At 36.9% G+C, this 134,019-nt stretch overlaps 1 protein-coding gene across 4 annotated transcripts; it reads right to left on the bottom strand.

Annotated features, from left to right (window-relative positions):
• Nucleotides 1-14,195: 14,195 nt before the first annotated feature.
• Nucleotides 14,196-115,895, bottom strand: KIF20B (kinesin family member 20B). Of its 4 annotated transcripts, none has more exons than XM_072625006.1 (34): nt 115,726-115,895; nt 104,596-104,743; nt 101,767-101,853; nt 101,544-101,660; nt 99,748-99,886; nt 98,739-98,923; nt 97,935-97,971; nt 97,194-97,418; nt 96,777-96,888; nt 96,368-96,439; nt 96,121-96,267; nt 93,940-94,102; nt 93,118-93,387; nt 92,360-92,499; nt 91,206-91,347; nt 88,759-89,005; nt 86,440-86,501; nt 85,957-86,076; nt 84,013-84,178; nt 72,103-73,330; nt 67,788-67,926; nt 58,279-58,398; nt 52,183-52,243; nt 48,236-48,361; nt 46,181-46,320; nt 45,231-45,386; nt 38,624-38,800; nt 34,239-34,409; nt 32,183-32,344; nt 24,967-25,167; nt 24,335-24,430; nt 22,673-22,826; nt 19,126-19,268; nt 14,196-14,455 (listed from the first exon to the last, which is right to left on the bottom strand). In XM_072625006.1, exons 2-34 carry the CDS (start codon nt 104,740-104,742, stop codon nt 14,378-14,380), a joined length of 5,730 nt encoding a protein of 1,909 aa, XP_072481107.1. In that variant the 5' UTR covers nt 104,743; nt 115,726-115,895; the 3' UTR covers nt 14,196-14,377. The 4 variants fall into 4 exon arrangements, with proteins under 4 accessions (XP_072481107.1, XP_072481124.1, XP_072481116.1 ...); XM_072625023.1 differs by having other exon boundaries at nt 88,759-88,885; XM_072625015.1 differs by lacking the exon at nt 24,335-24,430.
• Nucleotides 115,896-134,019: the final 18,124 nt, after the last annotated feature.

Raw genomic sequence — 134,019 nt, 5'->3', positions numbered from 1 at the left:
TCTAAGGTTCCTTTTGGTTCTGACATTGTAATTCTGCAATCTCTTTGAAATAAGTGCGTATTGTGATAAGAAATTTTTATCTTTGATTTCATTTTGTTAATTTTTTGCGGGGCAAAGTCAGGGTTATTATGATTCTGCTAAATGGTTTGTTTAACTTTACATGAAGGAAACATGAGATTATGGTTCTGTCTTCCTTTAACTTTTGTGAACTAAGTGGATTATGAGATCGCAACATGTAAAAGAATTATTTGTTAGAATCCTCCCCTTGGTCCAAGGTTATTTTTCTACTCCCTGGCATAATAAAAACTTAGATATTTTTGTCTCTATGATTTCTGCATTGTGATAGATTTATTTCGGCAGCAATAACTTTCCACATGAGCTCCAAGAGGAAATATTTCCCCTAAAGTAGGATATAGAGATCAATATGGATATAGATTCATACGCCATACATGTATGTATAACCTGATACATAACACCAATTATCACACAAAATTTATGCCAGACAGATCTGAGGAGTAAGGAGTGGGATAATGATGCCTGTATATGGCCAATATCATATTAAGAGCTTAATATGTATAAGTGCTAGGGATACAAAGATGAAAGCCTATCCTCAAAGAGCATACAATCTAGTAAGAGGTGTCACATCATTAGAATAGAAAGAACACTGATTTTGGAGCCCTGGTTTGGGGTAGCAATATGATAGCATTGTCATATACTATCCGCATGACCTTAGACCAGTCAGTTCTCCTCTGTGGGCCTCAGTTTCCTCATGTTTAAAATAAGAAGCTTGGACTAGATGACTTCTAAGCTTCCCTCCAATGCTTCCTGTATGATTCTGTGGGAATAGAGAAGATATTACATATCTTCTAACAAATTAGATCACGCCAAATTGCAATGATGAGGTCCAAAGCCACATGGAATTTAGAGCTGGAACAGACCTTAGGAAATGGCTAGTTCAACCCCCCAATAAACTTTCATACACACATATGCAAAAAATAAGGCCTACAGCAGTATGAGAAATCCCAAAGCTGATATTCAAACCTATCTTCTCAGATCCCAAGTCCCACACTCTTTCTACCATGCCATATTACCTCAAAATAATTGATTTTTTTCACCAATAGACTGTGCCTGTGGTCATACTATTTTAGGGCTGGGTGAGACCTCATACACTATCTAGTCTAACACCCCCTCATTTTAAACATGGAGGAAATGAGGCTAAAAGCACACAGTCAGTTAATGTTAGATCTGGGATATAATACTGAGTCTATGGGATCTAGATCCAATGTTCCTTCTGCCAGACCACACTGTCTTCTTTTCATCACACTGCCTCCCATTGTGTGTGTATTTGTATGTGTGTGTGTATACATAATGTATGTGTGCTTGTGTTTGTAAGAGAAAAGTATGGGAAAGTCATTATTTGAGGGAAATCTGATATAAATGGGTTGATCACAAACCAAGACTATTAATGACAGAATAGAATATCCAATAGTACAGCCTTACACAACCACATCATTACAAATCAACCAAAAGTCAGCTAAGAAGAGGGAGAAATCATTATCACCTTGGGCATGGGAGAGGGAAGGAACCCAGGGAAAGCTTCTTGGTGGAATTAGGAATTAAGTTAGTCCTTGAAGAAAGAGAAGGATTTGAATTGGCAGAGATATGGACTCAGAAAGGAATGAGATCCATTCCAGTCATGGAGAGGCTTTTTTAAAGGCAAGATGACAAAAGAGCAAAAGATAAAGAGAGGGATGTTTAAAGGAATCTGACAGAAGTCAGTGAAACTTTCTTGATATTGAAAGAAAGATGACAAACCTCTTGAAATCCATGGGAATCAAACAATCAGTTCAATTAATACACTACCAATAACATTCTCTGAAAAGACCCCACATTCCTTTCAGCCTTTCCCCTCAGTTATGACCATTTTACTTATACATAGTTGATACCAAAGACCATGAGAGATAACAATGAAAAGGGCACTCAGTAGTTGCTCTGCATTTCCAGAGCCTTATTTAGATTCTTAATCCAGTGCTTTTAGTATTTTGCCTCATCAATGATATATAAATATTGGCTAAATACTCTCTATATACAGGTGTGCCCTGATTTAAGAAGAGCTTATATAGGAAAATTCAGAGTTGCAGAAAGCAAAAAACTGGGAATAGTCAGAAAAAAAATTTGTTAGTGCCTGCAATGTGCCTGGCACTGTGTTAAACCCTGAAGATCCTAAGAAAGACAAAAGATTATCTGTGTCCTTATGAGGGAGACAATATGCAAACAAATATGGACAAATAAATTATATACAGGATGGACAACAAAACCCCACTGTATTCAACAGAATTAAGTGGGATTAGGAAAGGGTTCCTGTAAAACATGAAATTTAAGCTGGGACTTTCAAGTCAGGGAATCCAGGAGTCAGAGATGAGGATGCATTCCAGGCAAGACGGACAGCCAGTGACAATGTTTGAAATCAAAGAGTTGGGGTGTCTTGTACAAGGAACAAGGAAGGAGGCCAGTGTCACTGGATCAAAGAATGGGGGCGATGTGTAAGGTGTCAGACTGTAAAGGTAGTGGGGAGGCATGAAGGACTTAAAATACCAAAGGATTTTATATTTGCTCTTGGGTCTTGATAGGAAACACTTGAAGTTTATTAAATAATTAGACTTGTGCTTTAGAAAAACCACTGACAGCTGAGTGAAGAATGGATTGAAGTGGAGAGAAACAAGTCCAGGAGACCCACCAGCAGGCTATTGCAATAGGTCATGGGTGAGGAGACGAGGGTCTGTACTAGGCAGTACCAAGGAAGAGAAGTAGGCTTGTGAGAGATGTTACAAAGGTTAAAATGACAAGCCTGCCAATCTGGTGCCAACCAGATTGAATATGGGGAGTAAGCAATAGTTAGAGTTGTAGCCTGGAGGACTGGAGGATGGTGATATCCTCAAAAGTAATAGGAAAGTGTAGAAGGGGGAAGGTATTAGGAGAAAGAGGTTATGAGTTCTGTTTTGGACATATTGAGTTTAAGATGTCCACAGAATGAGATGTCTAGTAGGCAGATGGAGATGAGAGGTTAAGGGTCAGCATAGAACTGGATAAGAAAATTTAAGAATCATTAGCATGGAGATGATCACTGAATCCATGGGAGTTGATGAGATCATCAAGTGAAATAATAGAGAGAGAGAAGACCCAGGATAAAGAGCCTTGTGGGACACCCATGACTAGTGGGCATGATCTGGATGAAGATCCAGCAAAGGAGACTGAGAAGTAGCAGTCAGGAGGAGAAGCAGGAGAGAGTGGGGTCTAGAAAACCAAAATGGAAGAGAGGAAAAGAAAGTAATCAACCATGTCAAAATTTACATAGAAGTCAAGAAGGATGAGGACTGAGAAAAAAGTCACTAGATTTATCAATTAAGAGATCATTGGTAATTTTGGAGAGAGCAGTTTCAGTTGAATGATGAAGTTGGAAGCCAAACTGTAAAACTCTCCAGTCTGGTAAAGGATAAAAAGGATTATTCTCCCCACAAAAGAATTCACAGAATATCTCTATAAAGAGTGAGCTTCTTTTCATGAACACATAGGAAATGAACACAACTTATACTTGAAGGAAACATAGCTTTTCAGTAACACACTTATTATACAAAGCATGCACAGGCATGGACTACTTTTAGCCACAATGGGGTCCCAGGAAACTGCAACCTGTACAAGTTTATTTTCAAGAGTGGATCCCGTTTTTCACAGCATCAAGGACTGTGTTCTTTAGCATAAACAAAGTATTCATATAATAAGAACAAAGATACTATCAACATCGGCTTAAACAATCAGCTTTAAATATGTACAATTCTATTCAGGCTCTTTGAAATTGGCATAGATGTGCAGTGATAATGTTTAATATAAAATTTTGGAATAATCTCTTTGTTCTCTCTGAAGCAAACTCAGAGAATGCCTCTTCCTATGTCAGCAAAAGCCAGCCAAAGCTGACTCTGCACTCCTTGGGAGACCTCTAACCTATGACATATCTTGAATAATGGGACTTCCCTTTATATCTTGTTATCTATAGACACATACTATGTTATGACATATCTTGAATAATGGACACATACTATGTTATGGGATATTAATGGTAAAGAAAAAATAGGCATCCTGGGTTTCTATTGAACATTGTTTGCCCTTTCCTGTGTCAGTTACCTGTTTGGGGCAGGAAGCCTGCCACTTACTAGTGATGGGATTTCCTTCCTTCCTTACCACCTGAGACATATGTTTACCCAGCTTGGAATCTCAACATTTGACTGACATTGCTTTGTTAATTGTCTTGTCTTACTGAATTTATGATTTGCTTAATTAGGAGAGTTTCCTTTTCATGGCAAAATGTACTTAAGACAGATGATTTCTGTACTAGGTAGTCAGAGTCACCTCTGACTCCATAGCGCTATGTGACTGTTTTCTTTATGGGGAATTGATTAATTAATTAAATCATAAAATGTATGCATTCAGCCTGTTGCCTTTTCTTAACAAGTTTTCAGGTCAACAGCAGCGATCACATGCACATCATTAACATATGCATTGCGTTGATTGATGAATGAACGTGCATGTGACTATACAAAGTCTATGTAATACTACACTGAGAAAAATGGTGTATGAGGGATTTGGGGCTGGCCTTTGGAATACCTGCGTTCAAGTCACATGCCAGCTGCATGGCCATGAATGCAGTACTTAATGACCCAGTGCCCCCAAGCAAGTCTCTAAGTCTTCAAATAAGTGGACAGACAAGTTGCTGTTCTGTATCATTAGAGAGAATTTTATTTTGCTTTGATGGAGTAAGGGTGAGGGAGGGAAATGTTATTTTTGGTCCAGACTTTGATTTCTTCAGTATATGGAACTTCAAGTATAACAACTGTCTTCACTGATTCAGGTCAGTGAATACTGTATAATTTATAATTTCAGATTACTTAGAGTATGAAGAGATCAAGTGACTTTTCTATGATCACATAGCTAGTATGTGTCCAAAGTCAGATATGAAACCAGGTCTGCCTGACTACAAGAACTACGCTATGCCATGCTGTCTTTTAAATGACAGTCATGCTTTATGCTATTAATACTGTCAATTGTATAATGTCATGTCCAAATGACTTTTACAGAGTGCTTTAAATTTTCCAAAGCAGTTTCCATGCATTGATTCAAGTCAATTCTCATAACGACTCTGTGAGGTAGATTTTATACCCACTTTACAGATGAGGAAACTCAGAGGGGTTAAATGTCTAACACATGGTCCAATGGCTAGGAAGTGCCAGAGAAAGGCCTTGAACCCAGGTCTTCCTGACTCAAAGTCAAACACTTTCTCCATTCTGTCACACTTTATTTCCTTCTGCTCCCTCAAGAAGCTGTCCTGCTTTAATTTTCTTTTCTAGAATTCTCCAATCTGTGGCCTTTCTGGCTCCAGTTGCCTCCTCTCCAGTCTTATGTACACCTCTAATTGATTAATCTAAGTACACTACAGCCCTGCCCTTATCATATCAACCCATGCTCAAACACCTTTAATAGCCCCATATTGCCTAAAAAAATCAAGTTTAAATTTCTTCACTTGGCATCTCTTACCCATTTTTCACTGTCAATAACTTGCTTAAGTAGGTCAGGTTTTAGTCATTTCAATTGCATGTCATAGTTTTCCCTCATTTTTATTCTTTTACTCTTCTAGTTTTGTACTAATTTTGATCTTTGCTCTAATGAGTTGATAATTAGACTACACATGGACAGCTGACTCCTGCAAAATTAATGAATCATTTCCTGAGTGTTAAAATACAATTTCAGTTTTTGATGATATTCAATGCTTATCATGTCCAACACCTACAGATATACAATATGAGCAACATTTTTAAAGCATCAACTATGTGCCAAGCACTGTGCTAAGCATGATTGGGATACAATTAAGAAAAGCAGACAGTCCCTGCCCTCAAGGAGCTTACAATCCTACAGGGGAAGACAATGCACAAGAGGAAGCTGAAGTTTCTTCATGATATAGAAGTGCAAGTCCTCCATGCGGTCTGCAAGACTTAGGGCTCATTTATTTCTGACCATTTCCAATATCTTTCTCACCATCCTCATCTCTCTTCCTCTTTGCATTGAAATCACTGAATATGAAGTTATCTGTTGATTAAATCTGGGAGATCTTCATTTATTTGTAGAATTTCTCTATTTCTTCCTTCTCTTAATAGGTGTTTGTGCATAAACTTCAATGATTTTTATGGTAGTATTTTGTAAATACTTACCATAAGCACTGTAATACAAGTTCACCAAATACCCATGAATTTTTGATTCGTGCTGCCCTTGGGCAAGTCATTTAACATGTTTGCCTCAGTTTATTCAACTATAAAATGGGGATAGCACCTACCTCCCAGGGTTATTCTGAAGATCAAATAGGATTATATTGGTAAAGTGCCTAGCACATTAGGTGACATATAAATGCTAGCTATTATTGTCATCATTGGACAAAAATCTCATATTTAGAGTCAAGCTGAAGTTTATAGATGGTCTAAAAACTATGTAATTCTTAGCACTTGCTACCATATTTTTTAGTCATATGGAGGCAGGTAAAGGAGGCAGCATCATAGAGGAGAGAGAGAGATATTGCATTTTTATTCGTTTTATAAGTAGGTATGGCCAACAAATTCCAAATGGGTACCTACAGATGATGAGCCTCTCTGTCCTCAACTAGGCTGGTATACCCTTTCTGCCAAGGGAGAACCTGCCAGGCCTTATGAACTCCTGGGTTAGCTTTTTGAGAACCCAGGGTTCTCACCTCCATACTCTTATAATCAGTATGTGTCTATATTTAGATCTATAGACATATGGATATCTTCTTCATCTTTATCTGATCCAGACTCACAGATACTTGCTCATGTGGACCAAATTATGGGCAAAAACATTGGTGTAGTGAAGAGTGCTGAAACTGAGATCAGAAGTCCTTCCTGGGCATAAATGCAGTTTCTGTCATTTATGACTGGTGTAACACTGGACAAATAACCTCTCTGAGATTCTATCTGCAGGTCTGCAAAATGAGTGTTCGACTAGATGTCTTTACAAGGTCTCTTCCAACTTGAAACCGATGGACACAAAAGACAACAGAGTAAGCTACTTTCCTTAGAAATAGTCAAAATAAATAAAGCATTAATCACATTTCATGAGGCACATTGCGAATTTCATATTTAAAAAAGAAATCAACCTGAACAACTAAACAAAAGGAAAATGAACTTAAGAAAAAGTCTTAATGCTTTCCTAAAGTCTTTAATTTCATTTTTTTCTGGTATTTTTATTTCTCTGGTAATTTTGTTTCTTCTGGTATTCATGGAGTCCTTGTAGAAAATCCATTTTCACTCTGAGTTACCACATCACACCTATCAGATTGGCTAACATGACAAAACAGGAAGATGATAAATGCAGGATAAGATGTGGTAGAGTTGGAACACTAATTCAGTGTTGCTGGAGCTGTGAGCGGATCCAACCATTCTGGAGAGCAATTTGGAACTATGCCCAAAGGGCTACAAAAATGTGTATACCTTTTGATCCAGCAATATCACTTCTAGGACTATATCGCAAAGAAATTATAAAAATGCACTAATTCATTGTTGGTGGAGCTGCAAGCGCATCCAACCATTCTGGAGAGCAATTTGGAACTATGCCCAAAGGGCTACAAAAATGTGCATACCCTTTGACCCAGCAATATCGCTACTAGGACTATATCCCCAAGAGATCATAAAAATGGGAAAGGGTCCCACATGTACAAAAATTTTTATAGCAGCACTCTATGTAGTTGCCAAAAACTGGAAGTCAAGGGGATGTCCATCAATTGGGGAATGGCTGAATAAATTATGGTATATGAATGTAATGGAGTACTATTGTGCCATAAGTAATGATGAACAAGAAGACTTCAGAGAGGCCTGGAAGGACTTATATGACCTGATGCTGAGTGAAAGGAGCAGAACCAGGAGAACTTTGTGCACAGCAACGACCACAGTGTGCGAGAGTTTTTTCTGGTAGACTTGGAATTTCGTAATAACGCAAAAACTTCTTATAAAAAAAAAAAAATCCCAAAGGTGGTTCTCAAGGCAAAATGCCTTCTACACTCAGAGAAAGAAATATGGAAGTCATTCACAAAATGTAGCAGATCATGTTTGTGTATGTGTATGTGTTTGTGTATCATGTTCTGATTTGTTATATGATTTCTTTCATTTATTTTAGTCTGACTACATAGCATGACTGTAGTGAAAATATACTCAATAGGAAAGTATATGTAGAACCTATACAGAATTGTATGCAGTCGTGGGGAGGGAGGGGGTAATGGGGGGGTAGGTGTGGGGGGATAAAATCTCAATTGTATGGCAGTGATTGTTAAACATTAAAAAAATTTAAAAAAAAACTTTGGTAGAATAGGAAAAAAAAAGAAAGAAATTATAAAAATGGGAAAGGGTCCTACAAAAATATTTATAGCAGCTCTCTTTGTGGTAGTAAAGAACTGGAAATCGAGGGGATGCCTCCATCAATTCCCATCAATTGGGGAATGGCTGAACAAGTTGTGGAATATGAATGTAATGGAATACTATTATGCTCTTTGGTAGTTTGAGTGATATAATATGAACATTGCAGGCTAATTTAGCTACAATCATCATTATATTGGCACAGCTCAGCAATGCTATTAAATCTCTTTCCAGTTATTTAAAATTTTAATTATTCCTGTATTACAATTTTGGAGTTATTTTTATGTGATTCCTATGTGTGTTAGTAGACTAACATCCTCCCACCTTTTGTTAGCAAAAATGCAAGGTGTTGACGTATTTCAACTTCAGGGAGCCAAGACTAAGTTGCTCTCACCTTCCCTTTTTGAACTTGAAAAACCCAGAAAATACTGTCCCATAAAAAGTCCTGGAACAGTGGAGCCAGAAGAAAGACTTACCTCAGGAGGCTATGGGGATTAACAGGAAAGGTCCCTCTTGCTGTGGCTGAAGGGGACCAGTACAGAACTGGAGGCTGTTGCTGAAGGGGACCAGTACAGGACTGGAGGCATCCCAGGAAGCCAGTACCAAGCCCCACCTCAGCAAAGTAGCAGGAGATCCTGAGCCCCAGGGTGGTAGGGCAGGCAAGCGCCAACACCAAGACCCCTTCATACCTTTGCAAAGCCAGGGGAACCAGCAGACACCAGCATGTAGAACCACCACATGCACCAGTGGACAGGCATCCATCAGTAGATGAACCTACTTGTGTGGCAGTATAGCCCCACGTGAGGCAACTTCCAGTAGCCAGACCACCCCTATCCCCACCCCCTATCCTACTAGCTTCAGTGTAACCTGAAGGAAGCACAGAAAAACTCTACCTGGCCTCAGCACACACCAGCCACCACCACCAACTCCAGCTTGACACCAGATAAGTTACCAGACCCCTAAAGTCTCCAGCTACCAGCACCTGAGGCCCCAGGACACAAAGCCAGTAACCAGACACCTAGTCTCCAGCACAAGAAGTGTGGAACACTGCCCTCTGTGTCCCAGAAGCAGAGAGCAACTTTAAAAGTCAGGAAAAAGGCAAATACCATGAGCAAAAAGCAACAAAGAAAACCAATGGACATAGAGAATTATTTTGGTGACAGGGAAGAACAAAACACAAATTCAGGAGAGGACATCATCAATATACTCACATCTGAAACCTCAAAGGGGAATATGAACTGATCTCAAACCCAAAAAAACCTTCTTGAAAGAGCTCAAGAAGGATTTTAAAAGTCAAGTAAGAGAAGTAAGAAGAAAAACAGAACAATTCCTTTAAAAATACAATTGAATAGAGGATGTGGGACTACTAAGTGTCTCTTCTTCTGAGTCTAACTCCAGGTATGGGAAGCAAGAAAGGCGATCCGAGCCTCCATTACATGATGCCAGTATGCTCATGAGATGCTGGTATGAACTGCATAAGTGATCTCAAGGGAAGAGTGGGAGAACAGCTGTTCAGCATGGGCTGAGGTGGGATTCTCCTGACTCAATTTCCCCAATGACACCTGGCAGACTTTAAGCCTGACTGAATACAAGTGGACAATCTACTCCTGCCTGGAATAGACATGAAGTTGGGGAGATATTGTTTCCCTGCAATGTCCCTACTCTTGGTGGCAATTCCCTATAGTCAAAAGGTTTGTAAGCTTAATACCAGATCTATTCAATTATAGATTATGGGTAGAGGAACACCTGAGGCTGCCTAAAATTAAGCTGTTAGGCATAGGACTTTAGACCAACAACATGAAGTAGGGGTCTTTTTATTCTTAGTAATACTGAAGAGACAATTAGATCAAGAGATTGTGAAGTTAGCAACATAAATATTATCTGTGTCTCAGTTGGCTTATGTTTAAAAAAAAAAAATTCTTTTGTGGTCCATATTGTAAATGCTTTAAAAAGACGTATCACCTGACCAAAAGTTTGAATTGCTTTATCTGGTATAAACTGTGTTAAAAAAAAAAAAAAAAAAAAAGCACAAAAAAATAAATAAAAAAAATAAAAATACAATTGACAAAATGGAAAAAAAAAAGTTTACTGAAGAAAACAACTCCTTAAAAAAAGTAATATTTGCCAAATGGAAAAAGAGATACAAAAGCTAATTGAAGAAAACAATTAGTTAAAAATTAAAATTGGGCAAGTAGAAGCAAATGATTCTATGAGACATCAAGAATCATTCAAACAAAATCAACAGAATGAAAAAATAAAAATACCTCATTGGAAAAATAACTGACCTGGAAAATAGATCCAGGAGAAATAATTTAAGATTATTGGTCTACCTGAAAGCCACGATCAAAAAAAGGATCTGGACAGCATCTTTCAATAAATCATTAAGGAAAACTTCCCTAAGTTCTAGAACCAGAGGGTAGAGATCCCAAATTGAAAATACCAAGGAATATTGTAGCCATATTTCAGAATTATTAAGTCAAGAAAATATTGCAAGTAATCTGTGTAGCAGTAAGCACTCTGACATACACAGGGGGGCTTGTTATCACGGATTCTTAGATCTGCATTCATAAAAGGAAAGCAACTTTCAAGGGGTTAACAATCACTATAATAAAGCACATGTATTATTTCTTTAACCAAGAAAATATAAAGAAATCAAAAGATCAACAGACATGACTTCCTCTGCCTGAATTCAATATTCAATTGGACCCCAACTATCTGACCATTGTTACCAGACAGGGAAGCATGACATCTGGGTTCTCAAAGCCGGGGGGCTCCTTAGCAGCTTCTCAGAGTCCTCATCTGGCACTCAAATCTTCTTACCAAAAACTAAGCCCCAAAGTAAAACCTCATCCTCAGCGTCTTTATACACTTTTTATAACCAGAGGGCATAACCCTCAATAAAAAAAACAAAAGATACTTGGGACCTTCCTACAAATCAACTCCCCTAATCAAGCTTCCCACAATGGGAAGGCCCATCAATGGGTGCCAAAGATCTTGAATCACATTAAAATAATTAACAATACAAATACATACACTCTTTTTAGTTAAAGAAATTCTTGTTTCTGTACTTTGCTTCTTGTAAAGACTCTTGATTGATAAAGGCAAGAGTCAATCAGAGGCACTTGATTATACTAAAACAAAAACAGCAAAAGATCCTATTTTGATTACCATCACACCCTGAAAGAAACAATTCAAATATTGTGGAACCAATCAGGATTACACAAGACCTTGCAGTTTCTACATTACAAGATCAGAGAGCTAAGGATATTACATTCTCTAAGGCAAAGAAGCTTGGATTATGACCAAGGATCAACTACCCAGCAAAATAAGAGCACAATCTTTCAGTGGAGGAGATGGACATTCAGTGAAATAGGGGACTTCCAAGATGAAAAGACTAGAGATCAACAGAAAATTTAATCTTCAAATATAAGACTCAACAGTGTCATAAAAAGGTAAACAAGAAAGAAAAAAAAATGTTGTTCAATAAGGGCAAACTGTTTACATCCCTACATAGGAAGATGATACTTGTAACTCTTGAGAACTTGAGAACTATCTTTATTACAACATTTAGAAGGGATATACATAGAAGGTGTGGGTATAAATTGAGTTTGATGTGTTGATAAAAAAATCTAATTAAGTAGTGAAAAGTGACTGTAATGGGAGAAGAAGAAAGGAGGAAGCAGATAAGGGCAAATTACCTAACATGAAAAGGCACAAAGACCTACTATAACAGAAGGAAAGAAGGGAGGAAGATGAGCATTGTTTGAACCTTACTCTGATTGGATTTGGCTCAAGAAGGGAATAAAGTACTCAGGTATAAAAATCTAACTTTTCCTATAGACAGTAGGAGGGTAAATGGATAAGAAAGGGGAGGGGGTAAATAGAAGAAAGGGAAAAATAAGGGAAACAGGAAAGCAAAGGGAAGGGGCTGATAGGAGGGCAGAGGAAGGAGGTGGTGGTCAAAAGCAAAACTCTAGGGAGGAGGGAAAGGGAGAAAAGAGAAAGAAAAGCATAAACGGGGTTGGGGGGAGAATAAGATGGAGAGAAAGACACAGATAGTAATCATAAGTGTGAATGTGAATAGGATGAACTCTCCCATAAAACAAGCAGGTAGCAAAATGGATTAAAAACCATTAAAAAAAAATGTCTAGGTTGGTTGAACAAGCTTCAATAACTTCAAAAGTATAAATGTTACAAACTTACTCCCCCCCCAAAAAAATTGGAAGTTTAATCTTTTAAATTTCTTTTATATTTCAGATTACATATGTGATAGTTTCTGGATGACATTTTTCAAACTAGGGGAGCCACAGAGACAATCCTCTTGCTTGATCACCTTGGTCACTTGATCTACCTCCATTTAATTTTTTTCTATCCTGTAGGCATCTAAACCTCATTCTCTGGATGATTTTCAGACTAGGATTACAAATGCAACTTTCAGTTGTTGAGGAACAGGAGCTGATGAAGCAAAACTCATGTTTCTTAACATCCATATTCTTCCAGTGGTGTTGTACATGTGAAAACACGATTCTCTAAGAAACTGAAGTTGGAGATCATTTAACTCGCAATGGAGAGGTATGAATAAGCTATACTGTTTTACAAATAAGGACTGAAAAACAGAATGGCCTAATAGATGTATCGAAAAAAACTAGTTAGTCAAGTAGGCAGAGCAGGATATAATTGGTAGGCAACCTGCATGCTCAGTTGCCATCAAGAAAATATGATAAAGACCCCAGCACAACGGGGACAGCGTATGAAAAAAAGTTATGGAAGGATATGGAAACGTTACACAGGATTAGCAGGTGTGGATCTGTTTGGAATAGATTTCAGTGGAGGAAAATGTTCTATCAGTAAGAACCCTGATCCATCAGCACAGTCTGAAAACGCTGTTTATTACTTCAACCTTTGTGCAAGTTTGCACATGATCAATTTTTGTAAATGTAAGTGACGCTAGACTATTTAGACAGGCAGGATACATGATGAGGCTGAGGGATGCTGTGATGCTCGATATCTGGAGGAAAAGGAGCATTTCAGTGTTTTTTTCTCTTTGTCCATATGCATGGAACAGACAGGCATGGATAACTTGTGATCTGCATTGATGGAAAGAACTTCCAAATTGAAAAGATCACAGATCTGTGAATATTTGGTTAATATTTTTTAATCTTTTCCCTTTCTAGCCCAGAGAGATATTGTATATAGCCAGAGAGTTCCTTTCCCATGTACCAAAGCCCAAGTAAAACAAGTCAGGAGGTTGTATCATGCTTAATACTTTCCATTAACTTCAGATCTTCATATTCAGTCCTCTGGAAGAAAATTCATATACACAAAAAGGCTACTTTTCCAAGCCTCAATATTCACAAAATGAATAGTTGTTGAAAAGAAGCAGCTAGGTGGTGCAGTGGATAGAATACCAGTGCAGGAGTCAGGAGGACCTGAGTTCAAATCTCACTTCAGACACTTGACACTCACTAGCTGTATGACTTTGGGCAAGTCACTTAACCCCAATTGCCTCATCCTGGGTCATCTCCAGTCATCCTGATGAATATCTGGTCACTAGATTCAGATGGCTCTGGAGGAGAAGTGAAGCTGGTGATCTGCACAGTCCTCCCTCACTCAAAACAAAGCCAAGTACAAGTCATGTCATTATTTCTCTGATGGCGTGGTCTTCTTCAGCAATGAACGACGAACAAGAACACACACACACACACACACACACACACACACACACACACAGAGTTCTTGATAAATTTTTCTTTAATGAATTACAAGTATAAAGCATGTATATAAAAACATGAATATATACAGAGAGAATTAAGGTATCATAATATATATAAACCTTCTTTTTAAAAAATAAAGCCAGGGCATAAATTACACTGATTAAGAATGAGAGGTCCATTAAAATATTCTCCAAATCTAACTCATTTGGCTGTTCTAGTCCGGAGTCTTCGCTTGAGAATCTGATGATCGCTTTCCTTTTCTTTTTGATCCATAAAAATCTGAAATGAAGTTATTTCACATGTTTAAGATCTAGATCACTTTTAGAGGATGAATGATGGTCACAAATTACTATTTATACTTATATGATTATGAACTTAAAAGTAGTAACACAGGCATAAATAACTGCCATTTGTTTTGATATCCTGACTAAGCACCTCATTTAAAATTATGGAAAAACAATTTTCATAGAAATAAAACAATTCTTTACTCCCTAAGCAAAAGCACCTAATAATCCATACATTAAAGTGTGGAAATGTTACTCAAAAAGAATTATTTAATTATGCCAAGCTTCACAGAAGCACAGAAATAGCAAAATCCTAAGTAGTCGAATAAACGTGAAGAAACAGCTTTGTAGTGAATCTAGCTGATCAAGTCAAAGAGAAGTTTATACTTGTGAGATCTATGACTCAAGGAGTGGGAAATGAGATTCAAACAGGGAAGGAAGAAATAGACTATGAGTCCCAGGACAGCTACTACTAGATCTGCTTAACTAACTAGCCCAGTGCTTTCAGTACCTCTCCACTACTTCTCCATTTTATGTTGTGTGACTCTGGACAAAGCAGTTCTCCCTCTGGGCTTCATAGTCTCCTCTCAGCAAAATGATGGGGGTTGACTAGATTATCATTAAGGGGTTGGTTTGTTTGGGCATTTTCTCCTCCAACTCTAAAATTCTATTATTCTAATAAGCAAGGGATTATGGAAGGGAAACTGATCAACATACAAGTATATTTCAAAATAACTGAGCAACTCCTACTCCCCCCACTCCTCCCCTCCGCTCTGCTACCTCCAATTTCTTTCCTTTGGCAGCCTACTACCCTTGCTAACAGATCTTTCAAAATGTTTATAGATTATTTCCCGCTCAGTTCTCTTTTATAATTGCATTTCCATTCAACTTTCCCTGCTTGTTCAACCAAGCAAATGTACATGTGAAAAATCAGGACTTTTCTTACAGTCATCTATAATTCAATTTCATAGAAAAAGAGAAAAGACTGGATGCTAATTTGAAAAGATTTTTTTTTTTTTTGCAGCTATTCATTTATGTCCTAACAGTATCACAGAAATTCAGAGTTGAAAGGATTCCCAGAAGACATTCTGGTCCAACCTAGACTTAAAACAAGATCTGCACTACAATATCCATCTCCAAAGTAGTGGTCCAGTCTGTTTCAGCATCAAGTGAGAGAAAATACGTCCACCTTCTAAGACCATCTGATACAATTTTGGAGAATTTTCATTGTTAGGAAGTTTTTACTTACATTAAGCCTTAATTTACCTCTCTGAATCAGAGCAAATCTAGCAACTCTTTCACATGATAGATAGCCCTTTAAATACTTGGAAACAGTTGCCTTATTTCCCCTAAAATCTTTTCTATTTTAAGCTAAACTTCCCCTCTTCTTTTTTCTCTCTTGATGCCTCCCTAGACTATTGTGAAGTGGATTTTTTGATCCAAGTTTAAAACTGCATTTAGCCCTTAATAGTTATTTAATAATTACCTCTTATTAGCCTATTAAATTTCATCTTATTCAATTTGGTCCAATAAGTTAGTTCGTAACTTTTTGGATACCAACTCTATCATCTAGTTTGTTAGCAACCTCTTCTGGCTTTGTGTCATCTGAAAATCTTATGAGTACTCTCTCTATGGCAGGGATTCTTAATTTTTGTCTCCTACACCAGGTAAACTATGGCCCACAGGGCAAATCCAGTCTGCCACCTGTTTTTGTACTGCCCAAGAGTTAAAAATGGTTGCTACATTTTAAAATAAAATTTTATTATATTTGAAAATGTAAAAATTATCTTAGCTCATGGGCTGTATAGAAGTCTGCTAGCCAGATGTACTCCTTGGGCTACAGCTAGCTAACCTGTGCCCTGTAGCTATGCTCTATGATGTCTAGCCAGGTAGAGTTTAGCTAGGAAGTTTTCTCTCCCTGCCACACCACCTCTCCATTTCCTTTCCAAATCCCTTTCTGATTATATTCACCTCATGTCTTACAAACATCATCTTGCTAGCCTTTGTTATATCTTTGTTAAGACATTCCTTGCTTGTCTGTCACATATGTACATATATGTGTACATGTGTGTATATATGTGTATATACACACAAGCACACACGTTTTTCAAAAACCTGAAAAACAAAGAGTAGCAAACATTTGGAACTGTCTGACCTTCTTGTTGTAGCTGCTGTTGCCATCACTAAGTGCTCCCTCTGTGTGGATATTCAACCAGTTCTAAATTCACCTCTTCCCTTCCCCCCTCTTCTCCCTTTGTCCATATGGGATACCATGCCCTGACCTGCGGGTCCTATGCCCAAAGGAATATAAATTTTGATGGCTGAAACCTAGCGAGGTATCTTGGGGTTTAGTGGCTAGATTTCCTTATTCAAGACCATGCCTTAAACACAATTCACTCTGGCTCTCATTGACTGGCCATCAACAGGTCCCAGCCCAAGTCTCACTGGGTCACTGTTTAGGCTCTGATGGTTCAGAATGCGTGTAAATTAGCAATTCTCTCTGTTTTGGCCAGAAACCCTGGGGTTTTCTCCTTTCAGAATGATTGATTTCTTTTTTTTTTTCTTTTTTTTTTTTTTTTTGATTAGGTCAAAAGGGCCATTCTTTGGCTCTTTTCTTATGCAGCCTTAATCACTGAATGGGCCTGGCCTCAATCAAAGCAAGAACTAGAAAAGACCTTAGCTTGAAAAGGTCAAAGTCTCCCACTGCATGGAAGACCATCTTCAGTTGCCCTGATCCATATCTTGCCACTGGCGCAGATGACTACAGAGGAGAGAGCGAGGCTGGTGACTTTGTACAGTGCTCCCCCATTTAAATCCAATTCACTTGCAAGTCATGGTATCACCTTCCCGATGTCATGGTCCTCTTCAAGAACAAAGTACAAACAACCACAAATTCACCTAAACACACTGCTGTCTAGCCCATATATCAACATCTTTTCAACAAAAATAGCATTAGAAACTATTGAACGTTTTGCCAAAATATAAACTATTTACACAGAAGCATTCCCCTAATTTTCTAGACTCATATAATTGTCAAAATAGGATACAAGGTTAATCTGGCATGATCTGTTTTTGAGGTCATGCTAGCTAACTCTTTGTGATCTTAACTTTCTTTCCTAAAAGCATAAGGTATCCCTTTCACGCATTCCAGAATTTACACATTGGTATTGAAATTGATAATGTTTAATATAAAATTTTGGAATAATCTCTTTGTTCTCTCTGAAGTAAACTCAGAGAGTGCCTCTTCCTATGTCAGCAAAAGCCAGCCAAGGCCAACTCTACACTCCTTAAGGAGACCTTTAACCTAAGACACTATATCTTGAATAATGAGACTTTCCTTTGTATCTTATTATCTATAGATACATACTATGTTATGAATAATGGGACTTTCCTTTGTATCTTATTATTTATAGACATATACTATGTTATGGCATATTAATGGTAAAGAAAAATAGACATCTTAGGTCGTAATTTCTATTGAACATTGTTTACCCTTTCCTATGTCAGTTATCTGTTTAGGGCAGGAAGCCTCCCACTTACTAGTGGTGGAATTTCTTTCCTTATCACAGAGACATATGCTTACCCAGCCTGAAATCCCAAGGCCTGACCGACATTGCTTTGTTAATTGTCCTGTCTTACTGAATTTATGATTTGTTCAACTAGGAGAGTTCCTTTCTCACAGCAAAATGTATATAAGCCAGAAGATTTCTGCACTGGGTAGCCAGAACATTTCTGGCTCCATAATGCATTATGTTTCCGTTGTCTTTAATAGGGAATTGATTAATTAATTAATTAAATCATAAAATGTATGCATTTAGCCTGTTGCCTTTCTTTAACCAAGTTTTCAGGTCAACAAAATCAAGTTTACTGGACACTCCCTTCCCTGTTGTGAAAATTGGGTCCTCCAGTCCTCTGTGACATCTCCCCTTCTCCACAACTTTCAAGATCACTAGCAAGCTAGTAACAAATGTTTAATAAGCACTTGGTGATTGACTGATTGATGACTTAAAGTGGCTGCAATTCAATCCTGCAGTTCTTACAGTGACTTCAGATGTAATTCATCTGGGCCTGGTGAGCAGAATTCATCAATGACAGTATCAAATCCCTATTAGCCTTTAGTTAGCCGTATTAATTCTGTCCTTTCTAGTTTAAAAATCCTTCTCTTTCGAAAAAGGACAGAAGCAAAATAACCAGTGAGCAAATGTCCTCTCCAGCCACAGTGACCTTTCTGTCCCATCTTTGATTCTCTTTTCCACCACATGGCTTAAAAATCCTTTATTATCCGTGGATTTCCTCTTCAGGAAATCAACATGAGCTTTAATACTCCTGACACTTACTGGACCATTCCAGCCTTCTGTTTTCATTCTCCAGTGACTGGGGATTACCCAGGCAAGTAAATTACTAACTGAAAACACTGTGGCAGTAATAGCAAAAGCCAGCAGTTGCTTTAAAAAATTAAAATGAAGGTGGCTTTCATGTACATAATTATATCTTTTACAAATAGAGAATTAACATGTCTGAAGCAGAAAATATAAATGTACTCCTACAGATGCATGAAAAGCATTTGTTTCTAACACATATGTTCAGGACAGAAATTCACACTAATATTTGGAACATTAACATGTCCCTGACTGTCAAAACCCAAACACAGGAAGTTTTACTTACCACTTGGCCAGCAATATCTAAAGGACTGGAAATCTCACTGGTATATAATTTCCGTTTGGCTCGCTTTGGTCGGGTTCCATTTCCTTTACCTGTCTCAGCAACAGCAGGCTTTGAAGGGCTCATTTTTTCCATCAGCTTCTTTGCTAGAAAGTGAAGTTTGCTTTCTTAAAATGTGTCTAACAAAACCATTTACATTATTAGGGGAAAATGCACATGCCAGGGACAGTTCTCCTGAAAAGAGAGTGGATTCCTTGAAAAAGGTACCAGAGGTAAGGGCTCTTGAAATGGCACTTTGGGAAAAGAAGGGAAATAAAGACTTCCAATAATACTCTTCTCAACAGACTTGACTAATCCTTAATAAGTTCCTGCCATGTGTGTATGCGTGTGTGTGTGTAAAGATTTAGGAGTTACCATCAAAGGGATGTGTGTGTATATATATGTGTATATATGTATGTACATATGTGTGTATATCTATCTATAATAGATAGATACATGCACATACATGTAATATGTATGTATATAGCACTGTGCCAGGACCTAAGAAATACAGACAGAAACAAATACTCCTTACCTTGAAGGAGTTTATGTTTTATAAAGTAGTTTCAGGAAAAAGAGAGCATTAACAACCAGGAGGTTAAAAAAAAAAAAAAAGTGAACTTTGAAGGAAGCTAGAAATTGGAAGGGGGGTGTGTGTAATGAGGAAGCAATGCATCCCAGGCACAGGGACAGGCACAAAGGTAGGAGATGGAATATTGCATTTGGGGTATAGCCGGGAGATAGAGTACATAAAAAGACAACAGTATGAAATAAAACTTTAACTATAAGCCTGATCCTTTTGTGGAGGCAAAGAATAGCGTCTATCAACTGTTAAATGGCTGAACACATTATGGCACATGAACATGTGGAATAGTTGCTCACTGTTCATTTTTCAAAGAGGACCAACGACATCACAGGTGATGTCTTAACTTGCTAGTAAACTGAATTTAAGTGAATCAGAGTTGCACAAAGTCATCAGTCTCACTCTCTCTTTCTGAGTCATCAAAGTCCAATGGTAGGACAAAAATCAAAATAACTGGCGATGGACCAGGATGCAATAGATGACCTTGGCATCTCTGATATCTGACCAGGCTCTAAGCAGTGCCTGCCTCCATTGCCTTAATGGCCATTGAAGCAAATTATTCTCGTATGTCCATTTTGTCAGAAGAAGTGTGAGGCATCCCCCTAATTCACTGACGAGCTTAAGGCATATCAGTTACTCTCAGTCTGGTTTATCCCATCTGCCAAGATGGTTTTACCAGGATGTGGCCACTACACATGCTACAGTTTCTTGAAGTCACAGGTAAGAGTGGAGTGAATCAGGTGGACACCAAAGGTGGATGAGCAGCCCTGAAAAGGGCTAGGCAAGTTCTCACACTAAAGGGGCTAGTTCTCCTTGAACACCCCATACACCCATGGAATACTGTGGGGATGAAAGAAATGATGGAGGGAATAGGTACAGAAAAGCCTGAGAAGACTCATACGAACTGATGCAGAGTGAAATCAGCAGACAAGAGAGAACAATTTGTACAGTAACAATACTTGAAAGACAAACAACTTTGATCAAGCAATAAGCAACTACGATTTCAGAGAACAGATGACAAATCATGGCACCTACCTCCTGACAGAAGCAATCGACTCAGAGTGGAGACCAAGACATATTTTTTTAGATAAAGCCAAAGCCAGAATTGTTTTGTTTGACTCTATGTTTGGTACAAGAGTTTTACTTCTGTCTCTCCGATGGGAAGGATACACAGGAGGAGAAAGAAATGGGAGGAAATTAAGTTTAAAGAGTTAAAAGCAAGCAAATATCAGGGGGAGGGGGTTGAATTTTATCCTAAAGGTGATAAGAAGCTACTAATGATTTTTAAACAGAAAAATAACACGATCAGACCTATATCTTAGGAATGTTAATTTGGCAGCCATGTGAAGGTAGATCATATTAAAACACAACTAGAAAGGTGTCTAATTAGGACACCAATATAAGAGTTGAAGTAAGAAGTGTTGAGGGTCCTGTACTTGAGAGATGACCATATGACAGGAGACAAAGGAATGGACGTGAAGGTAAAATCACCAAGACTGAGCAATGAATTAGACATAGGTGGCAGAAAAGAGGAGATAACTAGAATCAGTGATTGTAAGGATGTGCGTTGTCATGAACAGAAACAGGCAAGATTTGAGGAACAATGGATTGTGGGGAAAGAAAATTGTTTTGAACCTGATAAATCTATGTTGCCAATAAGACATTCAAGTGAAGATGTTCAACAGTCATGATGTAGGACTGAAATTCAAGAAAGAGATTAAGGGTAAACATATGACCCTCTTGAGTTTATGACATGGAGTGACATAAATGTTTCTTGAATTGAATGTAAAGATTTAGGAGTCACCATCAAAGGGATAACCTCTAAAGCCATGAGAAAAAGATGAGATCACCAAAGGACAGAAATGTACAGAGATTAGAGGACCCAGGACAGAACTTAAGAGACATTCATATTTAGGGGTAGGAATGGTCAAAGATTCAGCAAATCCCAATACTGGAGTTTGGCAAAGTATGAGCAGTACAAGGACAAAGGATTCAAGGACTAAGGACAGTATATAGTTGAAATAGTCAACTATAAAGTCAAGCCTCTTAAGGGAGAACAGCAAAGCCAGGGCAAGGGTGATAGATAGATCGAAATAGGGACAGAATAAAAATCACAGAGAAAACAGAGAATAACTTTAAGAAGGTGAGGCAGCAGAAGATAAAAAAAAAATAGGATATGATGATCAGAGAGGAATTTCAGAACACCAGCTCAAGTACGTAGCAGAAAGATGGATGATGGCAAGACTAAGAGTATGGTCATTCATACAGGTGGCTGACATGGAGTGAAGATGTAGGCTATGGTATCTGAGAATCAAAGGTGAGGCCTAGGTGTTTCAGGGGATATCAACATACATACTAAAGTCCCCACATATTAGGTAGAGGTTGGGGTGGAAAGAAAAACAATAGGTCAACTTCTGAACTCTTAGATAAATGAAGATAAATTACCTAGATGCCTGCAAATGACTGTGATAAGAATATGGCATGATGAGATAAAGTGAACCTCAAATAAGGAGAGTTTGACAAATGGCAGTGAAAGAGGGATGGGTCTAGAAGTGTCAAAGAGGAGCATGGATTAATTAATCCTTGTTGGTGAAGTGTGCATATTCCTCTTCCTGGCCTAGTGTGCTCAGGAGTCACAAGAGAAGAAGCAGCCAATACTGCAGAAGGTCGCCAGGGTGCAGTGTGTTCCAGAAGGTTGTTTCTACTAACTTTTCTGCTGATGGGTTTTCCATTCAACCTTCTTCACTTAATCAGTGGGCATGTGTGGCATTAGAGACTGTTAGAACTTTACCAGAAAAAATTAAGAGCAAGAGATTTAACTAGGATCATACCAAAAAAAAAAAAAAAAAGAATACATGAGATTTTCTTCAGGGGTAAAGGGAGGGAAATTTTACTAGATCATATACATTTAACTAATTTTCTACAGACCTTTTGAGTGAAGAATTGTTGGTGAATGTTGCAAGAAATCCCCAAACTTTTGTAATGTTCCATCTTTTTTCTTAGTGGATGACTTTGTGCTGAGAGTAGGCACCTGATTCCGCAAAGAATAATTTGCTTTTCTAGATGATAGGGTACTGGAAACCTGGTGGGCATACAAACATTTTATTTTTCAACAATTTATAAAAAGGTGGATAAGTACTAGGAATAAAATGACTTTAGCTTTGCTTCATGTCTTTACTATTCTATATAGCAAAACTTTTTTTTATAATCTACCAATTGTTATATTTGAAAATTAAGGTAAGTTGAGACATAATGGTCCAACTGTGAGTAATTTATTTGTTAGGTTAGCAGTAACCAATAAATTGAGTCTATGATTTCTCAAAAAACAAAGACCCCAAGGTAGGGTTTACTAGCCATCATACAGGTTGGGGAAGTACAAGAGAACAAAGAACAGAGTTGGGCAAGTAGGAAATATAATGTGTTTGGTTACAGGGTAGATGGCATCATCTACCCTGAGGTGGGAACAATATAACTGGGTACATTAAGGAAAGTGGGCCAGCACCCACTTGGGGCTGTTGTTAAGGAATACTTGACAGATTTTTCAACAATTTATAAAAAAGTAGAGAAATACTGGGAATTAAATTACTTCAACTTTACTTCATTTCTTTACTATTATAGATAGCAAAACTTTTTTTACTTATTCCATTGATTGATTATGAGACTATCTGCATCCTGAAGATGTTGCTAGTGGTCCAGGGACAGCTCCTAGGAGGGTTTGTTAGGGAGATGAGGCCCTCTTTAAATTGTACAATGACAGGTAAGGACAGACAATATACGTTGTGGAAACATACCAAATCAACTCATAGACCTTTAAAGATAACAAACAGATGTCCTGGAATTTTCCCAGGGGCTAAAAGTATGGTGGGTAACAGTTTTTTCCATTAATTATACCCTTAAACTAACTCAAAAGGAAAACTGAATTCTTGAGCTCAACTCAAGGCCACAGAGAGGTGGCTTTAGGCAGATGCAGACTCAGTTATAAAAATCAATATAGCACAAAATCAATTATATTGTAGAATCAATATAGTAGAAATCAATATAGTAGAAACTCGAGGTAACATTAATTTTGATCTTTTCACAATGAAGATAAATTACCATTTATCCCAGTCATGGGCAATTATGCTCTCTATGGAGGCAGAGCCAAGGAAAGGAAATTAAATGCAGATGGTGCATAGGCCAAAGAGGAAGAAGGAAAAACTTCAGTGACTAACTTACTAGAGGACTTTGACTAATCAGATGCCACCAGACAAGACTAGTAGAGAGCCTATACAGGGATTTAAGTGGGAGACTGAGTTGGTGAAGGTAGGGAGTAACATAAGGGTGGCAAGAGTTGACACATTAAGTACCAGTGCAGTCAAGTTGGATATGACAAGGTATTCTAATCTCTGTTACACACTGATCAAGTCTGCTGTACCTAAAGCATTTCACATAGAGCTTAAAGGTTAATGTTGTACTTCTTAATAAATTAATATGATTGGGATTTAAAATAATAACTGGTGACACTTCACTATGATTTAAAATTTTTGCAAATAAAATTCAAACTAATGACCACTATTGGGGGAATGAAAAAAACAAAAACAAAAAACAAACCTTCTGTTCCTCTTTGACAGAACTGCAACCATCTGAGCCTGGCAATTTAGTTCTGGGTGTGGTAACATTTTTCTTATTTTCATACTTTACAAAGTTCTGGGAAAAAAATTACAATATTGGTCTATTGATAATGTATATTTTCCTCCACTGACTTCTTTAAAATCTTAAAAAAAGCCCATGTTGCTACTTAAAGACATTAACTTCAAAGTCATAAACATAGTATAAAATACAAAATCTAAGTCTGCTATACAGGAAACAATTTGAAAAAAACTAACTTTCTTTTTGAAGTCATTCTTCAGCGAATATAATAGCTATCTCACTCCATCCCCACCCCCAATAATTCTGCACTTAAATGCTGTATACCTCTAATTGTCTAAAATAGCTGCAAACTAGAGATACCCCTGCTAGGCACACACCCCAAAGAGACGATAGACAAAAAGTTCTCAAATACAGTAAAATACTTATGACAGCACTTTTCATGGTAACAAAGAAGAAAGTAAATTCCCTGAAGAATAGCTAAATAAAACGTGATTCTAGAGACTTTAAATACAGCCAGTCCTAAAAAATTCTGGAGAAGGTAAAACATGATAAATAAATGTTTCTGGAAACTGACTTGTCAGGGAAGGATTTACCTCTTCCATTTCACTACTTTTCCTCTTCCTTGGCTTGGATATCTTAACTGTCACTGGCATGGAACTACCAGGATGCTTCACTGACATCTTGTTGGGCTGCAGAGGTGTAAACTGGATCTCTAATTCTGACTTTGGAAACCGAGTGGTATGTTCATTTTCTGTAGATACTTCAGAAGAATCAAGGACTACAACTGAACCATCCTAGAGTTGAAATGGAAAGCAAAATAAAAGGACAATTTTACAATGTGATGGATTCATAACTAAATTATACTGGATCACAGTGGCTTTTCCTTCTTGTGATTATCAAGATATGAACCCTATAGACAAAGCTAAACTTAAATGTTAAAAGTGTACTGCCATGGAAGCAGTACAATTCAATCAGACAAACATAAATAAAGTACTATGGGTAAAATAAAGATTTGTTAAAAAAATTTTTTAAAAGCATGTGAACAAAACACTATTGTAAGTGTTTCTGTATAACTTGTAGTGCAGCAAGAATGGCATATACACAGATAATTGTAATACACAATATGTATAATAAATAATGAGAGGTAGAAACAAAGCATTACTGAAGCTTGTCAATTTCACTTCACACCCTCTCTAATATATACCCCTTCTCCCCTCTGACACTGCTACCCCTCTAGTGCAGGCCCTCATCTCACATCTGGACTATACTGTAATAGCTGCTAGGTCTCTTCCCACTCCAATCCATCTTCCATTCAGCCACTATAGTGATTTTCCTAAAGCACAGGTCTGATCACAGCAAACCCCTACCATACTCCTATTCAAATTCCAACAGCTCCCTCTTGCCTCCCAGAGAAAATACAAAAGGCTGTCTTTAGCATTCAAAGCCTTTCATAACCTAGGCTCCTCCTCTCTTTCCAGTCTTATACCTCACTCCCCAATACACATTCTTCAACACAGTGACACTGGGCTTCTGGCAGTTCCACAAACAAGACACTCCATCTCTTGGCTCTGGGAATTTTCTCTGACTGTGCACACTGAGAATGCTCTCCTTCCTCAATCCTGCCTTACAGACTTCTCTGGCTTCTGTTAAGTCCCAATTAAAATCCCACCTTTTACTGGAAGCCTTCCCCTATCCCTCTTAATTCTAGTGCCTTCCCTCTATTGATTTCCTATTTGTTCTATTATATTAATAATCAAATATAAAATTAGGATTAAAGCTTTATAGCCCCTGTAAGTCAGTCGGTCAGTCTCTGAAAGACAGTGGTGATAGATGAAATTGCCCAAATGCTCTGGGAACATGCTCCTTAATTTTGGGCAGGAACTCACCCAAGTAAAAGACCTTACTTCTAGTTAGAGAATAAACAGAATCTAATCTAGGTAAATCTTAGCCCTAAAGCATTAAGCTTAGGCCCTTGTACCCCTCCATTACAGTTTAGGGAGACCCAGCTCATGAAGGAGAAAACCAACCAGAGTGGTCTGGGTAGAGATGTATTCCTTTGTCCAGACTGCTGGAGGCAAAATCCTATCAGAAACTTGAGTTTGGCTGGTGAAGCAACTTGTACCAGGATAAAGGCAGTGGAAACAGAGAAGAGGGGGAAGACAAAACAAATAATGCAAAGGTAAAATAAAAAGAACGTAACTGACTAGAAATGAGAGGAAACATAAAAAAAGAAATGACTCAAGAATCTGAACATGGGGTTTAGGATTTACACAGGCTTTCTCCTGTCTCAGTGGAACTGAGTAATCATGACTGTTTGGCAGAGCAAAGAAAGATAACAGAGGAGGGGGAAGGTGGGAATTTTGCTAATACTGCAATGGATACCTGATGACAGTGTCTATTCCCTTCCCCCATGAGCTAGTATTCTTCAATATACTGCTAGGAAAATGGCTAGAATAAAAGATGGGTTATTTTCCATGAGCTGAAGGGCTCCCCCCTACCTCCCACCTACCACTGAAAAGAATAAAAAAGAAAATCCTACAGTAGACATGCTGATTCGAGCAAAACTAATTCTAACACTGAATTGCCTACTTATTCTGTCACCAAAAGTAAGAAGAGAACCCAAATTAAGAAGTTTCCCTCACCTGAACATGACTATGTACATTTTAAATCCCATGTGTTTATACAGATGGTACTGAGACTGGTTTAGATTTCCTTAACAACTTTATATTTATTTTTTACCTATTGATATGCTATACACATATGCTGTTTCCCAACAGAATGCAAAGACTAGGGACTGGTGTGTTTGTGATCTCCAGCACACTAGTGCAGTGTCTGATACATAGTAGGCATTTAAATAAATGCTGGTTGATTGAGCTTCTCTACCTAATGATTTAAAAAAAGAAACCTTTATTTAGTTATTAAGAGAAAACCTTCTACTTCATAATCGTTTTCTATTCTACTAGAAAATAGAAGAGTTGGGTAGCCCTGGTGTGGATCCCAAGCTCCAAGCTCCTGAATAACAATTGTACATGGTAGGCAATGAATAAATGCTTGCTCAGTGAAATGTACTTTGGGTAGTCCATAGGTAGATAAGTCTAAAATATTAACATACAAATCCATCACCCTGGCTCCTATCTTTTGGTGTCTTACTAAAAACCAGGATGTTTTTATTTACAATCATTTACCATTTTTGTAAATATGATTCTAAACATTAAACTTAGTCTTTAAAGACTTATTTAATTTTATCATAAGGTTATTAGTGTTGACAAAATTATGACTCAGACAACACTTTCCAAGTCTGGTTTGTACGGCTCTTCTAATAATGAATATAAATACATGTTTTCCATTTAAGATTTTTGTAACTGCAAGTGCCATCCTCACGCTGTGAATACAAACAAATTGATATCACTTGCTAGAAAACATACGAACACATTGATATCACTCACCAAACATCTAAACATAACAATATTAATAAATTGAGGCCTTTTCTCTCTAATATTAGAATGCTGTTGGAGTTTTCCTTTCATCTCTATCTGGGTCAGCATTCCCAAAGGGTAGAATTCTAAGGAAACCATCTAACTGCTTAAAGCAAAGGCTTTATTATCCATTACCCAAAAAAAACATGCCTCAAGGTCTCTGTAGTAGTAAAATTATTTAGAGACAATAACTGTTTAGAGTTCAGTTCCTAATGATGGTTTTAGTCTACTTACCTATGCAATCTGCTGCCCTTTTCAATTTTGCTTTTTTCCCCAGAGAAGATCTATCCATTTCCAAAATCATATTAATGAAGCAGTGTTTGGTAGCATGCCAGTTCCTAAAGATAACAGAATTCTACCTCCTAAGTAGTGCCCTTCTATCATTTGTTGCTCATCCCACCTAGACAATCAAATCCCTAGGAACAAGACCACTGAAACACTACTGAGATGTCTCAAAAATGGGACCTTTTTTTCTAATAGGGGAAACCTTGTGAGTCATGCTGGATGCTACAGCTTCTCCCAATCTCCCAAGATTTTGATAATTGGCACTCTTCCCTCTCCCAACTAAGTAATCTGAGACCCAGGAAGCTGGCAGAAAACAACTTTTAGGGCTGCTACTATGGTGCTGCAACCTTCCCTTAACTGGACATCTGATGAGTTTCCAGCCTTAGCCCTTTCCCTAATCACTAATGGATACAGTTTAAGGCAAAGACCTGGTGAATATTTCTTCCCCTTTCTAATTCTCCCAAGACCTCTATGGACTGCAAGTACTATCTTCCAATAAACCTCAATAGAACAGGTAAGTTCTGTACTTAGGGCCTTTTTCTTCTCTCCATAGATGTTGTCTTTAGTGTATCATAAAATTACTGATTTAGAAAGCAATTGTAGTTAAATATGGGAAGTAATATGGATAAAGGAATCTAATCAGTTTCCCTTTACAATTATTTCCTGTGAAACCGAAAAGTAATCCTAAATCTTCTAGTGAAAGAAAAAGGACACTAAGTGGTCGCATCCAAACAATTCTCTTGGTTGATCTGCTGGGAGCACTAGGAGCCCAAAAGTCAAAATTAGTAGCTAGAGTAGAAGAGAAGTATGGAAGAAGAGAACAGTCCTTCCTTTCCCCTCATCACATTGTTTAATATTTCTGCTCACCTACAGTTCTTAGCACTGAGGATCTATGGTCAACCTTTCCTGAAAATATTAAATATGGTCAACCATGTACAATTACAATATAAAATTCTAATAAGCAGCATGGTCAAAGTACCCCTGAAGAAAGCTCCAGTCTTTAAACATTTTCCTAGGTTATGGATCCTTTATGCCTACAGCAAGTCTCCTCTTTGCGATAACAGGAAAACATCTGGTTGGGAGAGGACATATAACAAGTTCTTCCACTTTTTAAAGAACTGGAGATCTATAGAAACAGAGGACTGTATGTACTGGAAGATTTGGTTATTGAGGGGTTTGACTTTACTTAATTGTTTTTTTCTGCTAAAAGAAAAAGTTCCATTTAGATGGAGAAGGGGGGCATATCAAGAAATGGCACAAAAGGTTCAAACAAAACTACGAAAAAATTAGGTGGCAAACAGGATCATTCCAGGCAGAATTAAATATGACTTTTGCTAGTCAAGAGGGCCCTCTAAACAAATGCAAATAGCTCAACTAAACCAGAAAACTACCTTTAAAGTCACACCAGTAATGACCAACAAATTAAATGAAATTACAGTAAGTAACTTCCACCACCAAACAACTGCACAAAAGGTCAAACTTACAAAGCAATAGGAAACTGGTCAGGTAAATAAATGGCAGCCTCTCAGCCTTACTATAAATAGGGCAGAGACACTCTTTCTCTGAAGACATCAACAGCAGAAGCCTACTCCAAGAAGTCCCCAAGATTATGAGGAACCCAAAGTAGAGGAATCAGAAGAGGTAGCAACCAGTACAGTATGCCTGCGGGTGTAGCAGATCCTTGATCAGAATCCACAGGCCCAAGTTCTTAGCATTCAGTCTTAAAACACAGAAAGAAATCCCTGAAGATCCAGCACCCAAAATTCAAAGATCCAGAGGGCCCTTAACCCCAGTAAATGGAGGTCAGCGAAGGAACTCAGATGATCCAGGTTGAGACTGAGGACTCTCCACCCCAAAGTACAAGTACAGAAGCCAAGCTTTGGCACAAAGTCCCAGTTCAGGAACTAAGGTTAGTGAGATGAAGAAGCAAACTGCTATAAAGAATTATAACAGATCTGGAGATGTCAAAAAATCCAAACTGGAAGGAGAGAGTTACTGCAACAAAAGCAAGCAGAAACTCAAAGGAAAAAAATGAATTTCCATGAGAACGACATGGATACCAAGAAGAAATGAAGCAAAAGACGGAAAATAGTCTGCTACAAGAACAAGGGATATGGAAAGCAGGCCAAGGAGAGATGATTTAAGAATCACTGAACTCCCTGGAAACTGGGATTAAAAAGAAAAAAAGCCCACACATTATGTTTCAAGAAATCATAAAAGAGAACTTCCCATTATGTATTAGAATCAAAAAGCAAACCACTTAGTGAAAGAAATACCAAAAAGAAAGTCCCAGCAAAGACAAAGCCAAAATTTAGAGCTCCCAAGTTCAGAAAAAAAAAAATATCACAAGCAACCAGAAAGAAAGAATTCAAGAGCCAAGGGATCAGAGTCAGGAGCATATTTGGTTAGCTGTTTTTAGTGTATACAAATCTGTCTTCCCCTGTACTGTCAAAGTTGAGGAGGCCTGATTCCGATCGGTTATGCAATTGGAATACTTTGCTTATTAACAAATCAATATGCTTAGAAGTTCCACCCTTTGTTTCGTCAGTTATTTCATCTGTCATGCATCACAGTAGAAACATATCAAACTAAAGAGAGAAACATGAGTGAATAGGGGAGGAATGGTAAAGAGGAAGGACAATACCAGGGAGGAAATAGTCACAAATAAACTAAAAACCCTTCCTGATCCTGAAGAAGGAACATTAACAGGACAAGAAAAAAAAGGAAAGAACTCAGAGGAAAGAGGGGTTTCTATCAATTGAGAAATAGCTAAATTTCAGTATGTGAATGTAAAGGACTATTACTGCATCATAAGAAATGATGAAACAGATTCTTCAGTGAATTCTGGGAAGCAGGAGCAGGTGTACAGTTAATACAATGTCAGCTACACTGCAAAGCAAAACAATTTTAAAGGACAACTTTGCAGAGGAACTACAAGGAAGAACATCACCCCCATTCTGATGGAGAGATAATGGACTTAAGGTGTGGAAGGAGACGTGCATTTTTCAATGTAGCTACCATATGGATTTATTTTGTTATGCTGTTTGTTACAAGTTTGGTGGTTGTTTTGTAAATCCTGTTTCTGGTTGGGGGAAGGGCTGAAGGAGAGGGGTAATGACAAGTGAAAGAAAGAGAAGAAAAAAGAGGAAGTCCTTTGAAAAGTGCAGAGTATATAGGGTAGTTCAGAGGGAAGCACAGGAAAGTGGGAGTTTTGAAGGTGGTGAGTTCAGTTATTAAGTACTTCTTTTAAAAAGTGCTATAGAATAGTTTCACTTTTATATACAACCCTCTTTTTGTGATCTATGTTGTATGTAGAAATGGTATTTTGGCACCTGCGAAATTCAGAATTTTAAAAAACAACTTAAAAAAAGAATTAAATATGACTTATCTTTTCCCTAAGAATGCATAAAGACAGTAAGCTGGGATGAATCTCCATTGAGAATTTCTAAAATTACTGCTGCCCTAGAAGTAAGCCAATGGCATTCTACTCTCCAATTTCAGCTCTCAATGTCTGACATTCAACCTAATCCAAAAGGTAAAAAAGAGAAAGGGGGGAAGAACAGAGAAGACTCTGCATTCTCTACGAAGAGTACTTAATTTATCTCCTCCCTCCAAAAAAGTAACAAGTGTACTCTAGTTCATACAATAATTGTGTCAGGGAAAATTCTGTTAATCTTTTTTTAAATAAATAATTCAGATTTCCAGTGGCTACTGGAGATTCTTATTTAATGGAACAATGAAGGAAGTTGATTTGTAATGTTAAGGATACTGTAAATAATCACCTGAAAACTAAAATGTTGTGTAAATCTACATCTCCATATATCAGGTTTGCTTTACCGATATAAGCTCATGCTTTTTGGGACAAGTTAATGATAAGTTTTGCACATATCTATAAGAATAGTTTAATATCTTATCAAATGATTAAATATTCTCTCAATAGAAAATAAACTAGACATTGATCAAATTAAGTTTTAAAGTATAATTTTTGCAAGTGTGTGCCATTGATGATAATGTCATCAAATTCATTAGCTGTAGAACAACGACCTACCTCTGTTTCAGCCACAGAGAGCTCATCACTTGGGCGGGACATTGTTGAGATCTCCCTCTTGACTGCGTCAGAACTGGGAGGAAGAGTATTTCCACATTCGTCACTATTGGATGGAAGAGCATTTCCAGACTTGCTGCTATCCAGATTTTGCTTATCCTTTTCCTTAAAGCAGAAGATTAACAAGAGTTAAGAAACTTATATTTTAAATAACTCTGATAAAGAATATAAACCCCACTGGTTGGTACAAATTGTAAACTAGATTAAAATATGCAGATGAAGCATTCATCTTCCTCCAGCCCTTAAATGACTCATAGCTACCATTCTCCTAGTCCTCTGTATCATCTTGAATTTTAAGTCCTGTAAGCTCTACTTTTATGATGCCTCACATTCTTTCTTTTCCCATTCTGTTTCACTTCATGTTGCATGAGCCTAGGGCCTTATTAATTCATATCTGGATGACAGCAATCATCTCCTAATTCATTTTTGTTCTATGATCTTTCTTGCATGCTCTGCTTCCATGTACCCTGAGTTTCACTCTGTTCCTCCATGTAAACAATCAACTGATATCCTCAACATCAGATACTGAAGAACACAGCACCCACATAATGAAAAAACTATAACTCTTGGAAGTCACTCTGTATCATTACTTTTCAGAGTATACCACACACACACACACACACACACACACACACACACACACACACACACACACACACACTTTAACTTTAAAAAAGTTAGGAGATGAAATGTTTATTCAGTCAAACATATTGTATATTGTGAAGATAAAGTTTCAAAGCCATATGCTATTAACTCTCCAGTTGATGGAAAATGAAAATATTATGAAAACATATTGCTGTACTCACAAAAATATAAAAAGAGCTTTCTCTCAAGAGTAGCAGGAAAATCTAAAATCTCATCATGGTACAGAATGGTTCTCACCTCATCCTACTTGCTGGCCTTTCTTGTAGTCTCCCACAGGCATTCAAAAAGGGCTCATGACCTTCCAGGTGACTCCATTTCCCACAAGTAGCTCTCAAATCCATGGAAAACCATGGAGCAGCACCACCCTTTTTTAGCTCTTTTTGTAGGTTGTCTTCTCCTATTAAATTATATGCCCCTTGAGGGCATGGGCTGTCTTTTCCTTATTTTCACCTCCAGTTTCTAGCATGGTGCCTGGCACATAGTAGGTACTTAATAGTTACTGAATTGAAGTCACAACTGAAACTAAACTTTGTGTGAGTTAAGTACTAACATGGGGGATGGCCCCTTTCCCCTTCAGTTCCCTACCAACTGAAGGTAGGAAAGACAGAAAAGACTGTTCCCTGAATTATTTTATTTCCTCAAAAAAAGGGGTCCCAGGAGTACTTCAAAACATAGTTAGTAATTGTTATAAAATTATAAATGTGTGAGGATAATATTGCATCTGTCAAAACATGATTGCTGTTATTGTTTTCAGTCACGTCTGATTTTTCATGACCCCATTTGGGGTTTTCTTGGCAAAGATACTGGTTGGCCATTTCCTTCTCCAAGTCATCTTACAGATGAGGAAACTGAGGCAAACAGGGCTAAGTGACTGACCCAGGGTCACATAGGAGTACGTGTCTGAGGCCACATTTGAACTCAGCACTCTATCTGTTATGCCACCTCGCTATCCTAACATGAAAACATGATTGCATAGAATCAAAATTTTCATTATTGCTGTTATTCTCAATAATATATCAAGTGCCAATGTCACAAAGGATTAGGAAAAAACATAGATGTTTAACTCCCTTCCTAAATTGTTGCATACCTGTTCTAGAAAAACTAAAATTCAGTTACTTGGCAGTTAAGAAGAAAAGAGCAAGGTCATAGCAAAAAAAAAAAAAAAAGGCCATGAAACACTCTCATTACTTTACACTCAAGCTGTACCGAAAAAATACAATAACATTAAAAATTTCAGCCATCAAATTTACAACAAATTATATCCTAACACTAGTTTTTTGTGGTCATCATTCAATTATATTTCAATAAACACCTCTCTAAAAACTTTTTTTTTTAAACTTCAACTTAATCTTACCTGTATGTTAGAAGACAACTGTTTCCCTGTGTTCATCTCAACATCGGATGTAGTCAAAGCTGTTATTTGCAAAGCATTAGAATTCTCACAATTCAATTCTTTAAACTTTTTAATGATGTCTTCTTTCTCGGCTAATAGTGTCTTCAATTCTTTTATTGTATGCTTATAATCCTATATTTATAACATGATTATACAGATTAAAAAATTGAAAGCTAAATTGTGTTGAGATATTTTTATACATCAAAATGTTTTAAAATTGTAGAAAGCCATGTATAGCTATTTCCTTCATTTCTATATTTTAAAAATAATTTTATGGCCCCCAAAGGTTTTCAAAGTAAAAACAGAACAATGTTTCCCTAGAGAACTCAAACAACCTATCGAGATACAAAAGAATTTCATTAAGAATTGCATCAGAGTGAAGTTGTTTTAGTTGTATACTGTATATTCTCATCTTTATCCTTACTTCTAATTAGACATAATAGGTCAATAGCCCAAATACACTCAGATAATGTATTTAAATCTATTACCATTCATTTCCTTTAGATATGGCAAGAGTTCTTAACATGATCTTGGCTAGATTTGGGAGGGGGCAAGGGAGAGTGTCTGTGAACTTAGATGACAAAGATGTTACATTTTCTTTTCACTAACTTGTGACTGAAATTTTGCTTTTTTTTTTTTTCAAATTATGAATGAGGGTAACAAACATTATTTCCAAAAGAGAATCATAGGCTTCACCAGTCTGCCAAAAGGGGCTATGATACACATAAAGGTTAAGAACCCCTGCATTTATGTGTAATCAGTTTCATTTTCTGTAATGCTGCTCAGTACTTGTCAAAAATGGAACTGATTACACCTTAGACTCCTGAAAAAGACTCATTAATCAGTCTATTAACTTAGAACACAGATCAAAATCAACATCAAATTATATTACATAGCAAATTATATCTAAACTTATTCACCTGACTAAAAGAAAAGATTATAGGAATTGAAGAATATCTTTCCATACTGCAGATTATCAGGCACAGTGATGCGTTCTTTTAAAAGCTAGAAGGGATCAAATGTTAAAACCAAGAACCAAAAGAATCTGAAGAGGCAGAGGTGGACTTTGACCTTCATCAAGAAACTGGAGGTTGAAAAACATCCAACAAAGGAGGAATGGAAGAAAGACCACTCAACACTTGGAGATAACAAACAAAAAGGAAACTTTTTCTGAAAATGAGAGAATGAGAGAGGCTGAGGAAGCAAAACATATAGATTCTCTGGGGAATGATAAAGGAGATAAATAGGAGTCATCAGGTGAGACATCATCCCGTAAGGGTGAAAAGAAGAGGCCAGGTGGTTGGTAATATCCTTCTGATTGACTTGAGATGGATGGATGACAACTACCTGTTGATAACAGACAGCAAGGAGGTCTGCTATCCCCCTGGGTCAGAAATATCAAGGCCTAGAGCAGCTGGTTAGACTTGTCAAAGTGGATGATTAACACTCAGTTCCCACTGTTCTTGCTTGTCCTTTGTTTTTGAACAGGATTAATGACATCCCAAGGTGATATTGACTTGCAACTGAATTGGATTTAAGAGAGGCAGAATTGCAGTCATCATCCTCACTCTTCCAAGGAAATCCAAGTCCAGTGGCAAGACAAAAATCAAGAGGGTTGTTGATAGCCTGGGATGCAGTGGATGACCTTGGCATCTTCCAAATCTGACCAAGTTCTAAGTGCTCCAAGGTGCCTGCTTCAGTTACCTTCATGGCCACTGGAACAAATTGTTCTTGTTCACCCATTCCACCAGGGAAGTCTTCCCATGCTTGGGGTAGACATCCTCCTAACTCACTGATGGGGTTGAGGCCTGTTGGTTACCCTCAACCTGGCATAGTCCATCTGCCAAGACAGTTTTACTAGGACATAACCATTGCACATACTACAGCTTCTTGGAGTCACAGTAAGAGGTGGGTGGCAAATGAAAACTAAAGGTGGATAAGTGAGGGCTAGCCAAGCCCTCACACCAGAGGTGCTAGTCCTCCCTGAACACCCCATACACCTAGTTCATAATCAAATGATGCTGTAATAGGAAGAAACAAGTCTTTCCTGCCACCAACTCTACCTATTAGAACTGAGGGGTAGGTGGGCTTTCCCCTTTTCCATCTGCCATTCCAAACAACTAAACAGAAATTTTGTGATGACTATTAATTTATGACATCATCAAGGATGGCTGAGAAGGAATGCTCTTAACAGCTAAGTTAGAAGAGTGGGAAAATGACACTGTACTACCAATTATAATTGCTTCATTAGGCAGCTTTATTTAGCATTTTTGAAGGAAATGCACTTTTTTAAGGGTTGGACGGTCTGTGGGGTCATGCCTGTAGGGTCAAAACAAAGCTTAACAATAAAAAGGGTTTTTAAAGTTTTACTTGATCTTTTCATCCTTTTGAGCCAGTCTATCTCTCCTCCTCTTTCACAGCCAAAGTCTTAGGAATCACTGCCTATTCTGGCTGCCTCTACTTACTTAAACCTTTTAAAAGTGAAATAACAGTGGACTTAATATAACAAAAAATAAATCTGTATACATTGTAAAGCAGCAAGAAATATGATCACTAAAAAAAAACTGAAGATGATTTCATAGAAACCTGGGAAGATGTGTGAGAACTGATGCAAAATGAAGAGAACAAAAGCAGAGCAATTTATACTGTGCAACATCCACACCAAAAAATGAACAGTTTTCTAAATATTAAGAACTCTGATCAACACGGTGGGGAGGAAATGGAGAAAAAATAAATGTCTAACAATTGAAAAAATAAAATTTAATTTTTACAAATAGTAAAAATAAAATGTATGGAAAAAAACTTTTAAAATAATTGAATAATCCGTACCACTGGAAAATACAACCCAAGAAATAGCTCAAGAGAATCAGACAATATGCAGAAAATCTCAGTAAAAAGGGGAGAATTGCCTCATTTCTAGAATATATAGAGAACTGACTCAAATGTATAACTGTACAAGTCATTCCCCAATTGATAAATGGTCAAAGGATATGAACAGGCAATTTTCAGAGGAAGAAATTAAAGATATCTATAATCATATGAAAAAATGCTCTAAATCACTATTGATTAGAGAGATGCAAATCAAAACAACTCTGAGGTACCACATCACACCTATAAGATTGGCGAACATGACAGAACAAGAAAATGATAAATGCTGGAGAGGATGTGGGAGAGTTGGAACACTAATTCATTGTTGGTGGAGCTGTGAGCTCATCTAGCCATTCTGGAGAATAATTTGGAATTATGCCCAAAGGGCTACAAAAATGTGCATATCCTTTGACCCAGCAATATCGCTACTAGGACTATATCCCCAAGAGATCATAAAAATGGGAAAGGGTCCCACATGTACAAAAATATTTATAGCAGCACTCTTTGTAGTTGCCAAAAACTGGAAATCAAGGGGATGCCCATCAATTGGGGAATGGCTGAATAAATTATGGTATATGAATGTAATGGAGTACTATTGCGCCATAAGAAATGATGAACAAGAAGACTTCAGGGAGGCCTGGAAGGACTTATATGATCTGATGCTGAGTGAAAGGAGCAGAACCAGGAGAACTTTGTGCACAGCAACAACCACAGTGTGCGAGAGTTTTTTCTGGTAGACTTGGAATTTCATAATAATGCAAGAACTTATTTAAAAAAAAAATCCCAGTGGTGGTTTTCTAAGGCAAAATGCCTTCCACACCCAGAGAAAGAAATATGGAAGCCATTTGCAGAATGTAGCAGATCATGTTTGTGTGTGTGTTTTTGTGTATTATGTTTTGATTTGTTATATGATTTCTTCCATTTATTTTAGTTCAACTACATAGCATGACTATAGTGAAAACGTACTCAATAGGAAAGTATATGTAGAACCTATACAGAATTGTATGCTGTCGTGGGGAGGGAGAGGGGTAATGGGGGGTAGGTGTGGGGGGGATAAAATCTTAATTTTATGGCAGTGATTGTAAAACATTAAAGAAAATAATAAAATTAAATTTAAAAAAAAGGGAGAATTGCAGAAACTGAAATACATTACAGAATTAAGAAACACAAACTACAAATTTTTACAGACACTAATAGATCACATTTTAAGATTAAAAAATTCTTTACATGCATTACATCTTATTATTTGACAATCACAAGCACCCTGTGAATAGGCAACATAGTAATTACAATGAAATCAGAATTAGGATGGTCTCATTCCCATTCCAAGGCTCTTTCTTTTATATGAATCTAACATTTCAAATGCTTGATAGTACTCTGAACTACAACTTTTTAAAAGTTAAAAACTTTAAATGTTAACTAACAATTCCTGTGTTCCAAAGTAAATCAAAAGGTGAAGAACACAGTCTTTCACTAACCTTTACAGGGTCCTCTGATGTTGCACTTTTCAACTGCTCAATTTCATGATCTTTCTGCATGTTACTGGAGACCAGTGTTTTGAGCTGGAGTTCTAATGCCAAAACCAGCTGGTCTCTTTCTTCTCGCCATTTCTGTAGGTCATCATCTTTATTTGCCAGCTGTGCAGTAAGCCTTTCCTAAAGAAATGATCAATAAAAAAAGAAGAAAAAGAAAAATCATGAAAAAAAAAGCCATGAAATAACCAGAACTTGAAGAAATTTTATTAAAGGATTCCTGTTGAATGCTTATTGTGAACAGCTCCATCTTTATGACTAAAAGATCCATAAAATAAAGTGATCAAGGATATGCACATTGTCATTATGAAAGCATCATGATAATGCACTAAATGACTATGTTTGGCAAAGTTTTATAGTTTTAAACAAGATAATGCCCCAATATTCCACATGTGTTCTAAAAACTAAATGAAGTCAAAATTGTTCCTTTGATTTTCTGACAAAACTGCACGAAATTAAAATTCCATACTTTGCTGTGAAGAAATTCCAATATTTTCAAAATGAAAAAAATTAGGTATGGTTTTGAGGTCAGGATAGGAACAAAGGGTGACCAAATTTTATCCTGACACTTCTCCTCATCCATCATCTGGAGGTTGGATGTCCTTAAACCATTTAATACCTGGTTCTATCTATCACATCGAAGTGTTGTATAATTGGAAACTACTTCATAAACCTGAAGTGCTATGGAAAATGAGCTATTATTTTAAGAAGAATAAGAATCTTGAACATCATCTGTGGAGTTACACAAATTAAATGTTTATAATTCCGTGTGGCTTTGCTTTTAGTCCTGTAGTCAATAACATCAAATGCTGGATAGAGGTTTTAAAAAATTCATTAATGATCAGGAAGGAACTTAATGTATATTGGATGAATAACTGACAAAGACAATTTAGTCATCTCTTAGGGCATCAAATTTCTTAATCTACAAATGAGGGAGTTAAACTATAAATTATGCTTATAACCTTACTCTATTTATTAAAGTTAAAAAAATGTAAAGAATAAAATTCTCCAACTATAGTGTAAACTTTTTGGGTGCAAATTCCTTAAGTAGAGGGTGAAATCTTCTACTCTGAAATAATGGTGCTGGGTGGAGAAGCAGAACTCAAAAGAAGCATAGTCAGACATTCTACTCAATCCTAAAGCTTTAGATAATCAGGGAAGGAAGGAAGGGTGGGGTAAAAGCCATGTTGGAAAGGAAGGGCCATTGGACAGATAGCATCCTACCTGACAGCACTGCCAACAGCTAGTCACCCCCTAAGACAGCAACAATGGATTATAATGTAACGCACAGTAACTGAAAAGAACACAGAAACTGAGACCAGTACTTCATAATTAGTCATAAAATATGCTTCCCTCTTCTCAGTAGAAAGGTGGATAAAGCACTCCATATATGTAGATATCTACCTTTCTAATGAGGAGAGTTTTTTTTTAAGTAATCACATATTGTTGGACTTAATTTCCATATCCTTTTCATTTACATTAATCATTGTATATATGAGCAGCTAGATGGTGCAGTGGATAGAGTGCTGGGCCTAGAGTCAGTAATTCTTATCTTCCCAAGTTCAAATCTGGCCTCAGACACTTGTCTGTTCCTGGGCAAGTCACATAGTAATGTCCTTTTGGTACTCTTCCAGAATAAAGGACTACAACTCACCAATGATCCACCCTGGAAGTCATTTAAACCTGTTTGCCTCAGACTCCTCAACTGTAAAATGAGCTAAAGAAGGAAATGGCAAACCACTCCAATATCTTTGCCAAGAAAACTCCAAATAGGGTCATGAAGAATCAGACACAACTGAAACAACTAAACATCAATGAAGCTACTATATTGACAAGGTGTTAGGGTCTCCATGGACTCTCCAATAATAACTATTTTCCAACTTTTATCTTCTTTGACAATTTGATGGATGTGAGGTTTGAAAGTTCACATTAATTATTAAATTTTCATTTCTCCCAGGTTATCTGGAATGTTTCTTTTATATAGTAGTTAGGAGTTTGTAATTTCTCTGAAAATTGTTCATTTTTTATTGCTTATGTATGGTCCTTGGTTTTATTTATAATATGTATGTATATACAGTACATGCACATATGTGTATACATCTGAGCATGAATTTTGGACTTTTATCAAAGATAATTGATGCAAAGATTTTCCCCACTTTCAGCACTTTCTCTTATAGGTAGATTAATTTTGTTCATGAAAAACTTTTTCAACTTTATGTATTCAAAATAATCTATTTTTAATCATTCTTATCAATGTTTTTGGTTAAGAATTTTCCCCCTCATTATACTGGAAGGTGTTTTCTTCTCCTCACCTTTAACGTTTTTATTTTGTGACCTATTAGGTTGAATAGTCATTTGGAACATATTGTGGTACAAGCTGTAAGCTGCTGGTCTTAACTTAATTTATGCCAAATTACATTCCAGTTTTCCCAGCAGTTCTTGCTAAATAAGGTGAGGTAACCCTTTTCCCAATAGTTAATCCTCTTTGGTCTATCAACCTGTAGCCTTGATTGTTCCTGAGTCACATATACCTAGTGTGCTTCACTAATCTACTTTTCTTTTTGTTAAACAGTATCAAAGTTTTTGATAATTACTGTTTTTTAATAGTTTGAAATTTTAATCCCCTTATTTTACAGATGATCTTTTCAACAAAGCTAGTGTATGATCTGAAATTGGTATCATCTGTCTTTATCAAGGTTGGGCTAAAACCTGCTAAGCACCTAAATAAATACTATTTTCCCTGCCACACAATTCATTTAAACAATTTTATATTATTCACATTTTTAAGAAAATGAAATATTTATAGCAGCATTTTCTATGGAAATGAAATACTGGGAGGTGGGTAGGAGTGAGTGGCGCTAAATAAACTATTGTACATAAAACATGTGGGGATGGTGAGTCATCCTTGGAGTGAAGACAATATAAGGCCAAGTTCTACCTTTACCATATCTATATAACCCAAGGCAAGCCACCTAATCCCCAAATATAGCAAGTAAGTCTCTAAGATTACATAAAATGTAGACCTCCCTACCAGGAGCTCCAACATCAATGAAATCACAGAAGATGAAGGAAGAGGAAGCAGGGAAGAGGAGAAGGGGTGCGGAGTTGGGGAGGGGGGAAGAAGAGGGAAGGAAGAGAGGAGAAGGGAAAGAGGAGGTAGAGGAGGAAGTGGAAGAAGAGGAGCAGGTAGAGAATGAGGATATGAAATTAGAAGGAGAAAGGGGAGGAGGAAGAAGAACGAGATATAAGGAACAGTGAATATGACATTCAGAGAAACATGGGAAAACTTGGAAGCAGCGATGCAAATCAAGGAAAGCAGAACCAAGAAAATAGTGTACACCATGAGTGTAATCAAAGTCAAAATCAATCTTGGTCCCAGAAAAAAGAAAGAAGAAGGAAATACATTTCCCTCCTCTAGGCCAAGAAGTAGGGGAACTAAAGGAACGGAATGAGGCACCTAATGTTGGAGGCAGTCAGTTATATTTTGTCTTAATTTTGCTGTGTTACAAGGCAAGATTCAGGGAGAGGATGCATTTTGGGAAATGAATCTGATGTCTGAAAAAAAGGCATGAATAAATGTTGAGGGCAGAGTCATGTTAAATAGAAACCTGGCCTCAGAATCAGAAAAATCCATGTGCATGTCCCACATCTGCTACATTCTGTACGACATGTGTGGAACTTAACACCTCTCCAGTGTTTAGATGATTAATTCTGTAAGATGAAAAAGCAAAGCGTATTTTGTCATCATGTCTAGGTAGTGGTTTCTTCAGAAAAAGTTCATTACATCAATTAAGGAAAAAAGTTATTAAGTAAGGGATGGGGACAGGAGGAAAGAAGAATTAAACAGCTTTAATAATGAAGATGAAAAACTCCAGACTAATTTCTTGCAAAACTACCAAAATGTCAAATATAACTACCAAGTTACCAAAGCAGAGAATAAGTCAGAGACTTTTCATTTGAAGTTGCTTCCAGTGATTACTTTCTGGCCATTCTGGGACCAATGCTGAATTCTTGCTTCCTTTTCTGAAAAATTATTAGTTGTTACTTTTATAGTCAATTTCTCAGATAGTCTCATATCTCAAATACATAGAGAACTCTGTCAAATTTCTGAGAATGAGAGGCATTTCCCAACTGATAAAGAAAAAAAGGTACGAATAGGCAGCTTTTCAAAGAAAAAAATCAAAGCTATATAGTAATATAAAAAATATTCTAAATTATCACTGATCAGAGAAATATAAATTAAAATAACTTTGAGATATCATCTCATGTCTATCATATTGGCTAATATAATAGAAATGGAAAATGACAAATATTGGAGGGGATGTAGGAAAACTGAGACACAAACACTGTTGGTAGAATTGCAAACTGATTCAAACACTTTGGAGAGCAATCTGGAATTATGGCCAAAAAGTTATAAAATCATGCATATCCTATGACCCAACAATACCACTAGTAGGCCTATTTCCCAATGTGATCAGAGAAAAGGGAAAGAATGTATATGTTCTAAAATATCTATAGCAACTCTCTTTGTGGTGACAAAGTACTGGAAACTGAGGGGATGCCCATCTATTGGGGTACGGCTAGACAAGTTGTAGTATATCATTGTAATGGAATACTACTGTGCTATAAGGAATGATGAGCAGGTTGATTTTTTCTAAAAAAACATGGAAAGATTTATATGAAATAATGAAGAGTGAAGTGAGTAAAACCAAGACAATGTTGGAAACATAAGTATGAAGAGTAATTGTAAATGACTAAGCTATTCTGAGTACTATAAATATTCAAATCAACTATAATGAATCTATGGAGGAAGATGGTTTCCACCTCCAAAGAAAGAACTGATAAATAGAAGTATGTATGCTATGGTTTTACATAAGATCCATGTATATACGTGTGTATCTATCTATATGGATATGGATATAAATCTAGATCTAGATATGTATATCTAGATCAAATGGTGGCCTTCTCTGATGTGGGGTAGGGAGGGAGACAGACAGTTCAGAACTTAAAATGTAATAAAAAAAATTAAATTATAAAAAGGACTATTGTTTAAAAAATGTGATGATTAAAATAGAAACAATTTAAAAACAAAGTGGCTCAGAAACAACCTAAGTAAAAGCTGCTCTGAGTTTTAAAGTAGTTGTGATACCTTACATTCCTTCCTCCATGTTAGGATAAATGGTATCATAAAGTATAACCAATTCAAAAAGTAAGATCAGAAACACTTCACCTTAAGTCATGGTTCACTTAGGGGGAGATGTTACTTAAAGAATACAAAAAACCATTAAGAAACTTTCAAACCAAAGAGCAAAATTTTATGGACAGCTAGGCAGTTTTCTTCTGCAGCTAAAAAGATTAGGGCAGGTAAAAAGAGGTTAATTTTAAGTTCTGACAATAAAGGTCAAACAGACAATAAAAACACATCACAAGGAAAGTGAAAACGAATCAATGGGAGAAATTTAACAAAGCAAGGGATGTGTAAAAGGAAGAAAAAGTGATTTTAAAACTGCAAAAGGAAAATGTACAGTGGACTATACTTTCTATTCTTTTCTACTCACTAAAATTTTTACAACAGTGAAAGAGTTTAAGGGTACATTTTTTCTTAAGTAAGAATACTCACAGCATCGTATCTGCACAAATTTTACTTTCTCTTTCTACTCAAGAGACAGTAAAGCCATTTGGTTATCAAACTGGAGCCCCATTCAAATCTGGTTATGTATCCTACAAGGACAACCATGGCAACAGGGAGAACTCAGTACTCTGAGCAGTTCTTAGAAACTCCATCAAAGTAAAAACCAGCACTTTCTTTTAAAGTCTCTCTTAGGTAGTTCTCACGTTCTGTTTGTATTATATGTGCTTTTGTGGTGTCTCACCTTTCTGTAGTACCTACCTTTCCTACAGGTGGCCATACTCACCTTTGTATCCTCTTCAGTATCTAGCACCCACCAAAAAAGGTCAGAATGGACTAAACTGTATTACAGCTTTAGGAACAAAAGAATTCTGTGTAAAAGAAAATCCTCCCCATGAGGAGAATCCTGAGGAAACATAGAAAGTTGGCTTTTTGTCTGTTTTTTGGTCTTTTTATAATAAAGTTACTGCACAACTATAGCACAAAGCTATCAAAGCAGAAGAAAGGCTGTGTCTGACAGGACTGACAGATTTCTGGCCACATTTGTTATTCACCAATACCCAAACGATCTCTCTATCACACATCGGATATTTTATGGCTTCATTCTATTTTAGCTGATCATCATGTCCCCTATGGGTAACGAAATCTGTTTTCTTGCTTTTCTGTGTAAAGTGTCCCACCTAGACATAATACAAAGGTATAACCCATAGTCCATACTCCCTCTTCCATCCTTGCCAGAGCCTCAAAAGATGGGCTGAGGTCCATGACCCAGAGGAGAGTGAGTGGGCTCTTTTCTTTGCCTGAGGAAAACTAAGAATCTAGAAAGGGGACAGAGCTAATACTTTTTCCAAATTAATTCATGCCACAGGGGTCCCCATGACGGACAAATCAAGCAAGCAAAGGCTCACCAACTCTCCCACCTACCACTTCATTATGAAGTTGTAAACAGCGGGCTCGGTCTTCAACATATTTTTTCATTTCTCTGTTGCGATGGTTCTCAGCTTCCTTAGCTTGAGTGATAAGCATTGTTTTTTCTTCTAACCATTTCTTTCTGTCACCTTGATGTTTCTGTTCTGATTCCTATATACAAAAAAAAATTAAAGGGAACAAAAATTTTAGAGTATTTTACACTTAGAAGATTTGCAAAAGTTCCTTCACTGAAGATCTTTTCAAAAACAAAGCCTATAATTCAACAAATAAAGAAGGTTTCCTGGGAGGAGCAAAATGGACCAATTTCTGTGGGTCTCTTTCTAGTAGGGATTACAGTTGCAAAATATTCAAATATTCCTTATTTAGGAATGTGAAGTACAGAAGAATTCTAAGAGAAACATGCCAAAGATAATATCGATTTAAAGAATATCAATATTGAAAGGGATCTTAGGAATCTAGTACAACTTGTAGTCGAAAACTACTTTTAAGCTGACATTTTAAAAGGAGAGACAGAGAAATGGTAGCATATTTGGTAAACCCCATGAAAGGAATTAGTCATCTAGTATTCAGGACCTGATGAAGCAATTCTGTGATTTTTTTTTTTTAAATAACAATGACATTAATAAAACAGAAATTCAATTTTCGTAGATGTCATTTTTCTCAACCCAATTTCCTCAGAGAAATTTTAAGTTTTAAAAAGTGTTAGAAATAAAAAAGGAATGTGTGTCCTGTACCTAAATGGAATCTGTGTGTGTATGTGTGTATGTATACATGTGTGTGTGTATATGTATACAGACACCACACACATACATACACACATATATTACATACCCCCTTACCCTAGGTTTAGTAGATGACAGGTGTTTCACTGAGTTATCTTAAGTTCACTGGTCTATTGTATTTGCACATAATTAGAACTTAAGATCAAATAAAGATAATATTACCTGCAACATTTCTTGTAACTGACTGAGTTTTTCACTAAGTGCATCTGTGTTATCCTTATCACTTTGATTTGGGTTTTGTGACTCTTGATGACTGCTTGTAGTCTCCAGATTCTTGTATTTTTTCTTCCATTCTTCCAACTCTAGTGACAAACATAAGTGGACCAAGAGAAAGTAGAACATGAGAAAGAAATTTGAAAAGCATAAAATGCCACGCAGGTGTATTTTTTTACTTTTATTTGTGTTCTGGTCCAGATCTATGATTTCATTATTATACGGGAACTCCTTGTGGAAAAATTCCTTCTACTATGTAAATCAGCAATTCATCTGGAATAGTCAGAGTTGACTGGCACATTGAAAAGCTGTGAGATCAAAAAGGTAACACAGCAATCATTGAGGGAACAGATTTTGAAAGTTTTGATCATATTACATTTATTTTTGTTTCAAATTGGTTGTTGGATTCTTTTTCTTTGCAGGGGGTGGGTGAATGTGTGTAGGGCAACAATGGGTTTATCTGTTGGAGGTGGATTTGTATTGGGGGGTTTTAGGGGGAGGGGTTGACCAAACATTACATGAAAGCAAACACTGTGGCTTTTATTTTGTCTGATGATTCAGTAAAGATATTATTATATATCAAAAAAAACTTTGTGGCTTGTCCACAGTTTAATATGTATTTAACTACTAAGTGTCAGAGGCAGGATCTGAGCCCACATCATCTTGGTTCCAAGGCCATACTTCTAAACACCCTTCCATATGGTTGTCATATAGTATGATTATTATTAGTGAATGTAGTAATGTGTCTACATAACTACTTCATGTGCTCAGCAGACTGAGCCAATTCTAATGGTGCTGAGACACAAGAAAGATGTCTAGGGATATAATATCTAGAGTATTGCTAAGATGGAAGATTATGAGTAGGGAGAAAGGTGAGACTCAGCAGTTACCAACCTATGGTGTTCTCAACTACTCTACAAGAAGAGCACACTGTGCTCAAGATGTGACAGAAATATAAATGTTGCACACTCAATGCAAGTAAGCCACTGTACAATTTTCCCTACTCTCCATAATGGTTGAGATTTTTCAGCCTTGTTTCTGGACAAGATAGAATGAGATTGATTCTAGTAAGATAAAATTTAGTAACGGTAAGTATCAACTCTTCTACTTGGCACACAAAAAAGTCAACTTCAAAAGATAGGGGAGATGGCAATTGTTCTGAAAAAGATTTGAGGGTTTTTGATGACTTTGAGAACAGGAGTAAGCAGGGTGATGGGATGGCCAAAAGGGCTGCACAAGAGTGGCACAGTATCCAGGAGTAAGAAGGAATAGACTACAGTCCTCCATACTCCACCCCTTGTCAGATTTCATCTGGAGTAATGTCCTGGGCACCACAGTTTAAGAAAGGAATTGATAAGGTAGAGAGTGTCCAGAGGAGGGAAACAGGATGATGAAGGGCCTGGAATACGTAACATATGAGGATCATTTGAAGAAAATGGGCATGTTTAGCCTGGAGAAGACAATATTCAGGGGGTCCATAATGGTTCCTGCGAAAAAGAAATTAGACTTGCTCTAATCTGCCCCAAAGGGAAGAACCAGGAGCAATGAGGCAGATGTTGCCAAGAAGACAATTTAGACTTGTCTGGAAAAACTTCCTAATAATTAGAGCTAATCACAGGTGTAAGAGAATGCCTCAGGAAGTGTTAAGTTTTCTAGCAGAGGTTGGACAATCCCTTGTCAGGTGTACCACAGTGGAAATTCCTTTGGTGTATGGGTTGGACTACAAGGGAGGGTCGCTGAGGTCTCTTCTAACTTGTGATTCTATGTCCAACTTCCTTCTAAGTCTTCCAGTTTTATATACTTATGCTTATACTACCTTCTGTACTTATTACATATAACTACGGTATTTATAAAAGTAAAAGGAAATTTAAGAAGAAATAGAAAAATCAAAGCTGTATTACTGAGATATTTCAAATCATTTGCTACACACACACACACACACACACACACACACACACACACACACACACACACACACACACACACACACACTTTTCTTTTTACCAGAAGTCAGCTTTCCAACTTCTTCTGATCTGGCTTCAAGCATTTCCTCCATTTCTACTTGAGTCTGCTCCTGTTCTTCCAGTGTTGCTCGCATCCCTTCAATTATTTTCTCTTTAACATCCAGATCTGAAATTTTTTGAAGAGTCATTTCAAATATCATTATCATTCTAAGTATTCCATTTCCCTTTAGTCCTTTAACAACCGAGAGATACTTCCAAGGTACATGAAAGTGTTTTCTAGATAAAGGTAACACTTTGAAATATACTTAAAACATATTCAAAACTCTTTAATCTCAAGACTTAGGAAAAAGTTTTATTAAGTAACATTTCTGACATCCTTCAATTTTATAAACAAGTTTTCAACAATTTTAGCAGGACTCTTTTCTATGTTTGGTGCCCAAAACACAGACTCAATCCAAAAATTAAGGCTTTAACTAGTAAAAAGTCATTTGGCTGAACTAAAACAACTTTAAAAAAATATAAATTTCATTTACATTTATACAAATTATTTAGTACTGGGTAGAAAAGCAACTATTCTTCCATTTTTTATGTCAAAAAATAGATAGCAACCCAGCAATATCGCTACTAGGACTATATCCCCAAGAGATCATAAAAATGGGAAAGGGTCCCACATGTACAAAAATATTTATAGCAGCACTCTATGTAGTTGCCAAAAACTGGAAGTCAAGGGGATGTCCATCAATTGGGGAATGGCTGAATAAATTATGGTATATGAATGTAATGGAGTACTATTGTGCCATAAGAAATGATGAACAAGAAGACTTCAGAGAGGCCTGGAAGGACTTATATGACCTGATGCTGAGTGAAAGGAGCAGAACCAGGAGAACTTTATGCACAGCAACAACCACAGTGTGTGAGAGTTTTTTCTGGTAGACTTAGATTTTTGTAATAACACAAGAACTTCTTACCAAAAAAAAAAAAAAAATCCCAATGGAGGATCTCAAGGCAAAATGCCTGCCACACTCAGAGAGAGAAATATGGAAGTCACTCACATATTGTAGCAGATCATGTTTGTGTATGTGGATGTGTTTGTGTATCATGTTCTGATTTGTTATATGATTTCTTTCATTTATCTTAGTCTGACTACATAGCATGACTATAGTGAAAATATACTCAATAGGAAAGTATATGTAGAATCTATACAGAATTGTATGCAGTCGTGGGGAGGGAGGGGGGGAGTGGGGGGTAGGTGGGGGGGATAAAATCACAATTGTATGGCAGTGATTGTTAAACATTACAAAATAAAAAAAAAATAGATAGCAGAATATAAAAAAAGACCTAATGTTATGTAAAAATCAGTGCGAAGAATAAGAAAGATCACTGAAATTTAGATCTAATATTCTTTTTGTCAAATACATTTGTCTGGATCCCAGTAGCAAATGTTACGAAACTGATTTTTATGTTCTGAAAGAGGGGAAAAATGAGACTTTACCTCTTTCTAGGTCTTAATGCTCCAACATATGACTTTGAAACCAATATGTATACATGAAATGCCACATTTGAACTTTAAGAAACGGTCATATTTGGTGTGGTCACAAAGTAATAAGTCTGAGTTCAATAAATGTACTAAGACTTATATGTGTACATGAGCTTTGTTGTTCTAAATAAACACCTGGAGAAGTTACATGTTAATTCCATTGATGTTGTCAGCCTTCCAATCTCATCATTCAACTGAACTGCACCCTCCAAAGCTACCAGTGATTTCTTCAGTTGTCAAATCTGATATTCTTCTCTTAGTCCTTAGTTTTCTCAGTCTCTTTGCAAGGTTAATTAACACTGCAAACACCTTGTCCTTCTGGGTACTCTCTGGGCTTTCATGACCTTGCTCTCTCTGGTTTTCCTATCTGTCTGACAGATTCTTCTCACTCCTTTGACTGATCATCGCCAATATCACCCTCCCTAACTGTCAGTGTTTCCCAAGTCTCTATCCTAGGTGTTCTTTTCTTCTCCATCTGTACTTCCCCTTTTGGCAATCTCCTCAGCTCCCAAGGGGCTAACTATCATCTGTGTGCATATGACTCATAGCTATATGTATCTATCCCCAGTCTCTTTGAAAGTTTCAGTCAAACATCAATAATTGTCTACTGGACATTTCAAACTGCATGTCCCCCAAAATCTTAAACTTAACATGTCCCAAATTAAATTCGTTACCTTTCTTGCCCAAATCCCATCTCTTTCAAACTTTCCTATTTCTGTCCAAGGTAGCACTGAGCAATCCTTCCAGTCTCTCAGCCTTGTAACCTAGGCATTATATCTTGGACTTCTCACTCTCCTGCACCCCACATATCCAATCAGTTGCTAAATCTTGCCATTTCTACCCTCTCAATATCTCTCAAATCATACTGATATCCTCTATTCACATAGCGACCCCCTTAATTCATACCCTTTTCACCTTTCTCCAAGAGCAGGGATCAGAAAAATCAGTCCAAGGGACAAATCTGGACAGCTGCTGGTTGCTGTATGGCCCACAAATAATGATTTTCTTTTATTTTAAAATACAATAAAACTACATTTTAAAAAATTTAAGAAGCTTTCTTAGCTTCCATTACTAAAACTCCAGGCAGTATTTTGCTGACCCCCTGGTTTGCTGCAACAGTCTCCTCACTGGTCTCCCTGCCTTGAGCCCCTGAGGGGCTCAGTGGCACCTGAGGGATTTTCCTTAAGCCATATCTGACCATGTGACTTCCTTCCCCAATCAACTCCACTGGCTTCCTATTGCCTCTAAGATAAAATATAAATGCCTCGTTTTGGTCTTTAAAGTCCAAAACAATCTAGCCCCAGCCCCACTGGGCATTATTCCCTATCCTATATTTTGCAATCTAGCCAAAATGTCCTTCTCTCTGTTCCTCACACACAACACTCCATTTCCCATTTCCATACCTTTGCATTAGCCATCTCCCATCCTTAAAATGCATTTACTCAAATATGGCTCTATAGAGTCCTCTCTTTCCTTTAAAATACAGCTCAAGCACAATGTTCCCCCAAAGCCATGATCCTCCAATTGTAAATGACCTTTCTCCCAAACTGCCTTTTATTTAATGCATTTGTATGTATTTCTATTTACTAACTTTATATTTATGTTTTCTATATTTTTATAAATACTTGTCTCTTCCTCCATTAGAATATAAACTTTTTGTGACTAGGGATTGTTTTGTTGGGAAGATAAGTGGGTGGAGCACTGGGCTTGGAATCAGAAAGACTCATCTTCCTGACTTCAAATCTAGCCTCTGACATTTACTAACTGAGTGACTCTGGGCAAGTCACTTCACCCTGTTTGCCTCAGTTCCCTCATCTGTAAAATGATCTGGAGAAGGAAATGGCAAACCACTCTAGTATCTTTGCCAAGAAAACCCCAAATGCAGTCACGAAGAGTCAGATACGACTGAAAATGACTAAATAACAATAATAAAAGCTGTTTTGTTCTTTGTAGTTTTATCCCCAGTGTCTGGCACTGGACTTGATACATACTGGGCACTTAATAAACACTTATTGACTAATTTACCACAAGGATTTAATATTAATTTTAAAAGAAGGAAGTTACACTTTCTCCAAATATAAACATTTTTCCTTGAGAAAAAGCACATTTTTTTTTTTTGAAAAACATACATAACAACCACAATGAGTTCATATGGGAAGAGTTCATTACATATAATCTTCAAATTAATTCACTAAAACATTTTACTCTGGGTAAAAGAAACAGTTATTAGCAAGAATCCAGTCTTCTCTTTTTTTAGGGTTTATGTTTGTGCTAGTATTTTTCCAAGAATGTAAAAATGAGAAATCAATAAAATGTAGCCACCTTTTTTCCATTTCATAAAAATAAACACTACTAATTCCACTTCATTTAAGAATTTTAAAAGAAATTTCAAAACAAATTTATACTAGAACACATTTAGCCCTGTTTTATTATATAGTCTATTATCTTACCTTTACATATGTTTTGATATTGTTGCATAACTTCTTCAGCATTCTGATTATTCTGCTGTTCCTGAAAATTTTAATGAAAATTGGTTAATAAAATCTACACCTTAAACTTTAGAAACGGGAAAATAGGAAAACATTTATGAAATCTATAGTTTGCCATGTCTAAGACAGTGCTGGATCAGAGTTGCAAAGTTGCTCTTATCTTGGAAAATGGTCAAAACAACACAAACTCTTCTTTTACTTCTATATCTACCAGATTCAATAAACATGTTTGCTTTCTTTATCGTAATCCAAACTTAGGAGCCAAGACCAAGGGTAAGGAAAGGTCCAATAAACGCTATTTTTAGAACTGATTATCCAGGACCTTGAAAAAACAGAAATGACACAAGGAACTCTTGTTCTCTAAGACTGGTCACAGTGAACCAATGGGCCAGGCAGGTAAATCCTATAACTTTCCACATTCAGGAGTGAGAAGATTAACCTGAGATTTCATTGGTGTGAGGTATTCCTGGTATAGGAAACTCCCTCCCTAATGATGCAAGTCAGCAACTCATATGTAGCTTACTAGTTCTAAGCTAAGTGATGGTCATACAGCTAGTATATGTCAGGAGCAAGACAAGGCCTCTGCACTCTTTCTTAAATAATCCTGCTTTTATTCTCCCCACCCTCGTCAGTGGAAAGAATAATACCTATACTCCTATGAGTTCTACCACTAAGGCCCTACTATGCAAGTTCTAAACCTTCATTTTACAGATGAAGAAACCAGTAGAACGTGACTCGCCAAAGATCACAAAGCTAACAAAGAAACTCAAACACAGAACTTCCTTACCGCTGCTGCTGCTGCTGCTAGCTGATATTTATATAGTACTCCTATGTGCCAGGAATTGTAGCATAAATTATCTCATTTGGTCCTCACAAGAACCCTGGGAGATGGATACTACTATTATCCCCTTTTTACAGATGAGAAAACTGAAGCAAATAGGAGTGACTTACCCAAGGTCACACAAGCTAGTGTCTGAAGTTATATTTGAACAGGTCTTCCTGACTCCAAGGCAGCTAGGTGGCATAGTGGATAGAGTGCAGGGCCTTTGTTGAGTTCAAATCTGGCATTAGACACTTCCTACTGTGTGACCCTGGGCAAGTCACTTCACCCTTTTTGCCTCAGTTTCCTCATCTATAAAATAAGCTGGAGAAGGAAATGGCAAACAACTCCTGTATCTTTGCCAAGAAAACCCCAGTGGGGTCATGAAGAATGAGACACAAATGGAATGACTGAATAACAACTTCCTGACTGCAGGTCTAGTGCTCAATCCACTGTATCGCCCACCTTTCCACTGTTCTTTCTAAGATCATCTATCTAGAGCTAGACAGGGCCTTGCTGGCTATCTAGTCCTGAATCTTTATTTTACATAAGAAAAAACAGAGGTGCTAGGATGGTAAACGACTTGTCTGAATATCAAAGGTGTACTACACACATATCTATGCGTGTACACACAGACGCACATATGTACACATATTTGTATTATTCATACAATTTATATTTGTATACAATATACAATAATATAATAAATCTATACAATATATATTTGTATTATTTATATTTTTAACATTTAAGCTTAAGGTAAGGCTGTAGCTAATTAACAGAGATAGAGAATACAGTGACAGGGGTAGTTTCTTCTTTTAAGGGACATGGTAAGAGTGCTAGAGATAGTATTAAGGGAAAGTGATAGGACTGGTAAATAGGGGTCAGTTATGTACATAAATAAATTTAGTTAAGCAATACTAAAAGAAATGAAGTTAATATTAGAATTAGATAAGAAATAGCCTCAAAATTCAACTAAATTGCAAAGAAAACAAAAGCCTAACCTTTTGAAAAGGCTTTAAATGTATCCTAATTTGCATAATTAGTTTTTTCTTCTGTCTAGTACTGGACAATCAACGTCAAATTTCTATTAAATTTATCTTTAAGTTCCCAGAAAACACCAGGATTTTGGACACAATAGACAATAAAAAAAGATATCACAACACAAAACTTTAGAAGTAAATGTCAAAAGATGGTGCTTGATATTCAGGGATGTTTTAGGAGGAAAAAAACATGAAAATATCTTTGCAGAAAGTAGGGCCTAACCTTATTTGTTACCATGCCAGTAATTTAAAAGTGTTTTTAGGACTTCTGAGAAGAGGAATGAAGAGGTAGCTACAGCATGTCAACCACACCAAACACAAGTGAAACAAGAAAAAAATCTCTAACAACCAAACACTTCCAAGGATCACAAGAACAAGTTTGGAATTAGAAGATTCTTTAGAGATGATCTAATCCAACTTCCTCCTTTTACAGATAAGGAAACTGAGACTCAGTTATGTTCAAGTTCTCAAAGAACAATAAGACATCAAGTCCATTAGGGAGCCATCTGCCAAGAGAGACATGAAATAACGTACGATTTTCATGTAGTACTTTAAAATTTATACAGTGCTTTCCCTGCATCATCTTATCTGACCCTCATAACCAGTGGGTAAGGTATTTGAAAAGTGAACTGACTGAGGTATAGAGAGGTTAAATGACTAATCAATGGCTGAAGAGCTAGTAAGGGTCTGAAGCAGACACTTAGTTCAGTCAGTGTTCTCTAATACTACTGAATGTGGCCTTCGTACAAACAGGTCCTTTTTCTTTTTTGTTTTTATCTTTTGGGGGGTACAAACCTAGTAGTGGTATTGCTGAATCAAAGGGTATGCAGTTTTATCACCCTCTGGGCATAGTTCCAAATTGCCTTCCAGAATGGTTGGATCAGTTCCCAACTCTACCAACAATGCATTATTGTACCAATTTTCCACATTCTCACCAACATTTGTCATTTTCCTTTTCTGTCACATTAATCAATCTGATAGGAATGAGGAAGTACCTCAGAGTTGTGTTAATTTGAATTTCTCTAATCAATAGTGATTTACAGCATTTTTCATATGTCTTTAGATAGCTTTGATTTCTTCTTCTGAAAACTGCCTATTCATATCTTTTGACCATTCATTAATTAGGGAATGACTTGTTTTATTATAAACTGGCTGTAAAAAATTTTCCCCTAGTTTTCTGCTTTCCTTCTAACCTTGGCTGCATTGATTCCTTGTGCAAAACCTTTTTTTATTTAATATAATCAAAATTGTCCATTTTACATCTCATAATGCTCTCTACCTATTGTTTGGTCATAAATTCTTCCCTTATTCATAGATCTGACAGTTAAATTCTTCCATGCTCCCCTAAACTGCTTATGATATGCCCTTTAGGTCTAAATCATGTACCATTCTGACTTCATCTTGGTACATAGTATGAGATGTTGGTCTATATACCTAGTTTCTGCCAAACTGCTTTCTGGTTTTCCCTACAAGGAGATAAACTCTAAAATATTAATGCCACAAAATAGGTTTCTAAGGATAACGATGATAACTTTAATTATGGGACACACAGCAACAAAATTTAATTTTAAAAAACCAACAAAATAGAGATACAACAAATGCCAGATAAATTTTTACACTTTATAGAGAAATGACATAATTTAATAAGTGTCTTTATTGTTAATGGATAAATGTTTAAAGAGATGGTTCACAAAATAGAAACCATAAAAATTAAAGAAAAAAGAAACCAAGTAAACACTTCAAAAAAGTTCATTCTTACTAACAATTAAAGCATGACAGATTCTAGGACCCCTGATTCACAATCCAGAAGTCATCCTCTACTTGCTCCTCACACCCAAGTGTTACCGATTCTACTTCCATCATAGATCTGGAATCCACCACCTTCTCTCTGCTCACATAACCACCTCTTTGTTTAGGACCCCATGCCTCACCTCAAACCATTAAAGTGGCTTCCTAACTGGTCTCCCTGCCTCCAGTCCCTCCTTTCTCCAGTACATCATCCAACCAGATACCAGATGGATACTATTGAAATCTGAGTCTGATCAACCCTTGCGCAAGAAATTCTAGTGGTTTCCATTGCTAACGGTCTTTGTTGGCTTTTGAAGCCTTACATGCTAGGTTTGCTGCACCTGCTTCACTCACAAGTTCTGTTCTAGCTGGGTTAGTGGGCTTGCTGTTTCCGTTCACAATACATGTCTAGAATACACTCTCCTCCTTACTTCGGCTTCCAAAAAAAAAAAATCACTGACATCCTTCTAAGCATCAGCTCCTACAAAATGCTGACCCTGATTTCCCCAGGATCCCCTGATTTCCATACTTTGTCACTAGACATTACTACATGGATGAAAAGATAGAGAGATAGATAGATAGAGTTGTATCTAATTTTCTATGTACATTCTGTTTTCCTCCCAATTGAATCTAAGTTTATTGAGGGCAAAAATGGTTTCCTTTTTTTCTTCATATCCCTTGACAGCTAGCACATTTTAATAATTCACTAGCTACCACCTTGCCTCTCAGATCTCTGCTTCCAGCTGGTTAATCTGTAACCCTGGGTAACTGCAACTACTCCTGCTCCAAGGATGCTAAACAGCACTGGGAGAAGTTACAAAAATGAAGCTAACTTTACTCAGAATAAATTTATGGAGCACAAGCTTAGCTCTCACGGCTGCTCTGTCATCCTCTTACTCTAATTTTTGGACTCCCTCTCTCATTCCTCATACAGATTATTCCAAGCAGTTTCTTCTCTCCTCAGCAGATAACAGACTCAATATATAGGGACAAATGAGGTCATCCAACCCTCTTGATTTCTCAGCAGCAATATCCACTCTCTTCCTCTGGGACAGGATGAAGGAAGATTATTATTACTCTTTGCCAACACTAATCCTTCCAACTACACTCGTGATAACAATCCCCTCAAGACTCTTCAAAGACCTTATTCCAATAATCATCCTTTCTCCCGCACCTTCAAATTTTTTTTCCCCACAGTTTCCTTCCCACCTTCCTACACCCTGACTCAGGTGTCTAAGTTCTAAGAAAGGTTCCCGATCCTTCTGTTCCCCATCCAGCTACTGCCCCAGTTCTTCCCTTCTCTTCATGGCCAAACCTCTTAAAACTTTTACACATGAGATGTCCACCTAGTTTCTTGTCAATCTCTTTTAATCAAACTTTGATTCTTATCGAAATTCCTTTCTCAAAGGTCACTATGAATCATCTAGAAGTAAAATCAAATGGCTTTTTTCAGTCTTCATCCTCTATGAACTCTCTGAAGAATATGGCACTCTTGGTCACCTCTCTATTGGAATACTCTCCACTCCTATTTTTAATGCCACCTACCACCATGGTAAAAGCCTTCATTATCAGTCTACCAGACTATTAGAATAGCCTCCCAAAAAGGAGGCTATTCTGTCTCCAGTATCTCTCTCTTTGGATACAGTCTTCACACCACTACTAGACTAACTGTCCTTAAGTCAAGATTTGTCAAGTCATTTCTTTGCCCAAAAATTTCAGTGGCTACCTACTGTCTATAGGTAAAATCCAAACTCCATTGCCTGCCATCCAAGGCTCTGTATAATCTGGTGCTATACAATCTGATACAAGCTTACTTCATGTTACTCCTACGCTAGGCTTTAGCCAAAATCTTCAGTTCATGATTCTCTGTACCCAGCTCACATTATTCTCCCTGTGTATGAAAAGTCTTTTCTTTTTCCACTTCTTTATTGAATTCTGACTTCAAAGTCTGCCTTAAATACTACCTCTTTCACAAATATTTCCCAGATCCCTCAGCCTGCCCCATTCCACCTCATAGAAATCTGTTTGCCTTTAAAGTATTCTTTTATAGTGGTCTGCATATATGTGGCATATATGCCACATCTCCCAACTAAGACTCCATGAGGTAACAGATAGTATCTTATTTTAATTTTGTATCTACTCCCAAGACCTAACACAACAATATGCACATAATAAAAACTTAATAAATGTTTGTCAAATCAAATTGAATTAACTGAATTAAAAGCTTTCTCCAGCCCAAGAGCTAAGGAACGTTTAATTTAAATAAGTAAATTTTCTTTTCTAAAATAAAGCTTAAAAAAGACCTGCTATTAAAAAAAATCCTGAAATAATTTGCTTCTGCATTTTACCAAATATTAAACTACAGCCAAGAGAAATCATTTAAATCTCAAAAAAGAAACACATTACCTTAAGCTGTTGAATTGTTCGCTGTTTGATATCTAATTCCTGGGAAAATTGGTTTTTAATTTTTTCAAGTTCATTAACTTTACTCCTCAGTAATTTCTCTTGGTCACGCATTACAGAAATCTGCAAAGAGTAATGTTTATTAAATAAATTGAGCACTTTTTAAAGAAATAAGTAACAATCTTGATCATCTTTAAAATATTTATATATTTTTATAGATATTAGAAAATCATACATTCCATCACCATATAAGGTGTCAAGATTATTCCTCATTACTCTAACAGAATACAGACAAATCAACATACATTTTCATTTTACATTGTTCTAAGAAACAAACTTTTTAAATAAATTCTATAGGAATCAAGAAAATACTTTTATGTAATGGAAAAATTTTTAATCATATGAATAATCCAGTGTAAAGATTAGTGGATTTATCTGTAAAATTTATCCTTATCGGTAAAATCATGAGTTGAACTCAATGACTTCAAAGGTCCCTTCCAATGCTATAATTCTGCAAGAATTTATAACTCCAAGTTAATTATTCTTTCTCTCTAATACCACTCCTGGATATAAGCATGGTACAATGAAAAGAATACTGAAGCTGGAGTAAGAAGGTTTGAATTTGATTACCAGGTTTATTACTTTCTATTTGTGTAATACTGAGCAAATAACTTCCCCTCTCTGGGCCAGTTTTCTCATTTGTGAAATGATGTTAATTGGACTAAATGATCTCTAAGGTTTCTTTCAGCACTAGGTTCTGTAGTACTACCTTCACTTGCTGTATTATGAGCATAGGATAATGGTTGCTATTAGAGTATTCTTAAAGCAATGAGAAGTTTAGTCTATTTGAATTCAGAAGTAATAAGTGAATCGATTGTTAAAAGTGTATTTACAAATGATTACTAATAATAATGACAGTAAATCACCTTAACCAAACAATAAAAAGCATATTACACTAAATTAGTAGACTCTTTAACCAAAGTAGTTCAACTACAAAATTACTTAAAATCTAGAAATCCAATATCTATAAGTCATCTTAAAATGAAAGACCTAATTCATTATACTGACTGACATAGGAAGACGTACAGCAAGGACGATGGCTGAACTAAGACTAGATATACCTAAGTCTAAGATTTCTCAGGTCTCATCTATAGTCCATCTATTTATAGAGATAAAAATATATATGATCAGGGCTAATCTATTGTTTATTTTTATCTTTGTTACCTAGAACAGAGGTGTGAAACACATTGTCCATAGGGCACATTTAGTCCACAACATTCCAAAGTTAGGTACAAATCAGATTAAAATGTAAAAATATTAACAAAATAAAAATACAATAAAACAAAGACAATACTACATTTCAAAACCAAGTAAATAGGCAGCCAGCAGGGATCCTTATGTACAGACTGGTGACCATTTCCATCTGAGTTTGATGCTAATGATCTATTCCAGAGGATACCTCTTAGAATCAGCAAGTATAGAGGCTGATAATTAAAATGCAAATCTAAAATTGCAACTAGATCACTTATGCTGGGGGAATACAGAAAGGAATTCAGTTTGTCTCAAAGGCAACAGGAGGCAGAAACCAAGGGGGGACAATGTGGAAAGGAGTTAAAGCAATGGGATCTTCATCATTTTTACCTACCGTTTCCCAAGAATTTCTGAACTTCTCTCTTTCTAAACTTCTCTAAGTACAACCTGGTGAAAGCATAGTTTTGATTTTTGAATAAAAACTGAGTTAGTATTTAGGTTTATTCCACTCTCGAAGTGATTAATATTTATATTTCTACCACTGCTCGAAGTTTAACTAGTATTTTTCACAAGTCTATTTTTCAGATCATCTCCAGTTTCAAACATTTCTATTCCAATTTTACTTTTAATTTCCTATCTCTCATTCTCTTCTGAAATGTTTTGCTTTCTTGTGTAAGGTTTTAGAAATGATCTAACTTTTTTCTTTCAGCTTTATTTTATTTTAACTAAAGTCATCCAATAGAATAATGAAATTTACATTATTAAGCCTCTTTCAAAGTGTGTTGGTTCTGCAGTTGATAGTTCTTGTTACAAGATCTTGTATCAAAAAAAGACAATTTTATAGCTTTCTAACTTGTATTTAAATTCTCAAATATATCTGTGATCACATTGATATGGATACTTCCTCCAACTATGCAGACTGCAACCCATCTAAGCCTCTTCATTCCTCTACAGAGTTCATGTCTTCCTACAAGTCTCCCATAAGGAGAAGTGGAAAGTAGCAAATTGGGAGGCTGGATGTTCCTTGGATCCCAGCGCTGCTGGCTGCCATCCTGGGAGCAAGCACTGAGTGTAACAGTTGTCATCCTTCTGCCCTTCACATCCTACCCCCAGAATGCTTGACAAGGATGTCTGGGCAGAAGGCACCTTAATTAACTTTTATTGCTGAATAATCTCTCATCAGCTAGCAGATCAGAAGGAAAATATTAAAAATACTATTATTTTGTTGCTCAAATTCAGAAAATAGGAGAAAAACTGTATTATGAAGAGAAGAACCACAATCTATTTTCCAAAAGATTTCCCTCCAGAACCTAAAGATGATTTCAACATCAAAAGCTTTACCACTGAAGAACCTTTCATTGTGTCCATTTCATCAAGAAAAGGCTGTAATAGAACTGAGTAAAAAATGTGAAGAAAATTTAAAAAGTAGATGATCTTAAACATGAGAGGGGTCAGCAAAAAGAGTTTGTTTTGGAGATTCAGCAGAAGTCATTATTGTTAACTACAGAAAGTCATGAGGGCAAAAATCCCGTGATTAGTCAATAAAAAACAAACCCTAAGAATTCCTTAATTGGGGGAAGTGGGAGAGAGGGACAGTGTTTCCTATTTCAACATTTTTCACAAAGGTTATTCAGAACATGTAGAAATTTAAATGGATGTTCCCCAGGTCAGTCACTGTAAGTGCAGATCAGGTATCTTTAACTTGTGAACTATGTCTCAACTCAAAACAACAGGATTTGGAGCCTCTCTGTTTCATATGACACATGAATATGTTGCAATATAGTTTGATATAAATTTGTACATATATTGAAAAGACCAGTCATTTCCAACTCATCTCATGTATCTGAGTAATTAAAGAAATGCATTTCTTTACAAATAGAAGTATTTGGGGTCTCACCTGAATGCTCCATGAAATAATAAGTGATAACTATTCAGATATAAAGAATTGGGCTAGCATGGTTTCATTTAGATGTAATTAGAATATGAATTTAAAATAAAATTGTGTTTTCAGGAAAGGCAATCGTGGTTTAAAAAAAATCTAAAGAAATTTTAAAAGGGTCTGCTTTTAAGAGATAGAAAGCATTATGAAGTGTAAGATGGATAATTTTGATTACATTAAACTGAAAAGTTTTTGCACAACCAAACCCAATGCCACCAAAATTCGGAGGCATGTAGAAAATTGGGAAAGAATTTTTATAGCTAATGTCAGGGATAAAGGTCTCATTTCTAGAATATATAGAGAACTGAATCAAATGTACAAAAATACAAGTCATTCCCCAGTTGATAAATGGTCAAGGGATATGTACAGGGAATTTTCAGAGGAAGAAATTAAAGATATCTATAATCATGAAAAAAATGCTCTAAATCACTTTTGGTTAAAGAGATGCAAATCAAAACAACTCTGAGGTACTACATCACACCTATCAGATTGGCAAACATGACAGAACAGGAAGATGATAAATGTTGGAGAGGATGTGGGAGAGTTGGAACACTAACACATTGTTGGTGGAGTTGTGAACTGATCCAACCATTCTGGAGAGCAATTTGGAACTATGCCCAAAGGGCTACAAAAATGTGCATACCCTTTGACCCAGCAATACTGCTTCTACGACTGTATCCTCAAGAGATCATAAAAATGGGAAAGAGTCCCACATGTACAAAAATATTTATAGCAGCACTCTTTGTGGTGGCCAAAAAATGGAAATCAAGGGGATGTCCATCAATTGGGGAATGGCTGAATAAATTATGGTATATGAACGTAATGGAATATTATTGCCCTATAAGAAATGATGAACAAGACTTCAGAGAGGCCTGGAAAGACTTATATGATCTGATGCTGAGTGAAAGGAGCAGAACCAGGAGAACTTTGTGCACAGCAACAACCACAGTGTGCAAAAGTTTTTTCTGGTAGACATGGAAATTCATAGCAATGCAAGGACTTAAAAAAAATTTCCCAAAGGTCTTCTAAGGCAAAATGCCTTCCACATCCAGAGAAAGAACTATGGAATTCAATCGCAGAATATAGCAGATCATTTTTTTGTATGTATTACGTTTTGGTTTGTTATATGATTTCCTCCATTCATTATAATTCTTCTACACAGCATAAATACAGCGAAAATGTTTTTAATAGGAATGTATGTGTAGATCCTATATAAAATTGTATGCCGTCTTGGGGAGAGAGGGGAAAAAAAATCTAAGTTATATGGTAGTGATTATAGAACACTAAAAATAAATAAAATTAATATTTTTTAAAAATGGTCCCCTTTCTACAACTGCAAATTAGTCTTGCTGGCAGAAATTGCTGTTCCTCATGAAATTAACAGTCCATCTTTATATTTGGGATTTAGTTTTCTAACAACTGTGTGGGCAAATAGAACTTTTTTTGACATGTCTTCATCTTAGTTTAGTTTGGCTTGGGTCAGAACATTCAGAGGGCCCTACTTAACTACTAAATTTTGGCTTACCAAGGCTTTTTCTGTAATGCAGAAAAGTCATTTTTGTAGTTTAGAAGATTTTATGAATTTTTCAAAGTTATGTAAATGTTACAGTAAGGCTGACTCTACGTATAACATTTGTTTTCTCCAGCGTTTAGAACTGCTTATTTTTAAGATTTCTGAACACACATTTGGCTAAATATGTTTTGCTATATTTGTTAATGCATTAATTGTCGTAGGGTTTTTAAGAGTTCATCATAAGAGGAATTCTCCACAGTGAAAGCCTCCCTTGCTTTCTTTTAGTATTGGAGTATGTAGCTGCCTACTTATAATCACCATGCGTCTTGGCCATATGTTTTTTGCTCTTACATCTGCCCAATACTACCCTTCCATCAGGTTTTCTTGCAGATTTCTTATTTGTTATCTGTTCGAGGCTGCACACACACTAGGTACCAATTCTACTATCCTCTGAATTACTTATTTTTTTTTAATTTTTCAGAGACTCAAGTATTTGAGGATTCATAATCACACAATACTAGTAAAATATTGGTATTGAAAAGATCAAATTTAACAGTAATGCACTATTGGTGAAGCTAAGAAATGGTCCAACCACTGCAGATACCAGCTTGTAGAAATGCAAGAAAAGGGATTGAACTGTCTGTGCCTTTTGACCATGTAAACCTACAACTGAGGCTATGGTTCAAGAAAGTCAAAGAAGAATCAAAGGTCCAATATAGGATAAAATGTTCATAGAAGGATTTTTGTGATTAGAATTAAAAACAAAGTGGTGCTTACTGATGTGAGAAAGGCAGAAAAAAAGAAATATGAACATAATGGGTTATTACTGTGCAGTAAGAAATGACAAACAGGAAGAACTGAAACATGAAAAGATTACTATGAACTGAAGAAACAGGCAGAATCAAGACAACAATAATGCAAACAAAGAAATCACTAAAATGAAGCTGAACTCTTGAGCAATGGAAAAAACCTCTTTCCAAGTACAGAGGTGGGAATCACACCTATAAGATTGGCAAACATGACAGAACAAGAAAATGATAAATGCTGGAGAGGATGTGGGAGAGTTGGAACACTAATTCATTGTTGGTGGAGCTGCGAGCGCATCCAACCATTCTGGAGAGCAATTTGGAACTATGCCCACAGGGCTACAAAAATGTGCATACCCTTTGACCCAGCAATATCGCTACTAGGACTATATCCCCAAGAGATCATAAAAATGGGAAAGGGTCCCACATGTACAAAAATATTTATAGCAGCACTCTATGTAGTTGCCAAAAACTGGAAGTCAAGGGGATGTCCATCAATTGGGGAATGGCTGAATAAATTATGGTATATGAATGTAATGGAGTACTATTGTGCCATAAGAAATGATGAACAAGAAGACTTCAGAGAGGCCTGGAAGGACTTATATGACCTGATGCTGAGTGAAAGGAGCAGAACCAGGAGAACTTTATGCACAGCAACAGCCACAGTGTGTGAGAGTTTTTTCTGGTAGACTTAGATTTTTGTAATAACACAAGAACTTCTTACCAAAAAAAAAAAAAAAAATCCCAATGGAGGATCTCAAGGCAAAATGCCTGCCACACTCAGAGAGAGAAATATGGAAGTCACTCACATATTGTAGCAGATCATGTTTGTGTATGTGGATGTGTTTGTGTATCATGTTCTGATTTGTTATATGATTTCTTTCATTTATCTTAGTCTGACTACATAGCATGACTATAGTGAAAATATACTCAATAGGAAAGTATATGTAGAATCTATACAGAATTGTATGCAGTCGTGGGGAGGGAGGGGGGGAATGGGGGGGATAAAATCACAATTGTATGGCAGTGATTGTTAAACATTACAAAATAAAAAAAAAAATAATACAACAAGTACAGAGGTGGGAGACTAATACATATTTTATCAATCAAGGCTTTCCTATCCGATGTATCTACTTAATTGTTTTTCTTTGTTACAAAACAGGGTTCAGTCTAGAGGAAGGGTAGAAAATCACTTCCTTAAGGGTAAAGTATAAAGACAAAAAGATATCAAAACTTTTTGGGTTTTGTTTTTTAAAAAGATGAACCCTGGTTAAAACAACGAAAAAGCAGTTCAATGAGTAGGCTAGATAAGGAAGAATCAAAATCAAATGAACTCAGCAGTATCAACATGGCACAGTGGATAGAGCACCAGCCCTAGAGTCAGGAGGATTTGAGTGCCAATCCAGTTACGTGATCCTCGGCAAGTCACTTGACCGCAATTGCCTCCAAAGGAAAAAAAAAAACAAATGAACTAAAATCCAAGAACAAAAATTACTTGGAAGATTGTGGGAAAACTAGAAAACAGTCTTGGCAGAATCAGATTTTGGACTAACATCTTACATTATATACCACAGCTTAAAATGACTAAGTGATCTAAACATTCAAAGTCAAAATTTTAAAATATTAGAAAATATGGCAACCTTCACAGCTATGGTTAGGAGTTCTTAGCCAAACAAGGGATTTAAGCAGCCATAAAAGATAAAATAAATAACTTCAATTACACAAAATTAAAATGTTTTTGCAATAAATAAACTAGTGTAATTAAGATAAGAAGGGAATAGGTTAATTGGGGGAAAAAGCCTTCATACAATACAATAGTACAGAGAACTATGACAAAGATATAAAAGAAAAAGGGGAAGACTTACATGAACTGATGCAATGTGAAGAAAGCAGAAACATGAAAATAATATACATAAGCAAAACAACACTGAAAAAGAAGAAAAACCAAACACTCTGTAAATGTGAAAACCATGCTTGGCCCCAAAGAAGAGATGAAAAAATAAATTTCTTTCCTTTCTTCGAGGAGGAGGGGAACATGGATTTGGAATATTGTATAATACTATTCCAAATTGGTTTAAGGGTTAGTTTCGCTTTTCACCACTAAAAAAAAAAAAGTATGTTACAAGGAAAGGCCTACATTATAAAGAAGGAGGAAGGGAACATATTTGAAAGTGAGTGTGACGTCCAAAACAAATGACAGAGATGGGAGGTTCATAGATGTGTAATAGTGCATATTATTTTCCGATTTTTCGATGTTCTGAACAGTTTTACTGATTTTTTCCCTCTTTTTCTTTTATAGGAGCTATGGAATTTCTTAGAGACAATCTAACCTGTGCTCCTACTTAATTCGGGAAGCAACTTGTCATTTGCATTGTTCATCTCAGCCATTCACATTGTCACACACGTACAACCCATCTAATTCTACATCATGATCTAGGAATCAATGATGATGATGCACATGGGAGATTACTTGGTAGAAGAAAGTCTTTAAGAGGCATTTCACTCTGTTAAGTCAAATGCTTTGTTTTTTATAAAAGCTAATAATAGTACTTGATATCTTGTATTCTCTACATCTTCTAGCCAGTTCTGTGAGTGTGAAGATATGATATACAAAGCACTATCATTTATGAATGCTACTAATATTAAGAATGCTCTATCCAGGTGACTCATAAACATTTTTATGAGAAAATCGTTATATAGGTTAGTAGTGATTGGTGTTTCTTTGATTGCCTTTCTTCAATATTAATAAGGTTCATGACTGACTCCACAAATTCGGGTTTTTTTCCCTTTTTTCAAATACCTTGTGACTCAATTTTTCAAGATTCTTGCAAATGTGTAGCCAAAGATGTTTCTGTACAGCACTTGGTCTAATTCAGGTGATTTTCCCACCATTTTTGTCTTTGGTGCCACGTCTACCTAAGCACACTCAGCCCTAGGATATTAGAGACCAAGTGAAGTGGTTCTAATATTTGACAGAGAAAATTTGTCATAAAAATACCTGCAGATCTTTTCCATTTTTGTTCTGTTTGCTGTCTTTCACCCGCCCTCAAGATAACTCTTAGTTGGGTCTCTTGCCAAGCTTTTAAAATCAAACTGATTTTACCTGCCATCGTTTCTCCATGCTCTGTGAAGTGATACTACTCATACTCTTCCACCATCCTTCTCCACAAAACTTTACACACAGTTTATATTTTTACTGGATGTTCCGTTTGGCCACCACAATTCTGCACTGACAAGTCAAATATTTGCTGACTAAGCTATCTTTAGGTTCTTTTGGTTTTCCTCATGAGGTGACTGAATTACAATGAATAAACTTCTGTGTATTACTATGTTTTTCATGGTCTTTACTTGTCATTGGTAAATTGTTCAATAACACAGATTTTACCTTAATTCAAAAATTCCTAAGAGTAACTAACCATTTGAAGAATAGTACCTGAAATAAAAATAGAGTTATCATCAGGGTTTAACACTGCCTTTCAAGTGCCAAACGAACAGCCTCAGCCAATGGGACAAGACATTGGCTCCACAGTAGAAAGGTATAAATCTTGCATTTTCTCTTTCCTTCTTTTCCTACCTTTTTATTACCCTGCTTCCATTTTTCTTTTTTTACTTTTTTACTTTTTTTACTTTTTACTTTTCTTTCCCATTACTAGGCAAAATACAAAACTGAAGAATTGTGATTTTTTTCACTAATGATCTAACACTTTGTTACATTGTGACCGTGATTAGTTTAGGTTGAAACAATTTTCACCTCTGTAGGCTGACTTTTTAAAATTGTTCCTTGTTTCTTTTATAAGCCATGCAATTAATTTTTTCTTTCAGACTTCTGAAAAGTTCTTAATCCTAATTCTAATATTTTAGGTTCTAAACATATTAATTATCACTAATTAAAGCTTTTTTTGAAAATCTTGACTTTGGAGGTAAAGGACTCCATTGCTAAAACTATTTTACAATATTATATCCATTTGATAAAAAAAATTGTGACCAATCTGAAACAATTTACCTCTTTCTGTACTTGCTCAATTTGCTTTTTGGCATCTGCAAATTTCTCTTTCAAATCAACATAGTCTTCTTCTTTATGCTGAAGATCTTCTTTCAGCTTATGTGCAAGAGCAGAGTTGGCAGAGAGTTCTTCCTTCAATCTTAAAAATATCATAAAGTTACTTTCCAATAATAAAGGAGAGATGCAATGTTATTATTCAAGAATCATAGCTGCTTAGCATTTAAATACAATTTTACACAAATATATCTTGTCACAAATATTTAAAAATTTAAACTACAATCAGACATAGTAAACCAAGTTTATAATATCTTGTATTTAAAAAATTAAGAACCAGGACTTCCTGATAAGATGGTTGCCTGCCTGAACAAAAACCCAGATTCCATGTACCTGCTTCAATAAGAACCTATAAAATACACCAGCATAATTAATGCACTGTTGGTAGAGTTGTAAACTTATTCAACCATTCTGTAGAAAAATTTGGAACTATGTTCAAAGGGCTATAAAACCAAGCATACCCTTTGACCTAGCAATACCACTACAAGGTCTGCATCCCAAAAGAGACAATGAAGGAAAAGAACGAATATATACAAAAATATTTATAGCAGCTCTTTTCTGGTAGCAAAGAATTGTAAACTGAGGAGATGCCCATAAATTTGAGAATGGCTGAACAAATTCTGGTATATGATTATGATGGAATACTACTGTGCTACAAGAAATTATGAGCAGGATGCTCTCGGAAAAACCTGGAAAGTCTTATATGAGCTGATGCAAAGTGAAATGTACTGTGTACAAAGTAATGGCAATATTATAGAATGCTCAGCTGTGAATGACTTGGTTATTCTCAGCAACATAATGATCAAAGACAACTCTGAAGGACTTAGGATGAAAAATGCTATCCATCCCCACAGAAAGAATTGATGGTGTCTGAATACAGATTGAAGAATACTTTTTGAACTTTACTTTTTTTACATTTTTTTTTTTGGTCTATGTTTTCTTTCACAACATGACTACTATGGAAATGTTTACATGACTACACATGTATAACCTGTATCAAATTGCTTGCCTTCTCAATGAAGTGAGGTGGGGGAGGAAGAAAAGTAGAGAATTTGGAACTCAAAGTTATAAAAATGAATGTTAAAAATTGTTTTTGCATGTAACTGGGAAAAAATAAAATACTAAATGAATTTTTACAAAAAGATCTGAAAGCAGCTATCAAAATCATTTAAATAACCTATAAATACTGTGTTTCTATGTAGAACTTTCTGCATTTCCAATAGCTTTTCCTTTAAATACTTAGATGTGATATCAGTCAATACATATTGATTTAACACTGTCTAAAAATAACGCATCAGTGTAAAAAATGATCAAGAAATCTGAAAAATTACCATGATTTTCCCATTCCAGAATCACAAAAAAAGTTAGCCAGAAAACCATAAACAATTACAGCAAAGGGAATCACCAATGGACCTAGCACCAGCATGAACAAGCCAACAGCTTCCAAGTACAATCAGGCCAGAGATACATGAACCTTGTAAGATTCAATACTCAAAAGCAGGGGAAATAGAAACTGTCCCCAAGGTAGTCAGGAACCCACAGAATGGGCTTTGGAAGTCACCTAGAGTTACAATGACCAGTTCAGAAGAAACAGCATTCAGACATTTCTTAGACAATATAGAGGGCTTAGAAGACTCAATACTCTGAACTTCAAATATTTAGGAGGGACCTGATCCAAAGAGGCAGAAGTCAATATAGGAACCCAGGAGATCCAGGTTGGGACCAATCAGGGCCAACCACTCCATCTAAAAGTACAACAGGGGATATAGACTAGTCTTGGCACAAATCTTCAATTCAGGAATTAAGTCTGGAAATATAAGTCAATGGAAGAAGACACTGACCACTATAAATAATTATTGTATACACAAACTGCCCCAAAATCTAATCTAGAAGGAAATAGTAATTCTGTAACAAATGCCCAAAGGCACGAAGAAAAAAAGTATTTCCCACAAAGTTGACATGAATATCTAGAAGAAATGATGCAAAAAACTTTTTAAAACTAAATTTAAAAATCTTGAATTAGAATAAACTTACAAAAAAAAAGTAATAAACTTTACCCAAGAAATGTACTCCCTGAAAATCAGAATAAACCAAAGAGAAATCAATGACTCCATGAGATAGGAAGAATTAGAACTAAAAAGAATTAGGAAAATATGAAAATAAAATAAAGAGATTAAAAAAAGAAGAAGAAAATGTAAGGGGACTGATACATATATATATATATATATATATATATATATATATATATATATATATATAAAAAACACTGACCTGGAGAATAGGACATGAAGGTATAATTTAAGTATTACTGGGCTCTCTAAAAAACCATGATTTTCTTTTTATAAATCCTGATCACTGTATTCCAAAAAACCATAGCTGCAAACTGCCCAAATTTATTAGAAACAAAGAATAAAGTAAAGATAGAAAGAATCCACCGGTCACCTTCAGGAAGGCAAAGTGCCACAAATCATATAACTGAAGTCTAGAATCTCCATGTCAAAGAAAAAATACTGAAAGATGCAAGGAGTCAAATACTAATGTTCCACAATCAGAATCATACAAGATTCAAGTTTCAACTACAAACAAGAGATCATGGAATAATATATTTAAAAAGGTAAGAATAATTTGTCCTGCAAAGCTAACCATAATGCTACAAAATGGACCTTTAATGGGGGACTTTCCAGCAATTTTAATGAAAAATCAGAGTTGAATAGGAATTTTGAAATGCAATCACAAGACTCAAGAGAAACCTAAAAAGGCAAATTAACTTGAGCAACTGGAAGCAGTTATATGATGATTCCGTATTAACATTCTGATGGGGGAAAAGTGTCCTTTCAGATCAACTTAACTCGTAACTGAACCAGAAAAAGTACAGCTGAGTGACAGATACACACACACACACACACACACACACACACACACACACACACACACACACACACACACACACCCTTCACAGCTAAATAAGTGAGTGGGGGGGTGCTAATATCGGGGAAGGAGAGAATAGTTGAAGTTAAAAGGTGGGGAAAAGCAAAGATCTAAAATCTAAGGGGGTACCAATCAAATGGGGAATGGCTAAATAAACTGTGGTAGAAGAATGTATTATATTATTGGGACATAAGAAATTATGAAAGACATGATTTCAAAGAAATTAGAGAATTTTAACTGATGCAAAGTTAAGTGAAAACACCCAGGAGAACAAACATATATAAAAACTGGTCCAATTCAATAATAATAATTAAAATTAAAACTAACAGCTCTGAGGTTTTACCTTAAGTATGTCAAATCAACAAAGACAACAAAAGACAGTCAGTGTTGGAGGTATTATGGAAAGACAGATACACTACTAGTAGACCACAGAACTGATCCAAACATTCTGGAAAATAATTTGTAATTAAAGTTATCCAACTGTTCATATCCTCTGATGCAGCCATTTCCAACACTAGGTCTATTCAAGAAGTACACTAAATGACAGGTTTATTCCAGAAGTATACTAAATAACAAAAAAGTCCCACAGTGACCAAAATATTTTTATCAGTACTTTTTTTTAAAGCAAAAACTACACATAAGTACATTTTCATAAATTAGGGATTAATTGACTGAACTGTGGCTTGCGAATGTAATAGAAAATTATTGTGCAGTAAAGGATGATAAATATGAATAGTTCAGAGAAAAATCTGTATGAAGACACAATGCAGAACTGAGAAAGAAGTAGGAAAATACACAAATGATTACCATAACATAAATGGAAAAACATGAGAAGACAATTCAGTTCAAATACAATGATTGATGTTAAAAACACACTTTCCCTCAGTTAAGAAATGGTGAACTATGAGTTATATAGAAAATAGATTTGAAGCTGAAAAAGACTTCAGTTGTTATAAAGTCTAACTACTTGGTTTTAAAGAGATGGGAACTAAAAATCAGAAGTAAAGGGACTTGCCCAAGGGCCCAGAGGCATTAAGGAGTAGAACTGGGACTCAAAATCAGATCCCTTGACTCCAAATCGTCCTGTGTCCACTGTCCTACACTGTCTCTCCTTGTGCTCTGTCAATCACTTGCAACTACTACATCAGAAAGATTTTGGGTTTTGGGTTTTTTTTAGCATGGAAAGGTAATATGGCAGAGGTCTCTGGAAATGATTATTGTACATAAACAAAATGCACTGGTAAATTTTTTTAAGTTTAGCTGTGTTGAAAATTTACAGTCATGTAACTGTTTAGCATTTAAAACCATTTACTATTAATAACCTTTGACTTACTTTTTTACTTCTTGGCTGCTGTTCTCATTTTCTTTGTCTTTTATCTGAAGTGAATCCTTCACATTCTGCAAATTATTCATCAGCTCTGTTACTTCCTCCTTTAATTTAGCTTCCTTGTCACTTAATTCTTGGGTGTTCTTGTTGGAGTTGTTAAGATGTTCTTCCATCTCTTTCAGATTTCTTTCCAGTTTCAAAATAACAGATTCTTTTTCCAGAACTACTTGTTCCAACCTAGCTAACTGATTATCTGTGTCCTTCTCAGTCCTCAAGATAGTTTCCAGTTCTTTTATTTTCTCCTTCAGGCTGATGATTTGTTGTGTAAACTGTGAAATTGTTTTCTCTGACTCAGTTACATGTTGTTCTTCAACAGCAAGCCTAATTGTTTTTCCTTCTAATTCTTCTAAAAGCTGTTTGATGATGCTTTCTTTTTCCTTTAGTAGATTATCCTGATTCTTCTTTTCACTGATTTCCAGTTTTAGATTATTGTTTTCCTCCTTAATATTTCTCACTTCCTGATGTAATTTTTCAATTTGTTGCTCCAGTTCCTGGATCTGGTTACTTTTATTGGAGGAGACATTCGCCATCACCTTGCACTCTTCCCAAATGGCTTCAATACTACAATGAAAAGAACTCTTTCTTCTAAAGCACTCAAGACCAGATTCTCTAACCTGTATATTTACAGAATAGTCCTCAGCATCTGTGGTGGATAGAATATTTGGCAAATTATCACCAGGACAATCCTTTAGACTGTGTGATTCTACCTTTAGAGTCTGAGGCACAGAATCAAGCATATGCAACTTGTCTATTTTTGTCTGCATTATTTTTATTTGTGCCACTTTATTTGTGATATTTTGTCTAGTTGTTGCTATCTCCTTTAACAGTTCCATAACCTTTTCTTCTTGTTCTTGGTTTATGGTTTTCTGTGCATGTAATTCAGAAATTGCACTCTCATAAAGAGATCTAATTTGTTGAACCTCTATATTTAACGTAGAAGTTTTCTCTTTTGAGCAGGACAATTCCTGCAGCAAACTTGCAATCTGTTGATGTAATTCCTCATTCATTGCCTTTTCGTTTGAAAGTTCCTTCTCTATAATGAGTACATTTTTCTGTAATCTTTCATTTTCCTCTTGCAAATCTGTAGTTTCAGCTTCTGTTTCTGAAACGTTTTGTTGTACACCTCCAGTTTCCTTCCACTCTTCAGGGAGGGTGGCACTAATATTAACAGGTCCTACAAAAATAAAACTGTTACTATTCTTGGAAAATTTCAGTAATTACAAAAAACCTCATTAAAAAACAAGACCATTCAAATAGGCAACATTTTGAAACATTCTAATGAAAATGGCTACATTTATCCCTAATTATTAATTTGAATAGCATATTAAACCAAGAAATCTTGAATCATGTGTTTCAATATGGAAGTCATTTACTCTTCCTATGCAGCTAGATCCTAGTAAACGTCTGTATTTTACATTAAGTATGCTGAATCCCAAGACTGCACATAATACCTCTTTTTCCAGAGTTACTTTGAAGAAAATAGGGCCATAAAAAATAAGTTCAATTTGTAGGCAGGCATTGCCAAATCACATGGTTTTGCACTGGGCCTGAGTTTCAGGACATGACAAACAATATAAAGGGAAGTTTTCCCTCAAAAAGTTTCAAACCCAGTGCACCTAATAATACACTTCAGTTCCTACCTATTTTTCTGTCAACAATACAACAAAAAATCCTAAACTTTTGGATTTGGGGATTACCTTCCAGATTTGAATACATTTTCCTCAAATGTATTTTAAAAGTTGATTCATTTACCACTAATCCAATGTTCTTCCCATTAACCACACTACCTTCCTGGTAAAATAATTACTTTACAAACAGGAGGCCTAAAGGGGAAGTTATTCCTCCATTCTTTATTTTCCCTAGTCTCCACCTTATGAAATAGTTCTGAAAGACATTACCTCACAGTACAATACTGACAATCATGTTTCACAATGTTATGCTGTTTAAGTAAAAAATATTAACAAATATTTTTCAGTTGCCTTTATTGAAACACTGTCTGTGAATTTTTATAAAGGGAAAACAATGAAAAAGTAGTTATTGTAGAAAGGTCTCTGATATAAGTATGTTAATAATAAACAAAACCAGATGTAATTAACAACTGCATATATATGTATGTATACACACACATACACATATATGTGTACAGGCATATATTTGTTACCTTTCATTTTAAATTTTTGTTGTTCAGCTGTAACTCTTTGTGACCCCATTTGGGTTTTCTTGGCAAAGATACTGGAGTGGTTTGCTATTTCCTTCTGCAGCTCATTTTACAGGTGAGGAATCTTAGTTAGGTTCTTAGTTAGGAACTAAGGTAAACAGTCACACAGCTACTAAGTGTCTGAGGCCAAATTTGAACTCAGGAAGACAAGTATTCCTGATTCCAAGTCCAGGCTCTATCCACTGTGCCACCTAGCTCCCCTGTATTAATTAAATACTACTAACTCCTTAACACAGATAGCCCCATGAACAATAGAAAATACCTGCATACAAACTTCTTTGGTGATTATACATTAAACATTAAATACTTAGCAAAAGATAGGATGTTAGGTAATGTTTAGAAGTCCCATAAATAGGTCATTTTGCAGTAATTCCCCTAAGTTTGTCTTATAAAACCAAAAAATTTCTTTTGTATCTTGACTGGCCTTTTACAAAAGCTATGCCCACATTCTATTTCTCCCAAAATGATTCACTGTGCTACTCTCCAGTGTCTGTTCCAGACATTCTTGTCTCTCCTCAAGCCTCCCAAAGTACAAACTACCTCCACCTTCTCAACCAAGGATCTCCACTATGCTTCCCATGAATTGTTACTGGAATCTAAATTATCAATTATTAATTTCATTGACAGACAACATTCCAACCTCTAAATGTTCCTAGGATTTTTTAGAAGAAAAATGACCTGAAAATCATCTAGTCCATTTAGTAACCAAAATGAATCCCTACTATAACATAACTAATAAGTAGTCTTGTAGTCTCTTGCCAGATGACCTCCTGAGGTCAACTTTTGAACAGCTCTAATTTTGAGGAAGTTTTTGACTCCCTTACAACTCTGACCCATTACTTCAATATATTATTTCTGGCAATCTCAGCTATCCAAAGCATAGATGAGAGTGTGGGAGTGTAGGCCCAAAAGGGATATAGTTAATTAAAATGATGCCTCCAGGCCCATGCACTAAAGCTTATGCATCTTTTGGAGAAATGAAAGCTACTTAACTCCTTGTTTAGATCCTGTCCATTCTGATTTTACACAACATGGTTGGCCCATAACCAGATCAGGTGTGATTAGGATGCTCTATAGGTATGTGAAAAGTCATAGTGTAATTTTAAGGCATTAAAGCTTAAAACCATCCTGTGGCTTTGGGGGCACTGTAGAGAATCTCCAAGGCATTCACTTACCCCACTGTCTCAAGTTAAGGACTTTGCCTCATACTTCACTGAAAAAATTGAGACCATACATGGAGAAAGCACCTTTCTCCTCTTCTCATCTCATATTCTGACAACTCCGTTCACTATTCCTTCTTCACTCTAGTTTCAGATAAAGGTCCTTCAAACTTGCCAAGGCAAGACTCATCTGTATGAACTCTCAATGCCCTCTACTCCCAGCTTCTTCAACAAATTACCGCCACTATCAACCCGACTCTTCTCTTGGATCTTTCTGGTAGTATACATGTTCAAGTCTCCTCATCCTTACAAAGACCTCACTTGATCCAACCAGCCGTAATAGCTATAATCCCATAACTTTCCTCTTTCATAGCTTAACTCCTTGAAAAAGCTGTCAACAATCGATGCCTCCAATTCCTCTCCTCTAACTTTCTAAACCCTATACTGTCTAACTTCCAATCTCATTCTTCAATTGAAATTGCCCTCTCCCTTTACCAATTAGCTCTTAATTGCCAAATCTAAAGGCTTTACCTCAATATTGATCCTCTGTCTCCACAGCATTTGACAGCGTCAAACACCTTCTCCTTTCAGATACTCTCTTCTCTCTAGACTTTTTTACACTGCTCTCTCCTGATTTTTCTGGTATCTACCAAACCACTGTTTCTCAGTCTCATTTGCTGGATCTTTATCCAGGTCACCTATGCTGTGGGAGTCTCTCAAAGATTCGTCTTGAGTCAATTCTCTTCTCCCTTTACAACTTCTCTCTTGGTAGTCTCTCACCAGTTCTCATGCATTCAATGATTATCTCTACACAGATGATTCCCAGATCTATATATCCAGGCCTAGTCCCCTTTGCTGAGCTTCAGTCACATATTGCCACCTGCCTCTTGGATAATTCAAACTGGAAACATCCATCACCTTCTCAAACTCAATGTGTCCAAAACAGAACAGATTACCTTTCCCCTTTAAATCTTTCCCTTTTCTGAACTTCCCTATTATCAATGGCACCACCATCTTCCCAGTTATCCAGGTTCACAGCTTCATTGTTGAAAATAACTCTTCACTTTCACGCACTCCATACAGCACTGCAAAATCTTGTCATTTTTACTTTCACAAAATCTTGTATATGTGCCCTTTCTCACCATTCATGTGACATAAGACTAATTCAGGTTTTCATCACTTCTCACCTTCCCTACTACACTGCCTTTTAAACGTTCTCCCAGTTTAAGCTGATTAGCAATGAATTAGATATGTGGGGTTAGAGAGAGAGGAGTCAAGGGTAATAGCAAGGTTATGAACCTCATGTCTTTCCATACTTCAACCAATTGTCTGCTCACATGCCAAAATAATTATTTAAAAGTATATTTCTGACTCTGTCACTATCCTGGCTCAGAGAGCTCCAGTGACTCCCAATTACCTCCAGGATTAAATATAAAGCCCCCTCTTTGGCATTTAAAGCTCTTTATAACCAGACCCCTTTCTATCTTCCCAGTCTTCTTACACCTTACTTCCCTCCATGCATGCTTCAATCCAGTTACATTGGTCTACTTATAGTTCTTCATGTATGATATAATATCTCCCTAGCTCCATGTCTTTGCACTGACTGACCCCATGCTTAGAATAGTCTATCATCTCCATCCCTTGAGTTTCTTTTGCTTCCTTCCAACTCAGTTCAAATTCCATCTTCTACAAGAGGTTTCCTTCGTAGCCACCTTTATATATCTATATATTACCTGCCTATCTATTATATTATCGATATATCTAATTATTTACATATTACCTCCCCCATTAAAATGTTGAGGGCAGGGATTGCCTTGTCTTGTCTTTGTCTTCCTTTGTCTTCTTGTCTTCCTTTGTATGTACAGGCTTAGAACAATATATGGCACATAACAAACCTCAGTGACTTTTTGCCTAAAGGACTATACTGTATCTTATCAATAGTTAAAACAAAAGAAAAACTGTGTTGGCATGACATGTACTACAAATTGCAACTGAAATAGAACATATTTGACTAATTAAATAATATAACTTCCTTCTTAATTAGGTAACATGTCTTTTCTTTCAATTAAATAGTACCATTATAAACCCATTACATAATGACTTAGCCAGTAAAGAATGTTACCATAAATTTATGCAAGTTATCCACATGACTCTTAAATAACAAAGAAATCTTGGCTTATCAGATGCAATAAAATCTATCTAACTTGGTCTCATCCATTAGAAACTTTACCTGAACCATAATCTTTACAATAAGCTAGAAATATAAAACATTTTAAACTACTGAAAAGCTATTTAAATTCAATGCCTAACTTCAGGAAAAAACTTTCACATTCATTTTTGCCTCTAAGTTGTACCCATCCCCCGCAAACCCCAATTTCTATCAGTTCAATTCAAATCATTTATTAAATTCCTACTATGTATAAGGTACTAGCTAAACAAGAAACTATTCCTACTCTCATGGAATTTACATGGGGGAGAGGGAATGGGACGGGGGGATTTGTTAGTACAACATACATACAGATGGATAAGTAAATAAAAAACGATTTTAGGAAGGAGAATATATCAACAAAAAGTTAGAGAAGGTTCCATTGGGAGTTGGCATATAGCTTTCTCCTACCTCTGAAGCTCAACGTCTAGGTACTTTGATTGTATTTATGTATCTTATATTAATATACATATATTTGTGTTTGTGCATATATATGTAATTTTTTCCTCTACGGTAGCATTCTCTCCTTATATTGTAAATTTTCTGATGGTAGAGATCATGAATTTTTTTTTTTTTTTACACTTCTCTACTAGGGTTGGGCACAAGGTATATGTACTCAATACTTAATCATAGTGTAAAATCTCTCTAAAATCTCTCATTTCAAGACCTAGAGATTTCACAAAACAAAAAGGTGGGAGGGAAAAGGCTAATTTGTTCCCTAACTTTGGTTTTACTTTTCAAGTTTTTATTCCCTTCCTTCGCAATTTCTAAAAGTCATAGAATTATAAGAAATCTCTAAGGCTCATGGCTAAGTGGTAGAGTGGAGATTAGATCCCATGTCTTGACTTATTTCAGAGCTACCGTGAGATTCCTCCCTCACCCCCAAACCTACCCTTCTTCCAAACTTCCATATTTCTAGGGAATTCTTCTAATCTTCCAGTTTCATAACCTCATCACCCTTGACTCCTCACTCTTCCTCTCCACATATGCAGTTGCCAATTGATCTCTACAACACCTCGGCATATCCAACCCTTCTCTCTAACCACACAGCTTAGTTCAGGCCCTTGATCACTTCTGACCTAGAACCTTCAACATTACTAATCGGTCTGCATCAAGTTTCCCATCACTCTAGTGCATTCTCCACACAAACTACCTCAAGGGCTAACTATGTCATTCCTCAATTTAATCAACACTAGTAACAACTATTGCCTCTAGAATGAAATAGAAACTCTTCTGTTTAGCTTCTAAAAGACCTAAATAACGTGGCCCCATCCTGTCTTTTCAGTCTTATTGAATGTTACTTCCCCTCCTGCACTCAGTGATCGGGCCAAACTAGACTTCTTTTTGCTCTTTATATATGACACTCTATTTCCCATATATCCTATTTTCATAATGGTCATCCTCCATATCCAAAATACATTCTCATCTTCACTTCATGGATTCCCTTTCCTCCTTCAGGATATTTTCAGAAGCTTTTCCTGATCTTCCTCAGTTGCTAGTGTCCTGCCCATCTCAGACTATCTTGTTATTTAGTTACTATATGTTTATTTGTATTTCTCTCTTAATACTTATTCTGCATATACTTACATATGGACTTCTCTCTCTCATTACTATGCTAAATTCCTGGCAAGTAGGTATAGTTTCATTCATTGTATTTCTATCTCCAGCATCTTGAACAGTATCTGACATATAGTAGGTACTTAATAAATACTGGCTGATAATTATTTGTTGAAGTAGCAGTGTCACTGATAGACCCTCTGGTGCTTATACTATAATCACCAACCATGAATTTTATTCTAAGTTATATTTTAGTCATTAATTCAGTAATTTTTTCCATGCTAAAATCAGGTCCTTAAAATATTTTCTCAAAGGCCTTATATTTAACCAGACAAACATTTTTCTTGCTCTTCTAAATCTTCAGAAGCATTCAGATACCCTTAACTTCATTCTATTTCTGAAAAATGCTCTGAATTTTCACCATTGCTTTGTACTCTCTTTTTATCATCCATGTTTATAACCAGTAACCAGTATCATTTCTGAAACAAATTTGGTCACTTCCAATTTTACCTATGTTTAGAGGGCCCAGATCCAGTAAGAAGTATATTACCAGAAAAAGAATACAAGAATTTTGAAAACTCACCAGAATTAGGAAAACATTACTTTATGCTTGGTATCAGTTCTCATTTACATCATAGGAGGTTATTTTTGTAACACTGGCCACTGCAGTCCTACTCTGATGTCTGGTCATAGCAGGAAAGGGTGACCCTGGATCCTCAAAGGCTATGAAAGTACAGGTCTGACCAAATTGGAAAGGCTTTAAGAAGGTATATTATTTGAGTACTGACATAGCTAAATTTAAAAAGGAGGTCCAAATCATGAATTTTCTCCACCAAACTCATTAAAACTTTGCAGTAGTGACAGGAAAGCCCACTCCCATGCAATCATGGATCTCTACTGTGTTGTCAAATATGTTGCACTTGATTTTCCCAAGTTGATTATGAAAATAATATGGAAAAAATTGTCACAAAATTTAGCTAGATTGTCACAATTTCCTTCTCTCATCTATTACGCTGAGTGATAGTACCAAAATTAAAATCACTTTTCACTTGGAAGTCCTATAAATTATTAACTAGTAGCTTATGTCAGTCCTGCATCATCAGTACTATCCATAAATTGTTAATGCAGCCATGGTCCAGAGCTGTTCTAAGCACTGAAATGAAATGGCTTACCTCAATTTGTCTTTACCAGGAAGCCATTACTGAGGCTGGTTTGTATTATTTTTTTTTGCCCTTTCTTAGAACACACTTCCCTAGTTATTTTTTAAACTTCTTGGAAGATAAGTTAAAAAGTGGCTCTATAACTCAGTGTATGGAAGGTGCTGTCTTTGCCTAAGGGAAAGCATACTCTAAGGTACGCAGCCCTGCTCCATGCTGTTCTACATGTGAGCCATACTTCAATTCTGATTTCAGGATAAGGGCTCTTAACCTTGAAGTTGGTAAAAGGTGAATAAAAGGCACCAAGGGGACAAGAATTTCCAACTGAGATGTGTTCTGCTAATGCTAAAACACGTACACATACACTCAAATCTCATGTTTGTTCCACTAGCAAGAGACAAAGCTTACCAGTGAGGAAGGCAGCACTTTTCTAAGGTTGTACATGAATTCTGAAACCTTACTGACTTGGACGTTTAGAGCCTTAATTGTGACTTAAATCCATGTCTGATTTTCTAGCTACCATTAGATGACAGTTAAGAGTAAGAGAAGAACATTGTAACACCCTTTTGGAATCAGCTACTATTTATGTGAGGTTAGCTAAAAAATAAATGATCTTTTCCTTAACAGAGAATTGTCTGAAACACCAAGACACTGACAAACCTTAGTGCCTTCCTTCTATGACTACTATCCTAACTTCACCCTGTACATATCTTATTTGTATCTAGCTGTCTGCAAGTTGTCTCCCCCATTAGATTGTGAGCTCCTTGAGGGCAGGAACTATCTTTTGCCTTTCTTTGTATTGCCAGGCCTTAGTACAGTCCCCAGCACATAGTAGGTGCTTACTAAATGTAAGTTGACTAATTTTATAGCATAATGGTATATGGAATATCTAGATGAGGAAACACCTTCTCCTAATGTAGGTCAACTCCTTCTCTGCCTAAAACACAGACTTGAAAGGCTAAGTGGCAGGGCCAGAGTCACCAGGCAGGATAACAAGTCTTGAAGCATGGTCTTCCTGGTTCCAAAGTCAGCTTTCTATATACCATGCTGTTGACTATAACTAAGTTATGCAGGGCTTTAAAGTTTTCAAAGCACTTTACTTACAACAATTCTGTAAGAAGCAATATTCCCAGGAAATTTGATACTTCCCATTTTAACCTAATAATCGAACAAGAAATTCTTCCTTGTGTTATTTCAAATCATTTATGCCATCTGGAGATGGAGATGAGCTGATTCCCTTAGCACAACTTTACATACTTGGTCTTTTGAGTTCACCTTTAAACCCACTTTTTATGTTTCGAATTCTTTAGACTTCCCAGTTTTCTTTCCTCTGAATTTCTCCAGTCCACTGGTCTGATGATGGCTCAGGTTTCTGAGGACATTTGCCCCAATCATTTCTTCTACTTCACTATAATATTGTTCCTACTATATTCAAATAACATTTTTATAATAATATAGGATTGATTGCATTGTTTTTCAACAGACATTTTAAGGTAAGTTCCCTAGTATTAGATTCAATATCAAAAATGTCAATCATTACTGCCATTTCCACTAGTTAAGATTTCAGATAAAACAAATTATCTTTCCTTATTTCAATTTGCCATCATGCTATAGTCACACTTTTATGTGTACTAAATGTATCCTAATGATTCTATCTTCTTGCTTTTGAACATAAGAAGCTTCTGTATGCAACCTTTGCATGGCTTTTTTAATGAAAAAACTCCTATGTTCTTCTCCAAAACAAATTTAAAGAATGTTAAAGCTGGAAATGACTCTAGAGATCATCTGGCCCAACCATCTCATGTTACAAATGAGAGAACTGGAGACTAGAAAGGGAAAGCAAGTTGTCCAGCATCACAAATAGAAAATATCAGAGGCAAGAATCGAATCCAGTGTTCATTCCATAATATCAGGCTTGTTTGTAACAGTTGTAGGGACAGAGGAAACAATGAAGAGATACTTGTAATCAGTAAGGCAATGTTGCTCTCTAAACGTTTCCTCATTTCAAGAGCCAAGATTTTCTCACAACATGAAGTTTGGAGATAGGAGGCTAGCTACTTTATTTCCAAACTTTGGTTTATTTTGAGAGAGAGAAAGAAGGAGAGGATTAGAGATACAATCCTGGAGTTAAGATAAAAACAAGTATAAAAAGAAAATTAGTAAGAAAATTTTATAACAGGTAAGCAAGGTACTTAACTTATTCCATAAGTTTCTATTTCTTTTAATCTTTACTCTGAGATATTCTGTTGCTTATGAGTAAAAAGGAGAAACTTATAAATACATGTACTGGTTTTTAAAGTAATGAGTATATTTGTTACATCTCTGCTTCACCTAAAAAAAGAAGGCATCTCAGACCTAAGCAATGTAATCCATGTGGCAGTAGCTACCTATAGAACTTGTACATAGGTTTATATTTTTCAGCAACAGAAAAATCATATACTACCAAACATTTTAATCTGTTCTTACAGCCTGGATACAGATAAGAGAGTACATTATAGGCTTCTGTGTGGGAGTTATCCAACATTAATTATCCAAGTGAATTTTCTTCTAAATTTCATATTAAAGATACTCTGTCTAGATATTCAGCAATATATTTAAAAACAAACTGCCCAGATACTTTTTTCCCTTCCTTCTTCTTAAAAGGTAAGGAAACATAGATAAAAGTAAAACCCTAATTGTTTCCTTTGGAAAGGTATTATTGAATAGTTGAATATGTTTAAGTAATGTGAAGGAGCCTCTCCTTATAAAAAGGTTGAATTAGGAAGAATGATGGGAAGAGTTAAAATTTTATATCTGGAAAGAATACTGAACTCAAACAAAGTCAGGCAACCTAGATTCAAATCTTGGTTGTTTCTGTCTAGATGAGAACTGTGTAAATCACATCATCTCTAGGCTTCAGTTTCTTTAACTATCAAATGATCTCCAAGGTTTTTCCAGCTCAGTTCATGCTTCTAAATACTAACTGATGTCTCTTGTCTTTTAAACTAAAACATGTTTATTCCTTTTGTACTGGAGATGTAACACTGAATGGATATTCCTTTATTCTCAGTAACCCTTGAGGGAACACATTAACTCCAGAGTCTTTGAGACAGGAAACTTGACAGAAATGTTGTCTTCCAACATTTTGCACAAAGAACAGTGGCATGCAGGCTTAAAGAGGAAAGAGAATGAGCATTTCAGAGAAAGAGGTGTTGCAATTTTTTTGGACATAATGACAATAACAGGGGAGGAGAGAAAAAGAATTACTGAGTTTAATCAAGAGCCATGAACACAGAAACTAAAGAATTAATATGCATGCAAAAGCAGCAAAAAGGGAAAAAAGCATAAAATCTAAATACATATTTATTACAATCCTTAGAAAACAGTTTTAAAGTGCAGTCCTGACTCTAAAAAAAAAATGCCAATCATCTCAGAGTAGAAACGACTGGCATTTAGTTTTTAATCCAAGTTTTTTCCTTAGATGAACAAATTTATTTCTGTTTGCAATCCTCCTGTTTAGCTCTGGCACAGGAGTTAGTTTTCTGAAGTAGGCCCAGTTGGCAGGTGAAGAAGAGGTACCTTTCTTTATGGGCAGCTCTTCCTGCTGGGCTGGGCTGTCTTCAAGTGATCGCTTTCTTCCCAAGTAGGTTCTATTCTCCTTATTCTTCTCAGTCTGAATTTCTTCAACTCTTTCATTACTGTTCAACTTTGATATTTTCTTTTTAATAGTAAACAAGGTCTCATCCTAGAACAAAATAAGTTCAAATTACTTTTCAGGGAACCAAAATTAAAAAAAAAAAACAACATTATCGGTAAGCCCTGGTTAGCTCCTCTTTTTTTGCTTTTAAAAGGAAAAAGTCTTCCTCTTCAGAAAGAACAGGGAGTAAAGGGCATGACATGTTTTACTCACTAAACATTCTTTTCTATTACAATGTCCCCATCGGCTGAAACTTTAGGTTTTTGCCACTAAAAGCTGTTAATTCAGACAAAGTTCCTAATTATCAGTAAAAGCAGACTTCAATATTTCCTTGTATCCTATGTACATACAAAGCTACTATAAATTATAAAGGCTCCTGTGCAACTTTACAAGACCAATTTAAGAAAACTAAATCCTTTAATTAAAATTAGCACTATATTTCCTTAATAACTTGAAAGTATTTCTTGTTTGAGGCAAGACCTTTAATTTCACTGATAAGGTATGCTGCAACCACTCTTCTGCCCCCTCCCCCCAGTGATGATCAGCAAATGCTCTGAACTTTAATTGCCTAGGGTACTGAAAGGTTAAGCACTTTGCCCAGGGTCACCTGGTAGGAATGTGTCAAGTTTTTAAACTTTTAGATACCTATTTTTTTATAAATTAGGGTGCATTTTTATCCTGGTTCAGAAGCTATACAGAAAATGCACATGCTAAAAAGTCACAGAATTACAAATTTTGAATTGAAAGGGAACCTTGGAGATCAGAGTTTAATTCCCCTTATTTAACAGATGAGGAAACTGAGGATTAGAAATGTTAAAGTGACTTATTAAATGGCAGAGCTGGAACTTGAAACCAGCTCCTTTGATTACAAATTTAGCAATCTTTCCATTATACCATGTTATGTTTCCAAAAAGGGCCTGGCATAGAAGAACATCAGGGTCAATGAAGTCCCCATCCTTCCTGTCCCCAAAATAAGTATTCTAATGAGAAGGTAGGTACATTAGAAAATCGGTACTTTCTTAACTACTGTGCCCTTTGCCATTACTCAATTCATTGTGATCTAAGGTTAAATTAGATGACAACTGTGGCTTCTTAAGGGCAGCATTAACACACAACAGTCAAGACACAGACAGAACTAAACAATCTACTCCTTGTACAAATAATAAAATACTCCTGAATGGGGTGCAGGGTAGGAGGAAATAGCTGTCAGCATGCCTTAGCATATGAATCAATCCCAACTTAAGGATAAATAACAAGAATCTTAAACATCAGCTTAGAGGTCACTATATACAGTAACATGAAAAAATACTTATCATCAATATAAACTGCTGATTAAAAACAAATTTAACTGAACTTTGTAAATATTATAGAGAAAGCTTAATAGGGATGCATGTCCTCCTCCCTCTTTTACATGTAATCTCATTCTAATTTATGAAAGCTTATGTTCTAAGGATTCCTGTACCCTCATCCAATCTGCCAGAGCTTAAAGCACCATTATCCATCTCTACTTGAGAGGCAGAAAAATATATCTGTCCCAAGTAAGGGGCATGTTAACATAAGCAAAACATGTCCATAATAAGCCAAAAGAGAAAATAATGACTAACTGAACTATTAAATTATCTAGAGTCAACATTTCAAAAGTTTTACAAGTACTTTTATGTAGGACATGAAATTACGAGAATTTTACCTAAATTTTTAAAATTTACCAAGCAACATAAGCCACATTAGCCCAATTTTACTTAAGACAAAGATATCAGCTTCTTTTAAAAATTCTGATTTCTTATAAATTAGGAAATTCATTTATAAATCATTAGTTAGACTCTTACGCAGCCTTTAAATGTATCTTCCACATGTGACACCAAATTCTGTAATTTGCTGATAGTATCTTCTTTTTGATCAATGATATCCATTAACTCTTGAATTCTCTGATCTTGTGCAACTATTTTCTTTTGGAAAGAAGAAAGACATTTTTATAGTATAAACATAATTACAAATGTCAAGATATTAGATTCATTTCTAAAGTAGCTTCTTAAAAAGAAAATCCTCTCAATTCTAGGTTTATTGTTGCTAAGTTCCCAATATATGATCTATAAGATTTAACAACTTAACACTGACACCAAAACATTTATATCTTGTGTGTACATGCTTTAATCTGCCTGTATCAAAGCATACAAGGCAGGAAAATAAAGCCAATAGAATGGTCTGACTCACTTGTCTGATACTAAAAGCCATAAAAGAAACTGAATGAACAGTATAGAGAAGCACATTCAAAACACTAATAATGGTATCATAAAATCCTAAGGCATCACCTTATTAGCATTTTCAAGCTCATGAACAGATATCTTGTAATCAGTCGTGTGCATTTCTGATTCTGAGAAAACAACATAGAAAAGCAGATGTTAACTTTACGTAGCCTTGAAAACAAATAGACAGTATCAAAAACACATTATCACTGAGCAGCTCCCCATTACCTTAATCATAGATTTCTCCAAAGACAAGTACTAGTGGTGACAGGCATAGTAGTGGAAATATTTAGAAGTACCTTTCTACTTTGCCATACCAAGATGTGGAAGCAGCAGCCAGAAGATAAAATAAGCAGTTGAGTTAGCCCTGCTAATGACCACTTGCTCCAGATAAATAAGCATTAGTGAATTAAGTAATAAGTATTGGTTGTACTTTCCTACCAATGTAACTAACTTTTGGAAGTAGAAGCTAAGTAAAAGCTATCATCATGTACCTTTGTGGAATATTTCATAAAGTAGACATACCTATTACAGCTATAAATACATTTATCCATCTTGCTTCCACAGTAATGTGAGATAGCATGTTTACATAGCCCTTGAAATCAAATAATGCTCCCATCAGATTAGTAACACTGGCCAAAAAAATAACAAATGTTGGAATGACTTTGGGAAAACAAGAACATTAAGGTACCGTCGGTGGAACTGTGACTTGGTCTAGCCATTCACATTCATCCTGGAAAACAATTTGGAACTATGCCCAACAAGTTTCTGAACTGTGGATACCCTTTGACCCAATGTCACTTTATGTCATACTATACCTACTACCCCCAAGAGATCCAGGAAAGAGAATATTGGAGCCATATATACAAAAACATTTGTAATAGCTCTTTTCGTGGTGGCAAAATGGCTGAAGAAATTAGGCTGAAAAATCCAGTATCTAGAATGTAATGAAATAATATAGTACTATAAGAAAAGATTAAGGGAAGTTTCAGAGAAAGCTGAGAAAACATGAATTTATGCAAAATGAAGCGAGCAGAGCCAAGAGAATGAGTTCTACAATAACAACACTGTCAAGAAAAACAACTTTGAAGACTTTAGAACTCTGATCAACACAATGACCAACCACTATTCCAGAGGACTAATAAGGGAAGCATGGTATTCCACACTTCCTAACAAAGACATGATGGACTCAGTCGTGTACAAGTTGAAATGTATTTTAGAACAAGGTGCCAATAAGGCAACTTGTTTTGCTTGACAATGCATATGTGTTACAAGGGTTTTGTTTTTCTTTTTTCTTTTTCCAAAGAGAAAGATATAAGAGGAAAAAGAAAGATTTTTGCTCATTTAACAAAACAAGAAAATATCTGTAGCTTAATACCAGGGGCTCCTTATCACTTCCATCTGAAATATAAATATATTTTTATTTTAAAATTATAAATATATTAACATATATGTATAATAAATATTATTTCAAATATACTATCTATTCTACATCAAATATAACATGTGATTCAGCCCTTAAAGTCCTTTATGTCTTTCCAGTCTTCTTCTACCTTATCATCCCCATCCCCAAACTCTACGACAGTGACACTGGCCTCAATGCTATTCCTCCCTCAAGACACTACACCAGTATCTGCCAGCCCTAGAATCCCCCCTCTTCATCTTTACTTTCTGGCTTCCTTCAAGTCCCCATTAAAAATCTCAGCCTTTCCTGATTCCCCTTAATTCAAGCGCCTTTTCTCTATTGATCATCTCCTACAGAACTGTGTGCATATTGTCTCTCCCTACCACTGCCCCCCATGAGACTGTAAATTCTTGGGGAGCAGGTGCTGTCTTTTGCCTTTCTTTGTATTGCCAACAGTGTCTGGCACATAGTAGGCACTTAATAAACACTTATTGACCTGATCTGACATTTTTCTAGGATCTAGAAAGATCTAGAATAGTGCAGCTATTCCCTTAAATATCATGTGAGCATTAGAACAGGAGTTAGTTACAAGTCCAAAGGATTCTGTATCTCACCAAGCTATAAGTACACACTTGGAATAAAAAGAGGGGAAAACAAAATATGGATCCTAACATGTTTCTTAATTTCTTTGTAAAGGTGATTCAAATATTTTTAAAGAATCATTCTTCTAAGCTCAGGCCTTGAAATAAGCAAAAGGACACTCATAGGTTTGGTTTTTTCATTGCATATGGGCTTTTTGGATTTGTCTTTAATACTCAAAGATGTTACTTTAAAAAAAAAGTCTGATATGTTATGAAATCTAGTGGCTACGTTAAAGAACTTTCTCCATGCTCATGAAATTAAGTACATTTTGTTTAGTACTGACATATTACAAATATTTCTATATAAGCCTAAACTGTTTAAAAAAAGAAAGTACTTACTCTTTTCTCTCTTTAATTCTTCTTGAGTTTTGACTAATTCTTGCTGGACTTTAGCATAGTCTTCTTGGATTTTAGCTAATTCAGTGGTAACTTGATTATACTTTAGTTCTAAACATGCAATAGCCTCCTGGGGGTCAGCAAGAGATGCAATGAATAAGTGAGCAATTTCAGCCTGTTTCTTAATATCAGTGATATCATCTTGAATGGAATTAACAATGTCTTCAATTCCTATAAGATTAACTGATTCCTAAAAATAGCAAAAACCACAGGACTAATGTTAATCGTGGCTTTCACTATTACAATGGTACAAAAATAGTCCATATTCTTTTTAGCCAGATTTTAAAGACAATAAACAAAAACTTTTACAACTTTAGGAAATTATTAGGGCCCCAATAAAGCCTAGAGATAGTCATAGCCTTAACCAACTATAAGCTCATATTGGGACCACAGACTAGTAGGTCTCAAGCTACTGACAGGCAAACTGACCAATCCACAAACTCCAAACAATAGCACCAGGCCCTTTAGGTCAAGTGTCAAACTCACAGCGTGATGGTTTAAAAGTGCAAGTGTTTAACCTATGCAGTCAAACAATGCCAATTGTCACTGAGCAGATAACATGTAGTCTCTGTACATTTGGCTACATGATGTATATCACTTATGGGTCTGGTATAGCTGGATTAAACATCAGTTAATACAGGTTAAGCACTACTGCTAAGGAGCATGTTCTCTGATTCCCACCTGAGATCTACATACTTGTTCATTGAATGGAACTGCCATATGTCATGCTTCATATTTGAGAAATGTACATTTACTTAGTTCAATATATGCCAAAATGCTACGAGTGCTACTGAATTATAAATTATGTATTAATTACATGTGCTAATACTAGTTAAATAAAGTTTTAGTATACATGCAACATTTAGGCATTTGTCTTTAAAATGTATTATGTTGCTAGATGTTATATGTCAACTTATGCTGATATTTGTTCAAAGATGTGATGATAAATTCTTTACTTGAGGGAAATGTAGAGAAATTGAGGCTTTTCAGCACCAAAGCAATTAAGCTCTGCAGCATCAAAAGTATTAAGCCTTGCTGTTGACAGGTACATAAAAGAAAGATGAGGATATTGCTAGGTAAGTGGAGAAAACTGATCTTGTCTCCTTAGGCAAAATTCTCAGGCTCAAATTCATTAACAGCTAGACCAGAGAAGATTTTGAAGGAGATTTAAGAGTCACTAACCACAAGGCAGTTATATGTAATGGAAGGCTTTGACTAACAGCCCACTCAAAGGGATCAGTCTTAGGCAGGTGGCCCTTTCTGGCCTTTGATGGCTGGATGTGGTAGTTTGACTACGGAGGCAGTAGTCTATTTCTTGCCACCATACCTCTAACAGATGGTAGGAATGTTGTGTCTAATAGACATACCACCATGCCCAGTGAGGAACAGGCCCAGAGAGCAATTTGGCTATCAGAGATGCCATGCTCAGTCAGAAGAGGCAAACTAAGAGCAGAGTGGTAAATAAGACATCATCTTCAGGTCTTGAAATACGACATGTCTCTCCAGTTATTACATTTCGGTGATCCCTATGCATGCTACCTGCCCGGGTAATGATATGTATATATTTGTGGGAGAGTGTGCTCTGTATTTACAGGAGCAATGCTATCTTGAAAATCTTCTATTTTGTTAAATGTGTTGCTATTTTTATAAAAAGAAATTCACTTCTGGTTGGAAGGACTTTTTCCCTTTCACCAGTCTTAAGCAAGAAAATGACACATAGCCAAAATAAATCTATAAGATCTGAGAGGCCAAACAATTTTTACCAAAACAATTGCTTAGAACTTGTAACGTAGTTTCCCATAGGAATACTTATACATGGCATTTAGGTTCCTATGTGAAAATTGATTATACATTCTAGACAGCATATCCCTTCCCTCAAACCCTTGACATAGTCACAAAAATAAGTAAGGGTAAGAAGTTCCCATCCCTCCACTGGGCTATAAGGGCAGTAACTAGAAGTTGCCCAAAAAAAACAAAAAAGAAAACATTAAGGAAGGGATGAATCCCCAGCCATGGTAAAAACGGACCTTCTTCTAGATGAGGCATGTTTTGTCTTTAGCAAAACTGGTTGTTCACATGAAAACAGTAGTAATGGTTCAGGGACAAGGCTCAAACAGAGAACAGATAGAAAACCATGAAATCAGAATTCGGGGGCAAAAATAGACACATTTGAGGCTCTAAAATTCTTTACACATGTAACTTGTCCCAGATTATGTAGTCAAGTTTAATTAAGCTTAGTCATACATTTGTACATATCCTTGACTATGATATGCTTAATAAATATCAAGATAAATTAAGGGCTTTTAAAAGTATATTAAAATCTGTGTTAAATGATACAGATAATACCAGAGCTCCTCCTCAATTTCTTTAAATTAAAAACACATACACACCTTGGATTCAACTTTCACAGTACAAGTTTCATCCATTGGCTCCTCACGTGAAGTTTCAAAGTCAGCCACCAAGTCCTTAAAAATTGCCATCCGACGGTCAGAATTTTCCTCTAACATTTCACGTTCCTGAAGAAGGGATTCCCTTCATAAAACAAATAAATCCTACTTGAGCAACAAAATAAGTTCACCTTTGTAAAGAAGGCATCTCTTTTCCAATCTTTCAGAATATTACCCCCAAAAATAAAAAAAAGGCAACAAAATAACAAGTGTTGCAGCACCAAAGTGTTGCAGCAGCTTTGTGGGACTCAGATTTCCCATTTACTAAGAAAACCAACTCATGATTCAAAAAGCAAAAGGCCTTGTTTTGCAGATGACCTTGTATCATAATTTGAAATACTCAGTGGCACAGAGACTGGAAGAGGGGTGAGTGTACAAGAACACATCAGTCACTGTCACCTGAGAAACAAGGACATAATTGGGCAGCTAGGTGGCACAGTGGATAGAGGGCTGAGCCGGATGTCAGGAAGACCTGTATTCAAATTTGTCCTCAGACACTCTGTAACCTTGGGCAAGTTTAACCCTGTTTGCCTCAAAATCATTTGAAGAAAGGATCCACAGTCTTTGCCAGATTGCCCAACGGTTATATGACACCAAAAAAAGATTAAGATTCTCTGCTTTGGGATAAAATATAAACTTCTTTTTATGGCATGTTAAGTCCTTCATAAAAGGTCACCAATCTATCTTTCCATACTGATTTTACATTACTTTTCCTCATACACTCTGCATCCTAGCAAGACTAGACTAAGTATACTTCATCATATCTTAAATCCCCCAGCGGCCCCACAGGCCCAGAATGTTCTCCTTTCTCATCTCTGCTTCATGGAATTCCTACTTACATTCAAGACTCAGAGAAAATGCTAGCTCCTACAAAAAGCTCTTCCTGAATCTGTTAATGCTCCCTACAACATTATATTTATTTGGTACATAAATATCTAACATACACATAATTCCCCTCACACAAGAATGTAAGTAAACTCTTTGACCACAAGGAGTTTTATTTTTCAAATATACATAGCATCTAATAGTGTCTGGCATAGACAAGGGACTTAATAAATGTCTCTTAGGTTGAATGAAACTAAAATTTTTTAGCTTACTTAAAATCAGCTTCCCGTTGAGCCAAGTATTGAGTAAATTCTTGCGTAACTTCATCACGAATTTTTAATTCCAAGGTTAACTTTTCTTTCTTTTCATTTATCAGTTTGTTCTTCAAGTCTTCTATCAGTGACAGCAGTTTCTAAAATTTTTACAAGACCCCATAAGATCACTCCAAGACAAAATATTCCCTTCTTCAGAAAACAATGAAGTGTGAATTTTTCTTTTTCCGATCTTATATTTATTATACCTATGAATTTTTTTTTAAAGCAACAGTATCTTTGAGAAACCTATATAAATGTTTCTTCTAAACAGTAAGATTAATGTTGCCCAAACATAGATAGCATTACTCTTAGGGGCAAATGGGTGAGGTGGACACTGGGCCACCCAATTTTGCCCAAGTTGAAAGTATAGGAGCTACTCATGAGCTCAATCCCACTTATTAGCTGTATGGAAGTTTTGATCTGCTCCATTTCCGACTAGGCCAGTTTGCCCCTTCTTAGGCAGCCTGGTGGCTCCCTGTTTCAGGGGGTACACTTTTGTTTAAATCATGAAAATCCAAGTTAACTGTTCTCCTCCTCTCCTACTACATTTTAGAAGAAATAGGAAAACTAATAATAAGTAGCCAACCGACAGTATTTAAGCTGGAAACCAAAGAGGCACATGCAAATGTGAAAAGAGAAACCTGAGGGATTATTGAAGAGTAAAAGATCTTAAAGTTCTAGAAAAATAACAGGACACAGTCTGTCATAATACATACTGCACACTCCTCTTTGCTGACAGTTTTTTCTTCTTCCGATGTCATATCTAGTTCTTCCATATTATGGTCATCCTGAACTTCATCAGAATTCTCTACCAAATCTTCATCTTCTATCAAATCTTCAAGACTCCTCTCCCATTCAATGGTGGTTCTCTTCATTTCTAACATTTTAGTATCTGCATTATTAGCAAGGAATGATGTGTCTCTGGAAGATTTAGTCTGGCCAAATGGTTTCTCTTGAGAAAAATTTAAAATATCTGGAACAAAAACCTGTTAAAATATCCAGTATTTTTTCTTAAGTGAAGGATCTAGATAAATCAACTGACAACTCAGATTTTTAACAGATCCCAAAAGTGCTAAGAGATTTTTAGCATTTTTATATTTAATCAACTTGATTATTCAAATTATTAAGAGGAAACATGGGGAAAGAAGGAACACTCAGATAACCTATCCAGATGGGTCAATATCAAAGTACCAGCAAGATTTTTCCTACTCCCCCATCCAACCCCTTAAGCACAATATTCATTAAGACAGACAACAGAATCAACTAACCTCAGAGATAAAGTTGCAATGCAGATAATTGGCATGTGTCCATTAGCACATATTTAAAAATTCATTTAGCACCAGAATAAGGTGTGTTCAGTACTTGTATTCCCTTTAGAGAACTATTTATAAAGTTTAATTTTCAAATAAATCTTAAATTAATAATTTTTTTTACTTGCTATTATGTTTTCAAAGAAAAATTATTCAGTATACCATACCATACTGGCAAAAGTGAATGAAAAATAATATAAACAACTATGGTGGTTAAAATATATTTACTTTTTGGGCAACAGCTGAGAACTTCAACACGTTAAATGTTTCATCATAGGCAGAACAACACTGGCTAATGTTGACTATCATGTATATTTTCCCTTTGCCATTAAAAAAACTTTGAAAATAATGGGTAAGTTTACTTTCTCGGAAGGGCACATGCTGTTGCAACCTAAAAAAGAAAAAAAAATTTAAGTGAGTATGTGTTTAAATAGATTTCAAAGCCAGTTGCTGACAACTTATACAAGAATTTATAATTCAACAACTATAGGCATAACGCCTATTTGGAAAACATTCTCTAAAGTGGCAACTGCCTTCTACTAATTCTGCATGGTACCTGGTGAAATAGTCTCTGAGTTTGGGGGTGGGGTTGGGGTTTGGCCTAAAAAAGTCATACAAGAAATCTATGCTATGTTGTCATAAAGGAAATAACATTTGAAATTTTTTAATGGGCTCAGTTTACCAGCACTCTGTCATAAGTATATGATGTACTTTGGTAGCACATGTTGGCTGATTATTTAACCTAAAATGCTAACTGATCTTGAACAATGTTGGCTCTAAACTAAACAAGCAAACTACATTAGGGAGAGTGAAGCTATTTTACAGACCCTGAACACACTACATCAGAAGTTTGTAATCTCAAAATACCTGCAAATAAGGAATATTCTGCACTATAGTAGATAAGAGTGCCAAACTCTGAGTCAAGGAGGTCTGAGTTGCAATATTACCTCTAATACTTACTAGCTGATTCTGAACTCTGGGTTAAGTCATTTAACACCCTCCATTCCCAGTTTCTTCATCCATAAAAAAAGGGATAATAATAGAAACCACCTGACAGGGTTACTATGAGAATTAAATAAGGTAATGTTGTAAAGCATTCTGCAAACCTTAAAGAGCTACATTTCTGTAAATGATTTGAATAATACCTCTACTTACTAAGTCAATATTTACATTAATACTATACTTCCAAAATGCTTTTTATCAAATATTTCTCAACACTAAACACAATCCACAAATCACTACGTGAGAAGCAAATTAAAAAAAAAATTAGAAAACCGTAGAACAGTAGCAGCACTTTTGTGGTAGCAAAAAATTGGAAACAAAGCAGAAGTTCATCAGTTGAAGGATGGATTAAAAAAAACCTACTGTATCTGAATATAATGGAATATTACCATGCTATGAGAAACAACAAATGTGATGAATTCCAGAGGACAAAAAGACTCACGTGAAGAGTTGTAAAGTAAGCAGAGCCAATCGCAAAGTAAATGGTGAAAAAACCACAAAGCAATCAAAAACATATTTAAAAAGTACAAAGAATAAGTTTGTTCTCAAAGAAGAGAAAGGAAAAAACATCTCCCTTCCACCTCTAACTCCTTTGCAGAATGGAAGGAACAAGGGGGTACAAAGATGCAGAATATCAGATTTTCAATGTATTGACCAGTTTTGCTTATTTTTCTCTTCTACTTTTTTTCCTCTAAAAATGTCTTTTGCTATATGAAATGGCTTTCTGGGAGTAGGGAGGGGAGAAATAGCAGGAAATTTGAGTGGTGCAGAAACAAAAGATAGCAATAGTAAATGAAAAAATAACTAGACATCAAAAAAATCAAAATATAGCAGAATTATAGAAATCAAGCAAGATTGGAATAAATATGAAGACACCCCCAATCTACCCCTCTGTGGAAGTGAGAAGTCCACAAGTGCTACACATTGCATATTTTCAGACTTTTTCAATATATCAACTAGTTGAACTGATTTGGTTGTCTCTCTTAAAAAAAAAAATACTGTTTGTCACATAGAATGATTGGAGGTGGGGAGGTGGGCATAGAGAAGGATATTTAGTATAACTGTAGTGATAAAAGAAACAGACAATGTCAATAAAAACCCATTTTTTAAAAGATATCAATAGAAATTTATTTTAGAAAGAAAATAATAAAACTGAAGGATGAGGGGAAATTATGTAAAACCCTTCTAAGAATTATATGGATAAAATCGTAGTACTTCACACTTTAATAGACTGCTTTCAATTTCACCAGTGTGGGATGTACTCCCTCTACAGTCTCAGATCACAGATTCTTCAAGCTTTGTAATTAATTGTTGTCCATATTTACCTTTAAATCCTCCACTGAGAATCTTGTATTCAGCACAACAAAGTTATGTCTAAATGTTGTGTTTATTTTTAGTGACACTTACTTTGACTTCTGGCTATTCCTTAGAGCATTGATACATTTTCCCAGAGTCAGCAAAGAAGTGTTAATGTTTCCAGTCTCTCTTAATCTTTCACCTTCATTTTGGGTCTTCATACTTCGTTCTGAACCAGCCAGATCACACAGTGATAGTCTGGGCAAGATGGAGAGGAGGCATAAGAGGGAAGTTAATTTTGAGAGCAGCCCTGGAACATATTTTTAAAGCAGTTACCTTTAAGAGAACGCTTACTTACTCACTGACTCCTGTTACATGGGGCACTTCAGAATCCTCAATCTGCAATGTTCTAATAGTAAATATGCTGTGACTGTAACAAAGATTAAACAATGATTGTCATTACATTTTTAGTGACAGATTTTACCCTAAAATCTCACACCTGGTTGCAAAATGCTTTGATTTAAAACAGTTTTAACGCTATCAAGATTTCAGCTATCATGTCTATGCAGAAAACTCAAGCCTTGACCTCCGCCCCAATCTCTCTCCTAGTTCCAGTAGATGGATGAGGAACAGCTAGCACTACTTCTGAAAATGTAGCATCAAAGGCAGCCTAATGCCTAGTTGGTCCTCAAAAAGGAAGGGAGAGTTTTGTTTCCAAGTTTGATTATCCCTAGGTAGTCTAGCTCTAGTCTTTATCCCTCACTTGCCTTCTGCTAGATGCACTATTGAGTTTTGTAGATGCAAAGCTCTGGTGCTTCAGTCCTAGTTTGAGAAGTCTGTATGCCTCCTTGTAATCACAAACCTGAATCCACTGTAGATCTAAAAGAACAGAAGCAGGAGAAAGTGGGTCAATGTTTCAAAAGTCAAATGAGCAGTGATAAAAGTTTACGATTTTTAACCAGTCAGTCTAGGCAAAGTTATGCAGGTATTTTTACAACACCTATAAAATGACTACTATGGAAGAAGGACTAACCCATCAAAACCCTGACTTGGGCTCTTCCCTTAAAGATTACAATTTCTCCAACAAAAGTTTATTAAAGAATAAATGAGTATAATTTCATTTTATAATAACTCAGTGTTCAAAGGCTTGGGTAGTAGGACCTTCTTCCACATTTAATATCTACCTTTTATAAACGAGCAGCCTTTGATATCTTGAGAAAGACGCAGCATCTTTCTCTTTTGAAACTTGTCACTTGATATAGGAACAAATAAATCATAAATAAATTCATTGTAAATCTCAAAAAAAGAAACCCAAACTGAAAATTTCACTGTATTTTCCACATTCAAACTAGGTTGTTCAAAATCTTTGGAGTCTTCAAAATCTGAGATGTTCACTGAGTTCCAACTTCCTGTCCAAAAGAAAAGAAAAGAAAATTATCTACGTAAGCACTAAGCCAAAAAAAGTCCAATGGGGTATTTTTAAAAATTATTTTTTCCATCTCTTTTTCCTATTTCTCTTCCACTGTAGAAATACAATCTAACATCCCTTCTAAAGCATCTTTGGACAATGAACAAGAATCTACAGGTTACAAAGTTGCATTTTCACTACCCCTGACTCCAATTTCATCATAAATTCAAAGTGACAAATATTTATTAAGCACCAATGTTACACAACCATGAGAAATCTTCAATAATAGCAGGATCTGTGGAGAATAAAAATTCTGTCTGGATATAATTTATCTGGAGATAAATTCTCTATGGACTTTGACATTTCAAAACAGATGAATTTTAGTTATCAAATACAGGTTACTATGTCATTAACATGGATTAAATTTAGACCTGTGCTTTTGAAAGCCTATAACATTTGCATATGTCAATGGGATCAACATGCTGAAAAGAAAGGGAGGTAAGGAAGGAAACCTTACCATACAAGGTGTCACAACTACCATTTCGAATAGCAACCTAAAAATAAAAGCAAACATTAAGATATAGATTAGGAGTTAAAAACATCACATGTGGGGGTTTTTTCTGACAGCCAGTAAACAAAATAACCAACCCAGTTAGTCATTCTTTGACAGTCTGTTTCCCATGCTGAACAGAATTTCCTGGAAGAATAGCTTGTAGTAACTTTTTTCCCCTTGCAACACTAATGACAAAAGTTCCCACATCAAGGACTCAGTCAGGGTACAAGTGAACAGACACTTATGATAGTACTACTTCACTCACAAAAAACTTGTTGTTGGTTGGTATAGGGATTATAGTAATACAAGGCCTTACAAGCTTTGTGTCCCATCACAGAGTCTCCTGGAAAAACAGGAAAAGACCCTGAAACTTACAAGGAAGGCAAGGAATAGTTTTCATCAAAATTAATTCTCTCAAAATTAGCAAAAGACTCAGTTCTTCCTTGAATTGCATATTAGTCTGAACAACACTAAGTGGACAGCTCCCTTTCTCACCTCAATGACAAATCCTAAAACACTGGTGAACCTTCAAGAGAAACCTCCCAACAAATTTTGGAAAGGTATTTTAAATCACTTAAAACATCTGGGCATCTGAGAGTGTACAATTTAGTATGAGCTATCTATGTTCTTATTCTTTGCTTCATACACTTAGCAATATACTATTCCCTATTTTAACAAGCAAAGGGAACAGAATTAAAACTAAGACATTTGAACATTTTCTAGAGGTCACACTGTATATACATTGTACATATTTATATTAAGTCATACCTCTTTAATTTGACGAAGCAAGGCATTTTTAATAGCAACTTCTTCTTTCACTTGATCAGAGGATAACCGTAAATAATCTCTACATCTATGTGGTTTTAGGTCCATCTTTTGATACAGTTTATCTTGAACAGCATGAAACAGCATGTTCATTGTCCTAGGCAAAATACCGATATTTTCTTCTGTACCTGAGAATACAATTTAATAAAAAATTATTTCAAGGTATCATTGGCAGGGGGGTGGGAGGAAGGGATGTCAGAAGTCTTCCCCAGTTTCTTAAGGACTCTTTAATACAAGGCAGGCACGTAGGTATCAATAAAAATAAAAGGAGGTAGAAGTGAGAAGGGGACACCAGTGACTCTAAGGCATTACAACTACTTAAAGGCGCTGACAATAAATTTACTACTGTTCTTGTTCAAGACCTGTTACACCCAAATATTAAGATACATATTCACAAAATATGAGATTAAAGTAAAATGTAAAGTTCAAGTTTTCCCTGGCCTGATACTTAATTTAATCTCTACTTGTAGGTAACTTTTTGTGAATTTTTATCTTCTGGTTTTTATCAGGTGGTTCCTTTGTAGCTAAAGATATTGGTCTCAATTAAAAGATATGAAGACAATAAGTATGAATAACCTTGGACATGGACTCAGGAGGGTCCTATATTCAAAGCTGATCCTTAATAGCTGAAATCATGGAAAGGCCACCTAACAACCACTCTGAGCCTCAATTTCCTCACCTGTAAAACACAGTTATTATCTGTCATACTTAACCTCATAGTGTTATCAAAATTAAGGGAAATAAATAGTAAGAAAAATGCTATATGAATGTTAGTTCTCAGTGTAAAATAATTTTTATGTGATACAGGTACTCAATTCTTCAATTTCATTAAAAAGGAGAAACATTTCTATTATGTAACTGAGACATAGAAATGAGTATGCCATGAAAACTTAAGGATTATATTGCTACTTTTGCCATTTGTGGGAAACATTTTAAACATTTCATCCTTTACCTTGGAATGTATATGTTTTGCCAGAGTTGGTTACACCATAAGTAAAAATCAGACGATTTTCTCCTTTCAAGAAGTCTTTCACCAGTTGCATAATACTCCCTTCAAAGAATTCTTTCTGTGAAGTTTCAGGACCAAATACCTAAATGATCATTTCCAAGATAATTTTGTATATGTCAGTTAGAAATCACTAACTTGGCAACTGCAGAATATATCCTCAATTCTGTTATTTCACAAATGAAAGATGATGTCCAAGTATTTTTCTAAAACCACTCTGCTTCCCCACTACTAAACCTTTGCTCAAATATTCCTGCTCGAAAAGATTTTCTTTTCCTCTTGTCCTCAGCCTGACTCCCAACTGCTGAAATTCTACCTCTCTCAAATGCCATCTGAATGAAGTTTTCTCTGAGACCCACCAAGTATCATGGCTCGCTACCCTGAACTTCCTTGGCCCAGTTTTCCCCCCTTTTGTGGCATTTATAACACTTTGCTCCACATAATCGTTTTGTTATGATATTACAGAAAGACTGCCACCAATCAAAGTCCTAATCTGATACCTCACCATGGCATGAGGGAAACTCTCAGTTCTCAAAAGCTATTCCATTCCAGTAGGTCACATCAAGCCAGAAAGGGATCAAATACAGGTCCCAAGCTTGTTCTCCAACGATCACCTTATGTTCAGAGAGGCTTTTTACCACAGTGGCTGCAGAGTAATGAATTACTTTACCATAACACTTCTCAAAGATAATCTCCTAACTTACAGAAGGGTTGCACTAAGGAGAGTACTCATATAAAATAAGTAATATATCTTTCAAGTGTTGAGATATATTGTAGAAAAAGAATTAAATCATAAAGCCGAGATTCTAGTCCTGAGAACAAACACACATAGGTAAAACTAAAAGCCATTATCAGGTATGTAAGTGGTCAAATCATCTGAACAAACAATTCTCAAAGAAAACTGCAAATCACCAACCACCATAAGAAAAACTGTTTCAAATCACTAATATGAGAAAAATGAAAATCCCTTCACACTTGACTATTCTTATCTTTGCCAGTATTAGAGGAGTTGTGAAGTCAGGCAAACTAATGTCCCACAGGTGGAGCTTTGAATTGGTCCAACTATTCTGAAAAGCAATTTGGAATTATTCTAAAAAAAGTGACTAAAATATCTGTATCATTAGTCATAAACTGCAAGGAAGTCAAAGAGAAAAAAAGGAGTCATGTACCCCCAAAACATTTATAGTAGCACTTTCAGTAGTAGCAAAAAAGCAAAAACAAAATACATGGCCATCAACTGGGAAACGTCTAAAGAACTGTAGAACGTGAATGTAATATAATACTAGTTTGCCATAAGAAATGATGAATGTGAATAAAATTAGATGGATTCTGAGTTGGTTAAATGGTTTTACTCAAAGAACTAATAACCATCATTAATGGTTCAGTATAAATTTAAAAAGGTCTTCAGTAAAGGACAGATCTGGGGTACTTGGTCCCAATGCTATTTAACATTTGTAGAAATGACTTGGATAAAGGGATGAATAGCATACTCATTGCTTCTGTAGACACAAAACTGGGAATGAGAGCTAACAATGGATGAGAGTCAGGATCCAAAAAGGTTAGTAGGCAAGGGCATTAAGATGAATCTAATAAAATTATATTCAGCAGGGATAAATGTATTCAGTCTATTTTTAATTATGCATTACTTTCAGCAAAGCTCTGTCTATTACTATTCAGACAAAGCTCATCATCTCACTACACACTTTATGAGAATCATTTTTCTTTACTACAATTGTACTTACCTTGGAAAAACTGAATTTCTGTGCGATCTGCCCAGAGGATTTTTCACTCAACCGCCCAGCTAGACTTTGGAGATCTTTCAGTAGAATAGTATTTGAATCTTGAACATATATGCAGCCCTAGCGCAGTAAAAAACAAACAAAAAACTTACTTATATTTTTTGCCCTTCTACTGAAGTTTAAAAGTTTCAAAAACATTTAGCAAATAAAACCACCACATACAAACCTGGGACTCATTTTCTTTTTCTGATGGTGTGAAAGGTCTTATTCTGAGACAGACTTGTAGATGGTCATTGGACTGTAATACATTTTCCTTAAAAGGGAAACAAAGTAGATTAAATAAGGGATTTTTTAAAAACGACATTACCCTTACCTTCAGCATTTGAAGGTATTTGATTTTATCAGGTGGGTACACTCTCTACTAGCACTGATCACAATGCCTGCCTCTGCAACTTCATAAAATCTTCATGAATTGTATGACCAAAACATTCAGAATGCTATAGGCAACCTGATGATTATCTCTATACTTGGCTAGGTTGTTCCTTAGGCAGTACAGTCTCTCATGGGCCCAGAAGAGCAAATGATTTGAGGCCTTAAACTGAAACATTACCACTTAAATTTTGTTTCAATAGATCCACTTAAATTAGCAAATTAATAGAACTGCAAGATTTTTTTTGAACATATCAAGAAATGATGTCAATAGACTGCTTTAGTGAGAGTACTTCTTTCATTGGTATACATAATAACTCTACCTTACCTTTTTATCCTATGCAACTCTTGGGCATGTCCCATGGTGGACTACTCAATATATAATGGGTCTTTCTTTGGTTCTTTTAACATGTCTTGGTTTATAGTTCTATAGTTAGAAACCACCTATCTGTTACCACTTTAGTATAATAGGTGTCTGATAAATACTTGTTGATATTACACTAAAAAATACATTTAAGACTTTGCAAAAAAAAAAAAAAAAAAACCAAACTTCTTAGAGTATTTATTGTATCCTGAGGCCACAAGAGAACCTTACAGAGAGAAACACCAAAGAAAAAAGCCTTCTGATGACTGATGGTACAACAAAATAAATCTAAAACTGTGGCAAGTGAATTTCTGACTCAGGTTTCTTGTTACCACTATGATAAAAAGGACACTACCCTAGTCCCTATTTTAAGTTTCCAGATATTGTTCCTGGAAGCTCAAAGGTCATACCTACAAAATCAAGGCTGGAAAAAATGTCAGAGGTCCTGTTTTGACCAGTTGACAGGTATTCTTATCTTCCCCCTTCTGTCACTTGTTTCCAGACATATATGCCCTTATCTTCCCCTCTTACTTTCTGCAAAATTCCATTTTCTTATGCTGTTTATGCAATTAAATTTTAAATAAGGTTGTGGAAGCAGATACTTCAGACACTCTGACTTTTCATACAGAGAAACCTGTGCTCTGAGCATTAAAAAAAAAAAATCAGCAAAAATTTATCTCTGCATCTTCATTTGATGATTGGTAGTAGTACCTAATTAATGGATTAATGGACCCCCTGGATAATTTTTTCTCACCTCTTCCCTCCATTCTTACACTTGTAACTCAACTACAGCATGGACATGACTCTGGGACCCTATAGGTTACACCAGGGAAATGCCAGATTCCACCAAAGAGAAAGAATTCATGATTGCAACAGCAATGGACCATATATCTGTCAGCAGTGGACCTGCCTAGCTAGGCTCATTGAAGTGTATGTCACCCAGATGGCCACACAGCAACGCCTTTTTTTTAAAATATATTTTATTTTTTCCCCAATTACATGTAAAAACAAATTTGTTAACATTTGCTTTTTTCTAAAGCTTTGAGTTCTAAGTTCTACCCCTCATCCCCTCTCTATCCAACCCCCTCCTTAAAATACTAAGCAATCAGATATAGGTTATACATGCATAGCAATTCTTTTAAAACACACACTATTAATCCTCAGTAGATACTACAATCTCCCTTGCTGGAAGGAGTATCCACACCAATAAAATTAAAGATTCCATTATACAATATAGGTATAATTGCATAATTAAGCTCTCTTACAAACTAACTTAAATTTTGTGTAGTTAGCAAAATATACATAATAAGGCTCTGTGCTATACAAGACAAGAAATGAAGTGTTAAATATCATTTCTGCCTACTTGTCTAGCCTCTGCTGGTTTTGAATTGTTCTCATCCTTTGCTGTCACTGTTAGTAACTAATAATCTATCAATAAGTAGGTTAAAAACCTAAACAGAGAGAGTAGAAACTCTTTAGTACTGGGCTTCAAGAAATCCTTTGTGTTCCACCATAAATAATAAGAGATTAAAGCATGCTTTACCAACAAGCCTCAAGCTTTTTGATTTTACAACTCCAAAGGCACTTGTATCCTACCTTTATAACTCTCTCACCAGAGAGAAATCAGCCCTGCGTCTATACCTTAAAGAAGCACTATCACTAGTCTATGTTGTATCCTTTAAGATGATGAAAGATATAAAATGAGGAATCAAAATCACCAGCTCAGGATCATCTACATAATTCCTAACTGATGTCACAGGCCTTCTCTTCATTCAAATAGAATATGAAATAGGAATGTAAAGCTAAGAAGGTATTAGAGCATGATCTCCCTAACTATTGGACCGTACTGTCAATAGAAAAATCTCCCCAGGGAAATAAAAGGTTTTTGGTTTGTTTGTTTGGTTTTTTTAATAAAAACCATTGGAAATCCTATCAAACATCATAGATAGCCCAGGAAGTGGAAAGGAATCTCTTTACGTAACCGAAAGGGCTTTTTCAAATACTATATAGCTTTAATCTTTAAGTCTCTCTTCAAATTCCTCCAAAGAAGTTCAAAACAATATATGAATAACAAGTTTAGAATGAACTTGAATGAGGGAATCACCTTAATATCATCTATGTATAAATAGAATTGTTTTGTAACTGGCTCTCTAGTTACAGCAAAGCTATCTGGTGTCAACAAGTGGCTTGTGTATTAATAAATAAAATTTTCCAAATGGATCAGCATATTAATCAACATCCTGACGTTTCTATCAGACTTACCTCAGAGTTAGAAGCAACCAAGGAAAATTCATGGGACAGGTCAAGCTTAATATCATCAACATTTATTCCTATAGGCCTTGCAACTGGTTCAGCACTAACAAGATAGGATGGTCTTTGTACCAATGCTTCCTCTGAAATAGATTCCATTCTGCAAGAAGAAACCCAACTACATTAGAACAAAGAGGTTTTTTCCCCCCTTTGGTAACCTAACCCACACTTGAAAATCATATTCTCCCATACATTTTTCCCTACTCATTCCCCATCAAAAAAAAAAAAAATCAATTCAGGATTTCGACTGTACTTACTATGTACAAGGTACCATAATAGACATTGGGCATAAAAAAGACAACTGGTTCTCTGTCCTTAAGGAATTTCATTTTCCTAGAAGGGCAAGATGTACACAAGTCTAAAGGTAAATCCAGATAAAGTTCTCTAGGAAAATTTCAGAAAAGAGAGAATAGCTGGTGGGAGTAGACTATGCAAAGTGGATTTAAGGCAAGTTTCATAGAGGATGCAACACCTAAGCTTAGCTCTACAGGAAGGTTTATGAAAAGAAATCCAAAGACATTCAAAGGGTAGGCAGAGAAGGCACCCATAAAAAATCGAAAGCAGAAGACAGCAACATGTTAAGTTCACGAATCATTGAGTCTTCACTTTGGTTGGAACAGAGCCTTGATGAAGAGGAATAAAGCAAAACCAGGTTATAAAAGGTCTTCAAGTGCTAGGGTGGGTTTGCATTTTTATCCTGTGAGCAATAGTAAATGACATGACCAGACCCATGATTGAGGAAAATAATTTTGGCATCTATGTGAAGATGGACTGAAAAAGGAAGGAACTGAAGGCAGGTAGATCATCAGGAGTTGTACCACAATAGCCCAAGTGTGAGGAGATAAGGGTCAAAACTAGTATAGAAGCAGTATGTACATCAGCAGGACTAAGCAAGTGATCAGAAAGATGAGAGAAAGGAAGTCAGTGACAGCTTCAGGAACTCAAACCAGGATGACCTGATGGCACCAACATAATAACAATAAGCCTTTATTAATCACTGTTATGTGCAAAATGTGATGCTGAATACAAGAGACAAAAAAAAAACAAACTAAGCAGTTCCTGCCCTCAAGGAGCTTACAATCTATTGGGGATGCATATAAGCAAATACAAAATAATTTCATGAGGGAGAGAGAAATAACAACGGGGTTTGGGGTGAGATAAAGAAGTAAAATCTCATAAAAAAGACTGGCATAGCAGCCCGCTGAGCTGAGGTATATAATGAGACACTGGGTGAGTCCTAATTTCTGCTAGGCTGCTTTCCAGTTTTCACAGCTGGTTCTGTTGAACAGTGAGCATTTACCCCAGGGATTTGGGATCTCTAAATCTACTGAATACTCTACTAATGTCTGTTTGCTTCTCAATAACTTTATCAGTTAGTTGATGTGTGTGTGTGTGTGTGTGTGTGTGTGTGTGTGTGTGTGTGTGCATGCACACGCGCCGTGCTCATCCCTTCTCTAAATTTTACACTATCTCTTTTTTGTTTTGGGGGGTTTCTGATGTGTTGTTTTCTAGTTTTTTTTTTTTAAACTACAAACCCAATTCAACAATGTTTACTCTCCTTTATTGAAGAAGGTGTGGCAATACATATTTTAACATTAGGGACTGCTTTGGCTTCATCCCAAAAGTTTTGGCGTATCATCTCACTGTTGTCATTCTCTAATGAAATTAGCTATTTCTAGGACTTGTTCTTTGACTCAGTTCTTTGTTGTTGTTCAGTCATTAAGCCTTGTCTGACTCTTCCTGATGCAATGGACCATCTGTGCATAGGTTTTCTTGGGAAGGATACTGGAATGGTTTGCCATTTCCTGCTCCAGTTTTATGCAGGAAGGGGTTAACTAGCTTGTCCAGGGTCACATAGCTAGCAATGAGTGTCTTGAGATCAGATTTGAATGATGGTCTTTCTGGTTTGAGTCCAGGCCCAGTGCTCTTATCCACTGCACCATCTAGCTACCCTGTTCTTTAGCTGACTCAGTTCTGAGAATTAGATTATTAAATCTTCAATTAAATTGTGGTACTTTCTTCAAGAGCCTCTTATTGAAGATAATATTTAGAGCATTCTCATCAGTAAAGGATATTATTTAATATTTCTACTTTTATGCATCTGAGGTTTTTTATATTCAAATATATAATCAATTTTTGTAAAGGTATCATGCACACTGAGAAATATGTATACTCCTTCCTATTCAGCAATAACCTTAGATCTATTACATTTAACTTTTCTAAAATGTTATTCTTTAACTTTCTTCTTGTTTACCTTTTTGTTGGATTTGTCTAAATCTGTCTTCTTCTTCCTGTGCATCAATTAACTTTTTAAGTATTTGAATGTTATGCCATCCAGTGTTTATAATAATTCATTATTTGTCCTTGTATTAATATTATTAATCCTTTGTCTATGATGTGTTTAAACATAAGATAGGGGTTTTTTTTGTTTATCTCACTTAGAGAGCTAGGTGGTACGATGGATAACTGGAATCAGGAAAATCTCAGTTCCAATCCTGCTTTAGTCACTTGAGAGATGCTGTGTGATAATGGCCAAGTCACTTAATGACACTCGGGATCATTTTTCTCATCTGTAAAATGGGGATAATAACTCCAATTACTTCACAAGGTTGTTGTAAAGATCAAATGAGATGGGGCAGCCAGGTGGTGAAGTGGATAGAGCACCAGCCCTGGAGGCCTCAAACACTTGACACTACTTACTAGCTGAGTGATCCTGGGCAAGTCACTTAACCTTTATTGCCTTTCCCCCTGCTCCCTCAAAAAAAAAAAAAATTCAAATGAGCTAACATGTAAAGCACTTTGGTCGTCAGGATCAAATGATATAAAAATTGTAAAGTACTTAGTACAGTGCCTGGCACAAAGTAAGTACTATGTAAATGTTAACTATTATATATAAATCATAAGCATTATGTTAACCATGTCTATTTTTTTTGTTGCCTGGTCGGAGACTATAACTGCTACCCTACTCTTTTGAGTTCACTAGAGGAATAGAAATTACTTCTGCCCTTAAGTAGTGGGCATAATTTTTTGCTGGATCCTGCTTTCTAAGACATTATGCTATTCTCTTCTATTTTATACATGAGTTCATCCTATTCATATTCAATTATGATTAACTGTGTATTTCCCTCCATTTTCTTATACTTTATTTTTTCCTCCTTATCCCCCACATCCCTCCTTACAAAGAAAATGCTCAATACTAATAAGACATTTGCTTCTGTTCTACTGTCCCTATTCTCTTTATGTTGCCTAGACCCCTAAGCATAGATTTTTCAACTTTATTTCTTTACCTTTAATTCTCCATTCATGAATTTACCCTCCAAAACTGGAGTTTGGTTGGTTTAGAACTAATCCCCATCCCCACCCCTCACCCTGTTTGCTCTGACTTCTCATGATGGCATGGAAATAACCCTAGATTCTTTAAGGTTGTGTGTTAATTATTACAGTTCTGCTAAGTCAATCTCAGAAGGCTTTCGGTACAGGCCTAGAAACAGACTGTTTCATCCACAGGCCAGCACATTCAAAAGATGAGTAGTACATACATCAGAAGACCGGTCATTAGGTAATTAATTTCTTATCCAGGTAATGTGTAATGCTTTGAATTCATTTTGCTTAAGTACACGTGTTTCTAATAATTTTTTTCTTGCTTTCTCAAAGAAGGGGGAGAGGTTAGGAGGGAGAGAATTCAAAGCTCAAAATAAAACAACATTTTATTTTAAAATAAAATTTAAGGAAAATGCAATCGATTGCCCCCTCCCAGCTCAGATTCAATCCAGCTCAGACTCTGTCTAGCTGAGATTCTATCTGGCCCACTTATGAATGCAAGCGTTACAAATGCTTAGGCTCCTTAAGAGTTAACCCAATATGGTGACTCTTTAATAAATTTTGTCTTCCTTTGGTTTAAAAAAAAAAAAAAAAAAGACTGCCCCTTCCCAAAAAATGTCTTGGCCAGAGCAATTCGTAAGACAAATAAAACAGCAGGTACACTTATACTGCAGGATTCCATTATAAAGAAATTTAACCTCTTTTCCTAGTAAAGAAATGTAATCATCCTAAAACTTTCAAAGATATCACATAAAAAAAAAAGTTCCAATTAGTTTGTGTTTCAATGCAGTGAAAACCAGAGACTTATCCTTATATGGCAAATTTATGACACTGCTTGAAAACTATGGTAATCTTTGGGGATGGAAAGCAAGATTAAAGTTTGGCCACATTTTTAACATCTTCCTGTTTGTCAATATAACTTGTAAAGCTCCTCCCAAAAAATATACCATCACAAATTCTTGAAAATGATGAGATATTGCTTCACATTCAATTAATAATCTCAGTGCAAGTGAGACATGAGCGGACTGAATACAACAATGATGTACCTATGACACAGTTTATGATCTATAACAATGTTTTAAATACTCTGATATTCAAGGAATACTGAAAAGGGTAGTAAAGAAAATAATTTTCCAGAGAGTTTAAAAAAAAATTTTAGATTGCCTCAGTCTCTCATTTAATTACCAATTTAGCAGGGGGGCGGAGTCAAGATGGTGGATTAGAAAAACACACTTACACAGGGTCCTCCCCACAGCCCATAAATATCTGTAGAGAAGGACTCTCAACAAATTTTGGAACAGCAGAAGTGGAGAACAACAGAGTGGAGGAGATTTCCAGCCCACGGTGACCCGAAAGGCCCACAGAAACATTGGTGGAGCCAGACATGGAGCCCAGCGCAGAGCCCAGCCTGAGACTCCGGAAGGAGGACACATCGGGAGCAGAATCTCCAGTCCCAGCAGAGGGGCCTCAGATCCCTCAACCCACAGGCGCAAAAGGTCAGTGATGGGGTTTTATCAGCTGTCCAGGAAGGGAAAAGGGCCTTCCCATAGCTCCGGCAGCAGGCAGCAGCCACAGAGCTTGCACAGCAGCCTGTAAGGAAGCTCCATTGTTGGAGTGTAAAAACCCCTGGGGGCACTGAAGAGCTGAGTCTTACCTCAGCCCTGGGTGGAGGCTCTGGCCAAGCTGGTCTTTGTCTCACATTGAATGGCAGCCCTGCCCATCCAGCTTATCTGAAAATCAGCCCCCAGTGCTGACTTAGCGGAACTGGAGACCAAGTGGTTGTGGAGAGGTATCTGCTAAGATTCTGGGCACAAAAATCCTTCTCTGCGTCCAGACCAGTACATGCTTGATCGTGCCACCTCAGAGGAACTGAGATCTCACAGATTCCCAGAGTATACCCTACTCTTGACAAAGGACCCAAAAGTCAAATAACTGGTTGGGAAAATGCCCAAAAAAAGGGGAAAAAAAAACAAGACCATAGAAGGTTACTTTCTTGGTGAACAGATATCTCCTCCCATCCTTTCAGATGAGGAAGAACAATGCTTACCATCAGGGAAAGACATAGAAGTCAAGGCTTCTATAGCCTAAACATCCAAAATAAATATTCAATGGGCTCAGGCCATGGAAGAGCTCAAAAAGAATTTTGAAAATCAAGTGAGAGAGGTGGAGGAAAAACTAGGAAAAGAAATGAGAGAGATGCAAGAAAAGCATGAAAAGCAGGTCAACACCTTGATAAAGGAGACCCAAAAAATGCTGAAGAAAATAACACCTTGAAAAATAGGCTAACTCAATTGGCAAAAGAGGGTCAAAAAGCCAATGAGGAGAAGAATGCTTTAAAAAGCAGAATTAGCCAAATGGAAAAGGAGGTTCAAAAGCTCACTGAAGAAAATAGTTCTTTCAAAATTAGAATGGAACAGATGGAGGCTAATGACTTTATGAGAAACCAAGAAATCACAAAACAAAACCAAAAGAATGAAAAATGGAAAATAATGTGAAATATCTCATTGGAAAAACAACTGACCTGGAAAATAGATCCAGGAGAGATAATTTAAAAATTATGGGACTACCTGAAAGCCATGATCAAAAAAAGAGCCTAGACATCATCTTTCATGAAATTATCAAGGAAAACTGCCCTGAGATTCTAGAACCAGAGGGCAAAATAAGTATTCAAGGAATCTACAGAACACAGCCTGAAAGAGATCCAAAAAGAGAAACTCCTAGGAACATTGTGGCCAAATTCCAGAGTTCCCTGGTCAAGGAGAAAATATTGCAAGCAGCTAGAAAGAAACAATTCAAGTATTGTGGAAATACAATCAGGATAACACAAGATCTAGCAGCTTCTACATTAAGGGATCAAAGGGTGTGGAATACGATATTCCAGAAGTCAAAGGAACTAAGACTAAAACCAAGAATCACCTACCCAGCAAAACTGAGTATAATACTTCAGGGGAAAAAATGGTCTTTTAATGAAAAAGAGGACTTTCAAGCATTCTTGATGAAAAGACCACAGCTGAAAAGAAAATCTGACCTTCAAACACAAGAATGAAGACAAGCATGAAAAGGTAAACAGCAAAAAGAAGTCATAAGGGACTTACTAAAGTTGAACTGTTTACATTCCTATATGGAAAGACAATGTTTGTAACTCTTGAAACTTTCCAGTATCTGGGTGGTTAGTGGGATCACACACACACACACACACACACACACACACACACACACACACACACACACAGACACAGAGAGCACAGAGTGAATTGAACAGGATGGGATCATATTTTAAAAAAATGAAATTAAGCGGTGAGAGAGAAATATTGGGAGGAGAAAGGGAGAAACAGAATGGGGCAAATTATCTCACATAAAAGAGGCAAGCAAAAGACTTTTCAGTGGAGGGTAAAAGAGGGGAGGTGAGAGAAAAACATGAAGCTTACTCTCATCACATTCGACTAAAGGAAGGAATAAAATGCACACTCATTTTGGTATGAAAACCTATCTTACAATTCAGGAAAGTGGGGGAGAAGGGGATAAGCAGGGTGGGGGAGATGGCGGAAGGGATGGCAGTGAGAGGAGGGAGCAATTTAAAGTCAACACTCTTGGGGAGGGACAGGATCAAAAGAAAGAATAGAAGAAATGAGGGGCAGGATAGGATGGAGGGAAATAGTTAGTCTTACACAACACGACTATTATGGAAGTCATTTGCAAAACTACAACAGATATAGCCTATATTGAACTGCTTGCCTTCCCAAAGGGAATGGGAGGGGAGGGAGGGATGAAGAGAAGTTGGAAGTCAAAGTTTTAGGAACAACTGTTGAGTATTGTTCTTGCTACTAGGAAATAAGAAATACAGGTAATGGGATACAGAAAGTTATCTGACCCTACAGGACAAAAGAGAAGATAGGACAAGGAAAGGGAGGGATGTTAGAAGAAAGGCCAGATTGGTGATAGGGGCAATTAGAATGCTCGGCGTTTTGGGCTAGGGGGAAGGGAGAAATGGGGAGAAAATTTGGAACCCAAAATTTTGTGAAAATGAATGTTAAAAATTAAATAAATAATTTTTTTAAAAATTACCAATTTAGCAAAAGAAAATAATGTTACTAAACTCATAGGAATACAGTAGAAGAGTAGAAGATTCTCTGATCTGGAGGAGGCAACACAGTACTATAGAAAGGGCCCCTAGTGTCAAAAATCCTGCCTCTGGTGACCTCTCCTTAGGTGACCTCTGCAAATCACTTCAACTGTCTGAGTCTCAATTTCCTCATCTATAACGTGAAGGTGTAGAAACCAGTTCTAGACCTCTGAGTCTTTCCCTCCAAAGTCAATCCTTGATCCACTCCTCCATGCTGTCTCCCTCCAATGGAATATAATCTGTGAATGGGAAGGGATCCTTTTGTTTCCATCATTGCGTCCCCTGGCTTACACAGTGCTTCACACAAAGTAGACACTCAATAAATACTTGCTTGTTACTTGATTAGTTGGGAAGCAGTACATCTTGCATCCCATCTTCATAAGAGGAAATAAGAATCCAAAGAGCAGTACTGGATACTTTTTTAAGAAAAAGATTCAGGGCAACTCCTGGGGCCAAGCACCCATTCAACCTTATCCACCATTGTACATTTCACATAGAACATTAATATTCTTATTTCCCATCAAATATTGTACAAATAAACACTTAAGCTTAATAGTTAAGCTTCACTTATCTGAAAAATTTATTTATGTTAGCCAGTGCATTCCAGAATTTAAACTATGAAATAAGACACCTTTGTCCCCAAGGCCTGGAACCAGTCAAGCTGCTTTTACGTCACTTTAAGACCAGCTCCCCTCCATCAAATCAACTGCCAGAGCTTGTTAGAAAAGGCTATGTCAACCTCCTTCCCTAGCACTCAGATCATCATCCTGTAACTTTCCAAATCCAGATATCCCTCCTCAGCCACAACTTCCCTATGTATGTATTCTTGTCCAATGAAAACATAAACACCTAGAATATACACATGATTTTCAGCTTTTCTATACAAAGAGTTTGATGCATAATAAGTTCATTTTAGGAGACTTGCTTGGAACTGATTTAATACTATTATAAATTATGAAAAGGGAAGACATGAGGGAGTTTAGAGAAAACCCAATTTATCCTGCTGCTTTGACATTCCTCTATTTAACAGATCTTACCAAATTAGTAAGCAGAAAAGTCCATAGGCATGAATTGTTTCAACTTCGGTGAGTAAAGTAACCAAAGAATTACATGTCCAAATGTAGTTAGAAAAATGAATCACTGCATCTAAAAAGCTGTGTTTGTTCCTCCAGAAAATGAAATATATAATACATCTTGGTTACACAGATGATGTATTAGGGTTTAACATGAATTCACTCCTCTGTGTCATTCAAATATCCCAAAACATTGTGGGAACTTTCTCTCTTATATGTTTACATTTTTCTCTTTTTTTTCTTTTCCAAATGTAAACTCCCAGAGGAGTGATATCTTTTACTTCTGTGTATCTCCTACAACTTGAACAGGATCCTGCACAACAGTGCATGAATGTCCTAGTAGATTATTTTCCTCAAAGTGAGGGTTGAGGAGGGAAAGAATAGAGGTCTGAGCCCTAAACAGTGATCAATGATCAGTACTGTCTTTCTAGCTAATGACTTAACTTGTAATTTAAATTAAATAAACCTCTGCTACCCAAAGGGCAAACTACTCCTGTTCTGCCAATTGCAGAGATGAAGCTACTATTTTTCTAATTGGAAATAGGTCTCATTTTAGGGAAAACACTATTTTCTTGTTACCCTATGTTCAAAGAATAAGCTGGTTTCCTCATTTCATCCATAATATTATTAACATAATCTCCATAAATGTTTCTTAACCTCTCAGGAGTTTCTTATAACTTAGGATTTTTCTTGCAAACTTAAAATTTAAAGGACCTTCCAAAATATGTTGTTTCACAGTAAGTCTAACTGTGTTTGATAAACTCTCATGCTTCATCAAGGTGTGGTGTGGATCCTCAGCTCTTAAAGGCAAGCTCTAGCTGGTATCAGGAAGCTGGAAAGGTTTCAAAAATATCTTAAGACTCTTCAGGCGGTTTTCCAAGAAAAGCTTAGCTAAGTTTGGAGAGTTTTATTATCACTAGGTTGATCTGCAAAGATAATGCTACCATAACAATTCTTTAAAAAAAATTAACTTGATAAATATCAACAAACAAGATTATATTTCTCTGTACCTGTGGGTTTTAACTTAGGAGTTATGAATTTGGTTTTGTAAAAAATATCTTTACAAGTGTTTCAGTATAGTTGGTTTTCTTTATAATCCTATGTATAATATTATATGCATTGATAAGCACTATTCTCAGGAGTCTATAAGTTTTCACCAAATTGCCAGAGGTGTCCATCACACAAAAAGATTAAGTAAGAATTCCTGTCATACACAAAGAATAGAAAAAGAGGATTATATAGGACACTGTGAATTTATAACACAGATTGTTTTCTTTTTAAGTACATGTTAAATTTAACATGGTAGGACCAACACTATCCTCCTTGTGTTAACAGCTTTTGAAGACCCTCTACCAAAATGTAGACGGTTTGCTCAGTGGAAGTATTACTCACAAAATGAAAATTATAGATCCTTGAAGTACTGAAACCACTGAAGAATTAATCTGAGCCTACTATGATTATATCTAAACCTGGAAGAAAAATAAAATCCATAGAAAAATTATATACTGCCAGCAGTTCCTATTCACTGAATCAAGGAAAGAGAGAGGAAGGAAGGAGGCCGAAAAGGAAGGATATAGTATTTACAAAGCACTTGACAGTTTGCAAAATACTTAACAAATGACAGCTCCTTTTATCCTCACAACAACCCTGGGAGGAAAGTGCAATTATTATCCTCATTTTACAGATGAGGAAGCTGAGATGACAGAGATTAAGTGACTTACTTAGAGTACACATGCACCTAATAAGCATGGGGAAGAAAGGTAGGGAAGGAAGGAGGGAAGGAAGGAAGGAAGGAAGGAGGGAAGGAAGGAAGGAAGGAAAGGAGGGAGGGAGGGAAGGGAGGTCTCGCAAGTGAAATGGGGTGCCCAAGGGCCCGCACCTCACTTACAAGCCAAGACAGGAAGCAGCTGTCGAAGGTAAACAGAGACCCTCCCTCGTCCCCCCCCCCCAGTCCCGGGCCCCTTCCCCCGCAGAACCCCGTCCCCCTCCCTCGTCCCCCCGCCCCAGTCCCGGCCCCTTCCCCCGCAGAACCCCGCCCCCTCCCTCGTCCCCCCCCAGTCCCGGCCCCTTCCCCCGCAGAACCCCGCCCCCTCCCTCGTCCCCCCCCCCCAGTCCCGGCCCCTTCCCCCGCAGAACCCCGCCCCTCTCCCGGGCCCCTTCCCCCGCAGAACCCCCGGCCCCCTCCCTCGTCCCCCCCCCAGTCCCGGCCCCTTCCCCCGCAGAACCCCGCCCCCCTCCCTCGTTCCCCCCCCAGTCCCGGCCCCTTCCCCCGCAGAACCCCGCCCCTCTCCCTCGTCCCCGCCCCAGTCCCGGGCCCCTTCCCCCGCAGAACCCCGGCCCCCTCCCTCGTCCCCCCCCATCCCGGGCCCCCTCCCCCGCAGAACCCCGCCCCCCTCCCGCGGCGTCCTCCCCACCCCCAGCTCCGAAGGAAAGCAGCGCCGCCCTCAGACAGTCTGTCACCCAGTCCTCGGCACACGAGATTCTTAATAAATGCTCTGTACATGTATCCAACCCCCCCACCTTCCTCGCCTCCCCCAGCAGCTCCTCGCAGAGTCAAACACCTACCTCGGCCTTCCTTCGCCGCGACAGCCGAGGCCTCCCCTATCCCAGATCAGCAGAGCCCTGCCAGAGCGGCGGTCCGTGTTTTCAAATTCAAATGATGGCGGCTGGTGCGCCGCGGGGAATCAAGGGATGCGCAGAGGCATTCCCGGATGTGACGTCATGAAGCGGAACCCGCCCCCTAGAGAAGCGGAAAAACCTAATTAGCGTGTGGCGGGGCTACCAATGAGAGGAGGCGGGGAGGGGGAGGGAAGGGGGAGGAATCGGGGCCTGCGCGTTCGGGCGCCGGCGATTCCCCGCCCACAGAGGTTTGTCCCCTGCCGCTGGCGAGCGAGGCGTCTCCGTGGGGTCTGTGAGTCCGTCCGGACGCTCTTTCGCGCTAGGGTCGGGTCGCGGCCCGAGGCTCCTCCTGTTCGTTCCCGACTGCGGAGAGATAGCAGGCCGGGATTCTAGGACCCGGCACTTCCTGACCCGTCAGGCCGGGTCCCCCTGGGCTTCCCGGGAGGCCTGGGCCTGTGTCGGTGTCTGCGAACGTCTGTAACTCAGGCCGCGGCCCTGACCTTGGCCTTGGTCCTGACCCGCTGTGGTCCGGAGCCCCGAATGTGGCAGTCTGGGGGCCCAAGTTCAAGGCACGTCAGACCAGCGTGACCGTGGACGAGTCACTTCCCCTCAATTCCTCAATTTGTGAAATTGAATTAGGTATCTAGGCAGAGCATTAATTAAGCGCTTACGATGTACTGAGGGATACAAAGACTAGCAAGACAGCCCCTGCCCTCGAGTGTTACATTGTAACCGGAGAAGACTAAATCTTTGCTCTAATCATCTCCTTCTCTCTGTGACAGCGCAGCCTTGCCCCGGTGTCTGTGTTCAGTGTGCGTTTGTGTTGCCCTCTATATTATATCCGTGCTACAGTACAATACCATAAACATTTATGAAGTGCCTACTGTGTGCCAGGCAGGGCAGCCAGGAGGCCCAGTGCACAGAGTGCCTGGAAGACGAGTTCCGATGTGGCCTCAGACACTTCCTAGCTGTGTGACCCTGGGCAAGTCACTTCATCCTGCTTGCCTCAGTTTCCTCATCCCTCACCTGAGATGGAGACAGAAATGGCAAATCCCTCCATTATCTTTGCCCAGAAACCCCCAAGGGGGGTCCCGGAGAGTTGGACGTGACTAAGCAACAGCAATAGGTGCTGTGCTGCCTAAGTGTGAATTACAGCCTTTATGGGTGATTTCACCGTGGTATACAACCGAATTCTCCTCCTGAGCCTCTCCAGACTTCACATATCCTTCACTGGGTGTGCTTCCAGATCAATCGCAACGTGTTCAGAACCAAGCTTTGTGTCATACCCTGCAAAGACAGCTTACAAGTTCACAAAATACTTGCTGCGTAGGGCAGGGAACTGGGACAGCATGGGGTAAAAACAGCTTGTTCCTGATGTAATCAGTTTCCAATGTTAATTCTGCCTCCTGGAGGGATACATTTTGTATCTACCCCTTCCCCTCCCCTTTTTCCACACTTGTTAACCACATCCCTTGCTCAGGCTCTCTTTACCTCTCAATTTGAACTGTTGTAAAAGGTTCCTAATTGGTCTCTCCTGAAGTTTTGGTATGAAGATAAGAAATGACAGGTACATTACTTTTTTTAAAAATTTATTTTCAATTAGCAAGAATTTGTTTTCTGTCCCTCGACTTCCCTCTCCCCTACCTGAACAAGAAAATAAGAAAAAAAATCCCATACAACAAATATATAGAGTTAAGTAAAGCAAATTCTTGCATTGGCCAGGCCCAAAAATGTATCTCATTCCGCATGTTGAGTCTATCACCTTTCTTTATGGAGAGAATCAGGGTATCATGCTTCCACTTGGATGATTAGTATATTATCACTCTTTATTGTTTTAAAGGATTGTACAGATCTAATGGGTCACTGCCTCCCACTTGTGAAGGACAGGGTGAAGGATAATATGGGAATTGCATTTCAGTTCATTAAAAATTTTTAAGCACAAACCATTTGCTTAGAGTTGTACTGTGTGTGTTCTTCCTTCATTGCCAAAGAAGACCATGCCATCAGAGAAATGGTGACATGACTTGCACTTGGCTTTGTTTTGAGTAAGCGAGGGCTGTGCAGGTCACCAGCCTCACTTCTCCTCCAGAGCCATCTGAATTCAGTGGCCAGATATTCATCAGGATGACTGGAGATGACCCAGGATGAGACAGCTGAGGTTAAATGACTTGCCAAGATCACAAAGCTAGTGAGTGTCAAGTGTCTGAAGTGAGATTTGAACTCAGGTCCTCCTGACCCCTGCACTGGTGCTCTGTCCACTGCACCACGTAGCTGCCTCTAGAGTTGTACTAATCACAGTGGAAGGCACACACATACACAAACACACAGAATAGAAATAAAAGCAACATATCTCCCAAACTGAAATATCTCAAAATTATATAACTTGGTTCTTTTTGAGTCCCAGAGTGGCATGTCTTTTTGACACAAGGTGGTGCTGTTTCTAGACTTCCTGAAAATATTTGTGCATGAAATCAATGGAGTTTTAGTGAATAGGTTTTTATTTCTGATGGGTCATTGAAAGATTCAATGTCTTCATGAAGAAAATAAAAAATGCTATTGGTATTTATATGTCAAGCACTTTGCAAAAAGCACTCATTTGATCTTCTCTCCCATATCTAGTCATTTGTTAAATATTGATTTTATTTCCAAAATACATTATAACTGTTCATTCTCTCCCCTCATACAACTACCATTCTAGCTCATCACCTCTTACATGGGCAACCTGAAGTATCTCCCCTCCCTAATGCATCTTTCTCACAGTTACCAAAATAGTATTAGTGTAAGGGGGACTGCCAATAAGGGCCCTGTCCTGAAAGCAGATGCAAGGAACCCACATGGAGGTTGTTTCTGCTTATGTGTAATGCAGGAACCCAAGAGTCCATGTCAGAGCAAGCACAAAGATTCTGTGACTGTTTCTGGTCCTCATGGTGAAGAGGCATCTTTAGGTAGGCTGCTGAAGTGGAACTGAGAGTACATACAAAACATACCAACATAAGAACTGTTTCTTTCCTTCATACAGACAACAAGGTATAAAAAACAAACCAAACTGAAGGCTGGAGGATCAATGAGGAGGTCTCCTTTCTCCGACTTGGGAGGGCTAGTGAGAGTATGACCCTCTTAGGCAAGCCTGGACCCAGGATTAAGCATATCTTGTTTGTATATTCTCTACTTCAGCATAGGGCCTGGTGAATTTCCAAAGGTCAGAGAAACCAAAGTTCAGTGACAGGGTTCCATACCAGAGCTTGCTTACAGCTGAGTCTGGCATACCAGAGTAGCCCAGAGGAATGACTTGCTTGACCTAGCCCAATAAAGGATCAACCCAACAGTCCTGGTCCTTCAGAAAGAAAGTGAATTATTCAGAAGTTATGCCATATCCAGAAGTAAACCTTGTGATGGGATTGTTTTGTAGCAGCTACTTCATCTTTGAGCCATTCTTTCTAGGGTCAGAGATGATGGAGGGGAGATTCAGTTCAGGTGAATGCTTTTGTACTTTGGTTTTTGCTCTATCTTTTTTAAAGTAAATATCCCTTTACAAAGGCTATTTTACATAAATTGGGGATAGTAATCACAGGGTTAATGATATGAGGGAGTTATAAACTAAAACTAGTGATTGATATTGGAGAGAAAGGGTGCTCAAGTCAATAGCATTGGAAAGCTACCTCAATGCCTCAGGAATACCCATAGAACCATGAGTGTGTATGTGTTTGTCCCTTGTTGCCAAAGAAGATCATGCCATCAGAGAAATGATGACATGACTTGCACTTGACTTTGTTTTGAGTGAGGGAGGGCTATGCAGGTCACCAACCTCACTTCTCCTCCAGAGCCATCTGAATCCAGAGACCAAATATTCATCAGGCTGACTGGAGATGACCCAGGATGAGGTAACTGGGGTTAAGTGACTTGCTCAAGGTCACACAGCTAGTGAATGTCAAGTGTCTGAAGTGACATTTGAACTCAGGTCCTCCTGACTCCTGCACTGATGCTCTATCCACTGCACCACCTAGCTGCCCCAGGGAGATGTTGGCTAGCTGGGTGGTTCAGTAAACAGAGCCTGGGGTCGAAAAGATATGAATTCAAATCCAACCTCACACATTAGCTGTGTGACCTTAAGCAAGTTACCTATCCTGTTTGCCTCAGTTTCTTCAACTGTAAAATTAGGATAACAATAGCACCTATCTCTCAGGGTTGTTGTGTGGATCAAATGAGATATTAGTTTCATAGCACTAAGCCTAATGTTTGGCACAGAGTAGGCACTATCTAAATGCTTATTCCACTCAGTTCCATGGAGATGGTTGTTCTCTGAGAACATGACTTGCCAGTACAAGTGTAACTTGGGATAAACAGGATCATAATATGTAAGGACTACATTAGTAAAGCATAGGTCTGATCTTTTCTGCCAGGTCACTTGTCTAGGACACCCCAGGGACCCCCTCTTGCCTACAAGTTAAAATATAAGCTCTTTTGTTTGCCTTTTAAAATCCTTCACAAGCTGGCTTCAGCCTACCTTTCGAGGATTACTGCACATGACTAGAGTTTACTCACTTTTCGTTGTAGTCTAACTGGTCTGCTTTCTGTTTCACCATACACAACAGCCTATCTCTCAACACTATGGTCTTGTATAACTTGTACCTCTCACCTGACATGCACTCCCTCTTCATCTCTGTCTTTTAGAACTCTCAGCTTCCTTCACAGTTCAGCTCAAATTCCACCTCCTACAGCAAACCTATTTGCTAGTGCATTTCCCCATTTGCTAGTGCCCTCCTCCAGAAATTACTTTGTATATATGTTGCATATAATTTTCTCTTACGTGTTGGCCTCCTACCTCATACCCAACTGAGTGTAAATTCCTTGATCTCAGATACTATTCTATTTTGGTCTTAGTACAGGCTCTTGCCTTGAATAAATGCTTGGTGAATGAATGGATGAACCAAGAGCTCCAGACATGGTTCTTTCTTGGCTATCCTACTCTCTTTGGACCAAATCCCTCTTCTAAGGCAAAATTTTTGTCTCTGCATTGTTCTCAGTCATTGCCACCATAATACAGAAGACTTCTAGAGTTTTTATTGTATGACTTTGAGTAGCTTGCCATCCTGGCCCCAACGTGCAAAATGCTCTAGGAAACACATAAAGCACTGAGGAAACATACATAGAGACATGCAGAGAAAGACACTCAAGAAAAGCTGGTTCTTTTGTCCACATTGCTTTGATGCAACATGGTCCTACCTTTCCTCATCTCTTCCTTGGCAAACATTGTATATAAACAGCATCAAGAAGGCTGTTCTCAAATAGCAGCAGGGAAAGTTCTTCTGTTATTTGTTACCAGCATATACCCAATATGGGAGGCAAGTTGGTACACTCCTTAGGGCTATTGCTTACAACTACTGCCTACAATCCTAAAAGTTCACCTGAACTACCTTTCTTGCAGTGCTAACTGTATACATTGTCATAGTCCAGTCAACAACCATATTCTTATATGTAAACTTTTATAAGTCTGTCCTTTGAAACAGATCTGTTTTCTCTTTGAAATTTTGCTTAACACTGATGTTTCTTGCTCTCTTTTATATCACCCTCTCAAAAGGAAACTGGTTATATTTTAATAGTCACAGAACAATTTTTAGGAGTCATTCCTAAATTAGCTAAGTATGTGTAGAGAGATCAAAGACTTGTGAAAGCAAGTAATGAATGTAGTACAAAACTAGGAGAAAGAAAAGAGAAAAATATATGGTATATAATTAGAACAACTCCATTCTAACATATTTAAATAACTTATTAATGACAAGAAATGTAACATGGAAAAAAAGAAAGGACCATAAATACCAATTACAAGAATTTCATGAAGACTTTATGCTGGCATAGATCAGCTGTCATAATAAAAACACCAAAGAACCTAAAAGCATTAGAGTCAGCAAATATTTGATTTCCTTGACAAATAGAGAGTAATGGCAGCCAAAGGCAATACTGGCTTAGAATATAAATTCATTTGTAATACCTTATAGAGTATAACAATGAATGATTATGAGCAGTCTTGTCTCCAAAACACAGAGAAACAATACAGGGTAAGAATAACTTAAAGAAAGTTTATTCATGAGAGACCCAACTAAGCAAAATAATACCAAGGGCATTTAAAGATTAGAATAGAAGGAGAGCAAAAAAACACAAGAAAAATGGAAAATATCTTCAAAGATTTTTTGTAACAAATTGTTTTTGTTGTCAAGGAATTATGAGAATAATAAAGACATAAATCAAGAGTATTAACTTGTGCCCCAGGTAAGACCTTCCCTGTTTATGCATCTGTCTGTGCATGTTTCTATGTGTGTCTCTTTTTCCCCACTGATGTTGTGTTGCATTTGTGGCAGAGAGTGCCTTAGGTTTATGGGAAAATATCTTATTGCTACTTTTTTTCTCTTTTCTTTTTCATCAAATGCCTTTGAGGTTAACTAATTTTGTTGTCTAGCTGACTAACAAAGACAAGGTCATTGATGGGGGCTGACAAGCTATAGTTTTTTAGTGGATGAAGTAATCTTGTGTAATGTTAATGTAAGGTTAATGGTGGGTGGGGAGAAGAGTTAAAGATCTTCCCTGCTCATTAATAGGCCTCAGATACCTTTTGTTAATTTCTAAGGTCATGCCCTCAGCTCTGAAAAGTGTACATATACTCTGAGGTGAGATTTTACTTTGGGACTTATTTTTTGGAAGAAGGTTTGTATGCCAGATGAGACTCTGGGAAGCTGCTAAGGAGCCCCCTGGATTTGAAAACCCAGATGTTGGTGCTTCTCTCTCTGGCAATGATACATGCATTGTCTATGGTCAGACAGTTGGAAGCACTTTCTGTTAGTAATTTTTGTTTGTATTTCTCTGAAGTTCAGGGTGCTGACCTTTTCTCTTGAACTAAGTGAATCATATATGTACTTGATTAAAGTAGATTGTTGACCCCTCAAAAGTTGCTTTCCTTTTAGAAAGGCAGATCTAAGAACCTGTGCAGCAGGCCCTCTTGCATATACCAGAGTCCTTGCTGTTATACCTTGTATAACGGATATATTGTATAAGTTGGGATACCCCTAGGTACCACATATGTTTCCTGCATCAATAACTAGTAATAGAACAATGTCTGTCATGAAGTGAGCCATGAAATATGGAAGTCATACTCACAAAAGTTAAAAACCTCTGGACTAGATGAGCTGTAAAGTCCTTTCCAGTTCTAACATTCTAGAATAACACAATTTTGGGTACCAAGTCCCTTTGTGTTCCCCATAATAGTGCAACACCAAGGAATGTAGCTGTGTAGCAACAGAACAGGTAGGTCAAGAAGGACCAAGAGGAGAGTCTGACTAGACAAGAAGGATCTAGATCAAACAGGCAGCAGATTGAAACCATTCGAGTCATCCAGGACTGGAAAGATCAGTCAGACAACAAACAGATAATTGGTTGAATTCAAGGAGTCAGTGAAACAAGGAAGGAAGGGCTCTAGAGTCTGCCAGGGGAGGGGAGTGGGTCATGAGGAATACTTGTGTCAGAGACTGTCTCGTGACATAATTGATCTGGGTACATTGCAGAGGACTTACTTAATCTTTTGACCTAGCTTCTCTCTAGAAAACCTGAAAAAATCTATGTCCCAGTTTATTGAAATCCATTGCCTCTGGGAAGGGATGTAGTTCACAATATTACAGAGAAAAGTTTTATTCTGAAAAGACAAAAACAAATCTTAAAAATACTTAACTCCATTAGTTAAGGACTAGATGTATGTATGCTATAAAGATGGAGGTGGCAGCATGATACAATGGAAGTAACAGTGATTGGAGTCAGAGGAATTGATGTCACATTCTACTTTTGATACTTATGATGTGACCTCAGCCAAGCCACTCAATCTCCTGAGCCTGTTTCTCCATCTATAATATGTGGAAGTTGCCAATTGATAAATGGTCAAAGGATACGGACAGGAAATTTTCTCAGAAAAAAAAAAATCCACTCTCTCCCATCACTTTTCTCACGGGAAGAGGCGGAAATTCACGAGATAGCTCGGTCTCACACCTCAATTCCCTGGTGTTCCCTGGGGGGCCTCATGAGAACTCTAAGGTTTAGAAGTTCTCACCTTTACCCACCCGAGACTGTCCACATGGAACTGAGCTTACACCCCCAACACCAAGCCATTTGAAAAATTCTCCAATTCTTCCAACTAATAACTGGAGAAAGAAAAATTAAGGCAACCCTGAGATTCAATCTGATACCTATCAGAACGGCCAACTTAAAAAAATAACAACAAAGGAAGACACACACATTAAAGCACTGTTGGGGGACTTGTCAATTGGTCTAGCCATTCTGGGAAACAATTTGGAAATATGCCTCTAAAGTTACTGAACTATCCATATCCTTTGATCAAGCAATACCATTATTAGGAATTTACTCCAAAAAGATTCAAGAAGAAGGAAAAGGACCCAAACATACATATAAAAATATTTATTGCAATTCTTTCTGTAGTAACAAAGAATTGGAAACTAAGATGTTGCCCATCAATTGGGAAATGGCGGAACAAATTATGGTATCATATGTAATGTAATCAAATACTATTGTGCTGTAAGAAATGATTAAAAGGATGGTTTCAGAGATAACTAGGAAACTTTGTGTGGATGGATTTGGAGCAAAGTAATCAGAACCAATAGAATAATTTATATAGTAATAAAGTTGTAAAGTTATAAAGACAACTTTAAAACACTTAGGAATTCTGATCAACACAATAATCAAATACAATTTGAGGATCCATGATGAAGCATGCTTCCCCTCTCCTTAGAAAGAGAGAAAGGGGGGGAAGAAAGTGAGAGAGACAGAGACAGAGACAGAGAGACAGAAAGAGACAGAGAAGAAAGGAGGGAGGTAGGGAGAGACACGATAGACTCACAGTGCAGATTGACACACTTTTTTTTAAATATGACCAAAACAGAAATTTGTTTTACTTGAGTATGAATATTTTTAAACTCTGAAAATGCCATTTTCTATTGAATGATGAGGTCAGAAAGTTGATTAGACAAGATTTAGAAGAGAGTAAGAGGAGAGGGAGTAGAAACACAAAGTGTTTTGCACATACTTGGTAAATGACAAGTGTTTGTTGAATTTAATTCCTCCCAACCAGTTATACATAATTGTATTCACTGGGACTTACTGCCATCTGGGGATTCTCTGTTTTAGGAGACTAAAGCTATATTAGGGCACACTGGGCAGTGTCCTAACTGATGGGCCCAGTTTCTTACCCTTCCCCATCCCCACCTCCACCCCTCACCGTAGAAACTCTCCCTTCTAACCAGTAAATACAGTCAAGCAAAACAAACCCACAGATTGGTCACGTCTGCACATGTATGTCTAATTCTGCTATACCTTTCTGGTAAGAAGAGGGACACATGCTTCAACTATTGTAAGCTCCATGCACACCTTACTTCAGCTACTGGACGAGGTCTTACTTCACCCTAAATTACTCTCCACTCAGGATTCTAAACTCTGACATTCCTCCCTGGCCACAACTATCTATCTTCTTATTTTTCCCACTCCTCTACTTCTCCTTTATTTGTTCTTCACTCTCACCAAATTTTGAGTTCCTTTATTTCTCCCTACTCTGGTAGTCTATTCATTCTGTTCTGTCCTCAATTCCCTCTTGGTTCAATATTGATACTAACTGATTTAACAGTGTTGATTCTAATAATTTAATCTCCTCCACCTTTTACTCACTTCTCATCTTTCCCATTCAATTAATTCTCAATCCTTGCTAAATTCTACCTTCTGCCTCCTCCCTTTTTCCCATATAACTCAACTGATGATGAAGGAAACCAAAAATTCTCACTGACGAGTAGAGGTGTGTGTAATACAGGTGAATAGAACTTTGCCCAGGTTCCCAAAAGGACACATCTTTAGGTTTATACTTCTTCCTTAGTAGGATATACTTTATTCCCTTGGAGATTCCCATCCATCGTCCTCAGGATCTTTCTATGGTACATCTTTCCTGATGCCTGGTTTCTCTCTCAATTCCTCAAAAAAAAACACTGAAGGACCATACTTTCTGGGGAAACCACTGCCACCCCCTAGCAGGATTATACATCTGGGCAGCTCCCCAAACCTGCACTTGCACTGTAAATTGGCTCCCCTAAAGTGCTGCTGTTACCCCAAGTACCAGAGTATCTTGAATTTCTACACTCATAAAACTATAGTCTACAAGCTCCCACTGGTGTTCTTACCCTTTAATTGTCAGCCAGGAGACATAATTTCAAAGCAAAGGCATTTATTAAAATGCAGTAATAAGAAGAGTAGCTACATAAAACTGGGGTGCGCTCTCCCACAAATCCACAAAGGTCCATGGCACTAGTAGACTTTACAAGCAATGATAGTGAAGAGCCCATGTAATTCACAACTGATATTGTAGAGCTCAATGTCTTTTCTTATGGAGTCCTCACACAACTATTCTCTGGGAAGAGTCTGCTAGGTGGGTCACTCATTTGGATTTAGGTTTGCTCTTAACTGCAGTTCAACTCAATTGCCTGGGATGGTTCTTAGTTGAATCCATAAATGGTTTTATTCTTAATTGTAGGAAGTCCAATTGATCAAGTTACTAGAAAGCCGTCTCAAGTGTTTCAGTGTCTGTCTGGAGAATATGTCTACTCCCTGATGGATATTGTATCTCTTACTGGTTAAATAGATATACTTCAAAGTCCTGTGGTCAGGGGATGGCGGAAAGATAGAAGAGGAGAAAAAAATTTCCTTCTAACCTCCAGCAATACTTTCCTCTCATAGGCCAGATTCTTCTTCAACTTTTGGGTCCTACCTGAAATGAATCCAGAGCTTTATGGCAATCAGAAGGGTGGAAAATTTTTACCTGGCCAGTGATGCCACACTTTTCAGTTCTTACAAATTTTTAATACATGAACATCATCTGTGATTAAATCTGGGGAGAGAGGGATCATTTGATCAGGGATCATCTCCCCCTCTTACACACCTATGGTGAGATTTTTCTCTGGATTGTCACATATTACTCCCTTCCCCCCTCAAATAAGTTTTCCCAGAAAGTTACAGTTACCTACGACTCTGTTGACTGGGTTAACTACAAAATTATTTAATCAAATTACATCTAGGTACACATTTACTCATCTCATACTGACTCTATTATATTCCTAACAATAACTGTTCCAAAATTTTTTGTCTCTCAATTTGATTCAAATCAATAAGCATTTAGTAAAATATCTATTTTGTGCAAGCATAAGTATGTGAAGCATATTACTTTAGGGTGCATGCCCATATTATTTAGTTATTTTTAAAGGTGATGTTTATTAAATAATGATAAATGAATCATTTTTATTCATCATACTAAAGAAAATAAGTGCTTTTGGCAAACTACATTTATTAAATTCTCAATCACAAAGGGTATTATTTTTACTTGTCAAACTAGAGAAAATAAGAACTAAATAGTAGCTGCTATAGATAATTAGGAGACACAGTGGATAGAACTCTAAACCTGAAATCAGAAAATCCTGATTTCAAATCTTGAAATTCCAAATTTCAAACTTCAAATTTAATAGCTATGGATTTGAACCTCTATCTGCCTCAGTTTCCTTAACAGTAACATAGGGATAATTTTAGTACCTACCTCCTAGAGGTCTTGTGAGGATAAAATGAGATTTTTGTAAAGTACTCTGCAAACCTTAAAGAGCTATATACATGCTAACTATTGTTATTTAACTTATTTTTAAATTAATTAAATATCACTTAAAGAATGTAAACTTTGATTCCTTTAATTAAACACATCCCCATATCCTAATATATAGAATGACCTTTTTATTCTTCTCTTTTTGGCTAAAAAGCAGTATTCTAACTGGACATTAGGGTCCCTAGACCCATATACTTCCATGAAAGTAAAGTTTTAACAATTTTTGACAAAATCACCCCTTTGAGATTTAAAATTTTAACTTTTTTTGGTCCTCTTTACTCATACCCACTAGGCTCCCAGAGTCATGTAATTGTAGTCTGAATCAAGGAAAACAAAGTAGTCAGAAGAGTCAAAGGGGAAAAATGTCTGCTTGATGGATTGAAGAAGGAATATGGAGATCAATTAGGGAGTTATTAAAATAGTCTAGCCAAGAGATGCTAAAGGCCTAAGCTAGGGTAGTGGTCACATGAATGTAGAGGGAATAACAGATACAAAAAATTTTATAGAGATAGAATTCCTGAGATGTGTCAGCTCTTTGAATGGGAGAAGTGAAAAAGATGAGTTACAAAGATTACAAATGATGAATAGGACAGTAGTAGCACCCTTGATAAATACAGGGAAGTTTAAAGGAAGGGTTGGGTTAGATGAAAAGATAATAAATTCCATTTTAGATATCATGTGGTTGACATGCTGATGGGATAGTCAATCAAGCAACAAGAATTTACTTAATACTAACTATGTGCCTGGCACTGTGCTAAATGTTGGGAATACAATATGGCATTTATAAAGGTTAGAGACAGTTTATTTTATTAATAATGCCAGCATTTTAATAAAAGAATGGTCATTTGAACATCTCTCTCTTAGGTCAAAGACACTCATGGTGGCTGGGCTCATGACTTATATGTCCTTTTAGAAGAGGTATGTAGGGTGGCACTCAACTCTGATTGGTTAGCAATTAATGACAGAATGAATATTACAGTGAGGTACTGACAGTGACATAATGTCACCCTTGAACAGAGAGACTCTCTACACCCAGACCACCCCCAGCTTCTGCCTTTATTCAATTTGGACAAAAGAGTCTGTCTCTACCCAAGCTTGATTGAATGGAATTCATCTCAGACTAGAGATTCCTTCTAAGGTTGGGTGGGGTCAGATAGAGGTTAGTGGAGCCTTCAGAGATTGGGGTTTTGAAATGAGTATAGAAAAAGGGAGACTATTCCCAAATCATTAGTTAATAATAATCATTTCTCTCAAAGAAAGTCATAAACAATTCCCGCCCACAAGGAGCTTACATACTAATGGGGAAGACAACATGTAAATAAGTATGTATATACTATAGACAACATATTATAATATTATTGTATATTACGTATGTAATATATTATATAGTATGTATGTTATGCATAATATGATTGCATTATATTATTATAGTATATACCGATTTATTTACACTGTGAGTGTATGTATATATATATACACACACAGAATAGAAGTGAAGAAACCTTGGAGGAGAAGGTTCAGAGGCTACTTGCAAAAGGTGCGATTTCAGCTGAGATGTGAAAGAAGCCATGGGTGTCAAGATGGAGTGATAAAAATGGAGAGCCTTCCAGACATGGGGGACATTCAGTACAAAGGCACAGAGATGGAGGATGGCTGGTTATGTGCATGGAATAGCAAATTAGCCACTGTAGCTAGGCTGGAGAATGTGCAGAGGAGAGATGTAAGGTGCAAGAAATCTCTAAAAATAGGACAACGCTAGGTTATGAAGAACTTTAAATGCCAAACAGGACTTTTATATTTGATTCTGTAGGGAGTGGGGACTCATTGTAGCTCTTTGAGCAAGGAGGTGGCATGGTCAGACCTACACTTTAGAAATACACATAACTTAAAAGCTAAGTGGAGGATGGATTGGTGTGGGGAGAGAATTGAGGCAGAGATACCAGTTATAAGACTCTTGCAGTGATCCAAGGGAGAGGTGATGAGGGTTTGACTAGGTTGTGGCTATATGAATGCAGAGAAAGCAATATGTACAAGAGATGCTTTGAAGGTAGAAAAAGGAATAGCTATATGGAATGAGAGAATGAGGAATTGAGGATGAGTTTCAATGATGGGGAGCTGAAATTCTGGGCAAACATCTAATTTAGTAAATACTAGTGATCTAGCACTGGTTCATTAGTTTATATCAAGAAGGTGGGGGATGAGGTACAACCAGAAGGTACCCCACTCCTGAAACCAAGTCTCTGATGTATGTGACTCCTCCTTAATGTAAGTGCACTTCAAACTCAATCTATCCAAAACTGAACTCATCTTTCCCCCAAAACCTTTCACCCCATAACTTTCCTAAGTCTTCCATTCTTCCTGTTACTAGGGCTCATTACTTTGAGTAAACACTTTTTTGACTCCTCCCCCTCTCTCGCCCACACATGGAATTATTTGCCAAGTCTTTTTAATTGTACCTAGGCAATATCTTTCCAATCTCTTCTCTATACTCCCACTGACACCACCCTAGTTCAAGCTTTCATTACCTCTCACCTGAATTATCTTAATAACTGGTCTTTATCTGCTTTTTCAATTCATCTTTCACAAGTGACTTCTTAAGTTGCGTGTTTGATACTATGACTCCTCCCTCTATTCAGAGCCTCCCCATTGCCCACCAAAAAGAAAGTATAAACTCCTGATTCTGGCATTCATGATCACCTATGATGTGGTTTCAACTTCCTTTTCAACGTTAGCTCACAATTCTCTTATCCATATATCTATATTCTAGCCAGATAGATCTGTTTTGTGGGCTTCTCAATTTTCCTTTATAACATTCTTATTTATATATTCAAATTGTTGTAAACACAAAACCTGTATATAAGTCCTACCCTCTCCTATTCCTACCCTCTCCTACCTCTGTTCTTTTACTCAAGATATTCACTGTTGTTGAAATGTATTCCCTACCCCACCTTCCATATCTCTCTTGAAGTCCCTCTATTCCTTCAATTTGCAACCAAGTCACTACTACCCTATGAAGCCTTCTCTGACTAAACCCCTCCTCTCAACTGAAAATGATCTCTTCATACTATATCTCATTGCACTTTGCCCTCACCCTGGAAGTTCACTTTACCCCTGGATTTTTCAAATTGGAAGAATCCCTTGGCTTCTTCTTCTGATTGGCTAGTTCCTCTTAGAACCTCCATTTTAAGGCTGATGCCCAGGCAAGGCATGTCTTCTTACTTCTCCATGCTGTATTCTTAATTCTATATACTTCTTCATTTATCTTCCCACCCCACCTCCAAAAACCCCACCTCTCCCTTCTTCACCACTCCTTTTTAGCTTCCTTTTGCGTGTTATGTTCCTCCATGAAAATATAAATTCCTTAAGGGCAAGGATTACCTTTTTGTTCCCAGTGCTTAGCCCATTCCCTAGTACAAATTCAGTGCAACATTTGTAGACTGCTTCCTTCATAATCATCGCAAGTACATCTTGCACTTGGGTTCTTCTTGTTTTCCTCCTGAGGCTGATCTCTACTTAACTCACAACCCTACACTCAGAGCAGTCCTGCTCTAAGGCTCCGGGCTCTTGACTACTGAAAGTTCACCCACCATCATTCCCAGACCAGAAACTGGGCCCTGGAGGACTTGAGCTCAATTGACTACATGGGGTAGTGCCTAGAACGCTAGGCTTGGAGTCAGAAAGATCCAAGTTCAGATCCTGCTTCAACACTTACTAGTTGTGTGACCCTAGGCAACTCACTTATCTGCTCTGACCTCAGGTTGCCTCATATAAAATGAGGAGGTAGGAGTTGAGAGATAAGTGAATTCCTGACCAATTCCAAATTTATGATTATCTGAACCTTTTATGCCCAGAACTTCTACTCTAGAGAGTGATGGCTGAATGGTGGTTGCCTCAGTCAGGAACAAGTCTACCCACATTTTACTTCACACCCTGGCACATAGAACTTTTCCTCCATTGTCTTCTACTTCAATCCCCACTATTTTCCTCCTCTACTTCAAGGGATAACAAATCAATACTATACCATCTCTGGAAAGGACTGACAATTTATACACCTCTATTATTGCTCAGAATCCCTATAATTTAGCAAAACAGAGCACTTCTACCCAGCCACCATTCTCATATGTGTTGTCTTCCTCTAGTAAAATGTAGGCTGGAAGACAAGAACGATATTGCTTTTTGTTTTTGTATCTCCAGATCAACTGTCCTGGCCTCAAAACCAGGAAGCCCTGACTTCTAGCCCCTATTTTGTTAGCTTACTGATTGTGTGATCCCGAGCAAGGCTCTAAAAACCTTTAATGCTCGGGGTGACACTCTAAAACTGTAAGGTGTGGAAAAGATGCCTACCTTCATTGCTAGAGTGAGTTTCCTCCATTAGGAGTTTTATTTACCAATAAAATCACCATTGCAGTCCCTATCTTTGTCCTCAATCCCCAACACTTAGGACAGTGTCAGAGAAATAGTATAAGGGCTTAATAAATGCTCATGAATTCATTCACTATTAGACTCTTAAGTTTCTAAGAGTGAATCTATTTTCTTAGCATATTAAGCAGTACTACCTAGTAGTAGGAGTTTTCCTTGGATTCAAGAAGACATAGATTGACAGGATCATTGACTCATAGAATCTGAGATTTGGATGGAACTTTAGAGGTCATCCATAGAGTCCAAGTCACTCATGAAAGGAATTACCATTATAACATTCTACCGGTGCTGTCTCTGGCACATGTTGGCTATACAACTCTAATCAGGCAATTCTCAGTCTAAGATTAAGTGACAAAATCCTGAGTTGCCAATCTAATCTGAAAAGTGAGTTTCCACACCAGGAGATAGATCAATCTATAAATAGCTATAAATAGATATAGAGATACACCTGTATGTGTGTTTATACATATAAGATCCTATCTAGAGATGTATGTGTTATTTCTATGAGTATTATATATATGCCTTCATTAAATCATAGGGCCAAATGGGGGGGAGGGGAAATGTCCGGCCACTAACACAATACCCTGCATATAACTGCAGCATAAAAAATGTTTGTTGAATTGATTTAAAGTTGAGTAAATAGGAATAAATACCAAAATGTGACATAAGCTGGTCGGTTTTTTGGTGGGTAAAATCTTAAATTTGAGGAAATAAAGGTTTGAGCTTCCAAGCATATTGATTTATTAAGCAATGCATGTCAATTGCACAACAAATCAGGACCAGGCCTCTACAGTTTGATACTAGACTTCCAGGACAGGGGGAAACAGAGCTTTATGCATTTAAAGAAAACAATGAACAAGACATAAACCAGGATACAAAATTAGGTCATATGATTTCTAATTGGAGGAAAGATTAGGGGCCTTCTGAGTTGAGAAGGGGGCAAGAGATTTTTGAGAGTTGGGAGGGTAGAGAGCAAACAGGTACAATTCTCTGAAATCAAAAGAGATGTCCCACTCACCTGCCTCCCCAACCCAAGAGTCTATATTCAGTCAAAGGAACAGGAAAACAGTAACTGATTGACCAGTACAGGGCTGTCTCAATAAGCTATAGGTTGCTATCACTATTGTGGATATGTTTTGCATGACTACACTTATATAACCTATGTGGAATTGCTTGCCACCTCAATGAGAGGGGATAGGGAGGGAAGAAGGAAGAGAATTTGGAACTCAGTATTTTAAAAACAAATGTTTTACATGTAACTGGGAAAAAATAAAATACTAATTTTTTTAAAATCCTGTTGAAAAAAAAAAAGACGTATGGGTTACTTGAGATGTATAATTGTGAGAAATCCTGTATCAATCTTCAAATCTGATTGGGTTTCTGGTCACCAGAAACTAGGTCCTTAGTTAAGGGTCTCTAAGCAGTAGGTAGGCGTGTTCCGGCTTTCCAGCCACATAGAGCTAGGTTCAAACAGTGCAAAAAAGTTTTCTCACAATTCCTACCACTGAATAAAGTTTTCTCACAAGACAGAAATTGGACTAGACCCATAATTGAACAGAAAGGGAACTTTGCTAGATCCAGAATTGAATCACAAGATGGAGTCAATGTTGTTTACTCAATTCCCACAATTTGACCAACACCCCCTCCTCACTTTAGAATCTCCTGAGACAATCTTTCTATTGTCTTTCTGTGTCACCTGAGTTTCTGGTTCCTTCTCCCTTTGTTATCTCTTTTTCCTATTTCTCTGTCTCTCATGCCCATCAACTTTGCCTTTCTCCTGACCTTTCTGTATCTCTGCCTCTTTCATTATAATATAGACTTTTTTCATTGTTTTATTTTTTTTTTTTAAAAAAGCCTTCACATTATTGTGACTTTAACAGTAGGTGACTGAACTGTTACATTATATTTTCAAAAGAAATCCTCAGACCCTTCACTTGTTCTGAACTTGTTTATCACCCTCTACTGAAAGGAAATATGGTAAGATGGGAAAGGTTCATTCACTTAGAAGTGTTTCAGTTGAAATTCCTTTTTTTTAATTCTCAATTTTATATAATTGATTTTGAGGAAGTCCTAAAGTATCTTTTGAAGAAAGATGTGAGTGCCAGAGAAGGTTTATGCCTATACATTTCTATGATTATACT

The sequence above is a fragment of the Notamacropus eugenii genome, chromosome 1, assembly GCF_028372415.1.
Source record: "Notamacropus eugenii isolate mMacEug1 chromosome 1, mMacEug1.pri_v2, whole genome shotgun sequence".
Classification (NCBI taxonomy): domain Eukaryota; kingdom Metazoa; phylum Chordata; class Mammalia; order Diprotodontia; family Macropodidae; genus Notamacropus; species Notamacropus eugenii.
The sequence above is the reverse complement of the archived record's forward strand: the minus strand, read 5'-3'. Positions and strand labels throughout refer to the sequence as shown.

What these genes read in the sequence shown, in the direction of transcription:
- KIF20B (XM_072625006.1), bottom strand. Translation starts at nt 104,742, where the DNA reads ATGGAATCTATTTCAGAGGAAGCATTGGTACAAAGACCATCCTATCTT. An exon ending in AGGCTGCTCGTTTATAAAAG is followed by an intron (nt 96,889 to 97,193) that starts GTAGATATTAAA and finishes CTGTTCTTTTAG; the next exon opens with ATCTACAGTGGATTCAGGTT. An exon ending in CAACGGGAAGCTGATTTTAA is followed by an intron (nt 91,348 to 92,359) that starts GTAAGCTAAAAA and finishes TGTTTTATGAAG; the next exon opens with GGAATCCCTTCTTCAGGAAC.